General features: G+C 42.9%; 3 protein-coding genes across 5 annotated transcripts; all 3 read left to right on the forward strand.

The window, feature by feature from the left end:
- The first annotated feature begins 5,297 nt into the window (after positions 1 to 5,297).
- On the forward strand, positions 5,298 to 10,041 carry LOC124002111 (cell cycle control protein 50A-like). Its single transcript, XM_046309391.1, has 7 exons — positions 5,298 to 5,839; positions 6,013 to 6,132; positions 6,536 to 6,643; positions 6,790 to 6,874; positions 7,761 to 7,904; positions 7,989 to 8,201; positions 8,467 to 10,041. Exons 1-7 carry the CDS (start codon positions 5,591 to 5,593, stop codon positions 8,658 to 8,660), a joined length of 1,113 nt encoding a protein of 370 aa, XP_046165347.1. The 5' UTR covers positions 5,298 to 5,590; the 3' UTR covers positions 8,661 to 10,041.
- Positions 10,042 to 14,744: 4,703 nt separating this feature from the next.
- LOC124001705 (cytochrome c oxidase subunit 7A2, mitochondrial-like) lies at positions 14,745 to 20,640 on the forward strand. The gene is made up of 4 exons (XM_046308707.1): positions 14,745 to 14,922; positions 17,649 to 17,738; positions 18,672 to 18,756; positions 20,403 to 20,640. The coding sequence occupies exons 1-4, from the start codon at positions 14,905 to 14,907 to the stop codon at positions 20,456 to 20,458; spliced, it is 249 nt and encodes an 82-aa protein (XP_046164663.1). The 5' UTR covers positions 14,745 to 14,904; the 3' UTR covers positions 20,459 to 20,640.
- A 2,035-nt stretch (positions 20,641 to 22,675) lies between these two features.
- On the forward strand, positions 22,676 to 109,689 carry LOC124001189 (collagen alpha-1(XII) chain-like). 3 transcript variants are annotated; one of them, XM_046307795.1, is made up of 66 exons: positions 22,676 to 22,894; positions 23,705 to 23,809; positions 28,335 to 28,451; positions 28,571 to 28,714; positions 29,716 to 29,772; positions 30,704 to 30,967; positions 31,250 to 31,414; positions 31,543 to 31,716; positions 32,906 to 33,196; positions 33,349 to 33,951; positions 35,544 to 35,822; positions 36,290 to 36,565; positions 36,664 to 36,939; positions 47,707 to 47,976; positions 49,616 to 49,882; positions 50,187 to 50,379; positions 50,589 to 50,710; positions 52,790 to 52,939; positions 53,102 to 53,221; positions 53,587 to 53,751; positions 53,963 to 54,109; positions 56,717 to 56,856; positions 59,685 to 59,814; positions 60,392 to 60,537; positions 60,967 to 61,096; positions 61,303 to 61,439; positions 63,694 to 63,823; positions 68,066 to 68,205; positions 71,190 to 71,322; positions 71,437 to 71,460; positions 71,640 to 71,779; positions 74,613 to 74,742; positions 75,012 to 75,151; positions 75,437 to 75,566; positions 77,151 to 77,293; positions 78,889 to 79,018; positions 79,132 to 79,274; positions 79,472 to 79,601; positions 80,009 to 80,128; positions 81,495 to 81,641; positions 81,745 to 81,861; positions 82,479 to 82,631; positions 82,814 to 82,888; positions 83,000 to 83,139; positions 83,298 to 83,421; positions 83,607 to 83,750; positions 83,984 to 84,148; positions 84,274 to 84,312; positions 84,482 to 84,620; positions 85,796 to 85,938; positions 86,353 to 86,462; positions 90,954 to 91,112; positions 91,473 to 91,550; positions 92,430 to 92,516; positions 93,507 to 93,560; positions 94,074 to 94,169; positions 94,429 to 94,482; positions 99,418 to 99,471; positions 99,901 to 99,954; positions 100,648 to 100,719; positions 100,979 to 101,014; positions 102,324 to 102,390; positions 102,523 to 102,705; positions 103,203 to 103,280; positions 106,136 to 106,306; positions 106,690 to 107,460. In XM_046307795.1, the coding sequence occupies exons 2-66, from the start codon at positions 23,740 to 23,742 to the stop codon at positions 106,698 to 106,700; spliced, it is 9,216 nt and encodes a 3,071-aa protein (XP_046163751.1). In that variant the 5' UTR covers positions 22,676 to 22,894; positions 23,705 to 23,739; the 3' UTR covers positions 106,701 to 107,460. The 3 variants fall into 3 exon arrangements, with proteins under 3 accessions (XP_046163751.1, XP_046163750.1, XP_046163752.1); XM_046307794.1 differs by lacking the exon at positions 106,690 to 107,460 and adding an exon at positions 108,720 to 109,689 and having other exon boundaries at positions 22,679 to 22,894; XM_046307796.1 differs by lacking the exons at positions 28,335 to 28,451; positions 28,571 to 28,714; positions 29,716 to 29,772; ... (11 more) ...; positions 50,589 to 50,710; positions 106,690 to 107,460 and adding an exon at positions 108,720 to 109,689 and having other exon boundaries at positions 22,733 to 22,894.
- Positions 109,690 to 144,179: the final 34,490 nt, after the last annotated feature.

Consider the following 144,179-nt stretch of genomic DNA (forward strand, 5'->3'; position numbering starts at 1 on the left):
GCAGGCCAGAGAGCTTTCGAGGGAATGGTCCAGTCCCCTGGCTTGGAGGCTTTGAGATGGTCACATCAGTGTAGGGGATCTGCGGCCCCATAGACTTGCGGTTGATGTTAGCAGGAGATCACCAGAGAAAGCTATGATTGGCTGACAGTCTTGGAGCTAAACCTAGTGTAGTGTAAAGCAATATTCAAGGATAGAGCACCTACAGTCAGTCAGTCCAGAAAATCTACCACTTGCAATCTATTACATCACTGACATATACATCCATCCCAAACATAAATATTATTTGGGCGCTTTGTGTCACAAATCAGTCAGTGAACATGGGGTTAGAATAGAATAGAATTTTAAAAATGAGAGTATTTTCCCAGAGGGAACTTCAGTGATGTCTGAATAGGGTATACTGTAAATCATATAGACTACAGTGAATTGAGTTCTAACATATTGTAGCCTCATCCTATGAGGATGATATGTCCAGTGTCACATGAAAACATAATGAAACAATGAGTGCACATTTTAAAATCCACTGTGACACAAGGTGATCAATTCAAAATGTTAAAAGGTGCAATATGCAGAAATTGCTCCGCCATTTCCTTGCTGCTACAATTATAATATTTTGCCTAATTTCCGTTGATGCCTCCGTCCATGCAGTGCTTATCGGCGTCTGGTATCCAACATTACAGTGCATTAAAAATCACCTACTGTAGAGAATCATTGTACCATCTAGACCGCTTTTAAATATTTTAAACTGTTTGAAGACGGTGTATTAATCAAATGTAAAAAACGTAAGAAACTAAATTTAAGACCAGGGAGCATAGAAATAGCGAACATAGAACAGATCTACCACTTCTTAGACTTGCTTTCAACTAGTGCGCAACTGCAGCCCGCAATTCAGTGTGTTCCATGTAGGCAGTTCCTTCATGAACACCCACAATCATCCCATCGGTTCTTACATGAATGCCCCTCCTTGAGCGTTCCTGCATGACAGTTTTGAATGTGGGTCAAAAGGGAAAATATGTTTTATCTGAATTGTTTTGACCCTGCTAACTAGCGGGAGGGATACCAATAGAGTGTCCTTCACTCCCACCCGCCAAATACCTGCCCTCATCGCGATTACCATATCTGTAACTGCGATGAGGCTACCCGGATAAATCACTAATTAAACTTCAGTTAGTGCTAAATACAGCTGCTAGAAACCTGACTAGAACCCAAAATGTTTATCATATTACTCAAGTGCTAGCCTCCCTACACTGGCTTCCTGTTAAGGCAAGGGCTGATTTCAAGGTTTTACTGCTAACCTACAAAGCATTACATGGGCTTGCTCCTACCCATCTTTCCGATTTGGTCCTGCGTAGGGCATACGTACACATACGCTACGGTCACAAGACGCAGGCCTCCTAATTGTCCCTAGAATTTCTAAGCAAACAGCTGGAGGCAGGGCTTTCTCCTATAGAGCTTCATTTTTATGGAATGGTCTGCCTACCCATGTGAGAGACGCAGACTCAGTCTCAACCTTTAAGTCTTTATTGAAGACTCATCTCTTCAGTAGGTCCTATGATCGAGTGTAGTCTGGCCCAGGAATGTGAAGGTGAACGGAAAGTCACTGTAGCAACCAACAGCCCTTGCTGTCTCTGCCTTGCCGGTTTCCCTCTCTCCACTGGGATTCTCTGCCTCTAACCCTATTACAGGGGCTGAGTCACTGGCTTACTGGTGCTCTTCCATGCAGTCTCGAGGAGGGGTGCATCACTTGAGTGGGTTGAGTCACTGACGTGGTCTTCCTGTCTGGGTTGGTGCCCCCCCTTGGGTTGTGCTGTGGGGGAGATCTTTGTGGGCTATACTCTGTTGTCTCTCAGGATGGTAAATTGGTGGTTGAAGATATCCCTCTAGTGGTGTGGGGGCTGTAATTTGGCAAAGTGGGTGGGGTTATATCCTGCCTGTGAGGCCCTGTCCGGAGGTATCATCGGATGGGGCCACAGTGTCTCCTGACCCCTCCTGTCTCAGCCTCCAGTATTTATGCTGCAGTAGTTTGTGTTGGGGGGATAGAGTCAGTCTGTTATATCTGGATTATTTCTCCTTTCTTATCCGGTGTCCTGTGTGAATTTATGTATGGTCTCTCTGATTCTCTATTTCTCTCTCTCGGGGGACCTGAGCCCTAGGACCATGCCTCAGGACAACCTGGCATGATGACTCCTTGCTGTCCCCAGTACACCTGGCTGTGCTGCTGCTCCAGTTTCAACTGTTGTGTTTGCGGCTATGGAACCCTGACCTGTTCACCAGACGTGCTACCTGTCCCAGACCTTCTGTTTTCAACTCTCTAGAGACAGCAGGAGTGGTAGAGATACTCTCAAAGCCAACTGACATTTAGTCCTGAGGTGCTGACCGACGACTACTGTGATTATTATTATTTGACCATGCTGGTCATTTATGAACATTTGAACATCTTGGCCATGTTCTGTTATATAAAAAAAAAATCTCCACCCAGCCCAGCCAGAAGAGGACTGGCCACCCCTCATAGCCTGGTTCCTCTCTAGGTTTCTTCCTAGGTTTTGGCCTTTCTAGGGAGTTTTTCCTAGCCACCGTGCTTCTACAGCTGCAGCTTCTATTGCTTGCTGTTTGGAGTTTTAGGCTGGGTTTCTGTACAGCACTTTGAGATATCAGCTGATCTAAGAAGGTCTATAGAAATACATTTGACTTTGATTTGATTTGATCTGTGGGAAAACAGTGCCAGACATCTTGGGGGTGAAGGTCGCCCCGTCTCCCGCTAGCACAACACTATGGTGGGTGATAAGTGCCAGCATACCCCATAGTGCCCAAAAGGCAGGGAGAAGGACACTACCGGTGTACAGCTAGCTAGCTATCGTTGTGGCAACCACCCCTTCTTCGGTGGGACATATCAGTGGCTGGCATCCAATATTATTGTGCATTAACACCACCTAGTGTACTGGAGCCAGTGGCGATTTTAGTATGATGGGGCAAACTAAATCAATTTTTTTATACATGCCAGCAAAGACACTACACAACATTAAACAATACATTCATTGCACTATAACGTGGAGTGAATCATTACCACTGCTACACCTGCCTATCAGTGAAGCCTCATCTGACAGCCAAACAGTTCATTCAGCCTCATTTACTCCCTTTTTAAAAACCATACCTGACGTGCTTAAATAAATGTGGTTTCTACTAACTCCTTGTGGATTTGTGTAACTCAATAAGAATCGCATTCTTCTTCAAAATGAACAAATGCCGACATGATTGAGCTTTGAACCATACAGAAACATTATTACATTTATTTTCAGTAAATTCATAATGTTTTATCTTCATCATTAACACTTAGCTCTAAGTATAAGAAACTGCACGCAAACGACCTGCGACGAGGTAGGCCAAGTCTTTCGGCACTTTCAAAATGGACACTGACTGAAATTAAGATAAAATCAGCAAGATGTTGAGGCCTTAACTTTACTCTTCTTTAAGTCATCACAGAGAGAGAGAGCGAGAGACACAGGCGAGAGAGACGCGGTATGCCTACCATTTTAAGTATTTTATAAGGTCTAAAAAGGAAGGAAAATACAATCACGAGGGTCCACTTTTAAAGACAATATACCAACACACAGACAGCGCACCGCACAACCATAACAGCTCTCGCAATATCAATTGGAATTACATGGGTCTATTACTGATCTTTTTGTAGAATTATTTGGGGGGAAATTAGGAAGAGACTGTCACTGGCAAACACAGTTACATGCCCAACAACATTATATTGTACTCCCTCCTCGTGGAGAAAAGCACATGAGCTAATTATAATTCACAAAGTAAGCAAAACAATGAAATGCATCATTCCAATATCGCCTAAAATTATTAATAAGATACTAATGATATAGACATGTATAAGCAATATAACAATTGGGAACAATGAGCGGATAAGAGGTAAGCCATAATTTTGATTAAGACAAATGAGCGAGCTAAAATGGATGTATTTGTTCAGCACTGTTGAAACAGGCAGCACATAAATCAGAACATAGGCCGTTCTTACAGTATTCTCCCTGTACAACAAGCCAGAACCATAGGATAAATAAAGGGGGCATATAAACAGACAATGAAAGCACTTAAAATATTCAATGATGACATTTTTCTGAAACAGGCTATAGGTTAAATGTGCACCACCAAGTCAGAACAGTAGGATAAGTTCTGAGGGGGAGAGGAACAAAATTCTTACATACTGACCACACCGCCCACGTCGCGTGCGCAAGCATTGCAAAATAAATGTACACATACATGTTATTCAGTCATTGCACCCACACTGCGCAAGAGTCTGCGTAGCCAGGCGCTATAATAGAACGTGGTTCCATTTGGAACACTTGACGCACTGAAAGTCCGGCTCTCCCATCTCCTCATTGGTTTTTAGAAACATATACCCATGTGGGTGATTGAAAGATGAACTGAGGTCCACACTCAAGTCCAGTTGGTGGTGGTAACGCACCTTAAAGTTGGTTGCCAACCGCCATATAAAGTCCAAAGAAGAAGAGATTACTAGAAAGAACCCTTTTGTCTGTGGATTAATTGTCAGTGTAGAGGATATTGTACATTTCAGGTAAAATAAAAACCCAATGTATATATCCCGGGACAAATCAGCTAGCAACAGCAAGCTAGCTAGTTAAATTGACATAAATGTGTAATGATTTTTGACCTGTCCCCAAATTAATATAGTTGGTTCAGAGCTCGTTTTGATATTTCAACCTGCATCAGGTGTGAGTGGACAAAATCAACAAGCGGTGTGTGTGTGTGTGTGTGTGTGTGTGTGTGTGTGTGTGTGTGTGTGTGTGTGTGTGTGTGTGTGTGTGTGTGTGTGTGTGTGTGTGTGTGTGTGTGTGTGTGTGTGTGTGTGTGTGTTATATACAATTATGAGCTAGAGCCCCACCTGCCCTGAATGACAGGTCACCAATGACTGAAGCACCCCTGCCTCCGGCCTGTCCCTTAAAAATGTAACAATAGAAGTATAAAGAGGGATCCTGCAAATGCAGATATGCCCACATGCAAGAACGCCCGGACAGCGGCCCGCAATTGCATCCTTCTTGCTTTCAATGAGAATGACAGATCTATAACACACATTTCTATGTGAATTGGTTTTCGCCAAAAAAGTTACATATTGCAGCTTTAATGATGAATACATCCTATACAACAATAAATATATATGTTTTAATTATAATTGAACATTGTCTGTTCGGATGGGAGTTTCAAACCTCTGCCTCACACCGAAAAAATTATTCTGATTCATTTATATGGTCTCACAAGGGTATTTTTTTAGAGAATCAAAGGGGCGTGCTCTTTACCTGATCACGTGCAACATCCTCGGATTAATAGAAATTTCCTGATTTATTCTCATAACTGCCTACTTTCGCTCTCACGGTAACTCGAAATTCCCACCAAAGTAAATCCACAATGTTTTGTATTTTTTTTTAATGATTACATTTAACGCTACGTAACATTATCGAGAAGATAACGGGTTGATTCACTTAGAAACGAAAGTTTACTCGCGACAGCCAGCTGTCACTGTTGTTGACAGTGTGGATTATTTTGTTCGACGAGAACTGCAGACATGATGGCGTCTAGCTACAACGCTAAGGAAGAGGACAGACACCAGCCTGGTGCTACGGGCCATGTAGGCGAAGGAACTATGACAAATAAAATGCCTGACAACACTGCGTTCAAACAGCAAAGACTGCCCGCTTGGCAACCTATTTTGACAGCCGGCACTGTTCTTCCTGCTTTCTTTGTAATTGGTCTCATCTTCATCCCCATCGGCGTTGGGCTTTTCGTGACCTCAAACAACATCAAAGAGTTCGAGGTAACGTTCGCTAACAATCCATAAAGTATAGGTACCAGAGCATAGTCAATTCATTTTGATTGTGTATGGGTTAACGCTGTTGGCTGGCTAAACATCTTTCAGTTTGTCTGCTTTGAGTGTAATTGTTAGCTAAATTGACGCTAAGTGTTATTGATCATCTCCCTAATTTACAGATTGATTACACTGGTGTTGACATGTCAAGTCCGTGCTACAACTGTTCTCAAAGCTACAGCTGGAACAACACAAAGTCATGCACCTGTTCTGTACCCTTCTCTCTGGATCAACCATTTGAGGTGAACTGAACATAATCTGCAACTTTATTTACCCGTTTGGGTCCTCAAAGTACTGTATAATCACATTTAAATGTGTAGACAAGTCAATCGGTAATAACTGGACTGGAGGCATACTTCGTGTCCATTAGCTGCTCTATTTAGAAACACTTAACGGTCGGCCTCTATTCAGAATCGATCATTACTATTTTACACCATTTCCCTGAATGTTATTTATTATGCACTCAAATAGATTTTACAGGATGACGTTATTATGTGAAGGAAATCCTTATTTAGACTCTCCGCCTCCTGCACTTTCATCTTGGAGTTGCAGCATTGTTGCAATGTCTTATGAAGGCCTATTCTCTCATCCGATGAATAACTAAACTAATGTATTACTCATTGATCTGAAATTCTTCCCCGACAGAGTAATGTCTTCATGTACTACGGATTGTCCAACTTTTATCAGAATCACAGACGCTATGTGAAGTCCAGAGATGACAGCCAGTTAAACGGAGATAAGACTTCTCTACAGGTATGGCACAGGTACACTTAATTGTGAGGGCGTAAGCTACATCTGTCAAGTATCACATTATACATTGAATAGATGTCGGCCTAATTGTTAGCTTTAAACATCCATTATTTTTACGCTGCACTGAAACTTCTTGGCACTCTTTACAGAGCCCCAGCAAGGAATGTGAGCCGTACCGCAGCAGTGACAATCCTATTGCTCCATGTGGTGCTATCGCCAATAGCCTCTTCAATGGTAAGACTTGAGGGCGGAATTCACTTAACAAATAGTTGCCATTTTCGGTTCCGCAGTCTCCTAGTAACATTACGGCACACACCAATGCGTAACTACAAACTTATATAAAACTATTTTCAGTGCATTCGGAAAGTATTCAGACCTCAGTTTGGCTGGGCAGCCAGCTCTTGGAAGAGTCTTGGTGGTTCCAAACTTCTTCCATTTAAGAATGATTGAGGCCACTGTGTTCTTTGGGGACCTTCAATGCTGCATACATTTTTTTGGTATCCTTCCCCAGATCTGTGCCTCCACACAATCTTGTCTCGACACTCTATGGACAATTCCTTCAACCTTATGGCTTGGTTTTTTGCTTTTACATGCACTATAAAATGTGGGACCTTATATAGACTGGTGTGTTCCTTTCTAAATATTGTCCAATCAATTGAATTTACCACAGGTGGACTCCAATCAAATTATAGAAACATCTCAAGGATGATCAATGGAATCAGGATACACCTGAGCTCGGTTTCGAGTCTCATACTCATAGCAAAGGGTCTGAATACGTATGTAAATAAGGCATTTCTGTTTTATTTTGAACGCATTAGCCAAAATGTCTAATGTCTGTTTCTGCTTTGTCATTGTGGCGTATCGTGTGTAGATTGAGAGGGGGGGGGGGGGGGGGTGTTTTAATGAATTTTAGAATAAGGCTGTAACGTAACAAAATGTGGAAAAAGGGAAGGGGTCTGAATACTTTACAAATGTACTGTAGATAAACGTCTACCTATTTGGACCAACCCTTGACTAGAGGTTTTGGAGTGGCTTTACTCTAGTTTGCCATGAAGCATCAGTGTTGGTCCACTATTTCAGAGACCGTGCTTGCTATTGACTGCCATGTATTTCTCATCAGACACTCTGGAGCTCTATTACATTGACCCCAATGGCTCCAGAACCGCAATTCCTCTGGTAAAGAAGGGTATTGCATGGTGGACGGACAAGCATGTCAAATTCAGGAACCCCAGTGGAAACAACAACCTCACTGTAGTTTTCCAAGGTGATTTGCATACCATGCAAAATGACACAACTACCTTGTAATAATCTTATTATCATGACTGACTTGGACTTTTTCCTCCTTCAGGCACAAGCAAACCTGTGAACTGGAGAAGGCCTGTCTTTGAGCTGGACCCATCAGACTCTGACAACAATGGCTTCATCAATGAGGATTTCATTGTGTGGATGAGGACTGCTGCCCTGCCCACCTTCCGCAAGCTGTACCGCATCATCCAGAAGAAACCCAACAACATGACCCCCACGTTGCCCCGAGGAGAATACATCCTGGAGGTCACCTACAGTATCCTTTTGAAAAAGACTGCAATACAGTACAACCTAGAGATTCGTGGCAGGCATATGTTTGTATTGAGTGAACATTGCACATAGGAGACAGCGCCATATGAGTTTGTGTTCAGTTATAAACCTATGTAGAGTACAATGCTTACTGTAATGAATGTTTATTCTCTTTTACCATTCACAAAGTCTACATAAGACACGCACAATTATCTTTAGAATCCTTGTGTCCAGATGCGCTGCTGTCATTTTCTTTAACCATGTGACCTCAGATTACCCTGTGCGAAGCTTCGATGGTAGGAAGCGCATGATTCTGAGCGCCATCTCCTGGATGGGTGGCAAAAACCCCTTCCTGGGCATTGCTTACATCACTGTGGGCTCTGTCTGCTTCTGCCTGGGCTTAGTCCTCCTCAGCATCCACTACAGATATGGCAAACGTAACAACAGTGCAGATATTTCCAGCTGAAGGCCTTGCTCATATGGAGACCCTACCTCCTCCTCCCTCTGCATGCCTGGGTCTAGCCACCACTAGTTTTCCCTGCTCTGGACTGCTTGCTGATTTAGCCTGGAGGCACTGCTCTGTGTTTGTTAATGTTTGTTTTGTGTTGTAATGTTAGCTCACTCATTCCCACCTCCAGTGGAAGGCTGCAGTCAGGTGTTTTTTCAGAAGGGTGCTTATATATAATTTCAGCATGTTCTAGATATCTGTTGTAAAGAACTTACACCATTGCGGATTCTCGTGACAAAGGTCTGTTCTACACAATATATGTCTGTAATATTGTGCCCTCCTGAAAAAGGCCTGTGTGTGTGTGTGTGTGTGTGTGTGTGTGTGTGTGTGTGTGTGTGTGTGTGTGTGTGTGTGTGTGTGTGTGTTACACCCTGTAAATGAATGGGATGAGACACACAAAGGCTCTGGGAGCTTAGGATACTGTGTCTTTGTACAAGATGACTGCTGAAATTGTTCTGAAGTACATAGTGTTTGTATTATCTTTTTATCTTATCTCAAAAGACAACATGTATATTATTTGAGCAATGTATGTTGTATGGCTTGATGGCACTATTTTAATGTAAGTTCCACACACATTTATTCTGTAATATTTCCTGTTTGAATGTACTAATGTTTTTAATTTACATACCTCTGAGGCAATTTCAAACAGATTTGAATTGGGGGAAAAGTTCATAGACATGTTGATTGTTTAAGGATATAAGCAGTTATTGATTTGATCGAATAAATGTTCACTAATCGATTTTATTGCTACTCAACAAAAGAGATCTTATTGAGATTGGTTTGTCAATGTTTATCACATTTTGATCAATTACTGTATTGGTCAAACTGGTTTTCTCTAGTATGGTATGTGTGAAATCCTATTTTGTCCTCTTAGGATACAGCCATAGCCAACTTGATCTGAAGGTTTTATGGACCAATGCTGTTGACGTTGTCTCTACAATGGAACTTTTTGACTTGACTATCAAAATGAATTTTAAAACATTTAACAAGCTTCATTTCAATGTTGACCAAATGCTATGCATTTTAAAAGTGTTACATTTGTTATGCAGTACTTGAATTTTTATTTAGGTTTTGTTTTTTAAAGCTAATTCTGCCCTTTATTCTTTAATATATTGCGTTGGATAATCTGCTGATGTTTCAAAAGTGAATCAAATGTGAAAAATGGTATTTGCAAGTTATTTATTGGTTTTTATTTCCCTCATCAATGTTAATGGAAATGAAATGTGAGGTGTATTCCTGGGTGTTGCCCAATGATGGAAATAAACCCTAGAATTTGCTTGCTATGTTCTGGCCAATGAGGGGCTTTGCAGCCAACGATCAGCCATGTAAGTCCCACATACACGTAGGAATGAATGGAATTATAGAGTATTTAATTTCAAGGACAAAAGTACATATTGTATTGGGGACAGTAAAATGAGAACTTTCAAAATAATTATTTTTAGCTTACAGAACATGATTAAAGTATGCATTAAGCTGTCTGTAATAGAATAAATGTGACAAAAACAAATGTAGACATTAGTAAATGTATTTCTATAGCGTCCAAATAATTTTACAATGTGGGGGAGTGCCAAGATGGAGGTGTGGGGGCTTTAAAACAGAGCTCCCTGTCAGTCATCTAGTGTATATATAAAACTGGCATTGCCCCATACCAAGTTATTACACACACACACACACACACACACACACACACACACACACACACAGGTACTCTATCACAATTTCCACATTTCAGAAGTTACTGACTCTCAGTTGCCAACTGAATGTCAGGCCAGGCTTCTCTAAATTTGAGCAGAGAACACACCAATTGCCAATGTCACTTTCTGCCATACGGGGAAACTGACTTTTTCCAGATTGGCAGCAACCACCTTCATAGACTACGGTGAGCGTTTCATCCCATGTAGGAGCTGCACCTACTTTTCACAATTCCGGGATAATATTGTCCGACCAATTTTCCAAAGTGGAAACTGTCAGTTTATTGAGGAATATACAGTACCAGTCAAGATTTGGACACACCTACTCTTTCAAGGGGTTTTCTTTATGTTTACTATTTTCTACATTGTAGAAAAATAGTGAAGACATCAAAACTATGAAATAACACATATGGAGGATGTAGTAACCAAAAAAGTGTTAAACAAATTTAAATCTATTTTTTATTCTTCAAAGTAGCCAACCTTTGCCTTGATGACAGCTTTGCACACTCTTGGCATTCTCTCAACCAGCTTCACCTGGAATACTTTTCCAACCTTCTTGAAAGAGTTACCACATATGCTGAGCATTTGTTGGCTGCTTTTCCTTCACTCTGCGGTCCAACTCATCCCAGACCATCTCAATTTGGTTGAGGTTGGGTGATTGTGGAGGCCAGGTCATCTGATGCAGCACTCCATCACTCTCCTTATTGGTCAAATAGCCTTTACACAGCCTGGAGGTATGTTGGGACATTGTCCTGTTGAAAAACAAATTATAATCAAATTATAATCGCACTAAGCGCAAACCAGAACTGTCATGTTCAAAACATATTGATACAACAGTAGCTAAGATTAGGAGAGGTCTGGCCATAATAAAGTGCTACTCTTCCTTCTTAACAACCCTATCAACAAGGCAGGTCCTACAGGCCCTAGTTTTGCTGCACATAGACTACTGTTCAGTAGTGTGGTCAGGTGCCACAAAGAGGGACTTAGGAAAATTGCAGTTGGCTCAGAATAGGGCAGCACAGCTGGCCCTTAAAGTACACAGAGAGCTAACATTAATGACATGCATGTCAATCTCTCATGGCTCAAAGTGGAAGAGAGATTGATGTCATCACTACTTGTTTTTGTAAGAAGTGTTGACAAGCTGAATGTACCGAGCTGTCTGTTTAAACTACGGACACCCCAAGGCCAAAACAGACTATGGGAGGTGCACAGTACTACATAGAGCCATGACTACATGGAACTCTATTCCACATCAGGTAACTGATGCAAGCAATAGTATCATTTTTTTTTTAAAGGTAAAAGTACACCGTATGGAACAGCAGGGACTGTGAAGACACACACAAAGGTACATACACACACATGCGTATACATTGTAATATTGTTGTATGGTGGTACTATACATTTTGTGTTGTACATTTTGTATTGTAGATATGTAGTGGTGTAATAATGTAATAATAATATGATGTACTGTTTTATCTTTTGCTTTATATTCAATGTTAGTACTTTATGTGTTTGGGATCCCAGGAAGAGTAGCTGCTGACTTGGCACCAACTAATGGTTCCCTAATCCCTAATAAATACAAATGTAAAATTATACAAAATATCTGATCGTTACACTAGCACCAGTCTACAAGGGTCCAGCCTTCACACAAAGCAACCAATGAGCAGCGTGTGAACATATTGCAGCAATTTCCGGTCGTCTCTAGTTACTACAGCCACAAAGTCATAGTTATGGCTAAACCTCACCTCTTTCTACAATTTATCTTCTTAAAATCCGATTTTAAACCTAACCCTAATCACACTACTAACCGTATGCCTTACCCTAACTTTGAATTGAGATTTTGTTTTGTATTTTGTTTTCATACATTTGTACGTTTTGGGCTTTGTGGCTGTGGTAGCCTCAGCGTGATTCTGGGGGGTATGGCAACGCGAGACTATGGCTCTGTTAACAAGTGACAAAGATTATGGATTTTCTGACAAGATATGTCTCGCCGCCATAACAATGCGAGTCGTTGTCGGCGCATTTGGCACAGCTGGATGTCCAGCTCCCGCCTATCCTTTCTTTGAATTGGTGGATACAATTTAAGGGTTTTTATTGGCATGGGTAACATATGTCTACATTTCCAAAGAAAGTGAAATAGATAATAAACAAGAGTGAAATAAACAATAAACAATGTACAGTAAACATTACACTCACAAACGTTCCAAAGGAATAGAGACATTTCATATGTCGTATTATAGCGTTATACAGTGTTGTAACGATGTGCAAATAGTTAAAGTACAAAGGGGAAAATAAATACATGGAAACATAGGTTGTATTTACAATGGTGTTTGTTCTTCACTGGTTGCCCTTTTCTTATGGCAACAGGTCACAAATCTTGCTGCTGTGATTACACATTGTGGTATTTCACCCAAGAGATATGGGAGTTTATCAAAATTGGATTTGTTTTTGAATTCTTTGTGGGTCAAATCAAATCAAATGCTATTGGTCACATACACGTGCTTAAAAGATGTTATTGGTCACATACACGTGCTTAAAAGATGTTATTGGTCACATACACATGCTTAAAATATGTTATTGGTCACATACACATGCTTAAAATATGTTATTGCGGGTTTAGCAAAATACTTGTGCTTCTAGCTCCGACAGTAAAGTAATATCTACCAAGTAATATCCGACAAACACACAACATATACCCAATACACACACAAAATAATGGAATTAAGCATATTTAAATATATGGACGAGCAATGTCAGAGAGACATAGAATAAAATACAGTAGAATAGTATAGGATACAGTATATACATATGAGATGGGTAATGCAAGATATGTAGACAGAATTAAAGTGACGAGTGTTCCATTTATTAAAGTGGGCAGGGTATGTGTAATTTGAGGGAAATATGTTTATTTAAATGGTCAAACAGGTTAGGAAGTGCAGCTCAGTTTCCACCTCATTTTGTGGGCGGTGTGCACACATTATTGTAATCGTTTTATTAATTTCAATGAGGGTTGGTGACGTCAACCGCCTGTATTCAATGGAGAGAGATGCTATGCTACTTGCTTTGTGGAATAATTCAGACATAACTGTAAGGAATAAGTCATTGTTCTACCCCAGCTGGCATGAGAGGAATTTTGACTTTGTTTTAGATGTTTTTTGACCACAAGGGTAATATTCTCACATATGAACAATTTATAATATTGAAAGAGTTTCCAATACCTTTCAGAGAGTTACTTTCTGTGATTAAAGCCGTTCCCAGTGGTTTAAATACACAAATGAAAACTCATCTTAGCTTAGGTAATAATCACAAAGTTTATCCAGAACTCAGATTGGAAGGCGTGGGCTTACTTGAGAAATCTTGTTGTAATAAATATATAAGACATTCTTCATTCACAAAACCAACTTACACCGAGAGGAAAGTTTTTCTGGAACATGCTTATTCCTGACATTGTCTGGAAAAATGCATGGTTAAGGCCTTACAAATATTGTATACCAAACCAAGTTAAGGAAATACACTTTAACATTTTACATAAGATATATCCATGTAATTCTATGATATCTAAATTTGTGGCAATTGATGATATCTGCATTTTCTGTGAAAAAGAAGGTGAGAATCTGTCTCACTTGTTCTTTGAATGTAAATTTGTGTACAAATTTTGGGAAAACCTTGCAAAATACTTATATACAATTATGAACACTAGCTATGTTTTTGACATGAAAGATATAATATGTTACAATTGCAATGATAACAAGACCACTGAAATGATTGTGAATTATTTTATTCTTGTTGCCAAATACTTCATACACAAACAGAAATTCCAAAATTCTACACCAAAATTACATTTTTTTTTGATTGAATTGAACTATTTTATTAAAACATTAACCCTTGTGAACAATAACAATAACATTTTTCTAAATCATTACAGTAAGATTTTTTCAGAGTGATTACAATTGCACTAGAATTGTTTGTTTTTTTTAAATTGTTTTTTTGTTGTTTCAGTATTTTCTCGTTAATATCTGAGTTCTGTTTTATATGATGTAAGAATGTAAATTGTTGACCTGTATTTTGAATTTTAAAAAATATAAAAATGCTATGCTTTACTAGCCTCAATTTATGAATATGCATAGCCATCACGACTCCCATATAAGGTGTTTTTTCTCAGCTTTGTCGGGATGTCACGTGTCCTACTTATATCAGTACACTCGTAACATGGATTACGGAACTTCCATTTGATCAAATTAACCTCATTTAGCAAATAAGCCATTATTTTTGGAGGGACCAAATTCAGCTCTCATTGATTTCCATACAAAAACTCCTTGCTTGGTGGGCGAAACAACGCCACCTGCTGGAGGGAGACAGAGTTTCTGCCGAGTTGGGCCACTCTCACCGGCTTCTTCTCTAGTGACTGACAACTGCAATTTATTCGCCATAAAGAATCTTGGGATATCACCGGAAGCACAGTAGATAGGTTTTCAAAGTGTCCTTGTGCACTCACCTAGAAGTTTACCAAAATGTACAGACAATTTATGGTAAGCGTTCAATTATATATTCGACCAATTGTTATGTATTTGTGTACGCTATTCGATGTTTTATTTTTGGCTACTGCCGTTATCTGACATATGCCTCAAGTGAACTCTAAGCTACCGAGCTATGTTGCTAAGCTAGCGTGTAACGTTAACCGTTGACTAACTAGCCTTTTTTGTCAGGGTAGTTGACATACTAGCTAGCTATCACCTGATTTTAACCTGATAACCTGATTTTACACAATCAAGTTAGCCTTCTGATCTAAACACAACTGTTTTTATACAGTATATTGTTAACCTAGCTAGAATGACACATGTTAGCTACTCTGTAAGCTAACTGCGTAACTATACTTATTCAATCAGCTAAACCTAGCTTGCCACGTATTCTCTTCCACCGTCTTGAATTGTCATCCACAAGTGTAAAGGTCACAGGTTAGCTAGGAAAATTCTGACTAACTCTAACTATCCAAGTGTTGTAAAAGGTGGCGTTTGCGCGTACACTTGTCATGTGAATGGCTATTTTTGGAACAGGGTTTACGTCATCTGACACTTAAAGATGCGCTACGCTTCCTGGTTGCTAAAATTCTAATAGTCCGCCTAATTTCAGGTTGTGACAAAATAAGCAGTCATTGTGTAAAGAATAATTGTACCATTTAAACCGATATGAAATATATTTTCCATTACTAAACATATTGTATATACATCTGTTTGAAGCTGGTGTAGAAAACCGAAAGTAAAAGACGCAGAACCTTTAGCACGCGAAGCATAGACATAGCACACACAGAACAGATCTACCGCTTATTAGACTTGCTTTCAACTTGAATGAATGATCTATAACTAAAATGTGAATTTGGGCAGGTAGCCCAAAAAGTTACATTGTAGCTCTAATGTATGTGTGTGGAGGATAATGGCGCTTTCAAGATAATTGGCATCAATGATCTTCACTTCGGAAAGTCGGAGCTGTAGAAAGATGCCAGAGTTTCCGACTTGGAATTACGAGATGACGTTCAAAAATATGTTCCCCAGTCGGAGCTTGTTTTTTTCCCCGACTTCCCAGTTGTCTTGAAAGCTTGGAAGTCTGAGATTTCCGAGTTACCAGTGGTTTTGAACACGGCATAATTTATGCTCAACTGTCTAGAATCACAGCTAGCTACATGGCTTTCTAATGGACCAATTATCTTGGCTAGATCTACAGTATCTAGCAGAAGGTGTACATTATACAGTATATACAAAAGTATGTGGACACCCCTTCAAATTAATGGATTTGGCTATTTCAGCCACACCTGTTGCTGACAGGTTTATACAATCGAGCACACAGCCAGGCAGTCTACATAGACAAACATTGACAGTAGAATGGCCTTACTAAAGAGGTCAGTGACTTTCAACATGGTGCTGTCATAGGATGCCATCTTTCCAACAAGTCAGTTTGTCAAATTTCTGCCCTGCTAGAGCTGCCCCGGTCAACTGTAAGTGCTGTTATTGTGAAGTGGAAACGTCTTGGAGCACCAATGATTGAGCTGTAAAGTGGTAGGCTACCCAAGCTCACAAAACAGGACAGAATAGTGCTGAAGTGCGTAGTTCCTAAAAATATTCTGGCCTCAGTTGCAACGCTCACTACAGAGTTCCAAACTGCCTCAAGAAGCAACGTCAGCACAATAACTGTTTGTCGGGAGCTTCATAAAATGGGTTTCCATGGCCGAGCAGCCGCACACAATGCCAAGCGTCGGCTGGAGTGGTGTAAAGCTCGCCGCCATTGGACTCTGGAGCAGTGGCAACGCATTCTCTGGAGTGATGAATCATGCCCTACCATCTGGCAGTCTGACGGACAAATTTGTGTTTGGTGGATGCCAGGTGAACGCTACCTGCCCGAATGCATAGTGCCAACTGTAAAGTTTGGTGGAGGAGGAATAATGGCTTGGCTTCTTAGTTCCAGTGAAGGGAAATCTTAACGCTACAGATGCTAGTGACATTCTAGACGATTCTGTGCTTCCTGCTTTGTGGCAACAGTTTGGGGGAGCCCCTTTCCTGTTTCAGTATGACAATTACCCCTGTGCACAAAGCGAGGTCCATACAGAAATGGTTCGTTGAGATCTGTGTCAAAGAATTTGACTGGCTTGTATAACCGATGTGAAATGGCTGGCTAGTTAGCGGTGGTGCGCGCTAATAGCGTTTCAAGCGGTGACGTCACTTGCTCTGAGACCTTAAAGTAGTTGTTCCCCTTGCTCTGCAAGAGCCACTGCTTTTGTGGAGCGATGGGTAACGATGCTTTGAGGGTGGCTGTTGTCGGTGTGCAGAGGGTCCCTGGTTCGAGCCCAGGTAGGGGAGAGGGACGGAAGCTATACTGTTACACTTGCACAGAGCCCTGTCCTCAACCCCATCGAACACCTTTGGGATTAATTGGAACGCCGACTGCGAGCCAGGCCTAATCACCCAACATCAGTGCCCGACCTCACTAATGCTCTTAGCAAGTCCCCGCAGCAATGTTCCAACATCTTGTGGAAAGCCTTCCCAGAAGAGTGGAGGCTGTTATAGCAGCAAAGGGGGGACCAACTCTATATTAATGCCCATGATTTTGAAATTAGATGTTCAACGAGCAGGTGTCCACATTCTTTTGGTCATGCATTGTAGCTAAAGCAAGGTTATTCGTTAGTGCACATGTAAATACTTCAGTAATCATTTCCAGTTAATGTTTTTATTTTTCTGCATCTCTTCCTGATCACCTATATGTTTAGAGACTTCAGCAGCTGTCCAGCCGGACTATCTCCAGTAGTGCCCGCAGACAAGTGGACAACATGGTCAAGGAGAAGCAGAAGCTGTTCCAGGTAAGCTCTAGGGCCAAGACAGGCAGATGGCGATGGAGTGGAAATGTGGAATGGAACACCTGTCTACCAAAGCTCAAATACTGTTTTTAAAAGTTGACAATTCTGTTCTGGTTTTGTTTACCTAATTTTGACAGTCAATATGTGTTCAATCTTGTTTGACTAGTAATGGTGCAGTAATGCTAAGGTTAAAGTTTGCACTTTATTCTCAGGTTCTGGAAACAGAATCTTATTTTCCCACCATTGTAGCCTGAAAGATAAGTATTTGTTTGCTCATAGGTTCACTCTTAGTTTGGGCTGGGCTGACTAATTTTGCATGCAGCGTGATATGCAAACAGCTGATACAAAATGAGACTTTTGATATCAGTGCTTTGCTGAATCTTGAATAACACCCAGGGGATGTCCATTGCCCTGCTTTAAAAATTGTGCATCGCCTCATGGACGTCCCGGTCGTGGCCGGCTGGGACAGAGCCTGGGCTCGAACCCAGAATCTCTGGTGGCACTGTGGCTTAGACCACTGCGCCACCCGGGGGGCTGATTTTCTGCAATTTGTTGTTGGTTTTCATCTTAGCCTAATAATTACCTGATCCTTTTAAGGTCATAATGTTCATGGTAAGTGTTTCCGTTTGTATTAGGTTAGGCTGTAATATGTCCCAAGTAGAACTTTGCTTTCCAATAAGTATAAATCTTTTAAAAACGTTTACTTGTTTTAATTGCAGTTCTAAACATCTCACAAAATAATTGGGGCTATTGTAGTGCAGTGTGTGTTGATTAAGGAAATATTCAGGTGGTTCAAAAGTGCTTAGACCATTTTAAAATACAGCCACCACCCAGACCGAACCATTTAAATTTGTGGTTCATATGTTGCTATGAAGGGCTTCTTTGCATACTTCTGAATATCATTTTAGGCTAATTTCCTCTTCCCTGTTTACACAGGCAGATAACGGGATACCAGTCCATCTGAAGGGAGGAGCCAAGGATGCTATTCTGTACAGGGCAACGATGGCCCTTACAGTCTTTGGTAAGTATGCATTACTTGTTGTACAGCCCTGATATGACCCTCCTTGAATGTAACATTGATTGTAAGTGCTAATGGAATTTTTACGGCATATGGTCAAATAATATACAGTGCCTTGCGAAAGTATTCGGCCCCCTTGAACTTTGCGACCTTTTGCCACATTTCAGGCTTCAAACTTAATGATATAAAACTATATTTTTTTGTGAAGAATCAACAACAAGTCGGACACAATCATGAAGTGGAATGACATTTATTGGATATCTCAAACTTTTTTAACATATCAAAAACTGAAAAATTGGGCGTGCAAAATTATTCAGCCCCCTTAAGTTATAATACTTTGTAGCGCCACCTTTTTCTGCGATTACAGCTGTAAGTTGCTTGGGGTATGTCTATCAGTTTTGCACATCGAGAGACTGACATTTTTGTGTTCAGGGTGATAAGCTGTGTTGCTTTTACGCCAAACATAACGTTTTGCATTGTTTCCAAAAAGTTCAATTTTGGTTTCATCTGACCAGAGCACCTTCATCCACATGTTTGGTGTGACTCCCAGGTGGCTTGTGGCAAACTTTAAACGACACTTTTTATGGATATCTTTAAGAAATGGCTTTCTTCTTGCCACTCTTCCATAAAGGCCAGATTTGTGCAATATACGACTGATTGTTGTCCTATGGACAGAGTTTCCCACCTCAGCTGTAGATCTCTGCAGTTCATCCAGAGTGATCATGGGCCTCTTGGCTGCATCTCTGATCAGTCTTCTCCTTGTATGAGCTGAAAGTGTAGAGGGACGGCCAGGTCTTGGTAGATTTTCAGTGGTCTGATACTCCTTCCATTTCAATATTATCACTTGCACAGTGCTCCTTGGGATGTTTAAAGCTTGGGAAATCTTTTTGTATCCAAATCCGTCTTTAAACTTCTTCACAACAGTATCTCGGACCTGCCTGGTGTGTTCCTTGTTCTTCATGATGCTCTCTGCGCTTTTAACGGACCTCTGAGACTATCACAGTGCAGGTGCATTTATACGGAGACTTGATTACACACAGGTGGATTGTATTTATCATCATTAGTCATTTAGGTCAACATTGGATCATTCAGAGATCCTCACTGAACTTCTGGTGAGTTTGCTGCACTGAAAGTAAAAGGGCTGAATCATTTTGTACGCCCAATTTTTCAGTTTTTGATTTGTTAAAAAAGTTTGAAATATCCAATAAATGTCATTCCACTTCATGATTGTGTCCCACTTTTTGTTGATTCTTCACAAAAAAATACAGTTTTATATCTTTATGTTTGAAGCCTGAAATGTGGCAAAAGGTCGCAAAGTTCAAGGGGGCCGAATACTTTCGCAAGGCACTGTAGATCAGGTCTAACTACAAACAGTGGAGTCAAATACCAGTTTCTCACATTTCCTGCTTTTTTAAAAATTTGACCTTTATTTAACAAGGCAAGTCAGTTAAGAACAAGTTCTTATTTTCAATGATGGCCTAGGAACAGTGGGTTAACTGCCTTGATCAGGGGCAGAATGACAGATATTTACCTTTTCAGCTCGGGGATTCGATCTTGCAACCTTCCGAGTCTAGTCCAACACTCTAACCACTAGGCTACCTACCGCCCCTATGCCTGTTATATAAAGCATCTTTCTCCTCTCTTCACAGGAAGTGGATTTGTCGTGTATGAACTCCTCAATGCAGCAATGCCCAAGAAGGCATGAGTGCCCTTATCCATTTCCATCCCTAAATGAATCTTCTCTGTGGTACAGATAGATGTATGATCTGGGAGATTTTTTTTTTTTTGTCCTGTCAATAATGCCAATTTGTTTCATGCATGGGATCAATATTTATTGATTGTTCAATGAATGTACCATAGAGAATAAAACCACAATACAAAGTCTCATCCATTTGAATGTTATCATTTCAAAATCTCAATACATCTGATATAAAGAGTTATTTATTTTTAGATACAGAATATGTATACTTTGTCTATAGCAATTCTGTTTTTAGCTGTGATTGTGTACATGAACCAATAGATAAACCATTATATGGGACAAAAGCCCCTGGCTTATAGGCTAATGGTTACTTCTGTGCATGTGGTTGACTTTCAATGCTCTGCCCAAAATGTATTTCCTGCTTTTAAACACTAGAGGCCCTCACTGATCATGAAATGAGGGACATTTGACCATGTTTACAATCATCCCAAGAGTGACACTGCCTCAATGAAACCCAAGCTGTTCAAGGTTGTTGATATGGGCTACCCAGTGGTGTAGTAGTGGTTACGCTCAAATTTAGCTAAAGAAAATATCAAAACTGAAGGAAAGGCACCCCATGTGGAAAAATTGTGAGAAACAATGACACACACTCTGAATGACCTAAAATTATGAATCCCATATGGGTCTTTCACAGTCAGGCCAACCTAAACTGTACTGTGCAGTAGGCTAATAGTATGTATACAATAGATGACTGAGTCAGAAATTCACAGGTTTCAAACATTCCACATCATGCTTTAAAAATGGTTTTTTACAGAAAAACAAAATTGTATGTTTTAAGTCTATAACAATGCTTAAACCACACCAGGAGACCAATTTTGAGGTTGGACAAATCGAAGAAATTTGGATTTATTAGAGTAGTTACCCTTTAATTCAATTGTTTGATTAGAGGTGTTTCTGTAGCGCATGAGGAGTTTGCTAAAGTAATGGCCACTGGATTGATGCAAATAATCATATGATTCTGAGTGGGCATGGGCTACTTTATACCTACACTTAATGGAGAAGGCTTTTGGGAAAGCCTTTCCATCTACCAGAAGACAGTGAGACCTATTATTAACATCACTATATTTTTCCCGTTCCTTAATTGTTTTAAACCTGGACGTTTTACTTCATATTATGAAGCATGTCTTACCATGTCTTAGCCAAAACCCCACCGTAGAAACGTGGAGGCAATTATTTTGATAGACTTACTCGTATGCGTTCCCCTGTTCTATTGGTTTATGTCAACGGTTTTTCATTGTATAGCAGCTAAATGCAATATCGTAAACATATTATCAAACCATGATAGTTGTTGCATCTTTAAGTCCCTCCTCCTTCTAACGGATATTTCCATATCTGTCCGCTTGCATGTGCGGTGTTTTCTCGCTAATTGCATTTTGGAATATCCATGCATAGGCCAACTGCAGTGCGAACATTGCTGCCTCTAAAATGTGAATAAATTATAGTTTATCAATATTTTAAGCTAGACATTCCTATCCTTTCCATCAGTCCTATTAATTTATACGGCGTATACGTCCACTACACCACTATCATACGTATCAACGGGGGTTAAGAAGTGAATAATATTAAGAAAATAAGTGGGTATACCCTCCGATACACCACTGGGACTACCTGTCCCGTACAATTACTTAATCAAGTGAAATTGTACTAAATAAGTTTAATAGTTTATTGTTTGCAGTTGTCATTACATTTACATTACATTTAAGTCATTTAGCAGACGCTCTTATCCAGAGCGACTTGTAGGACCATGTCATTGTGTTTTAAAATCGGTGGAATTGTATGTGTACAAGTTACCCGCATGTAGTCTAGGTTGCCCTGGCGACTGCATATATTCTCAGAGAGATCCACAAGAAAATCCACGAACGAGTCGTTTGGATAGTAAATTCAGCTGGTTTTTATTGATTGAACAAATACTTTCACTGAAATAGTTAGTAGACCATTTTTAAAAACCTAATATAGCCTACATTTGAATTTCCTCAGGGTTGACTGGCCAAATAGACTGTGACTCACATTATCCCTGTTAACCCGTTATAGACACTTAAGACAGAAGATCGTGATGTGCCAAAGGAATGCAGAAAAGAATGCACTTCCCCGAAGTGTATTCCCACTGGTGAATGTTTCACATATCAAACCATGGCAAGGTTTACCGGTGGACTTTCGTAAGAGTTTACGGCGGTAAAATGAGAGTTGGGGACAGCCCCCTATTAAGTAGCAGATTGTGGAAAGATTCTACCCACTTGGACAGAGACTTCCTTCTTGTACATCTGCTGTTGGAGCTTCCAGTAGCCAGCTAGAGGAGAGAAGGGTATACCCAGAGCTCCTAAAAGTTATCTTCAACGAGATTGCTTTAACATTTTTTGATTTTATTCTGTCCGAATTGACCAGGTGAGCTACAAATATTTTTATTTGATCCTGCTGTTGATTAGAAATAATTCATACAAAATAAATGCCTTTCAATGAATAAGACATTGTGCTAATCTGTATGTGCTATTTGTGCACCTTTTCAAAGACCTGGATACAGGAACGCAAATATGAATTTATTTCTGGGAAGATTAGTGATTTTTTTCGCGGTCGGTTAATTCTTTAGGTTATAGTTTGTCCATAAAGAAACACGTCTATGTTGGATTATTTCTGGACCCAGTGTGTAATCAAGAATTATACTGTATGAGAGTATGCGCATCGAAGGAGAATAGTTTAGCCAAAGTAATCAATATGTTAGTTGATAATTGGTAAAACTTTACTTTAAAGCAATGATACATTTGCTATTGGGCATATTGTTTTGGCAAACGTTTTTTATTCTACATAATATATATACTTTTATAATCTATGAGCCTAACCCATACAACAGGTTTAATTATGATTACATTATTTATTAACAGTGAGTGAAATAAATACATTTTTAGACTACTTATGATTAATAACGAATATAGTTTAGAAAAAAAGTGATTCTATTTTTTGAGATAACCGTGCATAAAGTGACAGAAGTTAGGTCGTTAAATATGTATACTTTTTTCTCTCTTTCATTGTACCAAATTTTGCCAGACAGTGGTTTAGGTAAATTCCTCCACTGGCAGATGTCCTTTCAGTCAGGCAAATGTAATCTATTCCCTTTCAAGGGCTCGTGACTTTCTGGCCACTCTCATCCCAACGCTACACTAAATGGGTTTGAACATTTGATTGCAACTCTCTTCTCAGATTGATTCATGTGCTGCTGACCATACCGTATAAAAATGAAGATAAGGCTGTCGCTGGCCGTGGCTGCCTTTGTTACTGTGTTATTCTCCACAGTTGAAGCTCAAGGTAAATGTCCCTTCCCCCTATCCCTCCTGTCAAACCTTTTCATATACCCTCCAACTCTCTCTCTCTATCGCTCTCTCTCTCTCTCTCTCTCTCTCTCGTTGTTTGATTACAGTGTTTAGGATGTAGGGGTTTTATTGTGTGTGGACCTACTATCACATGGAAACAACCCTAATGCATTGTACAGTATGATTAATAAAATTATACCCAGTTATGTGTGTATTGTGCTTGATTTGACTTGTCCTGAACCTCGTCTCTTGTTCTGTAATGTATTATACGTTATTTCAGAATAGTTACAATTGCATTTACTCAATCCTGGTACATGTATATAATATTTTCTAAATTCGTTTTTATAATTATGATAGGACATATACAAACTCTGTCATGAAACCAAAATCAGGAAATGTCTCCAGCTATGCCAATGAGAAATCAGGGACTCTGGTATTATGTCATCAACAGTCATCTGTAATACCCAGTATGTGACATTACTGTCTCAACATTTGGATCTGACTTTTATGTTGATGTCAGAGTCCTCACAGGGCTCTGAAACCATCATGTCTAACCATAGTCGTATTGATGTTATGGTTTGGTAAAAGAATCCAGGACTCAATAGTCATTCCTTCATTGAAAATTAGATAGGATTTTTTATTTTTTATTTATATTCCAATGATGTGTTCTAAAACAAAAGTACACTAAAAAGAAGTAAAACTAAAATAATTTCATGGTTTAGTTATTCCCCTCTGTAATTATGTCAACTAAAATGAAGTTTACATTAGCTGTTCTAGATTTGAGTATTTCTCATATTTCGATCGCCAAACAAAATAAGTGGTCATGACATGATCATTTGTAGAAATGTGAGATCATAGTTTCAATATCCCTGATGTTCAAAACATGAGAATTCAATTCTTATGTTTTTTTGAAGTGAAAAAACATTTTCAGACCAAAGACAAAAACCCAAAATGGAAAGTTCTGATTATTTCCCCTGAAAGCTTTTTTGGGGAGTCCGATGTCTACTCCCATATATCTTCACTAACGGAATGTAAATTAATCCTCAGACAGGGCAAAGACAAAGATAATGTGGCATTCTCGAAAACGTTGAGTTGCGATCCATATGGAAAGTTAATTTGTAGTAATTTTTGTCAGTACATGTTGCGAAATTACTTTGGCATCCCTTCTGCCTCTTTTGGAGAGTCATAGCTCTTTCCTCTGAATGACTGACTGGCTGTAGACGAATGTTACTGACAGTAGCCAGAGTCTGGCTTATGGGAAAGGCAGAGGTGTCCTCTGGTCAACCAGGATGCTGTGATGTGCATCCACGCCTGTTGAGGGAACTCGACCGAAAAGATATCCACCAATGTTTATTGTGATTATTTTATATCTTCAATGCTTTTTTTCAATGTCTTGTTTTAGAAAAGTATGTTAAAATGCAAGATGAGAAGATTGAACAGAAAATGTGCGCAGTAACAACTCTGTAACAACTGTGTTTCCAACTATTTACGACTTTTTCTACAACAATGCTCAAACAGCTTGAGCAAAGTGACACAGCTCTTTACTTTTGTGAGTGAAAACAACCTCCCTACCCACTTTCCTTACCCAACGTCCCCCTCCATCTCCCCACCTTCCCTTTACTCAACACCCCTCCCTACCCACTTTCCTTACCCAACTTCCCCCTCCATCTCCCCCTCCCCTTTACTCAACACCCTCCCTACCCACTTTCCTTACCAAACTTCCCCTCCATCTCCCGACCTCCCTTTCCTCAACACCCATCCCTACCCACTTTCCTTACCCAACTTCCCTCCATCTCCCCCTCCGCTTTACTCAACACCCTCCCTACCCACTTTCCTTACCCAACTTCCCCATCCATCTCACCACCTCCCCTTTACTTAACACCCCTCTCTACCCACTTTCCTTACCCAACTTCCCCTCCATCTCCCCACCTCCCCTTAACACCCCTCCCTACCCACTTTCCTTACCCAACTTCCCCTCCATCTCTCCACCTCCCCTTTACTCAACACCCTCCCTACCCACTTTCCTTACCCAACTTCCCCCTCCATCTCCCCACCTCCCCTTAACACCCCTCCCTACCCACTTTCCTTACCCAACTTCCCCCTCCATCTCTCCACCTCCCCTTTACTCAACACCCCTCCCTACCCACTTTCCTTACCCAACTTCCCTCCATCTCTCCACCTCCCTTTACTCAACACCCCTCCCTACCCACTTTCCTTACCCAACTTCCCTCCATCTCCCCACCTCCCCTTAACACCCCTCCCTACCCACTTTCCTTACCCAACTTCCCCCTCCATCTCTCCACCTCACCTTTACTCAACACCCCTCCCTACCCACTTTCCTTACCCAACTTCCCCTCCATCTCTCCACCTCCCCTTTACTCAACACCCCTCCCTACCCACTTTCCTTACCCAACTTCCCCCTCCATCTCCCCACCTACCCTTTACTCAACACCCCTCCCTACCCACTTTCCTTATCCAACTTCCCCCTCCATCTCCCCACCTCCCCTTTACTCAACACCCCTCCCTACCCACTTTCCTTACCCAACTTCCCCCTCCATCTCCCCACCTCCCCTTTACTCAACACCCCTCCCTACCCACTTTCCTTACCCAACTTCCCCTCCATCTCCCCACCTCCCCTTTACTCAACACCCCTCCCTACCCACTTTCCTTACCCAACTTCCCCCTCCATCTCCCCACCTCCCCTTTACTCAACACCCCTCCCTACCCACTTTCCTTACCCAACTTCCCCCTCCATCTCCCCACCTCCCCTTTACTCAACACCCCTCCCTACCCACTTTCCTTACCCAACTTCCCCCTCCATCTCCCCACCTCCCCTTAACACCCCTCCCTACCCACTTTCCTTACCCAACTTCCCCCTCCATCTCCCCACCTCCCCTTTACTCAACACCCCTCCCTACCCCCAAGTGGGTTTATTTATTCTTGTTCAGAGACTTTCTTGGAGACATGAGGGGAGCTTTCCCGGGCCCCCTGAATTGATGTCAGGTTGGTGATCCTCTTTTACTGTGTACCAATAGCAGCTTAGTTCAGGTCCTAGTTGTTGTCCGCCTGTGCATTCAGTGTGTCCTGAGCTGTGGCTTTCTCAGTGGGTATTTTACGATGATATTCTTGCATCCCATCCCACTGCCCCTCCTCAACAGCTTGCATGCCACCCACCTGCTGACATGGTCTGCAAGGCCAGCCTTGGCATGTATGTCTTCATCACATACTCATCATCATCATGGACTATAGTATGTAGCATATAAGAAGTGCCTATACAGACATAGGCTAGAGGAGGAAGAGGCACTCCTACAGCACCTCACTTCGTAGATGTTAAGACTCTTACATTCTGACAGTTCTAGCTATCTTGTTATTCTGTTTACCCTCAAGTACATGTTTATATGTCCAAACACTTTTGTTTCCCATTTAACTGTACTCACATAAAGGTGAAAGGTCACTCAACACTCAGCTGATCTAAATAGGTTGCATGTGAACCCCAACTGAGGAAGAATATCATGTTAAAATATGTTTATTATCTCTGTGTGTGGTCCGTCATGTACATGGAAACTTTCATCCAATTTGTCAAGTTGTTCTAAACAACTTTCCCACGTACATGTGCATGGTGCCGTGGCAGCCAGCTCAATATGGACACGTGTGTTGTCGTCAGATGGCATCTGTTGTTTTATTTTTTTCAATATATTTGTAAATGATTTTCCTCTGTATCTCAACTCTCTCTTCATGTTGTCTGTGTAAGGCAAGCAGTGTCCCAGCACCTCATGCCATGCTGTTCACTCTGCCAATGAAAAGAACGTACACAACAGTCTCCCGTGACACATTGTGTATTCTTTTTGCAAGGTTTGCAATGGATTTATGCCAATGACTTGTGCTAGTCTCTAAATATACAAATAGTTTGTCAAAATATGTATATATACTCTGTATATATAACATGTGTTAAAATCAGCAAATGCCATCAACATTACCTGGCAATCTTGACTCCATTGTATAATCAAGAATGTTGGAATGAAAATGTTGTTGTACTTGTGTGTTGTTCCAATCAACTCCATGACTTGAGAGCAACCTGTTGGTGCTGGTTGGTTGGGCATGCGTGGTAATGACTGCACTCAGCATGTATTGGATGGTTCACTCAATGTTTGTCCTTAGGGGAGTTTTGTGTGGAGTTGGTCTGTATTAATGTTGTTTACTCCAGACTTCCGGTGCTTGAGTTGCTGACTAGGGTCACCTGGTTGTGCAACTCAAACAAATGCCATTTTGTTTTCCAAAATGGCTTCTCACACTTTTTAAATGTTGTTGTAAGTTTATTTTTTGTCACATTTAACATGGATGTGGGTTTTTGTCTCCCTCAACAATGAACGTCTCAACTTCAGTCATGAAGTGTTTATCGTTGGGCTAAATGTGAATGCTTGATATAAAATGCCTTGCTGAAATACTTGATCAACACTTATATACTCATACCCATGTTTTGCTCTCATGTAAGTTAACATCAGTTCCTCTTTTGTTTGCAGTGGAGCCCCCCTCAGACTTGAAATTTAAAATTCTAAATGAGAACACAGTGCAAATGTCATGGAGAAAACCATCGCAAAGGATACAAGGCTACAGAATACAAGTTGTATCGGATACAGGTTCGTATTTATTGATCTCAGCAGTTAATTGACGTTTGCCTTACTAGTTATAGCCTTTCATGCCAAGCTGAATGATCATTTGCACCAATGCTAATGGCAACCCATTCTCTATATCCCAGATGAACCAGCCAAAGAGTTTAACCTCCCAGCCACTGCTACAAAGACGTCTATCCCAGACCTGACTCCTGATCTGGACTACTCAGTGTCCATCATCTCCTATGATGGCACAGAGGAGAGTATACCCATCTTTGGCCAGCTCACTAGTAAGTGCTCAATATTCAAAACAAAACAAATGCGTCTCCTGCACCAAATACAACAGGTGTAGACCTTAAAGTGAAATGCTTAAATTACTTAAAAATAAGTTGAAATGTAGCAAATAATTAAGGAGCAACAATAAAATAACAGTAGCAAAGCTATATACAGGGGGTTTCTGTACAGAGGACTCCGGTACAGGGTCAATATGAGGGGGCACCAGTTAGCCAATGTAATTGAGGTAATATGTACATGTAGGTAGAGGTAAAGTGACTATGCATGGATTATAAACAGGGAGTAGAAACAGCGTAAAAATGTGGGGTGGGGACAATGCAATTAGTCCTGGTAGCCATTTTATTAACTGTTCAAGAGTCTTATGGCTTGGGGGTAGAAGCTGTAAAGAAGCATTTTTGACCTAGACTTGGCGCTCCGGTACAGCTTGCCGTGTGGTAGCAGAGAGAACAGTCTATGACTAGGATGGCTGGAGTCCTTGGCATTTTTTGGGGCTTTCCTCTGACACTGCCTGGTATAGAGGTCCTGGATGGCAGGAAGCTTGGGCCCAGTGATATATTCTGATGCTGTTACAAGATTAAAAATAACTTGTGTGAAAAGTCAGATGGCTTCCCCAAAAGCCTGATGTGGACTGATATTAAAAAAAGGGTTTAACCTCAGATCAGATCACTCAGCCATAGGAACAATGGGCCAATTACATAGTTTCAAGCCTCCAGCTGTCTATGGTGTAGCTGCCAAGTGAGATGAAAAACATACGATTTTTAATGGAACAAATGAGAGTTTATAGCATTAGCTTCTAGACACATCAGAAGAAGGAAATCACATTTGATTATTGAAACTTGAATAATTTATAGCTAATGAACCAGGAAAAATATGTTTATATGTATGTGGTTGATATCTCATTGAAGAGGCTTGATGATGTGTTGATTGTCTTGGATTTATACATGGCCTATGGCACACAGGATGTCATGATAACAGTTCAAGTTCTCTTGTGTTTCAGTTCAATCCAGTAACACAAGTGGAACAGCAAGGAGACCTCAGACTTCAGATGCAATCAGTAAGTCTGTTTATCTCAATGTCAACCAATCCCCTCTATGCCCATTGCCTGTCCACATAGCTGTACCATTTTTCCAGTACATTTTTTTGTGTTTGTCCATGAACTTCCATCATAATAGTTTTCTCTGGAATATTTTTCTCAGCCTCAAATAGCCCTTCTGTACTGATGAGTTGTCACAGTGTGAGCAGACAGGTGGACCGACAGTGGCTGAGAATGTACACTGTAATTCGTAATTGAAAACTGTCTTCACATTGAGGCAAACGGGTTCCTTTTGGGCTCCCATAATCCAATGAGTGGGATGACGTCACTGTCATGCCAACTCGGTACATGTCCGTCCTTTAAATTAAATGTTGAAAGAAGTGGAAATGATTACTGCTCTGACCAGAAGTCCTTTTACTGGAGTTCTTTGCCTCTCCATGAGTCCAGTCTGTGGATTGACAGGGATACTTTTCCCCACCATGTACAATTTGGGTGGAAATTGAACCGGAAGTCCCGAATACAAAATCTGGTAGAACGCTCTTACCGCTCTCAAAATTGACCTAATTGTCCTGCTAAATCGGTAGAATATTTTATGTTTTATCAATAAATCTTCAAAAGGTGAGAATAACAAGATGTGAGAAGCACATACGCATAAAGAGTCAAATAAAAAATAAAAAATCTAAGATTCAAGACATTCATAGAAGTCCTGCGAATTATTGCATCTTGGATGTTCCAGAGAATCTGATGGATCTGTGATTTAAAAACACACTAGGATTTGAAAACATAAAACCGAACAATACCGTTGTCTACACATTTTTGTCTTCATGACTGTTGGAATATCATCTGTCAGATATTTTCATTAGAGTACCACAAAGGTGCACCAATCTGTCAGATTGTGTTCAGACAATAAATTGTGTTGCCTCTCTCCCCATCCCCCTCTCCACCCCTCCAGAGTGTCCAATCAATGCCATAGCAGACCTGGTCTTCCTGGTGGATGGCTCCTGGAGCGTTGGCAGGGAAAACTTCAAGCATATCCGCAGCTTCATCAGTGCCTTGGCTGGTGCCTTTGACATCGGAGAGGACAAGACCAGGGTGGCCGTGGTCCAGTACAGCACAGACACCCGCACTGAGTTCCCCCTCAACCGCCACTCCAAACGAGGGGAGCTTCTCAAAGCCATCAACACCCTGCCCTACAAGGGAGGAAACACCATGACAGGTATACGTGATTTGTGTGACTTAACAGCCTACTTGGACGTGTTTGATCCCTTACAGCATGGACAGCCTGTAGATCATTTGTAAATTCTTGTAAGATCTAATCCTAACTTGAGATTTGTGTGTGTAACTAGAACATTGGTGCAAATCTTCCATTTTATGTTCTGTTTCCGTGCTTGTTCTCAAGGTAGACTTCCGCCCACAGACAATAAATGTTGTCTTAAGCTGAAAGATTTTCGGTAACACTATTTTCTTAAAGGTAAATTATGTTACACTCTGTCTCTAGGGGACGCCATGGACTACCTGCTGAAAAACATCTTTACGGAGGCGGCTGGCGCCAGGAAAGGCTTTCCGAAGATAGCCATGATCATCACAGATGGAAAATCCCAGGACCCAGTGGAGGAGTATGCTAAACGACTCCGGAACATTGGAGTGGAAATATTTGCCTTAGGTACTGCTCTTTCTTGAGAACATCCTTATAATGCTTTTAGTTTGTGTGTGCCTGGAGATTCTGTAATGGCTGATGTCCAGAGTACTCCATTTCTCAGGCTAATTTGTAAGATGTTTTTCACAATGTAGGTATCAAAGGAGCAGATGAGGATGAACTGAAGGAAATGGCCTCAACTCCCCACAACACACATGTCTACAATGTTCCTAACTTTGATGTGATCAAGGCAGTGCAGAAAAAGCTCATCACTCAGGTGTGCTCCAGTGTGGAAGACCAGCTCAACTCTCTAGTGAGCGGAGATGATGGTAAGACATTATAGATGATGGTAAGATATTATAGATGATGGTAAGACATTAATGATGATGGTAAGACATTAAAGATGACGGTAAGACATTAAAGATGACGGTAAGACATTAAAGATGATGGTAAGACATTATAGATGATGTTAAGAGTTTAAAGATGACGGTAAGACATTAAAGATGACGACGGTAAGACATTATAGATGGTAGTAAGACATTATAGATGATGGTAAGACATTATAGATGATGGTAAGACATTATAGATGACGGTAAGACATTATAGATGACATTAAGACATTATAGATGACGTTAAGACTTTAAAGATGACGGTAAGACATTATAGATGATGGTAAGACATTAAAGATGATGGTAAGACATAATAGATGACGGTTAGACATTATAGATGACTGATGGTAAGACATTATAGATGGTGGTAAGACATTATAGATGATGGTAAGACATTATAGATGACGGTAAGACATTATAGATGACGTTAAGACTAAAGATGACGGTAAGACGTTATAGATGATGGTAAGACGTTAAAGATGATGGTAAGACATTATAGATGATGGTAAGACATTATAGATGACGGTAAGACATTATAGATGACTGTGAGACATTAAAGATGACGGTAAGACATTATAGATGGTGGTAAGACATTGATGACATTAAGACATTATAGATGACGGTAAGACATTATAGATGACGGTAAGATATTATAGATGACGGTAAGACATTAAAGATGACGGTAAGACATTATAGATGACGGTAAGACATTATAGATGACGGTAAGACATTATAGATGATGGTAAGACATTATAGATGGTGGTAAGACATAATAGATGACGGTAAGACATTAAAGATGATGGTAAGACATTATAGATGATGGTAAGACATAATAGATGACGGTAAGACATTAAAGATGATGGTAAGACATTATAGATGGTGGTAAGACATAATAGATGACGGTAAGACATTAAAGATGATGGTAAGACATTATAGATGATGGTAAGACATTATAGACGACGGTAAGACATAGATAATGTATTACATCACATTTCTATTGTTTGATTTAAATCTTCACCTATTTCAAGTACATTGTCAGAAATAGGTATGGTCAATGTAACAAATCAACAACTTTGTAAATGTATTGTTGAAGTATTTCCTAACCAAAATACATTTGTTCTGTCTCTAGTGGTGGAACCGGCCTCTAACCTGCAGGTGCTTGAGATCTCCTCTAAGTCCATGAGGGTGACGTGGGATCCCTCTCTGGGGGAGATCACAGGCTACAAGCTGACCCTGATGCCCATGATGGCTGGGATGAAGCGCCAGGTGGTATATGTGGGGCCCACCCAGACCTCCGTCAACGTCCGGGACCTGTCCCCAGAGACTGAGTACGAGATCAGCCTGTTCGCCCTGAAGGGTCTGACACCCAGTGATGCTGTCCTGGCCATGGAGAAGACTCAGCCTGTCAAGGTGTCATTGGGTGAGATAACGCTCTGTAACAGCATATCAGTGATCCACTCACTCTCTCACATACTAACTCACTGAAAGTTTACTTAGTTGCGATGTAAAAGAACAACCTATTTCATAATGTAGACCATATAGAGATGACATCTAATGTATTTTCCACCCCAGAATGTTCTCTTGGAGTGGACGTACAAGCTGACGTGGTCCTGCTGGTCGATGGTTCCTACAGTATCGGATTACAAAACTTTGCCAAAGTCAGAGCTTTCCTGGAGGTCCTGGTCAACTCCTTCAACGTCGGGCTCGACAAGATCCGGCTCAGCTTGGTCCAGTACAGCAGGGACCCCCACACTGAGTTCGCCCTGAACACCTATGATGACATTGCTTCAGTGGTCAAGGCTGTCCGGACGTTCCCTTACCGCGGAGGCTCCACCAACACGGGCAAGGCCATGAACTACGTCAGGGAGAAGATCTTTATCTCCACCCGAGGCGCTCGAACCAGCGTCCCACGTGTCATGGTCCTCATCACAGACGGCAAGTCCTCGGACTCCTTCAAGGACGCGGCCACCAACCTAAGGAATATAGATGTGGAGATCTTTGCTGTGGGGGTGAAGGACGCTGTAAGGTCAGAGCTGGAAGCCATTGCTAACGCCCCAGCAGCGACCCACGTATACACCGTGGAGGACTTTGATGCTTTCCAGAGGATCTCCAAGGAGCTCACCCAGTCCATCTGCCTGAGGATCGAACAAGAGCTCCTAAACATCAAGAAGAGGAGTGAGTAGCCATTTAACATTTCCATGGTAATAGAACAATGCTGAGACTCAGAATTTTCACTTTAAAATGTATGTCAAACAAAAACCAATGATTGTAAAGTTAAACAAACCATGCACAATGACTACTTTTAACAATTTCCACTGAAAATTGTGCAAAAACACATTTACTTGAAGATCACTGCAGATGCAAAGTTTGGTAGCAGGATGACAGCACAAACAGCACAAACAGTACAAACTGTAATTATGTTACCAAACTTAGCATCAGCCGTGTTCTTCAAGTAAACGTGTTTTTATAACATTTTCAGTGGACACTGTTAATAGTAGTCCTTGTGCATAGAGTTTTATGGTTTGTTTAAGAATAATTCGTTTGACATACATTTTAAAGTGGAAATTCTGAGTCTCAGTATTAAATGCCTGTATCCTTATAACAAAGGGCTGGGGGTTTTCCTTCTCTGGTCATGTGGTCAACAAAAACTCCTAGCCCTACTCATTACACATACCCCTGTTTGAAGTTTAGCATGCTTACTCTGGGCTGTACTGTACCTGTAACTATAGCTACATAATCATACATGCGGGTTACTTTAGTGGCAGCCGCCTAGTGACCTCGAACTCTGTATAGTCCATTGTAATCAGTTATTTGTGCTGCGGTAAAGCAGGTCAGAACTGTGCTACTGCAAAAGGCTGAGTAATAATCTGAATCTATTATTACCCTTGCCTTGGTCTGTTTCTTTCTCCCCAGCTGGCTTCTGGTCAGGCAAACACAAGCGAGGTATTCATTGTCAGGGTTCTCCCCAGGATTTTTTAACAAGGTGGTGCTGCTGAGAACACCTGTAACTGCCATTTCCTGCAATCTAGAGCAAATAAATACTCAATTAGGGTGTGGTGCCTTGCCTTAAATGATAACAAATACAAATATATAGTACTTTTATTCTTTTTTTACATTGTGGTGCAGCCAGTCAGCGTAGTGCCCTTCTTGCATTTTTTGGGGAGAACCCTGATTGTTTTATCTCTCTGGGCATGCTGCCTTCAAAATATCACAAAACCATATGCCTGCAACTCAGGGGAGCTCGTTGAACCATTTGTTATCGTTTACTGTTTTTAAACACTATAGCAACTGACTGGAGACCCTCTGTTATTCTGACCTAAATGTCCTTCCAATTCAAAGGCCACCCGTCACTGAAAGTCAACAGGACTTTAGACAGTTTTCAACACCACAGTGCCAGGACATCAATTTATCTGCTACACTTATTATCAGTAATGATCCCCCTTTTCCAAGAACACAAAACAATTAGCCATTGGCAATGTCCCGGGGTTTTAATATGAATTTGTTGTAATCTTGTCGGCTTAATGCATAATGCTAGCATTCAGTATGAGGAGTGTTTCCTACGACCAAGACACTCATGGAAGATAAATGGTCAAATATGGATCTGTGAATGGTGTTGAATGAGTTCAACTCATTGGTTCCATTCCAGCTTTTCTGAATGAATAAGATAGACACCTCTGCTTAGCATTATCAAAAGCCCTAACGATGACATTTCCTGTGAGGACAAAACACAAGCCAGTCACTTAATTGTGTTTTATCCCTCTCGTCAGGTCTGATTGCACCCAGGGACCTGGAGTTCTCTGAGGTGACCACCAGAAGCTTCCGTGTCACCTGGACAACCGATTCCACCAATGTCATGTCCTACTTGGTGCGTTTCCGTAAGGCAGAGGACATCACTGGGGACTACATCTCCCTGGCTGTGCCAGCCGACACCACCAGCGCCATCCTGCCACACCTCACCCCCTTCACCACCTACGAGGTCAACGTGTTCGCCCAGTATGACAAAGGAGACAGTTTCCCTCTGTCAGGGGAGGAGACCACTTTGGAAGGTAAGGGGTTAAAAGCATACACATTCAGGGGTTTCACAGCATAATCAAGTGAAGAGATACAGTACACTCTTAGAAAAAAAGGTGCTATCTAGAACCTCAAATATTTCTTCTGCTGTACCCATAAGAGAAACCTTTGAAGAACTCTTGTTGGTTCAAGTTTAGAACCCTTTTGGTTTCAAGTAAAACCCTTTTGGGTCCCATGTAGAATCCAAAAGGGTTCTACCTGGAACGAAAAAGGGTTTTTACCTGGAACCAAAAAGGGTTATCCTATGGGGACAGCCAAAGAACCCTTTTGGATCCCTTTTTTTCTAAGAGTATATATGTTATAGTGCTTTTGCTGTTTCTCACAAGTTTATGTTTCTCACAAGTTCAATAGTTTACACAGAAGGCTGGGTGTGGAGTCTTTGTCCTTAAAAATTACATTGACAAGCCACTGCTAAACAAAACCTAAACATTCTTCTTTCTAGAACGAGGGACGGTGCAGGGCCTGAGTGTGTCTGAGGAGACCACGGACAGTTTCCGGGTGTCGTGGCTGGCGGCGCCAGGGCCCGTGGTGAGGTACCGGCTGTCCTACATCCCCATGACAGGGGGAGGAGAGGTTCTGGAGGCCCAGACCAACGGACCTGACACCAGTATCGTGCTCCAGGAGCTGTTCCCCATCACCACCTACCATGTGTCTGTGTCTGCAGAGTACACCTCCGGCCTGGGACACGAGATGCAGGTGGACGGAACCACCAAAGAAGGTCAGTCAGTTAACCAGCGTGGCTGCTAACATTTCAATTCCTTACCTATAGCTAATGCAGTTTATACTGTACATACATGTTTGTCCTTTCCCTCTCAGTCCGTGGTTCTCCCCGTGATCTCCGTGTCTTCAACGAGACCATGTCTAGCATGAAGGTGTCATGGAGGGCCGCTCCTGGGAATGTCCTCCAGTACCGCGTGGCCTTCAAACCAGCCGACGGCACCGGGGAGAGGAAGGAGATAGCTGTGAAAGGAGACTCCACCGTGGCTCTGCTGAAGAACCTCCAGCCTGCTACTGAATATGAGCTGTTTGTCAGCGCCCGCTACACCTCTGGGCTGGGAGACCCACTCCTGGGTACAGGCACCACCCTAGAAGGTACAACTCTTATGTTTGTTATAACTGTCTGCTTTTTGGCTGCTTTGAAGGGGTTAGACAGACAGACAGACAGACAGACAGACAGACAGACAGACAGACAGACAGACAGACAGACAGACAGACAGACAGACAGACAGACAGACAGACAGACAGACAGACAGACAGACAGACAGACAGACAGACAGACAGACAGACAGACAGACAGACAGACAGACAGACAGACAGACAGACAGACAGACAGACAGACAGACAGACAGACAGACAGACAGACAGACAGACAGACAGACAGACAGACAGACAGACAGACAGACAGACAGACAGACAGACAGACAGACAGACAGACAGACAGACAGACAGACAGACAGACAGACAGACAGACAGACAGACAGACAGACAGACAGACAGACAGACAGAGAGAGAGAGAGAGAGAGAGAGAGAGAGAGAGAGAGAGAGAGAGAGAGAGAGAGAGAGAGAGAGAGAGAGAGGCATGGTGTATGTGGCATGGCACGGTGTAGGATGTCAGCCTAGAAAATCATACTACCCTAGAAATCCTTCTCAGATATCTCAGGATACCACTTCTCTGACTGACTGTTAAGGGAAACTCTGTAAGTGCTGGAATATTGAACTTTATGTAATTCCTGTGACACAGACACACTGTAGGTTAGCTCTGCTTTATTGCCCATGAAGCAGGGAGAGTTGGAAATGGGAGTACTTTCGTAAACCTAAAACACTCCTGAGTACAGCCAACACATGCCATGCTAGACTAGCTCATGCAGTTTTACACACTCTAGGGACATATGGGTTATTTGAGATTATTTTATGTGACACATTCAATATCACTTTAAAGGAAAATACCACTCAAAATGTTTTGTTATTCGTTTCATTAGTCCGATACAGTCCCAAAATGTTTTCCATGTCGGCAATCAAGTTTTCGTTTTGCCAAAATATATATTTTTGTGGTATTTTCATTCAATGATTTTGTAAACCATTTGGAATAGCAATGCTGCTGATCAGAGACGGCTTACTCTGCTAACTGGAATCCTCAACCATAGACCTTGATGCATACTTAAGCCTGTGTCTGCAAGAATGTTAGCCAAAATGTACCAAATCCATTGTAAACTGATGGATAGTGTTAGAAGGTTGTTCAGGACTGACATGCAGTGAGTTAGTGTGTGGGACATCTATTAGTGATATAGGTGTTTCAGTAGGCAGCCATTCAGGCCAGAGCAGCAGGAGGTTATGGTTTGGGTCACGCTGGTCTGGCTGCTTGGGAGCCCAACAATAACAAAGACCACTCTATCCCACACGCCAGAACAGACACATCCCCCACAATCCGTTCTGCTCGTGGCAGCCCAATCATAGGTCTCTGGACAGCTTTATGACATTAGTAGAGTTCTGTCCCGGAACGTCATTGATCAGGGTGGTCTAGAAGAGAAAGCTCTGAGGATGGGAGGCCCAACTAGAAGGATGAGAGGGGAGGGGAGGGCCAACTAAGGGGACCGGGGTCTGGGAAGGGGAGAACCAACTAGGAGGAGTGGGGTCTGGGATGGGGAGAACCAACTAGGAGGACTGGGGTCTGGGAAGGGGAGAACCAACTAGGAGGACTGGGGTCTGGGGAGTGGAGAACCAACTAGGAGGACTGGGGTCTGGGGAGTGGAGACACAGCTAGGAGGACTGGGTTCTGGGATGGGGAGAACCAACTAGGAGGAGTGGGGTCTGGGAAGGGGAGAACAAACTAGGAGGAGTGGGGTCTGGGAAGGGGAGACACAACTAGGAGGACTGGGTTCTGGGGAGTGGAGACACAACTAGGAGGAGTGGGGTCTGGGAAGGGGAGAACCAACTAGGAGGACTGGGGTCTGGGGAGTGGAGACACAACTAGGAGGACTGGGGTCTGGGGAGGGGAGACACAACTAGGAGGACTGGGGTCTGGGGAGTGGAGACACAACTAGGAGGACTGGGGTCTGGGGAGTGGAGACACAGCTAGGAGGACTGGGTTCTGGGGAGTGGAGACACAACTAGGAGGACTGGGTTCTGGGGAGTGGAGACACAACTAGGAGGACTGGGGTTTGGGGAGGGGAGACACAACTAGGAGGAGTGGGTTCTGGGGAGTGGAGAACCAAATAGGAGGACTGGGGTCTGGGAAGTGGAGAACCAACTGGAAGGACTGGGATCTGGGGAGTGGAGAACCAACTAGGAGGACTGGGGTCTGGGGAGTGGAGACACAACTATGAGGACTGGGGTCTGGGGAGTGGAGACACAACTAGGAGGACTGGGTTCTGGGGAGTGGAGACACAACTAGGAGGACTGGGGTCTGGGGAGTGGAGACACAGCTAGGAGGACTGGGTTCTGGGGAGTGGAGACACAACTAGGATGACTGGGTTCTGGGGAGTGGAGACACAACTAGGAGGACTGGGGTCCGGTGATGGGAGGTCCACCTAAGAGGACTGGGGTCTGGGGAGGGGAGACACAACTAGGATGACTGGGTTCTGGGGAGTGGAGACACAACTAGGAGGACTGGGTTCTGGGGAGTGGAGACACAACTAGGAGGACTGGGGTCTGGGGAGTGGAGACACAGCTAGGAGGACTGGGTTCTGGGGAGTGGAGACACAACTAGGATGACTGGGTTCTGGGGAGTGGAGACACAACTAGGAGGACTGGGGTCCGGTGATGGGAGGTCCACCTAAGAGGACTGGGGTCTGGGGAGGGGAGGACCAACTAGGGCTGAGGTCAAGCAGACAGGAGGCTGTATGTGCTTTGCTTTAGTTAGGTTGGGGGTCAGAAGTATGCATGTACAGAGGAATATTGTTCTAGCCCTTTCATTTGAAAGGGGCAATCTGCAGTTGCTACATCAATTTTTTGACATATACTGTACATTTATGATATGTACCCATTGATTCTTGAAAAACATAACTTGTAAATGACTCATGAGCTTAGTTCAACTATCATACCCCATCAGAACCCAAAATATAAACTGTATAGCCTCAAAACATGATTAAAACTATCATTTTGATATCATGGATTGTCAGTCCTTGCATCTATGGTCCTTGCATCTATGAATTGGAGAGTTTTCACTTTTCGCCAGACTCATCCCTGAGCTTTTTACCAGAACAGTGCACTTTGTAATTGTTTCAACTGCTGATTCCTGCTTTAAAGCGGAAGATGCCAAATGGTTTCAGTTTGAGCCCCCCAACACAGCAAAGATTAGTCATTCACCATAACCAAAGAGTGGAGTCATTGACTCTTGATGTTGCCTCCTACCTAAATGTCACTTATGACAACATTAATAGTAGACCACATGGCTTCTGCATCAGGGAATATCAGAGGCCTTATCCCACTCTGGAGAACAATGGAGAGGTGTCCGCTATGGAGTAGTATGTAGCTATTTTGTTCATAAGCCGAATGCTTCAGATTCATTCTTTCTTCATGGTAGAATGGCGCCGGTGGGAATGGCAGCCATTTTACGGCTCCTGACCAATTGTACTGTGTTGTGTATTTTGTTTTGCGCTGAACGTTCCTTTTTTTGTACGTAATGTTTCCGCCATCATTTCCTATAACTGGAAAGAGCTTCTGGACATCGAAACAGCTATCACTAACAAGGATTTCTACTTCAATGAGTCAGAGGCGAAATACATTGATTTTGCTGGACTAGTCCCTAATCCCTGACTCTTGTCGGTATTGCAATATAGAGGCCGGCGCGCTTGCACTCTGATGAGATTACGGCGATGAATGAATAAATCGCCTCTATCCTCTGTTCTATTAGTGAATGTGCAAATGCTGGAAAATAAACTGGACAAGCTCCATTCGAGACTATCCTACATATCCGACATTAACAACTGTAATATACAATTGCTTTTTGGCATCATTGCTGAACAAGGACAATATAAATGAACAATATAAATCTCGCTGTGTTTTCTACGCATCGGCAGGACAGAAAGGCAGAGAACGGTAAGATCAGGGGTGGTGTGTGTCTCTTTATTAACAACAGCTGTAGCATGATCTGTAATATTAAGGAAGTCTCAAGGTTCTGCTCGCCAGAGATAGAAGACCTCATGATAAGATGTAGACCACACTATTTACCATAGAGAGTTTTCATCTGTATTTTGTGTTTATTTATTGATATAGCTGTTTATTTACCACCACAAACTGATGCTGGAACTAAGACCTCTCTCAATGAGCTGTATACAACAAGAACATTCTCATCCAGAGGCGGCGCTTCTAGTGGCCAGTGATTTTAATGCAGGAAAACTGAAATTTGTTGTACCTTGTTTATAAAAAGCTAAAACAAGGATAAAAAGCTTTTCTCCACATGTAACGGCGCATTCAAAGCTCTCCCCCGCCCGCCATTTGGCAAATCAGACAATAACTCTATCCTCCTGATTCCGGCTTACAAGCAAAAACTCAACAGGAAATACCAGTGACACACTCAATACGGTTATGGTCCAATGAAGCAGATGCTAAGCTACAGGACTGTTTCTCTAGCACAGACTGGAATTTGTTACGGGATTCCTCCGATGGCATTGAGGAGTTTCCTACATCAGTCACCGGCTTCATGAATAAATCAATCGACAACGTTGTCCACACAGCGACCATACATACATATCCCAACCAGAAGCCATGGATTACAGGCAACATCCGCACTGAGCTAAAGGCTAGAGCTGCCACTTTCAGGGAGCAAGACACTAATCTGGACGCATATAAGAAATCCCGCTACGTGCTCGGATGAACCATCAAACAGGCAAAGTGTCAGTACAGGACTAAGATCGAATCCTACTACACCGGCTCCGACTTTCGTCAGATGTGGCAGGGATTGCAAATTATTACAAATTACAAAGGGATACCCTGCCGAGAGCTGCCCAGTGATGCAAGCCTACTAGACAAGATAAATGCCTTCTTTGCTTGCTTCGAAGGCAAGCAATGCTGAACCATCCGCGAGAGCACCAGCTGTTCCGGACGACTTTATTATCATGCTCTCCGTAGCCGATGTGAGTAAGACCTTTAAACAGGTTGACATTAACAAGGCTACAGGGCCAGACGAATTACCAGGATGCGTACTCAGAGCATGCGATGACCCGCTGATAAGTGTCTTCACTGACATTTTCAACCTCTTGCTGACCCAGTCTGTAATACATACATGTTTCAAGCAAAACCATCATAGTACCTGTGCCTAAGAACGCCAAGGTTACCTGTCTAAATGACTACCGCCCCCGTAGCACTCACATCTGTAGCTATGAAATGCTTTGAAATGCTGGTCATGGCTCACATCAACACCATCATCCCAGAAACCCTGGACCCTCTCCAACTCGCATACCGCCCTAACATATCCACAGATTATGCAATCTCAATTGCACTCCATACTTTCCTTTCCCACCTGGACAAAGGGAGCACCTAAGTAAGAATAATATATAATAATAATGCTGTTAATTGACTACAGCTCGTCGTTCAACACCATAGTGCCCTCCAAGCTCATCACTAAGCTAAGTTTCCTGGCACTGAACACCTCCCTCTGCAACTGGATCTTGGACTTCCTGACCCTCAACACTGGAGCCCATTAGGGGTGCATGCTCAGTCTCCTCCTGTACTCCCTGTTCACCCACGACTGCGTGGCCGCGCACAACTCCAACACCATCATTAAGTTTGCCAACGGTGGTAGTCCTAATCACAGACTAGGATGAGACAGCCTATATGGAAGAGGTCAGAGACATGGCAGTGTGGTGCAAGAACAAAACCTGTCCCTCAACGTGGGCAAGATAAAGGAGCCAATCATGGACATCAGGAGATGGAGGGCCGAACACCCCCCATTCACATTGATTTGCTAAAGTGGAGTGGGTCGAGAGCTTCAAGTTCCTCAGTGTCCACATCACTAAGGACCTATCATGGTCCAAACACACCAACACAGACGTCAATAGGGCACGACAACTCCTCTTCCCCTCAGGAGGCTGAAAATATTTGGCCTGGGCCCTCAGATCCTCAAAAAGTTCAACAGCTGCACCATTGAGAGCATCTTGACTGACTGCATCATCGCTTGATATGGCAACTGCTCGGCATCAAAGTGCAAGGCTCTGCAGAGGGTAGTGCGTATGGCCCAGTACATCACTGGGGCAAAACTCCCTGCCATCCAGGACCTCTACACCAGGCAGTGTCAGAGAAAGTCTCCTAAAAATGGTCAAAGACTCCAGCCACCCAAATCATAGTCCGTTCCTTCTGCTACCGCACAGCAAGCAGTATCTGAGCGCCACGTCTGACACCAAAAGGCACCTGAACAGCTAATACCCCCAAGCCATAAGACTGTTGAATAGTTTATCAAATGACTAGCCAGACTTTTTACATTGACCCCTATTCAGACCCACTAGACTCTACCCACACACACTACACACGCACGCACGCACACACACACACACACACACACTTCACATATGCTATTGTTACTCTGTTAATCATACATCCTGATTACCCCAAACCACAACCACATGTACATACAGTATTTCCTCAATTACCTAGTACCCCTGCACATTGACTCAGTACTGGTACTCCTTATATATAGCCTCGTTATTGTGTTAATATTTCCTATTTCTTTTAGCAAATTTGTGTCTTATTTTTTAAAACTCTGCACTGTTGGGAATGGGCTTGTAAATAAGCATTTCACTGTATCCTACTTGTTGTATTCGGCGCATATTTAAATTTGACTCTTTTGCCTGGGGCTCTCTTCTCTTTGACAATCAAGCTGACCTCCTTTGTCCATATCTGGACCTCCAGCCAGAGCATAGTCAGAAGTCAGATGCTCAGTTTACATGACATGGTCAGAAGTCAGATGTTCAGTTTCCATGACATGGTCAGAAGTCAGATGCTCAGTTTACATGACATGGTCAGAAGTCAGATGTTCAGTTTCCATGACATGGTCAGAAGTCAGATGCTCAGTTTCCATGACATGGTCAGAAGTCAGATGCTCAGTTTCCATGACATGGTCAGAAGTCAGATGCTCAGTTTCCATGACATGGTCAGAAGTCAGATGCTCAGTTTACATGACATGGTCAGAAGTCAGATGCTCAGTTTCCATGACATGGTCAGAAGTCAGATGCTCAGTTTACATGACATGGTCAGAAGTCAGATGTTCAGTTTCCATGACATGGTCAGAAGTCAGATGCTCAGTTTACATGACATGGTCAGAAGTCAGATGCTCAGTTTCCATGACATGGTCAGAAGTCAGATGTTCAGTTTCCATGACATGGTCAGAAGTCAGATATTCAGTTTCCATGACATGGTCAGAAGTCAGATGTTCAGTTTCCATGACATGGTCAGAAGTCAGATGCTCAGTTTACATGACATGGTCAGAAGTCAGATGTTCAGTTTCCATGACATGGTCAGAAGTCAGATGCTCAGTTTACATGACATGGTCAGAAGTCAGATGCTCAGTTTCCATGACATGGTCAGAAGTCAGATGTTCAGTTTCCATGACATGGTCAGAAGTCAGATGTTCAGTTTCCATGACATGGTCAGAAGTCAGATGCTCAGTTTCCATGACATGGTCAGAAGTCAGATGCTCAGTTTACATGACATGGTCAGAAGTCAGATGCTCAGTTTCCATGACATGGTCAGAAGTCAGATGCTCAGTTTCCATGACATGGTCAGAAGTCAGATGCTCAGTTTCCATGACATGGTCAGAAGTCAGATGCTCAGTTTCCATGACATGGTCAGAAGTCAGATGCTCAGTTTCCATGACATGGTCAGAAGTCAGATGCTCAGTTTCCATGACATGGTCAGAAGTCAGATGCTCAGTTTCCATGACATGGTCAGAAGTCAGATGCTCAGTTTCCATGACATGGGCAGATTTGCTGACTCATCAGACCTGGCGTCCCACCGGAGTAGAACCTTTGTCTAGGCTCCTTTCTGTGCTCCATGACAAAGCATGGGTCTGGTTACAGCAGCACAGCTTGACGTCAGGAGAACAGGCCAACACTGATCTCATTGTTTACGGTGCCACTGGCTTCCAGGTACCCACTGCGTGAGGTAACCTAACTGGCTATTGGAGACAATAGTGCACCCTGTGGCAGCCAGTGGCCAATCTATCTTGTATGTTCAGCCAACCACATCCTGATTCATGACCACTAAAGATTGGCTTCATTAACTGAATCAGAGAAAGGGGGGCTGAGTTAAATGTCTGGGATTCATATTTTAAATGTGATCCTTATATGTATTAAAGCAGGAAGTCTTTCCCAACATGTGTTAGGTGTTACTTAGCAGCTACTTCAAAGCTGTGAGCAGTTGAGTGCTGGCTGGTTCCTCCAGCAGAGAACTGGCTGTCTGTCCACTTCCTCCCAGTCCAGGGAGAGGCCAAAGAGCATGGAGAGAGAAAGACCAGAGATAACCCACGCCACTGACACCAAGCCATACTTCTACTTCTATTTTGGGTCATGGGACAAAAATGTGTTTTCGATAAAACTCTAAAAGTGCAGTTTGGTGTACATATCATTACACTATACAAACCACAAACTGCTGTCATGCAGGTATAGCTAGCTAGGTCGTGTGCAAGTGGCTGTAGACAATCATATGCAATGTTTGCAAGGTTCATTTTGAGTGAATGTTTGTTCGTGGGCATAAGAGCTGAGCTTTTCAGTAGTAAGCATTTAATGGGCCACAGAGTGTGGCGTGAAACCAGGTTAATTCAAAACGGTTTGCTTTGATTTCCTTTCATGACGATCCCTTTGGAAACTGGGCTCCTGGCTGGGTAGTGCTTTGCCAGGCTCAGGCTCGGAGACGAGGTTTTTCCTCCAGACTGAAGGTCCTTTGAGGCAAAAGGGCAGAGCCCCTTGCATGCAGGTGAACCATGTGTCTTCATCATGGTCTGGCCCTACACAGAGCCTAGGTGGACCAGGCTCCAGGGAAGTTAAATGAGGGAAGTGTAAATAGAAGTGCAGTGAGTTTGATGGATTCTCTTTGCCATCTGGAGAGTGCCCTTGCTATAGAGCATCCTTGGGGCGTCCCTACCCCATTGGAAGTTGACATTTAAAATGGTTAAGGTAAAGGTTAAGGTTAGGTAAGGGTCATGGTTAAAGTAAGACTAACGGTAGGGTTTAGGGTAGGGATGTCACAAGGATTCTGGATAGCACTTACCATCTCCAAAGAGCGGTTCTCAAATGAGACTTGGCTAAACTGTTTATCTGTAAATTGAAGTCTCCATTTTCAGTGGTGTTTCTTCTTTGACTGTGGGCTCAATAATAAGCATTGCCTGTATGCTGTTTGTTAGACAAGAACTCATGTCCTGTATGAATGCAGTAAATGCATGCTGTTAAGTTACATTGATAAGAGCGATGTTTGTGTCCATATGTGAGCTGATAGGGTGAGCTTTTTATGAAGGCTCAGCCTCATAGCAGGCAGCACACACAGTGTACTTTTCCTGGCACCTGACTCATCCTCTTGACACATATTGATATATATCCACATATCCAATTCGAGCCCAAACCAACACGGCTTTTGGCCGACGATTTGAAGGTTAGCTACATCAACAAACATGCCTTGGTTACAGGAAGCCCCTGGCTGGTCTACTCCTATACATCACTTAGTGAAGTATACAGATTAGGCTCTGTGTCTCAGTGATCTAGACCCATTATGTGTGTCAGATGTGTTTCCTTATTTTTCTTTTTCGAGATTTAGGGGATTATGCCGACAACCGTATTTGCCAGTGTGATGATTAAAATGTGTAATAACTCATCCTTTGTTATTGGCTCCTTCTTCAATGCTTCTTCATGCTTTTCGTCATTGCACAGAGGCTGGGAGAGATTGTCCATTTATAAATCTAAGTTCTGCTTACATTGTTGGTTTCAAATGCATGTTTTGCTAATTCCAACTGAGCTTACTTCAAAATGGAGGCAGCTAGCTGTGTCAGTCTGTATTCCATGTGTTGCATGTATGTGCTTCAGCGTTTGGCCCCTGTGAGTGTGCTGTGCTCAGAGTACTGATGAAAAGTGGGTCATTGTCTGCAGAAGTCATTATCGTGTGATCCGGTCCCTCTTGTGCAGCAGCACAGCCGGGAAAGTCAGTGGTCTTTCTCTTCAGCGCTTGGCAGCAGCTCGCTGCTCCCTGGATGGAGGGGACTTGGCATCTAGAGGGGCCACAGAATATTATCCTTGACAGGCCCTCCATTAATTTCCTTGTTGAATTCATTACTCCTCATATTTGGATCAGCTCTCTCTCTCTCTCTCTCTCTCTCTCTCTCTCTCTCTCTCTCTCTCTCTCTCTCTCTCTCTCTCTCTCTCTCTCTCTCTCTCTCTCTCTCTCTCTCTCTCTCTCTCTCTCTCTCTCTCTCTCTCTCTCTCTCTCTCTCTCTCTCTCTCTCTCTCTCTCTCTCTCTCTCTCTCTCTGCATCTGCAATTGTAACAAACACACTTTATCGGATCAAGTTTCTTCTGTTTTGATGGAAAATGAAAGTGCTGTGAGCGAGACACTCTGAGCTGAGCGCTGGAATCCAGTGATTGGTTTTGCAGAGCTTTTTCCGATCCCTCTGATTATGAACAAAGTAAATCGATTGTTTCAAAAAGACCTTGAGGGGTTAAACGGAGACAGATAAATCGTGGTGGTTTATCACTATACCAGCGACTTCCTCCTGCTCACTAGAATACACTCGCCCACACTATCTGCATACAGAGTGAGACAAACTGCCATATCAACTAGCAGACCTAACACAAACTGTTTTGGTCCTTTTGATAGAGACTCTGTACAAACACTGGTATGTGAGATGTTTCCCAGCTTCCTCTGTCCTTTTTCCCCTCACAGTCCTTGGCTCCCCTAAAGACCTGGTTACCAAAGATGTCACGGAAACCAGCTTCGCTGTCTCCTGGACGGCAGCGCCTGGTAATGTGCGCTCCTACTGGTTGAAGTGGAAGTCGTTGTACACGGAGGAGACAGGCGAGAAGTCAGTCCCTGGAGATGTAACGGCCACAGTGCTGGACGGGCTCACTCCAGAGACGCGCTACCAGGTCTCTGTCTACGCAACCTATGACAGGAGAGGGGGTGAGCCGCTCGTGGGTGCTGAGACCACAGATGGTAAGTCACTTCTCCTTCCTAATGTTTCCACCATACTCAGACTTACTGTGGAACCCTCTCTCTCTGTCTCTCTGTGTCTGTTTCTCTCATTCAATCTCTCTCGCTCTCTTTCTCTTTCACTCATCCTCTCTGTCTGCCTGAGAAGATGGGTTTCTGGGTTTTTCGTCCACAGTTTACCACAGAGCTGAAAAAAATATATAGATGTAGGATATAAAAATACCCCCTGACCTCAGAAAATCTATCTATATAACTGGAACGAGCCTATATAAAGCACCTGGAACGAATAGGAGATCCAGAGTGGGTCATATTTGTCTGATGACATTAAAGAGTGTGTCAAGATGGTTTGAGCCCTTGAAGAGATTGGATTTATGAACAGACCTTATTTTCGTAAATACACCATGAGTGTCAAGCTTTCATAGTCTTTATAATCCAGGAGTAGATAAAAAAAAGGTAAAAAATAAATGAAACAACTTCAGTCCTGTCACCCTGACTGTTGAAAGCTGTGACCCAGGCTTTAGAGTTATGCAGGAAACTTCAGCCCCATTCTTGGGCGCATGATGTGGAAAAAGTGAGATACGGTGACATTTCCGACTCATTCTTTGAGCTTGGAGATAACGTCAATGCTGCTGGCATTCACCTGATCCATCTGAACAGCCAAAGAGATGCTTTTGTAATCAGGGTGACGTGTGTGACTGCGTGCGATGGTGCATGCTGGTGCAAGCATGTGCACGTGTATGTTATGTATGTATATGGCCATGATGCAATGCGTCACACTTGCCCCCAGTTATCAGGGGAGATTGTGGATTCGGATAGACACAGGAGGAGACAGTGCTTCCCCTCTCCTCACAATACAGCGACCCACTGAAATGAGAAAAGCACATTGACGGAAACTCGCCCCGATTGGGGAATTCATCCGCTGGTTAGCGAGACAAAATGTGCTAATGGAAAATGTGTCTCTCCATCGTTTTGTTTATTGATTCTGGAAAGGTGCAATTTACACCGAAAACAACCTTGAGGCACCTCCAGAGGCTCGTATGGTTTATATCTATGGTCACTAGCCCTGCGGGTTCTTCCACCAGAACCACCAGCCCTTTCTCTGTCTCTCTCTCTCTGTCTCCGCTAACAGGACAGGTCCATTTGGATCAAACCACGCAGTGAAAACTTGGACAGGCTGCTTTTTTCCGTCCATAAAACTCCTCTCTCTGAAGTCTAGCTGTCTGAATATTTTCCTGAGCTCGTTTAGGGGTTTTGGCAATTCACACTTGTCCTTCCTGCACCAAAAACACACTGGGGTCATAGTATGGAAAGATAAAACACACAGTGGGTACAACCCACCACCTCAACACAATCTAGTAAAGCAGAGTCTGGTCAGTGTATGGTTTGACTGGGAAATAACACTATGTTTGGATGGATTTGTGTTCACAAGCATATGGAAACTGAACAGATATCGCCGTGAAAACCTTGGAGGTATCCAACCGTGTCAATGTTTAGATTGCCCAGAAGAAGCCATGGCTTCGTACCATTTTGAAATGTAGGCACCAATTTGGCATGCATTCCAATTCTACTTTCTGCTCAAACTCGCAGCATGATACCAAAATCAATCCATCAATCATTCATTTTCTTTCATTTGTGCTCCCAGTGTCTGCAGCCGGAAAAGTTGTCGTCGTTTCCGAGGAGACGGAGAAGAGCATGAAGGTGACATGGCAGCCTGCACCCGGGAATGTTGTCAACTACAGGGTGACATACAAGCCAGCGTCGGGAGGGCGACAGCTGGCCACCAAGGTGCCCGCTGGGACCACCAACACCATCTTGAGACGCTTAACGCCCATGACCACCTACGACATCACAGTGCTGCCTGTGTACAAGCAGGGAGAAGGAAAAGCAAGGCAAGGAGTAGGAACCACACGTACGTTGGTTTATCATTAACCACAACTGAACTGTGCTCTGTGATGTTTACATTAGGTTAGGGGAGTCTTGTACAGTAGTTAGTCACTGGAGGGTTATGCAGACTCATATCAAGTACTTATCAGCATCAACAACTAAATCTCGCATGAAACAGATGCTTGCAGTAGGATAGCCCAGCAGAGAATGGATCTCCAAATAGGCAGCTAAGTACTAGGATTTTACTAGCAATTGTAATAGTTTAGCCACATTTTACTTCCACTTTATATTCATCTGTTTATATCAAACCTTAATTTTCTCTGTTCCAGTGTCACCGTACAAAGCCCCTAGAAACTTGCAGACCTCCGAGCCTGCTAGGACCAGTTTCAGAGTGACCTGGGACCCCGCTCCAGGGGAGGTCAAGGGCTACAAGGTCACCTTCCACCCCATTGGGAATGATATAGACCTGGGAGAGCTGCTGGTCGGACCCTATGACAACACTGTGGTTCTGGAGGAGCTCAGGTAGGCTTATCCTTGGACTGGAATGTAAAGTATATCAGATGGACTGTCACATGTAATGTATTACTTTGCACAGGTACTGTCGTTTGAGCTATGCCACATTTTCATTAGTTCAGCATTTTGTTGTGTCAGTCTCTCAGTCATATCTCTCAGACAAACTGACAAACCTGTTGAGATGAATGAAGTGTACCTGATTTAAGTTTGTCTCACAGGGCTGGTACCAAGTACACGGTGAGTGTGTTTGGGATGTTTGAGGGAGGAGAGAGCCAGCCGTTGGATGGAGAGGAAAAGACTACTCTCTCTGATGCCCCTGAACCACCACCATATGATGGAGGTAAGGCCTACTCTCAAACCCCTCCTACATGAATAATCATAGCCAGCAACGGCAACACAGCACTACACATGAGACTACACTGGAAAGAATTGATCTCATGCACAGCCAATCAACAACTGTGGGCACGGCAGCCATGTTAAAAAGTAAAGGGTCATGCGAAAGGTAAATATTTTGTATTCAGGAATCGTATATAGAAAAAAGCCGTGATCCATTTTAGAGGCAAAGGCGAAATAACACATTTTCCTCAAAGAACCCAACAACCCTAATGACATATAGGATTTTTTAAACTTGTTTTGTTATTCTCCCTCATGATACTTAAGACCTTATATGTATATATGTTGTGTCTCCTGCGTCCATAGCCAAAGTGTGGGTATACATTTTTAATCCCTCTCCCCATAAAAACAGATGAGTTGCCCTAAATGCCTTTCCTCAAAGCTAATTGTCTCACCAAATAACAGATTTAACGACTGTTCCATCTGTTGGCTGCTCGCTTTTTTCATCACTTTGGGTTCCTTTTTCTTTTTCTGGATCCTGCGGCAGCTAAGAGCAGTAGAATTGAAAAAAGGTGAAGCTGTTTGCAATTACCAGTGTTTTACAACCTACCGGGTGTGAGCACGTGGCGTGGTGCAGGGCAGTGAGTGACAGGAGAGGAGAGGAAAGAGAGAGAGAAGGAGGAAAATGTTATGTGTTTGATGGAAGGCTCCATTGAGGCCAGTCTGACACTCAGCTGACTGGAAGGCCTCCTCTAATAGGGAGCAGATACAGTGACAAGACCCAGTCAGCCAGTCAGTTAGGCAGCCACCCACCCACAATAATATCATTTAATAAAGGGGACAGAACAACCCTTCTACACCCCATTTCCACCTTTCTCCTTACCCAGTACTCCTCAATTCGGTCCCCCCATCCCCAATCCTGGTGGAGTGAGATTAAGAAGGGAGTGAGGAGAGAGGGATTGGGTCTGAAGTAATCCGTTCATCAGCCTCCCTCAACTCTGAAGATATTTTACACCAGACAGTAATGGAAATTTGTCTCCTTTTCCACATTCAAAGTGTTTTTTCCTGTAAATTATAGATAACTGTTCTTAGAGTCACAGATACATTTGTGCTGTAACGCACAAGTAAACAAAACATTGAATTTACAGTGCCATAAACAGGGACTAGATGTGAATTCATTTATTTGGTGAAATGCATATTGCAGTCAAAGGACAAACCTCTGCCGTGGCCGATAAATCTTCCCCCTGTAGTCTCGCCCGATAGCCTTAGATAATTGTCTTTGTTACGACTGTGTAGCTAACTGAAACAGCCTGTAATCCGAACGACACACGGTTCAGTCACACTCCGCGGGACATCTATTTATCTGTGGGCCGCATGGGGAAGGAAAGACTACTCTGTAAATCAAACATCATGTAACCTGTTTTCAATTGCAGACAGTGGCAGATTGCACAATGTCTGTGTGCGGCTGCTGCATCTGCAGTCTTAACGGACTGGGGACGAGGCCTTCTTCTCATCCCACAGGTGTCTGGAAAACAATGAGAGCTGTGCCAGTGAGGAATGCACAGTAACTCTCACCAAGGAGACCCTCGTAGATCATGTCAGGAGAGCTTATTTTTGTTGTTCCCCGGGAGAGGCTGAGCAGTGGCCAGTGAAGAACACTCCTCGGACACACACAGAGAGAGAGAGAGACAGAACAGTCTCAACTTGTTGGAAGAAAAGAAGACAATAATTATATCGGCACCTGGAAATGAAATGTGTATGATGAAAATAACTTGTAACCCTAAAAATGGAATAGAAAGTGTTTTTACTGCTTACTTGTAAAGAGAAATATGTGTTTTTTTCTGTTTGGGAAGTGTGTGTGATGTACTGTGAATCAATGTCAACAATGTAATGTCAATGACCTCTTTTCTGTCCTACTCCTTCACCTCTCTTCACACCCATGCATTATTAAACCCTCTCTGAGCCATCTCTATGACATGTCTGCCCTCATAACTTCACCTGTAATATAACGGAAACTGCATTATAATAACTAGAGCCCATCACTGTTCTGTTCTGTGTCTCTGACCTGTAACCTCTGACCTCTCAGATGTGGTGTGTAAGACCAAAGCCCGGGCTGATATAGTCCTGCTGATCGATGGCTCCTGGAGTATCGGCCGTCTGAACTTCAAAACCATTCGCTCCTTCATCTCTCGCATGGTGGGAGTCTTTGACATCAGCCCTGACAGGGTCCAGATCGGTAGGTTGAACCTCAGTGTGCCTAAGGATATGAGCATTCCTGCTCCCTGCTGTAGATAACACTATTGTAGCTCCACTCTCCAGTAATTCTGTAGGTGTTATAATGTTGTGTAGATTTACATGGCATCTGATCTGACAGAGGCTCTCTGTGTGTTTCTCCCAGGTCTGGCCCAGTACAGTGGTGACCCTAAGACTGAGTGGCACCTGAATGCCCACAGGACCAGGGCTTCCCTGTTGGAGGCTGTAGCCAACCTGCCCTACAAAGGAGGCAACACACTCACTGGTACTGTACTTAATCTACATCTATAACCTCAATGCAGACATTACTGTTTTATACTGTTAACTCTATCATGTTCATGCTTGTATTGGCTACTGAAAAAGGTTCCAGTTCGTGAACTTCACAATGGAAACTGTGCCACTGCTTTGATTCTTGGCAGCTGAGCTGTTTGTGTGATAGCCAGAGGGTGAAGGGAACGGAACTCAATTGTATGCTCCATTATACAAATAAAACTTTGTTGTTCCTAATAGGCTCACAATGTATTTTATAATAATCTGCATTCTGTTCAGCTGCCTTGTTGGAAAGGCCTCAGAGAAATGATTAAACCGTATAATCAGTGTGATAAATAAATGTTTCTGTCTTCGTTGCAGGTTTGGCTCTGAACTACATCCTCCAGAACAATTTCAAGGAGAATGTTGGGATGAGACCCAACGCTCGTAAGATCGGAGTGCTGGTCACTGATGGCAAGTCTCAGGATGACATCATTGCCAACTCCCAGAACCTGCGTGACCAGGGCATTGAGTTGTATGCCATCGGTGAGTCTCTGCCATCTTCACTGGGAACTTTTCCCTTTCTTCTATTTTGACTTGATAGGACATCTGACACTCCTTGTATCCATCTCAACTTGAATAATGACAGTTATCTTTGTCGTCTTGACGTAGCGTGTGAATGCTCGAGTTGCCCTAGAATAATTGCTCTAAGACGGAATAGCTGACTTGATAGTTGTCCCTTGTTGACTCCTCCTAGGTGTGAAGAACGCTGACGAGAATGAGCTGAGGTCCATCGCCTCTGACCCGGAGGAGATCCACATGTACAACGTGGCCGACTTCTCCTTTCTGCTGGACATAGTGGACGACCTGACTGACAACCTCTGTAACAGCGTCAAGGGACCAGGTACCTTCAGCCTTCCATTAAACTCCTTGTCGTGACTGTTAATAAGGTGACAGTCTTATTGGCTATGCAGGTTAAACCCCTTAGTCTTAATACTAGTGCTTAGTGCTAAGGCTTATATTCACAAAATGTTCCAGAGCGGGAGCGTTGATCTAGGATCAGTTTTGCCTTTGATTTCATGTTGAATAAGAGGGGAGAGCTGATCCTAGATCTTTGAGACTCTTTGTGAATACGGGTGACGATCTGGATCTGTGTGTGGCTATAGTTATGTAAACAGGGTTTTAGGTCATGGCTAAGAGAGACCCTCAATAGAGTTGCACCAGAGGAGACAACACAAGGAGCTGAATGACAGCTTACCACTGGAAATAATATAGAATCTAGTCCTCTTTCCCCCGATGCTCTATTTTATCCTCTCTGAAATTAGAAATTGTCTGCTCCTTAATCAAATGAATGAGCTGGAACTGGATACTATGTGGGAGAAGTTCCTTTTCTTTGTTCTTTTTTTGAAAAGGCTTAAACGTGGCGTGGAGCCATCTGGAGTAAAGAGTCTTTGTCTGTCTGTCAACTGGATTTTCTGCTAGGGAGCTGTGTCCAAATCTGTGAAAGACAACTCAAATGCTTGGTAAACAACAGGTGTAGACTAACAGTGAAATGCTTACATACGGGTCCTTCCCAACATGCTGAAAGAGAGAAAATAGAGAATTAACAGAAACGTAAAACATGTAATAATAAAAGCTTAGTAAATACACAGTTAGTTATGATAACTTGGCTACATACACAGGGTACCAGTACCGAGTCGATTTGCAGGAGTATGAAGTAGTGAGTTGAGTTAAATATGTACAGGTACATATACAGTTGAAGTCGGAAGTTTACATACACTTAGGTTGGAGTCATTAAAAATGGTTTTTCAACCACTCCACACATTTCTTGTTAACAAACTATAGTTTTGTCAAGTTGGTTAGGACATCTACTTTGTGCATGACACAAGTCATTTCTCCAACAATTGTTTACATTCAGATTATTTCACTTATAATTCACTATATCACAATTCCAGTGGGTCAGAAGTTTACATACACTAAGTTGACTGTGCCTTTAAACAGTTTGGAAAATTCCAGAAAATTATGTCATGGCTTTAGAAGCCTCCGATAGGCTAATTGACATAATTTGAGTCAATTGGAGGTGTACCTGTGGATGTATTTCAAGGCCTACCTTCAAACTCAGTGCCTCTTCGCTTGACATCATGGGAAAATCAAAAGAAATCAGCCAAGACCTCAGAAAAAAATTGTAGACCTCCACAAGTCTGGTTCATCCTTGGGAGCAATTTCCAAACGCCTGAAGGTACCACGTTCATCGGTACAAACAATAGTATGCAATCTGTACAAACAAGTATAAACACCAAGGGACCACGCAGCCGTCATACCGCTCAGGAAGGAGACGCATTCTGTCTCCTAGAGATGAATATACTTTGATGCGAAAAGTGCAAATAAATCCTAGAACAACAAAGAGTCTCTGAAGATGCTGGAGAAAATATTCACTGTAAAACGAGTCCTATATCGACATAACCTGAAAGGCCACTCAGCAAGGAACAAGCCACTGCACCAAAACCACCATGAAAAAGCCAGACTACGGTTTGCAACTGCACCTGGGGACAAAGATCGTACTTTTTGGAGAAATGTCCTCTGGTCCGATGAAAGAAAAATAGAACTGTTTGGCCATAATGACCATCGTTATGTTTGGTTGAAAAAGGTGTTGTGGGGGACTTTGCTGCAGGAGGGACTGGTGCACTTCACAAAATAGATGGCATCATGAGGAACAAAGATTATGTGGATATATTGAAGCAACATCTCAAGACATTAGTCAGGAAGTTAAAGCTTGGTCGCAAATGGGTCTTCCAAATGGACAATGACCCCAAGCATACTTCCAAAGTTGTGGCAAAATGGCTTAAGGACAACAAAGTCAAGGAATTGGAGTGGCCATCTCAAAGCCCTGACCTCAATCCCATAGAACATTTGTTGGCAGAACTACAAACCTGACTCAGTTGCACCAGCTCTGTCAGGAGGGATGGGACTAAATTCATTCAACTTATTGTGGGAAGCTTGTGGAAGGCTACCTGAAACATTTGACCCAAGTTAATAAATGTAATGCAATGCTACCAAATACTAATTGAGTGTAAACTTCTGACTGGAAATGTGATGAAAGAAAGAAATATAAATATTTAAATAATATAAATAATACATATTATTCTGACATTTCACATTCTTAAAATAAAGTGGTGATCCTAACTGAGCTAAAACAGGGAATTTTTACGAAGATTATACATGTCAGCTTCTACACCTGCATTGCTTGTTGTTTGGGGTTTCAGGCTGGGTTTTTGTACAGCACTTTGAGATATCAGCTGATGTACGAAGGGCTATATAAATACATTTGATTTGATTTGATTTTGCTTTGATTTGGTCAGGAATTGTGAAAAACTGAGTTTAAATGTATTTGTCTAAGGTGTATGTAAACTTCCGACTTTAACTCTAACTAGGAATAAAGTGACATATAATAAACAATGAGATCCTATGCTTTGGGTTGATTTGACCGCCTCTCTCCCATTTTCCCTGATAGGAGGTGGCCCCGAGGCACCCACGGACCTTGTGACCTCAGAGGTGACCCACTATTCGTTCCGTGCCAGCTGGACAGGCCCTGAAGGTCCAGTGGAGAAGTACCGTGTGGAGTACATGACCTTGTCTGGACGCCCTCAGCAGGTACATACCTTTAACCTCCACACTAACTCAACCCTATCAAAGACCAACCCCTCTGTTACTCTTCCCTATCAGCCCCCCAAACCCCTCTGTCCCTCACCCTCTATCAACCCCCAAACCCGTCTGTCACTCCCCCTCTATCACAAATCCCTCTGTCACTCCCCCTCTGTCAACCCCCAAACCCCTCTGTCACTCACCCTCTATCAACCCCCAAACCCCTCTGTCATTCCCCTATATCAACTCCCAAACCCGTCTGTCACGCCCCCTCTATTACAAATCCCTCTGTTACTCCCCCTCTGTCAACCCCCAAACCCCTCTGTCACTCCCCTTCTATCAACCCCCAAATCCCTCTGTCACTCCCCCTCTATCAACCCCCAAACCCATCTGTCACTCCCCCTCTATCACAAACCCCTCTGTCACTCCCCTCTATCAACCCCCAAACCCCTCTGTCACTCACCCTCTATCAACAGCCAAACCCCTCTGTCACACCCCTCTATCACAAATCCCTCTGTCACTCCTGCCTGAGGATGGACTGATGAGGATGGAAGCAAGTTGTAAAGGTTTTGTTCTCAATGACTTACTTTGCTAAATAAAGATAGAAGAGATGACATACTGTAAGTATTCACCCTGACCCCACACCTATCCTACATGTAGCTTTGAGGACATTATGGGCAGGTTTTTGGGAAGACTTTTTCATTGTCCTGGGTTTAGTTCTAGCCTCTGATCTGCCAGATACTAGAGGGAAACCCCAGAAACTCTCCCCACCTCCCTTCCTCAAGCTTGTGTTGGCTGCTCAGTATGAGGGTGTTTGGTAAAATGGGTTTGGCAGAGGGTAAGACCACAAAATACAAGGCTTTCAATTTAGAGTACTAGTAGCAAAAAATGTTTGTTTTGTTTATTTCATATCCCGTTATCTGACAGCTGCAGGGTCTTGGCTCCAGTGTACTAGAATGGGGTAGCTAACTTACAACTTCTTGGAGTCCAATTTCATTTTTCTAAGTATTTATTTTATTCCAACTCTCATGGCTTTGTGATGCAGTGGTCTAGTGTGTGATCAAGGTTTTGTTTGTTTTTTACTCTTCTAAATAGAAACAGAATGGGTCGGAAAGTGTGGAGTTTATTCAGAGTTCCTACAACCAATTTCTGACCCACCACCTGGATTCGGTCCTATGTAGCAAAATTTGAAAGATAATGAAATTGTACTTTTGAGAAAATGGCTCATGAGTATTTTGGTACAGCTACTGGAGAGTTCTTCTTTGTCTACACCCATTCAACATCGTTCGCACCCTCTTAAGCCGTAGCCACACCCATCTCTCTAAGGATTCACAGTGTAGTAAACAACCAAAGATTTCAAGACTGAAAGTAGTAGAGTAGAAGCAAAAAGTAGTAGTAAAAATAAACATTATCTAGTCATTGGCCTATATCCTAATCTGACTTTGGTGCAGGCCATACTGTTCTTCATATTACCGTATCTGATAAACAAACACTATATAAAATCTAAATGTATTTGTCACATGCGCCGGATACAGAAGGTGTAAACGGTACAGTGAAATGGTTACTTGGATAGTGGAGTCTTTTGTTTATACATGTAGCTAGCTAGTTAGCTAGCTAAACAATGAACCATAATCCCAACTCTAATGCTGCGTTCAAAACAACTGGGAACTAAAAAAAAAGACTGGGAAAAATCGATTTGAATGGTCATCCAACTCAGAATTCCAACTCTGGAACTCGGGCCTCTTTCTAGAGCTCCTACACAGATCATACACGTAACGTTAGCCAACGAGCCAGCTAGCTAAAGTTAGCTAGCTTAGTTAACAGAATACTTTAACTTGCAATGAAAATGACTTTCAACAAAATTGGAAACATATAATATCTAAAAATGTCGCTTGACTCTTACCTGTATACATGGGCGAATGCTTCTCCCTTTGTCATGCATGCCACGGTTGCCCTTAGTTTGAAGATGTTATCCGGAGACAAATGTTTTATACAACAGACTCTCTCCGCATTTGGCAATCATCTCTCGGCTTCCACTGGGCATTCCACTGATTTCAAAACTCGGGTCAACTTCTTCCATAACAGCAACACCATTTCTTCCCCACCATTGTCACCAGAAGACTCGACAATGTCTGGTTCATTGAAAATGTTTTGACCTAAATCAGTGATTTCCTCATTGTCTGATTCATTTTCAGAGTTCGAGAGAGTCAGCATTGCACGATCATTAACTTCAGGGCAGCAATGTTGAGAACAATTTGATATCTTTAAAAAAAAGCTGCAGTAGACAGGATTATCCACACATACAGTATTTAACAGCTCATGTTATAAACAGAAGCATTCTTACATGGCAGACCAATGCAAACTCATCTCTCGGCATGTCCAGCCCACCCATTGTCTCGGCCAATCATGGCTAGTGGGAAGGTTCCTGTATTTTCCATGGCTAAACCAACTAGGCTCGTTATTTAACAATTGCATTCATATTTACAAAAGGCATACAAATTTGTTATTAAGGCACATGAAAGTTCACATGTTCCAGCAAGCATTTCTGAAACCCCTTTTTTATTTTTTGAAGTGCCTCTCCTGTAAAGTAGTGACGTGTAACATACGCCTAGCTTCCAGAAACGGGTCATATTTGTGGTTCAATGAAGACCACTAGCATCAACACAGGAAACACTGATAGCTGTACTTTGTTGTATTGTTTGGCTTATTTGTCCTCCAACAGAAACCAACCTTTCCATGCTTGTCAATGGGGTTACTTAAAATAGACAGCCAAAGTCATTCTACAACCTCATACTGTATTCGCCTGGTTCATGTTTACTCTTGTTGTCTGGGTGTAGATGTTTGTTGATGGCTCTGTGACCACAGCCATCCTACCTAACCTGAACCCACTGACTGAGTATCTGGTCAACGTCTACTCTGTCATCGGAGAGGAGAGCAGCGACCCACTGAAGGGCGGTGAAACCACCTGTGAGTCCTAATCTGTTTTTCTGTGTTCTTCTTTAAAACCACTATACTGTACCTGTCCATTACTGTCCTGTAACATACCTGTATGTCCCACACGTAATCTCTATAGGATCAACAATGGATGTCTTTGAGACTGTAAAACAAGTATTCTTCCGTTACATTCAGCACACCACTGTGACTTTATAGACGTTCCTGTGGTGCTTTTCAACGTTAAAGAAAGAACAACACTGTCTTATTTATGATACTATATAAGGCTGATATTATTGTAATCAAAGGGGGATACACTGTTTCAAACTCAAAACCATGCTGTTATTCGGGGCCCACTATGTGCATCAAGAATGAGAGAGGTCTTTTTATGTTGTTCTTCACTATTCTTTTATTTGTCCTCTAGAATGGCGTGATTTTATGAAGCAATTTTCTTTATGAGTTATTTCTCCATAAAAGCTCCTATAAAATACCTCATTGTTTAGTTCTCACTACTTGAATAGGCACATGAAATCGGCATGGCTACGTTTCACTGCAAACATTTCATTTTTGGATGGGATTGTGTGTGTTTCCCTCTCCCTCTTCCCATGTCCAGTGCCCCTCAGCGCAGTGAGGAAGATGATCATCTATGAGGAGCGTCCCACCACCATGAGGGTGAAGTGGGAGGAAGCAGTGGGTGCCACGAACTACATGCTACTCTACAGAGCCATCAACGCCACAGAGCCCTCCGTGGAGAAAGAGGTGAGACGGCAACTGAGAGAGAGAGAGAGAGCGAGAGAAAGAGAGACACGCCAGTCCAACTGCTGCACTGACACACATACACAGATGCTGCCAATGACCGGATATACCGGTCCCCTGCCAATGTCTCCTGACAGCATGCAGATGTCAAGGAGCAGAGATTAATAACTTTCCTTTTATGGATGCAGAGACAACAAAACACAGAATTATTTATTACATTTTTTATCTTACTCTGGCATGATATTAGTTCCTGAGGTGTCAAATCAAGAGGATTAGATCATCTGTAGTATTGGCAAACACTTAGATAAGTTATATGACACTGGACACTGCCTAAGACCCTTAATCTGTGGAAACATGTTCATCCAAACTGCCTGTCTGAACGACAGTGAGCCTTGTAAAATAATGTTTGTTCCGTCATGGTACTCCCTGCAGATGAGAGTTGGAGGGGACACGACTGATGTCCAGTTGGTGCAGCTGATCCCCAACACGGCCTACACTCTGTCCATCTTAGCCCTCCATGGACAGTCAGCCAGCGACCCCCTGACCGAGCAAGGAGTCACATGTACATACAGAACAGTACTCTTCTACCTTCAAATGTTGTTATTAATGTTTTGCGCTCAGTGCCCCAAGGGAGGGTAAGGCACGACAGGTCCTAACTCGTATAGAGTAAATCAGGTCTCCTCACTCCCTAGTTTATGGAATGAAAGGGATTAAAGTAATAATGTAATTTGCTGAGCCTCATGTTCTATATCTCTGTCCCCTCTGTAGTGCCCATGCCTCCTGCGGGAGAGCTGAGGGTCAGAGACGTTACCCATAGCACCCTGAAGATGAACTGGGATGCTGCTCCAGGTGCCGTCCTCAAATACATCATCACCTACACGCCTGATGAGGGAGAGGCCAAAGAGGTGAGATACGACAATCACAATACATCTGTTGGATACAGACGGCAGTGAAAGGAATACTCTGTACTCTACATACTCCCTCTGGGGGCAGAAACATATGCTTAGCTCTCTCTTCTACTGGTCACAGCAGACACCAGCTCCTGTGCTGAGCACATTCTCTGTTTATGTCAGCTAGCAGATTGATATTTTTTACGCATCATTTGAGATATGACATTGGACAGCGTAATGGGAAGGGCAGCTGGTGAGAAGGGTAGCTGGTGAGAAGGGTATGCAGTGGACTTCTGGGGCTGTGCTATTTGACCGGGAGCCTGGTGAGAAGGGTATGCAGTGGACCTCTGGGGCTGTGCTATTTGACCGGGAGCCTGGTGAGAAGGGTATGCAGTGGACCTCTGGGGCTGTGCTATTTGACCGGGAGCCTGGTGAGAAGGGTATGCAGTGGACCTCTGGGACTGTGCTATTTGACCGGGAGCCTGGTGAGAAGGGTATGCAGTTGACCTCTGGGGCTGTGCTATTTGACCGGGAGCCTGGTGGTAGGATCACACCACTGGACCGGGAGCCTGGTGGAAGGATCACACCACTGGACCAAGAGCCTGGTGGAAGGATCACCCCACTGGACCGGGAGCCTGGTGGAATGATCACACCATTGGACCAAGAGCCTGGTGGAATGATCACCCCACTGGACCGGGAGCCTGGTGGAATGATCACACCATTGGACCGGGAGCCTGGTAAAATGATCACACCATTGGACCAAGAGCCTGGTGGAAGGATCACACCATTGGACCGGGAGCCTGTTGGAAGGATCACACCATTGGACCAAGAGCCTGGTGGAAGGATCACCCCACTGGACCGGGAGTCTGGTGGAAGGATCACCCCACTGGACCGGGAGCCTGGTGGAAGGATCACACCATTGGACCAAATCAAATGTATTTATATAGCCCTTCGTGCATCAGCTGATATCTCAAAGTGCTGTACAGAAACCCAGCCTAAAACCCCAAACAGCAAGCAATGCAGGTGTAGAAGCACGGTGGCTAGGAAGAAACCTCCCTAGAAAGGCCAAAACCTAGGAAGAAACCTAGAGAGGAACCAGGCTATGTGGGGTGGCCAGTCCTCTTCTGGCTGTGCCGGGTGGAGATTATAACAGAACATGGCCAAGATGTTCAAATGTTCATAAATGACCAGCATGGTCCAATAATAATAAGGCAGAACAGTTGAAACTGGAGCAGCAGCACGGCCAGGTGGACTGGGGACAGCAAGGAGTCATCATGTCAGGTAGTCCTGAGGCATGTTCCTAGGGCTCAGGTCCTCCAAGAGAGAGAAAGAAAGAGAGAAAGAGAGAATTAGAGAGAGCACACTTAAATTCACACAGGACACCAAATAGGACAGGAGAAGTACTCCAGATATAACAAACTGACCCTAGCCCCCGACACATAAACTACTGCAGTATAAATACTGGAGGCTGAGACAGGAGGGGTCAGGAGACACTGTGGTCCCATCCGAGGACACCCCCGGACAGGGCCAAACAGGAAGGATATAGAGAGCCTGGTGGAATGATCACACCATTGGACCAAGAGCCTGGTGGAAGGATCACCCCACTGGACCGGGAGCCTGGTGGAAGGATCACCCCACTGGACCGGGAGCCTGGTGGAATGATCAAACCATTGGACCAAGAGCCTGTTGGAAGGATCAGCCCACTGGACCAGGAGTCTGGTGGAAGGATCACACCACTGACAGAGATTTCAGACTAAGGAACATTAGGAACGACCTCCTGTACCAAATGCCGTGATCGTGCGATTCCTGAGTACTGAAAAGAAACAGAGAAGTTTATTGTGCATTTAGAAATAGTTTGGGGTACTTTTCCAGTGCAGTATGTTTGTGCTTGACTGTCATATATATTGTATATATATATTTTTTTTACTTGATTGTTTATCTTTCTCCACCTCTGCGTGTGCTAAGGATTTACACATGAAGTGGAGATAACATGCTGTCTCGTCAGATGTATACAAAAGACGCCCACAGTTTCTCTCACAGATTCTTTGGAACTCATCAATGAGAATGGAAAATTACTTTGGAAGGCATTCAACATGACCATAATGAGGAAAACAGAATTACTCATGACAAACTCGAACCCTCCATTTACAAAATAATGCAATAGTTATTCATTTGTTGATACAGGTAAATTATTTATCATGGTTTACACTGGAATAATGTGACAGACTGTAGGGCTTGATGTAAACAAAGATGTTGTTTTGGTCTGCAGCTTGAAGTGGGGGGAGGTGTGACCTCCAAGGCCTTGGACAACCTGATCTCTCAGACTGAGTATGTCCTAGCTGTCACCCCCATCTACAATGATGGAGCTGGAAACCCCATGCTCAACACAGCCATCACAGGTACAGTCACACAGCGTATGTGAGGGTTAACACACTGGGGTTATACTCCATGGAAGTCCTACTCAGTACTATAGGCCCAAAAAACTTTGGGGCCCTAGTTATAGGGTATATTGATGTTTTTGTTATAGGGTATAGTAATATCCTAGTTATAGGGTATAGTGATGTCCTAGTTATAGGGTATATTGATGTTTTTGTTATAGGTTATAGTGATGTCCTAGTTGTAGGGTATATTGATGTTTTTGTTATAGGTTATAGTGATGTCCTAGTTGTAGGGTATATTGATGTTTTTGTTATAGGGTATAGTGATGTCCTAGTTATAGGGTATATTGATGTTTTTGTTATAGGGTATAGTGATGTCCTAGTTATAGGGCATATTGATGTTTTTGTTATAGGGTATAGTGATGTCCTAGTTATAGGGTATATTGATGTTTTTGTTATAGGGTATAGTAATGTCATAGTTATAGGGTATATTGATGTTTTTGTTATAGGGTATAGTGATGTCCTAGTTATAGGGTATATTGATGTTTTTGTTATAGGTTATAGTGATGTCCTAGTTGTAGGGTATATTGATGTTTTTGTTATAGGGTATAGTGATGTCCTAGTTATAGGGTATATTGATGCTTTTGTTATAGGGTATGGTAATGTCCTAGTTATAGGGTATAGTGATGTTTTTGTTATAGGGTATAGTGATGTCCTAGTTATAGGGCATATTGATGTTTTTGTTATAGGGTATAGTAATGTCCTAGTTATAGGGTATAGTGATGTCCTAGTTATAGGGCATATTGATGTTTTTGTTATAGGGTATAGTAATGTCCTAGTTATAGGGTATAGTGATGTCCTAGTTATAGGGCATATTGATGTTTTTGTTATAGGGTATAGTAATGTCCTAGTTATAGGGTATAGTGATGTCCTAGTTATAGGGCATATTGATGTTTTTGTTATAGGGTATAGTGATGTCCTAGTTATAGGGCATATTGATGTTTTTGTTATAGGGTATAGTAATGTCCTAGTTATAGGGTATATTGATGCTTTTGTTATAGGGTATGGTAATGTCCTAGTTATAGGGTATATTGATTTCTTTGTTATAGGGTATGGTAATGTCATAGTTATAAAGTATAGTGATGTCATAGTTATAGGGTATAGTAATGTCATATGTATAGGGTATAGTGATGTCATAGTTATAGGGTATAGTAATGTCATATTTATAGGGTATAATAGTGTCATATTTATAGGGTATAGTGATGTCATATTTATAGGGTATAGTGATATCATATTTATAGGGTATAGTGATGTCATAGTTATAGGGTATAGTAATGTCTTTGTTATAGGGTATAGTAATGTCTTTGTTATAGGGTATGGTAATGTCATAGTTATAGGGTATAGTGATTTCTATGTTATAGGGTATAGTAATGTCATAGTTATAGGGTATAGGGATGTCTTTGTTATAGGGTATAGGGATGTCTTTGTTATAGGGTATAGTAATGTCATAGTTATATGTTATAGGGATGTCTTTGTTATAATGTCATAGTAATGTCACCTCTCTTTCGTATCTTATGAGATCCCCAAAGATTGGAAAGCTGTCGCGGTCATCCCCCTCTTCAAAGGGGGAGACACCTTAGACCCAAACTGTTATAGACCTATATCCATCCTGCCCTGCTTTTCTAAAATATTCTAAATCCAAGTTAATAAACAGATCACCGACCATTTCGAATCCCACCATACCTTCTCCATTATACAATCTGGTTTCCGAGCTGGTCATGGGTGCACCTCAGCCACGCTCAAGGTCCTAAATGATATCATAACCGCCATTGATGAAGACAGTACTGTGCAGCCGTCTTCAACGACCTGGCCAAGGCTTTCGACTCTGTCAATCACCGCATTCTTATCGGCAGACTCAATAGCCTTGGCTTCTCAAATGACTGCCTCACCTGGTTCACCAACTACTTCTCAGATAGATTTCAGTGTGTCAAATCGGAGGGCCTGTTGTCTGGACCTCTGGCAGTCTCTATGGGGGTGCCACAGGGCTTAATTCCCGGGCTGACTCTTTTCTCTGTATATATCAATGATGTCGCTCTTGCTGCTGGTGATTCTCTGATCCACATCTATGCAGACGACACCATTCTGTATACATCTGGCCCTTCTTTGGACAATGTGCTAACAAACCTCCAAACGAGCTTCAACGCCATACAACACTCCTTCTGTGGCCTCCAACTGCTTTTAAATGCTAGTAAAACTAAGTGCATGCTCTTCAACCGATTTCTGCCCGCACCCTCCCGCCCAACTAACATCACTACTCTGGACGGTTCTGACCTAGAATATGTGGACAACTACAAATACCTAGGTGTCTGGCTAGACTGTAAACTCTCCTTCCAGGCTCATATTAAACATCTCTAATCCAAAATGAAATCTAGAATCAGCTTCCTATTTCGCAACAAAGCATCCTTCACTCATGTTGCCAAACATACCCTCGTAAAACTGACTATCCTGCCGATCCTTGACTTTGGCGATGTAATTTACAAAATAGCCCCCAACACTCTACTCATCAAACTGGATGTAGTCTATCACAGTGCCATCCGTTTTATCACCAAAGCCCCATATACTATCCACCATTGTGACCTCTGCTCTCGTTGGCTGGCCCTCACTTCATATCCATCGCCAAGCCTGCTGGCTCCAGGTCATCTATAAGTCTTTGCTAGGTAAAACCCGCCTTATCTCAGCTTACTGGTCACCATAGCAACACCCACCCTTAGCACGCGCTCCAGCAGGTATATTGCACTGGTCCTACCCAAAGCCAACACTTCCTTTCACCGCCTTTCCTTCCAGTTCTCTGCTGCCAATGACTGGAACGAATTGCAATAAACTGGAGTCTTATATCTCCCTCTCTAACTTTAAGCATCAGCTGTCAGAGCAGCTTACCGATTACTGTACCTGTACACAGCCAACCTGTAAATTGCACACCCAACTACCTCATCAACATATTATTACTTACCCTCTTGCTCTTTTGCTCCCCAGTATATCTCTACTTGCACATCCTCATCTGCATATATATCTCTCCAGTATTAATGCTCAATTGTAATTATTTTAACCTCTGTGGCCTATTTATTTCCTTCCTCCCTACTCTTCTACATTTGCACACACTGTACGACCTCATCTCCATATCTATTTTTCTTTTGTGTTATTGACTGTATGTTTGTATGTGTTACTCTGTTGTTTTTGTCGCACTGCTATGCTTTATCTTGGCCAGGTCTCAGTTGCAAATGAGAACTTGTTCTCAACTGGCCTACCTGGTTAAATAAAGGTGAAATAAAAAATAAAATAAATATATAGTTATAGGGTATAGTAATGTCACAGTATTTAAATTATATATATTTTTTAATTACCCCTTTTTCTCCCCAATTTCGTAATATCTGATTGATAGTTACAGTCTTGTCCCATTGCTGCAACTCCCCTATGGACTCTGGAGAGGCGAAGGTAAAGAGCCACGCGTCCTCTGAAACATGACCCTGTTAAGCCGCACTGCTGTGTGTCGGAGGAAACACCGTCCAGCTGGCGGTTGAAATCCGCTTTGCTTGTGCTCGGCCCACAATAAGGAGTCTCTAGAGCGCGATGGGACAAGGAAATCTCGGCCGGCCAAACCCTCCCCTAACCCGGACATCACTGGGCCAATTGTACGCCGCTTCGTGAAACAGCCTGGGATCGAACCCGGGTCTGTAGTGACGCCTCAAGCACTGCAGTGCCTTAGACTGCTGCGCCACTCAGGAGGACAGAGATGCCATAGGGTGTAGTGATGCCCTGGTTATAGGGTACAGTGATGCCCTGGTTATAGGGTACAGTGATGCCCTGGTTATAGCGTACAGAGATGCCCTGGTTATAGGGTATAGCGATGCCCTGGTTATAGGGTACAGTGATGCCCTGGTTATAGGGTATAGTGATGCCCTGGTTATAGGGTGTAGTGATGCCCTGGTTATAGGGTGTAGTGATGCCCTGGCTATAGGGTGTAGTGATGCCCTGGCTATAGGGTGTAGTGATGCCCTGGCTATAGGGTGTAGTGATGCCCTGGTTATAGGGTGTAGTGATGCCCTGGTTATAGGGTGTAGTGATGCCCTGGTTATAGGGTGTAGTGATGCCCTGGTTATAGGGTGTAGTGATGCCCTGGTTATAGGGTGTAGTGATGCCCTGGTTATAGGGTATGGTAATGGCATGGCAATCTCTCCCATATAATTTTTCATTTCTTCTGTGTAGATGTTGTTCCTGCTCCTAAGAACCTGCGTTTCTCTGAGGTGACCCAGACCAGCTTCAGAGCCGACTGGGACCATGGGGCCCATGACGTGGCCCTCTATCGTATCGGCTGGGCTAAGAAAGGAGAAACCAACTTTCAATATGTAAGACAACCATCCAGGTGGTTTGCACTGACATTAGATTTTGATTAACTATGTACAGAATATTGGTATAATGTACAGAATTGGATTATTCTTGGTAGTCTCAATAAAGTTGTGATGAGAAAGCATTGCCGACATATATTCTATATGCCCTGTTGTGTTGTGTCTCCCAGTCAATAAGCCCTGTTGTGTCTCCCAGTCTATAAGCCCTGTTGTGTTGTGTCTCCCAGTCTATAAGCCCCGTTGTGTTGTGTCTCCCAGTCTATAAGCCCCGTTGTGTTGTGTTTCCCAGTCTATAAGCCCTGTTGTGTCTCCCAGTCTATAAGCCATGTTGTGTCGTGTCTCCCAGTCTATAAGCCCTGTTGTGTTGTGTTTCCCAGTCTATAAGCCCTGTTGTGTCTCCCAGTCTATAAGCCCTGTTGTGTTGTGTCTCCCAGTCTATAAGCCTTGTTGTGTCTCCCAGTCTATAAGCCCTGTTGTGCTGTGTCTCCCAGTCTATAAAACCCTTTGTGTTGTGTCTCCCAGTCTATAAGCCCTGTTGTGTTGTGTTTCCCAGTCTATAAGCCCTGTTGTGTCTCCCAGTCTATAAGCCCTGTTGTGTTGTGTCTCCCAGTCTATAAGCCTTGTTGTGTCTCCCAGTCTATAAGCCCTGTTGTGCTGTGTCTCCCAGTCTATAAAACCCTTTGTGTTGTGTCTCCCAGTATATAAGACCTGTTGTGTCGTGTCTCCCAGTCTATAAGCTCTGTTGTGTCGTGTCTACCAGTCTATACGCCCTGTTGTGTTTTGTCTCCCAGTCCATAAGCCCTGTTGTGTCTCCCAGTCTATAAGCCCTGTTGTGTTGTCTCCCAGTCTATAAGCCCTGTTGTGTTGTGTCTCCCAGTCCCTAAGCCCTGTTGTGTTGTGTCTCCCAGTTTATAGGACCTGTTGTGTCTACCAGTCTATAAACTCTGTTGTGTCGTGTCTCCCAGTCTATAAACCCTGTTGTGTTGTTTCTCCCAGTCGATAAACCCTGTTGTGTTGTTTCTCCCAGTCGATAAGCCCTGTTGTGTTGTGTCTCCCAGTCTATAAGCCCTGTTGTGTTGTGTCTCCCAGTCTATATGCCTGGTCGTGTCTCCCAGTCTATAAGCCCTGTTGTGTTGTTTCTCCCAGTCGATAAGCCCTGTTGTGCTGTCTCTCCCAGTCTATAAGCCCTGTTGTGCTGTGTCTCCCAGTCTATAAGCCCTGTTGTGTTGTTTCTCCCAATCCATAAGCCCTGTTGTGTCACCCAGTCTATAAGCCCTGTTTTGCTGTGTCTCCCAGTCTATAAGCCCTGTTGTGTCTCCCAGTCTATAAGCCCCGTTGTGTTGTTTCTCCCAGTATATAAGCCCTGTTATGTCTCCCAGTCCATAAGCCCTGTTGTGCTGTGTCTCCCAGTCGATAAGCCCTGTTGTGTTGTTTCTCCCAGTCGATAAGCCCTGTTGTGTTGTTTCTCCCAGTCGATAAGCCCTGTTGTGTTGTCTCCCAGTCCATCAACCCTGTTGTGTTGTCTCCCAGTCCATCAACCCTGTTGTGTTGTTTCTCCCAGTCCATATACCCTGTTGTGTCTCCCAGTCCATAAGCCCTGTTGTGTTGTTTCTCCCAGTCGATAAGCCCTGTTGTGTTGTCTCCCAGTCTATTAGCCCTGTTGTGTGTCCCAGACTATAAGCTGTGTTGTGTTGTTTCTCCCAATCCATAAGCTCTGTTGTGTCTCCCAGTCTATAAGCCCTGTTGTGTTTTGTCTCCCAGTCTATAAGCCCTGTTGTGTTTTGTCTCCCAGTCTATAAGCCCTGTTGTGTCTCCCAGTCTATAAGCCCTGTTGTGTCTCCCAGTCTATAAGCCCTGTTGTGTTGTTTCTCCCAATCCATAAACCCTGCTGTGTCTCCCAGTTGATAAGCCCCGTTGTGGTTTGTCTCCCAGTCTATAAGCCCTGTTGTGCTGTCTCTCCCAGTCTATAAGCCCTGTTGTGCTGTGTCTCCCAGTCTATAAGCCCTGTTGTGTTGTTTCTTCCAATCCATAAGCCCTGTTGTGTCACCCAGTCTATAAGCCCTGTTTTGCTGTGTCTCCCAGTCTATAAGCCCTGTTGTGTCTCCCAGTCTATAAGCCCCGTTGTGTTTTTTCTCCCAGTCTATAAGCCCTGTTGTGTCTCCCAGTCCATAAGCCCTGTTGTGCTGTGTCTCCCAGTCGATAAGCCCTGTTGTGTCTCCCAGTCGATAAGCCCTGTTGTGTTGTTTCTCCCAGTCGATAAGCCCTGTTGTGTTGTTTCTCCCAGTCGATAAGCCCTGTTGTGTTGTTTCTCCCAGTCTATAAGCCCTGTTGTGTTGTTTCTCCCAGTCTATAAGCCCTGTTGTGTTGTCTCCCAGTCCATCAACCCTGTTGTGTTGTCTCCCAGTCCATCAACCCTGTTGTGTTGTTTCTCCCAGTCCATAAACCCTGTTGTGTCTCCCAGTCTATAAGCCCTGTTGTGTTTTGTCTCCCAGTCTATAAGCCCTGTTGTGTTTTGTCTCCCAGTCTATAAGCCCTGTTGTTTTGAGTCTCCCAGTCTATAAGCCCTGTTGTGTCTCCCAGTCTATAAGCCCTGTTGTGTCTCCCAGTCTATAAGCCCTGTTGTGTCTCCCAGTCTATAAGCCCTGTTGTGTTGTTTCTCCCAGTCCATAAACCCTGCTGTGTCTCCCAGTCGATAAGCCCCGTTGTGGTTTGTCTCCCAGTCTATAAGCCCTGTTGTGCTGTGTCTCCGAGACTATAAGCCCTGTTGTGTTGTGTCTCCCAGTCTATAAGCCCTTTTGTGTTTCCCAGGCTATAAGCCCTGTTGTGTTGTGTCTCCAAGTCTGTAATCCCTGTTGTGCTGTGTCTCCCAGTCTATAAGCCCTGTTGTGCTGTGTCTCCCAGTCGATGAACCCTGTTGTGTCTCCCAGTTTATAAACCCTGTTGTGTCTCCCAGTCTATAATCCCTGTTGTGTTATGTCTCCCAGTCCATCCTGAACAGTGATGAGACCAGTAACGTGTTGGAAAAGCTGCAACCAGACACTATGTACGACGTGTCTGTCACCGCCATCTACCCTGACGAGTCTGAGAGTGAGGACCTGCTGGGCAGCCAGAGAACATGTAAGAGAAGTTAATTATCTCATCTAATGCATTACAATAAATACATATTAGGAGCTGACCATGCAGATCAGATTTGTTAAAAGTAACTCTTTATATTTATGTTTCCCTCTGTAGTGTCCAAGGTTATTTTCACCCCTGGTAAGTTTATTTGTTGTAATCAAACAGAAATACATACAGCACTCATAGAGAATTAATTTGAATCAAATACATGTATTTTTATCAAAGTGTCACCATCCAGAAGTTAGGTGATCTGTGTTGATTGGATGTGTGTTTACGTTGGAGTTTGTTGTTGTTTATGATGTTGTGTTCGTGCCCAGCCCCCACAGGGCCTCCCCAGAACCTGCAGGTGTTCAATGCCACCACCATCACTCTGACCGTCAAGTGGGACCACGCCCCTGGTCGTGTCCAGAACTACAAGATCACATACGTCCCCACCGCCGGGGGCAAGACCCAGTCGGTAAAACCAGGACCATCTTAGGGCATCACAATTCCAAGCTGTTCATAGTGCTAACATCAGCTTTTAATCCTAACCATCCTCTGGATGATGAAAGGATAAGGAAGGGAGTCCTTGTAGCATGACACAGAGGCACTTTGTTTGTGTGATGGGAAGATAATAGCTCCCACCAGAATGTTCATATGACACAATTTAAAGCTATAACACACAGCAATTGTTGCATTATAATTTCTGAAAATGTACATAATATATCTTCCGCTAATAGTGGAAGGATAATTTTTTACAGTATTACTTAACCGCCGTGTTGTGATTGGCTGTGATATTCGCCTATTGATTTCTCCTGCCGGTGCGGCATCTCTCATACTCGGAAAGAGATTTCAGTTTATGTGAGAAAACAAGCACTGAATGAATAGTGTAGGGAATTATTGTACCATCTAAATTGCTGTGAAATATATTTTCCATAACAAATATATAATTTTTACAGCTGTTTGAAGCTGGTGGACCAAAACAGCTTCGTTTTTGTCCACCAGCTTGAAACAGCTGTAAAAATGTTTTGTTATTGAAAAGATATTTCAGAGTGATTTAGATGTTACAATGATTCTTGTTTTCTCACATAAACCTAAATTGAGTGAACAATGTATAATTTCACCAACCAGGAAATGACAGCGAGATTTTCACTAGATAACACAGCCACAAAGTCAGAACAGCTTCCCCAGTTTGACAATAGATAGATGAATATCACAGCCAACACTGACGGGTAAGGAATACTGTGAAACACTATCATTCCACTATTAGCACCAGATATAGTATGGACATTTTCTGAAATTGCAATGCAAGAATATAAAAAATATATAAGGCGAGCAATGTCGGAGTCCGGAGTGTGTATATATATATATATATATATATATATATGTGATGGGATGTATAGACATTATGGACAGTATGTGGATAGAATATGTAGTATATCTGAGGAATACGTAGGTTAGAATAGTATATGTACAGCAATAGTTGAAAGGGATGGCCTTGACTAGAATACAGTATATACATACGAAATTAGTAAAACAGTATGTTAACATTATTCATGTGACTAGTGTCCCATGTCTATGTACATAGGGCAGCAGCCTCTAAGGTGCAGGGTTGAGTAATCGGGTGGTAGCCGGTTAGTGACAGTGACTACTGTAAATTCAGGGCAAGATACTGAGTGGAGGCCAACTAGTGATGGCTATTTAACAGTTGGATGGCCTTTATATAGAATATGTTTTTCAGTCTCTCGGTCCCAGCTTTGATGCATTTTAGAAACAAAGTGGTGGTCAGGGACCTTGGCCAGAGCCCCAGGGGAATTGGGGTTATCAGTGTGGAGAGATGGAGGAGAAGGGGGGGCAGAGATGGAATGTCTGGGCCCAGCAGGGTTGAGGGTGTATGTGTATATGTGTGTGTGTGTGTTTATGTAACAGGACAGGGAGTGTGGTACCAAGGGGGTCGTTGACTGCAGACAGTGTTTACAGAGTCCTTCAAGCTGTCTGGCATTGCTGCTGCTCCACTCTATAGAGCTGAATAGTAGTTTAGACAGAAAGGCTTTTTTCCTCAGGCCAGATGTTTAGGCGCTTAGAGTTTGCATGATGTGGAGGCACACAGAGAGAGATCCAGTAAATGGGAGGAAGCAGTTAGAGAATTTCACTCTCTCATCAGTCTTGTCTGTGAAGTGATAGGCCTACCATATTGGAGTCAAGGGTAGCTAGCGCTATGTGAGTTATTTGTCCATTCAGAGTTTCCATTCCCATGCAGAATGGATTAAATGTTTTCCCTTTTTTAATTAGAGGAGAGAACCCAGTTCTGTTCAGTGGACGTCCGTCCCTCGGTTGCTGTGATGATATCACATGCTAAACATTGAGGCATTGTTGGAAAGCTGGAAGCTAATGAGCCAAGCTTAGCCAAGTGTTTTTGGTTCATTGACAGATTTTCAACAAGTATGGAGAGCTCAAGTGGCCCCGCTTTAATTCATTTGTGACAAAAAGTCTGTGTAGGAAATGGGAGACACTGATGATACGTTTTCACCAGGCATGCTGTCAGTGGTTAACGTACTCTGTGGAGGACAAGAAAAAAACTAGAAAACTCACACACACACACACACACACACACACACACACACACACACACACACACACACACACACACACACACACACACACACACACACACACACACACACACACACACACACACACACACACACACACACACACACACACACACACACACACACACACACACACACACACACACACAGGGTTTACTCAGTCAGCCGTCTCTGTGAGGCGATGCAACGCAACATCGTTCCTTTTAATACAGCATCTCCTTGGTCAAAAACAATGCAGTAAATTCATCAATCATACCTCTTAAAACAACCCATCCCACTGTTAGGGCCAGTAGAGTACAGCTTTACCTTAGATCTTGCTCACTACAATAGCAAAGTGCAAAAATGCTCGATGCATCCTCTGACTATTTTTTTGAACAGTCTGGTATTTCTCAACCTGCATTCTTTCCATCAAGTCTCTGACACTGACATAAACTGTCAAGGGAGAGAAGCTGGAGACATCCACATCCAATAAGAAAATACAACTGTTTTTCCCATGTCATCTCTTCTGAGGCCACATTGAATGGACTATTTGACGCATTTGTAATCTGAAGGGAATATTACAAGAATTTAGAGTTGATCCAATAATTGCGAAATGAGTCGACCCTTACGCCTTGAGTGTGATCATGGACCAGGTGAGCAAAGTGAGGGTCCTTCCGTCTTCTCTCCCAGTCATTTCAATCTGTCTTCATTCCCCAACAGACGCAGATTGGAGGGAAGAAGAACACGGTGCTGCTTCCCAAGCTGACCCCCGACACTCCCTACTCCATCACCGTGTCAGCCATCTACAGCAATGGGGAGAGCAAGGACATCTCTGGCAACGGAAAAACCAGTGAGTGACCTACTGTAACTGTGGCCTCGCTAAGGCCTTCATGATTACATCATGTTCCCTTTTGTCCTCTCAGCTTCACCAGGGAACCAGGGCTACATTTGTTACCTAGATGCTGATATTAAAGATGCCCTAAATACTGTGTTTGTAAAACATTGATTTTACGCCTACCACTTGCCACTTCTGTACCTCTTACATTTTAACATCTGTAGCTCATTGTTGTCATTTAACATAGTATGAATCCTAAGACCTCCTTTCTTCTCTCTCTCCAGAGCCTCTGGGTGGAGTGCGGAGGCTCCAGGTCACTGACCCTACCACCAGCACCCTGAATGTCCAATGGGAGGCCGCCGAGGGCAATGTGCGCCAGTACAAGATCTACTATGTGCCCACCGCAGGAGGAGCTGAGGAAGTGGTAGGCTGGGCCACCTCTTACAAATCACTACCGAATCTCACTATGGCATGCATACTCTTTCATTATCACATCCATTATCTAATGCTGAAAAAATACAAACACCAATACACTGATACTTCACAGATTCACTCAGACAGTCAAACATACTTGCAAAATACTACCCCTTTACCAGACCTTTTCTCTCTCTTTTTAATCGTGTTTTATGACGTTTTTCCACATTTCATATAGACAGATCACATCTGTGTAGCTTTGTGACTCAGTCCTGTTGTGTGGTTGAATCTACAGGCCCAGGTGTCTGGTAGCACCACCAACACTGTGCTGAAGACCTTGATGTCTGACACCCTCTACACTGTCACTGTGGTCCCTCTCTACCCCCCTGGAGAGGGCAAACGCATGTCTGAAAACGGAAAAACACGTGAGTCCACGTACAGGTTTACTGTTAGGATGGTTCACGTTATCTAGTATAGATGACCCGCCTCAACAACCCTTTTCTCATGGCTATTGTCATGACCTACCATGGTCAATTTAACGAAGGAGCCTGTGTACAATATAAAATGGTTATATTTCTACCATTCTTGGTACAGCATTTCCTGAGGAGAAGATAGTGCTGTGTGCTAAAGGCTACAATATATGATAATGATTTGGGTTTTTGTTTGGTCATTCTTTGAGACCTGGCATTTCTGTAGAGCATGCACTCTCTGGTCTAGTGTGTTGGCTTGCTTACTCCTTCTGCCAGTAAACTCTTGTAATGAGCCCAAAATATGTCCCAGTGTTATTGTAGTGGAATTTTCCTGCTACATTAAGCAAACCCCTTTTATTTCTGGGGGCAATGCCAAAAAGATCTGTTTTTGGTTGTCATCTGTTTACAGCTAAAATGTCCAATGCCATGCTAGATAGTATGATTCACTGTAGACACTATATTTAGTTTATTTGCTGGTTTCCATCCATTTTGAACAGACCATCCCTCTTCCAGTTTCTTCCACAATTATAAGGCTCAGCCTCCACTCAGTATGACTCAGTCTTTAGTGGGCTGATTGCACAGGAAGGAATTCCTCTGTGTTGGCAACACTAGTGATGTCTCCAGCCTTAAGGTAATGGGGTCCGTTTATGGGGTGTAATGACTGGTAGTGGTTGTGGTAGCACGGCTGGGGGGATAGCATGACGTGAATTGAGAGTATTTTTTCACTTTCCATTCATCAGCCTTCTCTAAACTGGCTATGTTTATCAAAAGTCACTTTATGTCATTACTGTTACTGGTACCCTGATTACCCCAAAGCCATAGCCTAATGGTCTTCTGTCTATCCTGTTGTTAGGTTCACCTGTCCTGTATTAAATCCATCAGAATATACCCCCAGGGACACCGACCAATGATGTCTTTCAAGCTTTTGATCTCTGTCAGAATTATAGGACTCTACATATAGATTCCGTTGAAATTGAAGAAGCAATGTTTCTTCAGGCTGTCTGACAAATGTTCCTAATCAAATCTAAATTGGGCTTTAGTCATATTTTATCAATTTGTGATGAAAAACAATATTGATATTGATGTGGACTATCCATTGATGCTGTGCTTTCAGGGTGAAGCCCATGACTTTTGTTACTTATTTCTGGCCAATACTTCTGGTCTCTAAGAAAAGAAGCTCCCCATGTACTTCCCACTCTGTCTTTATGAGGGTACAATGCTGAGTGGTACAAATACTGGAAACATCATACTAGTCAACTAGTACAGTATGTATTGTACATAGACCCATGCTTTGATGGCTTCAAGGTGAACATTCCCTAGCATCTGATTCAGCCACCAATAATTTAGTTGGACTCTCTAATACATTTTTTCAGCTGCTGTTCTCTTCCCACCCACCCCCACTCTCTTCTTTCCCCATATCTCCCTTTCTTCCCCTCTCTCTCTCTCTCTCTCTCTCTCTCTCTCTCTCTCTCTCTCTCTCTCTCTCTCTCTCTCTCTCTCTCTCTCTCTCTCTCCCTCCATCCCTCTCTCTCTCCACAGTGGAGCGTACCCCCGTGAGGAACATCCAGGTCTTCGGCCCCACCACCAACACCCTGAATGTGCGCTGGGATCCCGCCTCAGGCAAGGTTGTGCAGTACAGGGTCGTCTACTCCCCCCTGAGCGGCGCCAAGCCCTCCGAGTCGGTGAGTCACCACCAGGGAGACCCATAGGGTCACTGATTAACCCCGCCCCAGGTCAGAGGTCAAATGTTAATGTCCAGTGACTTGGGGTGTGTGCAGGGGTGGCCGAGTGGAACGCTTCGGTCCATTTACAGATTTCCATCACTACAGCTGTTTGTAAAGAAACAGAATGGAACAACATCACCATGTTTGTGCTCCACATCGACTGTCTCTCTGGTGGGGCTTCTTATTTAACAGTCTATTCCTGGTTTAAGGCCACATTTTCATGTTCATTAATTAAAACAGGAAGCTGTCTGAGCTTTTTCCCCTCCTTATCTGGCTTGACGGTGCCCACATCTGGAGTTTTATAGGAGGTCACAAACAACTAATAAACTGCTACTTGACATTGCACAAACAGCCACATCTGTGAGAAGCATTGAGACATTGAGACCCTGTTTTGACTTAACAGGTTCTTTGAAGAGTGATGCTGTTCCATTTTATTGATAGCAAGAAGTACTCTCTTTGTTCTTTTAAAGTCACAACATTGTGTTTCTGTGGGAATATTATGATTGACTTGGGCTGGGCTTTTCCAATGCCAGGGCCAGCTTTCCACGTCAGCAGCCATGTGGCCAGTGTCACGATGCACCATCACATTTAACACAGGGAGGTTTGGTGAATGCACTACTATATTAGGAAAGCAGCCTTGTCATATTGGGTTTACTCCTTGAGAAGAACATTTTGCTATCAAACCCTCCAAAGCGATGACCGACGCAAAGGTTCGATGACAGTCGTCAAAAACAGTCCCATCAGAGACACAGAGATGGAGACACACACATTGAACACAAAACAATGGTGTTTGGGGTCAAAGAAAGAGAGGGAAACCAAATGCCAGGTGGGTGGACTCCTGTATATTTTGTACTGTATGTGATACCAGGACAAGGCAGGTAGATGAGAAGATCAGGGTAGAGGCTGATAACCTTTGATAAGGTTATCAAGAGACAGACAAGTGGGGTCTGGTATGGGAGAACACAGACACACAGAGATGAGCACCAGCCAGAGAGGACAGAGCAGAGGAGCCAGGCTGCTGTCAACACATTACGTTAGTTACTCAGTGTGTTATTGCCCTGACTGTCTGGAGGGGCCAAATCATTGAAATACAATTCATACTTGTGTTCCCCCATTCACTGAGCACTGAGAAGTGTCAACACAAGTGGTTGTTGAGTGAGGTGAGAATGAGTTGATAGAGTTGTCACACTGAAACAGCTGTCAGGTTGTCAGACTGGGGGGTCATAGTGAGTGTCAGAGCTGCCAGGACCGTGGGACAAACAGCATTACAGCATGATTGTTGTTTTCCCCCTACAGCTGATACACTTTTCAGACAGGACTCTTCTCCCCCATCTGGATGTGTAATTAGGCTAGCCTAATTGATGTAGAATAATGTTGATAGTTACAGCTATCCTTGTTATTACTATTAATGCTTGTCTTCATTATAATTTCTCTAGTTTTCTCTAGTTTCTCTAGTCTGATTGAATCCAACCCACTGTAATGCATGCTGCATGCTGTAGACTGTGATTGGTCCTTCAGTGCTGACCTCTGTGTCTCCATTCCCTTCTGGTCAGATCCTGGTTCCTGGGACCTCCACCACCACCCTGCTGGAGCAGCTGGTCCCAGACACGCCTTACAACGTGGGAGTGGTCGCCATCTATGCCAACGGGGAAGGACCGCCAGCCGAAGACAAGGGCACAACACGTAAGATCCAGTATATAATATCTATCGTATATAAGATCCTATTGCCTTTACATGTTCATCCACATCCAAGTATATGCTTGATATTTGTGCTCACTTCTTTATAATCCCCGCAGTTCCCCGCAGTGGCCCTAGGAACATGCGTGTGTATGATGCCACCACCAGCTCTCTGACCGTGGCATGGGAACATGCTGAGGGACCTGTGCAGCAGTATAAGATTACCTACGCCCCCACCACTGGAGACCCCATCGAGGAGCACGTAAGCACCTATATTGCTGCTATTTCTGATGATACCCTCATCAAACACCATCTGGATGAGTCTACAGCATGAACTAGAGTGTGGCCCAAGGCACAATGTGAGGAGGTTGTCGGGATCCTTATTTCTCCTCTGTTTGAAGTACCTGTTGAATAGTATTAATGAACAGTAATACAATGTTTTGCCTGTGTGTCCTGTAGACCATGGTTCCTGGGAACAGAAATACCGTCATCCTGCCCAATCTGGATGCAGACACTCCCTATAAGATCAACGTGCAGGCCATCTACCCTGACGGACCAGGGGGAGATCTGGATGGAGACGGGCATACAGGTACGCTAGCACATTCTACGCTTGGTCCACTATTCAACATGATAGACAAACAGACGCACAAGGTTCTCCACAAACACAGTTGCTCGCAGACACATACGGTAAGTTACAGTCACACACAGACACATTCACAGTACAGGAGTTTTATAAACTCAGCCAGTGATTATTGTCCTGGATGTCAGAAACATGGCTTCAGTTCAGTCTGCCTGTGAATACCAGAAACCTTTGAACTAGCTGTCCTCCAATGTTAGATCTCACACTAGAGCTGCCCAATACCCAGTCTAATTTCCTAATTTACACCAAATCAAAGCAAAGTCATAGCTTGGGACTGCATGGCTGTGATATTAATGTTAAAAATGTTGTAATATGTTTTTAATAGGTTTTGACGGTCTGTATTTTCTTCCCCGCAGTTGGCATGCTAGGACCTCAGAATCTGAGAGTGTCAGATGAGTGGTACACTCGCTTCAGGGTGTCCTGGGACGCAGCACCCTCCAGAGTGGTGGGCTACAAACTGGTCTACTCACCTGAAGGTCAGATAGCTATTATTTTACTATTCCAGTATACTATTATATTCAGCTGTGAAAGAAGATTCACTTGGCTTACTTAATATACATATCCAGCTATAGAAGAAAGTCACAGATGTGATTGTTATTGACCTGGAGTGTCCCTGTCTGTGTCTGCTCTTACTGACCTGGAGTGTCCCGGTCTGTGCCTCCTGTTATTGACCTGGAGTGTCCCTGTCTGTGTCTCCTGTTATTGACCTGGAGTGTCCCTGTCTGTGCCTACTGTTATTGACCTGGAGTGTCCCTGTCTGTGTCTGCTCTTATTGACCTGGAGTGTCCCTGTCTGTGTCAACTGTTATTGACCTGGAGTGTCCCTGTCTGTGCCTACTGTTATTGAACTGGAGTGTTCCTGTCTGTGCCTGCTCTTATTGACCTGGAGTGTCCCTGTCTGTGCCTCCTGTTATTGACCTGGAGTGTCCCTGTCTGTGTCTGCTCTTATTGACCTGGAGTGTCTGTGTCTGCTCTTATTGACCTGGAGTGTCCCTGTCTGTGTCTGCTCTTATTGACCTGGAGTGTCCCTGTCTGTGTCTGCTCTTATTGACCTGGAGTGTCCCTGTCTGCTCTTATTGACCTGGAGTGTCTGTGTCTGCTCTTATTGACCTGGAGTGTCCCTGTCTGTGCCTGCTCTTATTGACCTGGAGTGTCCATGTCTGTGTCTGCTCTTATTGACCTGGAGTGTCTGTGTCTGTGTCTGCTCTTATTGACCTGGAGTGTCCATGTCTGTGTCTGCTCTTATTGACCTGGAGTGTCCATATCTGTGTCTGCTCTTATTGACCTGGAGTGTCCATGTCTGTGTCTGCTCTTATTGACCTGGAGTGTCCCTGTCTGTGCCTCCTGTTATTGACCTGGAGTGTTCCTGTCTGTGCCTGCTGTTATTGACCTGGAGTGTCCCTGTCTGTGTCTGCTCTTATTGACCTGGAGTGTCCCTGTCTGTGCCTACTGTTATTGACCTAGAGTGTCCCTGTCTGTGTCTGCTGTTATTGACCTGGAGTGTCCCTGTCTGTGTCCCTGTCTGTGTCTGCTGTTGTTGACCTGGAGTGTCCCTGTCTGTGTCTGCTGTTATTGACCTGGAGTGTCCCTGTCTGTGTCTGCTGTTATTGACCTGGAGTGTCCCTGTCTGTGCCTGCTGTTATTGACCTGGAGTGTCCCTGTCTGCTCTTATTGACCGGGAGTGTCTGTGTCTGCTCTTATTGACCTGGAGTGTCCCTGTCTGTGCCTCCTGTTATTGACCTGGAGTTTCCCTGTCTGTGCCTGCTGTTATTCACCACCTGGTGTGTCCCTGTCTGTGCCTGCTGTTATTCACCACCTGGAGTGTCCCTGTCTGTGCCTGCAGGTACTGATCAGACCATGGAGACGTTTGTTGGAGATGTGACCAGCTACCAGCTGCACAACCTGCAGCCTGGAACCACCTACGACCTTAAGGTGTTGGCCCAGTACGACGCTGGCCTCAGCGGACCTCTCATTGGACAAGGAACCACACGTAAGTGATTGATTGGTTGTTTGATTGGTTGCTTGACTCATTAGTTGTTTGGTTGATCAAATTATTGTTTGATTGATTGGTTGACTGTTCCTGTCTTTCACAGTGTACCTGAACATCACTGACCTGACCACCTACAACGTTGGTTATGACACCTTCTGCATGAGATGGACCCCCCACAGGGCTGCCACTTCCTACAGACTCAAACTAAATCCATTCAACCGTAAGTGCTGTACCAGGCTGGGAGCCCATTCCATATAACCTTGATACCTGTGGGGGAGAACTGTTTCTATATTGATGTGAAAATGTTTACTGTCGATCAGGTATGTAGACAAAGTTGCCACCCTATCACAAAGGTGTCTTTGTTCGAATGTCTAAAAATGTTTTATAATTGTATTTTATTCATGCCCACTGATCCATCTGTCTCCTATTAATTCTCTGACACTGGAGGACTGTTAGAGAAAAAAAATATGGGGAAAAATGTTGCAATATTTAAGTCTGTTTACAGTATGGTAGCTATTATAGTTGGAAGCACTGCACTTTGCCATATTAAGTTAATTAATGTTTGTTTGAAAGGCCATGTTGAATAAGACAAAACACTGTATAAGCCCACTGCTACCTCAGTCCAAGCACTATCACTGGCTGGCTTTAACCCCTCTCCTTCCCCTCTCTTTGAAAATATTCATTATAATGATAATGAATTAGATTTATATAGTGCTTTTACCAGGTGTGATTTCCAGTTGCTCAAAGTGCTTGGGGATAAATGGGGTATATGTTTAAAGTCTTTGGGGATAAATCACCTGATCCACTACCAATGTGTGTTACTCTTTCCTCATACAGCCTCTAACAGGGGAGGTCAGGAGACCACCATCACTGGGTCTGAGAGCCACTACTGTTGGGATGGTCTGACCCCTGACGCCCTCTACAACGCCACAGTGTACACACAGACCCCCAACCTGGAAGGGCCTGGAGTCAGTGTCAAGGAGAGGACCCGTAAGAAACTCCACTAACCATCAGAACTGTAACATGTAACATTTCATTGTGTTTACACACATGTATACCTCCCACCACACTCCGGGTATAAGAAAACACCTCAGGGTCTTTGCAGGGGGCTAACAGGGCATGCTAGTGAAGTCCAAATGGTTTGACTGTTTACGTTCTGGTCTTTGTTACAGTGATTAAGCCCACAGAGACCCCAACTGAGCCCCCCACTCCACCTCCACCCCCTACCATCCCCCCTGCTATGGACGGTAAGGAAACGCTTGAAGTCAGCATGCTGTGAAGAGAAGTGAAGCTAACACAGAGAAGAAACTCTTTATACATGTCCTACCTGACATTGACTTGCTCTATGTGCACCACAGTGTGCAGAGGGGCCAAGGCTGACCTGGTGTTCCTGATTGACGGCTCCTGGAGTATCGGAGACGAGAGCTTCAGCAAAGTGATTCAGTTTGTGTTCAGCATGATCGGAGCCTTCGACGTCATCCACCCTAGCGGCATGCAGGTACGTAGCCATCCAGGCTATCCTCTGAGCGTTAGCTCTTTGATGTTTACAGCATATTCTCTTCTCTTTTCCTCTTTCAGAGTGTATTCTTCATGTCAATGCTTTATTATTCTCTCGCTCTCGCTCCCTCTCACTCCCTTTTTGTCTTCTGGAAACAGGTGTCTTTTGTGCAGTTCAGTGACAGTGCCAAGACAGAGTTCAAACTGAACACTTACCAAGACAAGGGAAGGACCTTGGCTGCGCTGCAGCTCGTCCGCTACATGGGAGGAAACACCAAGACAGGTACGCCCACAGACTGCTACTCTCAATCTTACTGGATGATATCGTTAACACCAATTGCATAATGTTGAGTTAATTAAAGTCTTCAAACATTCACTCACCACTAATGTCATTACAGTGTCTTCATCTTGCAGGTGGAGTTGAATAGTTAAAGGTTGGAAATTGATGTCTTACCCCTCTGTGTACAGGTGCTGCTCTGAAGCACGTTGGCGAGAAGGTGTTCACCTCAGACAACGGCATGAGGAGGTACGTGCCTAAGGTTCTGGTGGTCGTCACCGATGGTCGTTCCCAAGACGAGGTCCAGAAGAGTGCCTCCAACCTGATACACTCTGGTAAGTGTTCAACATTTGGATTTGCCCTTACAGAGGTCAGTAAAAGGATATTTTCAGTCTAGATTAGTCAGCGTAGGTGTAGCTACAGAACTTTAGAAATGACTAGATATGTTTTGAGATAAAGCATTACTTACTCCTTTTGGGGTTTTCACTGTCAAATTGGAAGATCTGAACAGCCATTGGGCTAGGGCGTATGGATCATAACAGTTATCTTTGTGCTCGGCTTGCTCCAGGTTACAGTGTATTTGTGGTTGGTGTGGCCGATGTGGACGTGGCAGAGTTGAGGAACATCGGCAGCAAGCCAAGTGAAAGACACGTCTTTGTTGTGGATGACTTTGACGCGTTCGCCAAGATCCAGGACAACCTCCTCACATTCATCTGTGAAACAGCCACATCCAGTAAGATTTACATCTACATTACACAGTACCTCAAGACACAAGTGAAAGCAGATTGGCATTAGCTGTATGTTGTCCTCCAGCCTTTTCCATCGCATCATCGCTCTGTTTTACTTCTCCCTCCTCAGCTTGTCCTTTAATCTACATCAACGGGTTCACCTCACCTGGTAAGTATATGCTACACCTATATTCTGAATAAACTGACAGCTGCTGATAACACCTATGGCCAGGAGCTCTTTACTGACGTAGAAAAACGCCCTAATTCATTCCTACCAACAATGTCAGTACTGTGTTCCTGTGCATTGACTCTGTCTTCACCTGACGTGTGTTCACCAGGCTTCAGAATGCTCGAGGGCTTCAACATCACAGACAGGACCTTCGCTGGCATGAACGGCGTGTCCATGGAACCTGGCTCTTTCAACAGCTTTATAGGCTACAGGCTACACAAAGATGCATTCATCTCTGCACCCACAAAGTAAGAGTGTGTGCCTGTTTGCGGGCCTTTTCCGTTGCGCGTTGCCTGCTCCTCTCCTGTGTACTGTAATGCTGGCCAGCCTGCACAATAGTTTTTTTGTATCTTCAAAGGCTCTGCTCGGAGAGCGCTGTGCCAAGAGCCCTTTGTCAGCCCTGTTTGTGTTCGCAGCTTGTAGAATATGAGGTGTTAGGAAGATAAAATTATTTGCTCCCAGGGTAGCCCCTCTCCCACATACACTACCGTTCAACAGTTTGGGGTCACTTAGAAATGTCCTTGTTTTTAAAAGCAAAGCCAATTTTGGAACACAGGAGTGATGGTTGCTTATAATGGGCCTCTGTACGCCTATGTAGATATTCCATTAAAAATCAGTCGTTTCCAGCTACAATAGTCATTTACAACATCAACAATGTCTACACTTTATTTCTGATCAATTTGATGTTATTTGAATGGACAAAAAAAATAGCTTTTCTTTTAAAAACAAGGACATTTCTAAGTGACCCCAAACTTTTGAATGGTAGTGGATGTCATAGAGGGATCAATCAAAGCAGCCGAAGGTCAAGAGCCCAGCTCTTTATTGGGCCCATTAAAATGTATTCAGGCAAATGCTGAGCTACTCAAGAGTTCTGCGCTAACATTTTAGGCATGAGCATGCTTAGTTCATTTGTCCATAATCATCTGTATTTGTGCGTGGGTAAGTCATTGACTTCATGTGCACAAATGGAAACACTTCAAGCAGTAAAGTAGGGACGGAAAATACTTTCAATATGTCCGTAATTTTTTGAGTCTGTGGTAGAACTGGCAACCATTTTCAGATTCTGTGGTCTACGTGACAGGGTGGATATTGTGTGTCTTTTTGGTTTATGGTGTGGCTTTTAGATGCCAACCTTGTTTCTCTGTGTCTTTGATTTTCCAGAAGTTACAAAGGGTCTATAGATTACGATTGGCTATCTTAATTCAAACAGGTTTTAGGGGACACTCTCATTTTGATCAAAGATTCATGATTATCTGATTCATTAACTTTAGTCAACATTTTGCATGTCTTATGAATACAGCTAGTGATCAGATTGTCTCGGTGTTGGTGTCTATGAAGTTGACCATCTTACAGAAGAGAATCCCTCAGCTTTATAAAAAAGCTCTGCCATGACACCTGTATCCTGTATTTTTCCTCCTGCCAGGGAGATCCACCCAGAGGGTCTTTCTCCATCCTACACCATTATCCTGCTCTTCCGTCTCCTTCCTGACACCCCCAACCAGGCCTTTGATATCTGGCAGATTGCCGATGGTAACAACAACCCTGAGGTCGGGGTCACTGTCAACCGTAAGCCCCCATCATGCTTTGTTTCTCTTCTGGGTTAGCTAAAGCTACCAGCTGTCTGTCTGTCTGTCTGTCTGTCTGTCTGTCTGTCTGTCTGTCTGTCTGTCTGTCTGTCTGTCTGTCTGTCTGTCTGTCTGTCTGTCTGTCTGTCTGTCTGTCTGTCTGTCTGTCTGTCTGTCTGTCTGTCTGTCTGTCTGTCTGTCTGTCTGTCTGTCTGTCTGTCTGTCTGTCTGTCTGTCTGTCTGTCTGTCTGTCTGTCTGTCTGTCTGTCTGTCTGTCTGTCTGTCTGTCTGTCTGTCTGTCTGTCTGTCTGTCTGTCTGTCTGTCTGTCTGTCTGTCTGTCTGTCTGTCTGTCATGACTTCTCCCTGTAATGCATGTTTAGGGGTCCATCTGACGCCATCGTTCCCTCTTTTCAGCTTCCAGCAAAACAATCACGTTCTACAACAAGGACACCAGAGGGGAGATCCAAAGAGCCACGTTTAATGAGGATCAAGTGAAGAGAATTTTCCACGGGAGCTTCCACAAGGTAAACAACATTTCACTTGAATGAAAACGGTTTGTGGGCCATATGGTGACATTAAGGCTTGGCAGAGGAGTAACATATCTTGGCCTATTTTTCTGGTTGAAATTCCCAAGGACATACAGATCAGCAATAATCAGCAATAATTTGGGATAATAACATCCAAAACACCAGGTTCCAAAGATACATCTTCAAATGAAGAATGAATTTCTGTTGTAAAATGTTTAGATACATTTCCAAGGCAGAGTAGACACCCTGTCTGGGATGTATAGCCTTGATATGGTCACCACCTATGATAGATGTGTTCTGTCATTATGGTCGGTCATGTCCGTTCATAGTTGATGTTTCTGTTGATTAGTGTTATGCCTCATTGAGTACACCTCCTGAGGGTATGATCTTGTGGATAATCAACGCCAAGACTAAGATCTAGCTAGGATACGGTTACTTTCCTCTCCTGAAATTAAATGTGATCCATCTTATAGTATTGCGATGTGGGTTCGGTGCCAAAGTTGAGTCTTCAGGCTTTTTATGCTCCGCTGTCAGCTTTGTTTTCTGAGGCTGAAGGAAGTTACTTTGATGAATGGTTTGGAAGGACGATAAATATCTCTTCAAAGGTTGGAGGAGACTTTGGTGACCCATGGTGATCTTGCACAATGTGCAACCTGAAGATTTTATTTGTAGTTAGCCTAGCAGAGACTTACGGCGTACTGATTGGCCATTGTCCTGGCGGCGGTCAGGTGGGAATTCAAGAACGTTCTGAGGAAGTGGGATGTTATTGGATCAGTGTTTGTTTTGTTTTACCTCGTTTATGATAAATGAAACTCAATACATTGGGGAAAAAAAGCCACTTCGTACTTTTGGACCGCATAAAAGAAAGCTAGCTGCATGTGCCCAATAAGTTATTTTCAGGAGTATTTTCTGCTTGAATAAAATGATCTGTCAATAAAATTATTTTCCTGCTTCAACAGACAGTTTCTAACAGTCTGAGAAAATCTGAATATGGATGAAATCGACCAAAAACATTCAACAAGCTGAAAGAAACCTACAACAATATGTAAACATGAATGGAGATATTTTGACATACATGTATATTGCATTTTCTATACATCTTTACTGCCTCCGAATGTGGATTCCCATTGGGGCCCTAATAATCTTCTACGTTGGGATTACAATATTAAGTCTCAGTGGGGGTCAGTGAGTATGTTGAGTCATTACTGTACATGACTGTAAACCTCCATCAGTCACTCAAGGCTTTCTAACCCAGTTGAATTAACTCTGTAGGTTGTCATTATTGTATAAAAAGCCATTGGTCCTCTAGAATGATCTTCTCAGTGTTGTACAACTGTGATATACAGTGTTTTTGTCACATTATGCGTAACTCAGTCACAGCAGGAGTAGAGGAGCCCATGTGGGACATCAAACGCCAGCCCCAACTCAAAGCAGAACAGAATATTAAAATGTTGTGCTCAGATATCAGACTGTAGGGATGACCTCGATTTCAGAAATGAACGTCAGTAAGATGCAACTAAAATGAAAAATGACTGTTTCCAATGGACGAAGAATGTTGTATCCAATGTGTATCCAATGTTTCTGAAGGGGAACAATATGCCTCCTATTATGTAAAAACTTCAGCTTTTCCTTCAACCTGGAAAATGTCGGGTCAGGGCCTCAGCCGATGACATGACTAACATCAGCACAATGACATCATCAGAGCTCCAGTTGGATGTGTGTGCTTCTTTTCTCTTCCTATGGCTGTGGTGGTGCCTGCAGTGTGTATGTTACAGAGTGCAGACTAATCTACCTCTCCTTTCTCCTTGGGCTAGTAGCTAAATAGAGAATTATCCAGGTTAGAGAGGTCTGGCTCTCCTCTGATTCACCATGTGGGAAATATCCTAATGATAGCTTTAGCAGATGCTAGCCCTTTCTAATCAACTGGGGATTCCCACCCCACACTGCAGAGGTGGTGGTCTTAGAGGGGCGTTTGACCAGGGAAAACTTTATTCTCAGGCAAAGAGCGTTCCACTAAATAAGAGACACAAGCATTTTGCTACACCCGCAATAACATCTGCCGAATATGTGTATGTGACCAATACATCTAGTTTGATTTGAAAGGGGGAATGTTTTTCACCAACTCATGTATGTATTATTGGTGCTATTAGCTTTTTTGCATTTGGTTGCGATCAAGTGGAAATATGAAAAAAAAATGGTGCTTTTGGTAATAGCTAGATGTATTCAGTCCATCCACTCTACAGGCTCCCCATACTTAGAGCTTCACAAATGCAGCTATTATTCTCTGAGAGGACCCAAACTCTCTAAAACTTTCCATTCAGGGATTGGGTGGAATGAGCAGTTGGGTTTTGTCAGTATTTGCAAGCACTAATTGAGAATGAGTGGGAGAAGAGAATGCTCCAAAGAACCAAAGCAGTTTAAAACGTTGGTCAATCTGACTGATACATTTCCATAGCCCTGACTGCCCTCTTTGTACTCTCATTATAAGAGTTTCCTCTGAATCCTTCTTTTAAAAGCCCTCTATTCCGCGAGGTAGCCAAGCAGACTTAATGACGCATGCAACCATTCCTGCAACAGAAGAAGCCACTCAGATATGAAACGGTGACTTTACAAAGCTAAGCAAGCTCCTTTTCTGAAACCAGGATGGGAATATTGTATCCAAGACTGGACATGGGAGCGTAGATGTCTGCAATGATATGGCGGCAGTGGTATACATGAAGAACGATTTAGTCTATTCCTGGAAAGAGTTGGTGAAATCTGCAATTTGTCAGTGCATCAAAAATATCAGGAAAGATCCACTTTTACTTTTAATCAAACTAATGTAGGATTCCCATATCAGGCTGCATGTGAATTGTGATTTCACGCGCCACCGTGAAATGGAGTGAAAACATGGAGTTGTGAAGACACAGCCAACAACAGTAAAATGGAGTCTGATAGAAATCATGAAAGTATGTCAGACACACTGGAACCCAAATATAGCCATATACAGTATACTGTTGCTATGTCTGTGGACTGGACAACTTGTTCTGACTATGGTTTATAGTATACCAGAAGGAGGATCCATCCTAAGCGTGAATGCAGTGCTGAAAAAGAGATCTGTCATTGTCTAGAGGAGTTATAGTCAGAGGGAGGAGTAATTAAGTGTAATTGTGACTTGGTCAGTAATAGTAGAAGTCAAGGTCTAGTCTTTCTTGACTCCTGTGGTTTTTGATCCATTCAGCAGATTTTCATAATCATAATCAGGCCCTTGTTAGAGAATGAGCCATTGTGTGACTCGTTGATTGTATTCCAATAGAATATGCTTCGTGTTCCCCATCATCAGCCAACTGCTGGAATTTCATGTTGCTTTCAAATGATGAGTCTCGGTGAAGGACACTGACATTTTCTTGAATCCTCATTTTGCAGAAATATTCTTGTTGGTTAGTGAAATAATGTATATGTACGCATTATTTGCACTTGCAGTATGTAATTTAGCATTATTTTGGTAAGCCCTCAAGTGCATCATGTATGCCCATGCCAGGATCTTGGGGTATCAGACCCTCCCCTCTCCTGTGGTTGGCCAGATAATAATGTTGTGAGTGGTTGTCAAGTCTGGTTGGTTTCGCTCTGTAGGACAGTAACACAGCAACGTTAGCCTGCTGTCTCTGTCAGGGTGAAAGCTTGTCAGAATGTTCGGCAGAAAAATGCAGCTGCGCAGGAAAGTATGGAGAGTGTAGCACTTTTGATGGTGTACCATAAACAACATCATTTCGAGATGTGATGGGAGTTTTGGAGAGTTAATCATGTTGAGAAATGGCCCATACCCTGGCAGTTTTGTGTTATTTCATGTATAGGCTATAGTTTTCATGCTGATCATTCTGTTTATCAGTCAAAGTGGCTGACATTAACTTTTTTCCAAGGGACCTACAACCCGGAATGTTCTTACTTCTTACAATGATTTTTAATTAGCTTCTTTACAGAAAATCATATTAATAATGGTGATTTAGTAAAATACAGTATCAGCGTCCTTATAAACACCAGTTAGAAGACTTTAGGGGTTTCGTTTGCACATTGGCTCAACTGGGTTCTTAGTTTATGGTACGAGACGAATTGTGAAGAAGAATTGTGCTTTTATTTATTTCTTACCGTTATTTAACTAGGCAAGTCAGTTAAGAACATATTCTTATTTTCATTGACGGCCTAGGAACAGTGGGTTAACTGCCTTGTTCAGGGGCAGATCAACAGGGAGAACAATTTTTACCTTGTCAGCTCGGGGATTCGACCTTGCAACCTTTCGGTTACTGGTCCAACGCTCTAACCACTAGGCTACCTGCTACTACACTAGTACCTGCCACCACTAGGCTATTGCAGAAATACCATGTGAAAAACACGGAACACTTTCAGTACTCTATACCAAGCCATTATGCCCAAATATTGTTGCAGTAGTTGTTCATATTGAGAAGACTAGAGTGGTCTTAACTAATAATCCTCTTCCTCCTTCTCCTAAAGCTTCACATCAGTGTCTCTCCCGAGAGGGTCAAACTGAATGTGGACTGCCAGGAGGTTGCAGAGAAACCCATCAAGGAGGCCAACAACATCTCCACAGATGGCTATGAAGTGCTGGGCAAGATGGCAAAGTCAGGAGGATCAAAGAGAGAGTCGGCTACAGTGAGTGAAAAATTGACAACACTTATTTGAAATGGAAAACTCCTGATAAAATGCATCCCTCACTCACACACAAGCTGTTGGTGTGAACTGTGAAGTGCAAAGTGCCCAGCTGTGCTCCTCATGTGTTGATGCTCAATTAAGAGCTGACAACTCGTGGTCATTGTTGGAGGGATGGAAGACTCTGCTCTCTCTCTGTCTTGTTCTCTCATGCTATCTGTGTTCCAGCTCTCTGTGGGTTCTTGCCTGCGTCTGGAGCCATGTTGTTTCTAAGTCCTGAACGCTGGAGCTCAATGGAAGCCATGTGTAACACCCATCTGTGTTCGTCTCTCTCTTCTCTCATCTTTCTGTTCTGTTGTGCAGTTCCAGCTCCAGATGTTTGATATTGTGTGCAGCTTGAGCTGGACCAGCAGAGACAAATGCTGTGATCTCCCGGCCACGGTAAGAGCAGCTTCACTGTAAACAGCCCTCTAGTACGGCCTCATATCTGTACAGTACTGTACCATCAAGCCTTGATACATTGACTCTGCTCATCTTTCACTATACACCATTGAGCAGATACTATAGGTTAAGAGAGCCATTGTAGTTTTGCATGTTAATTTTGGAGTTTTATATGTCATTCCTAATGTTTAAGAGTGAACATGCTGTATAGCCATTACGAAGTGATGCCTAGCTGGCAAGAAAGTTATTTGAAATGAAATGATTGCACTGTCAGGCCTGAATAGACCATTGTATTCCTCACTAAATGGACTAATCTCAGTGCAGTTTTACAATCCCAACCCCACCAAAACAACTGGTCCCTTTGATCATGAGGTGGACAGTATAAATCATTGTACCCATCTATGATATGTTTATTACTGGATACATGTTATATACTTGACTATAGCCAATTACCCATCTCTCTCTGTGTAATTTGCATGAGATATTAATGTATCATGTCAATGAAGGCTGTGTTGTATAAGATTTCACATATTCCCTTCCACAAAAAAACCGGATGGATTGTTTGTTGTCAAATAGTATTTGTGTGTAGGCCATGCTATTGTAGCAGTTATATTTTAGTATGCACCCCAGTTTTATCATGGCTTTAGCAGCCTTTCTAATGTGTTTCCTAGCAGAAAATTTCAAGGCATCATTTTATAGTTTGGAATGCCAGAGCAGTGACACTCATTTTCATCCCAGATACTCCTATTTGCACTTGTTGTATTTCGTGAGTTACCAGAAAGGCCCACAGATGTCAAGAGATGAACAAACTATTACTGTTGTATTTCAGTAAAAAATGAAATAACATTCTTATTGTCTTTCTTCCTTTCTCTACTGCAGAGAGATGAGCTTAAGTGCCCGGCTCTTCCCCATGCCTGCACATGTGCACAGGACAGCGTTGGCCCACCGGGACCACCCGGCCCCTCGGTAAAGACAATAACCATCCCACCATCTGTCCTCATCTTGAGGCAGGGCTCTCTCTGCTTCTGTCTGTCCTCATCTTGAGGCAGGGCTCTCTCTGCTTCTGTCTGTCCTCATTTTGAGGCAGGGCTCTCTCTGCTTCTGTCTGTCCTCATCTTGAGGCAGGGCTCTCTCTGCTTCTGTCTGTCCTCATCTTGAGGCAGGGCTCTCTGCTTCTGTCTGTCCTCGTCTTGAGGCAGGGCTCTCTCTGCTTCTGTCTGTCCTCGTCTTGAGGCAGGGCTCTCTCTGCTTCTGTCTGTCCTCGTCTTGAGGCAGGGCTCTCTCTGCTTCTGTCTGTCCTCGTCTTGAGGCAGGGCTCTCTCTGCTTCTGTATGTCCTCGTCTTGAGGCAGGGCTCTCTCTGCTTCTGTCTGTCCTCGTCTTGAGGCAGGGCTCTCTCTGCTTCTGTCTGTCCTCGTCTTGAGGCAGGGCTCTCTCGGCTTCTGTCTGTCCTCGTCTTGAGGCAGGGCTCTCTCTGCTTCTGTCTGTCCTCGTCTTGAGGCAGGGCTCTCTCTCTACTCACTAATGTGATGACGATGATGATGGTGATGCCACTCTCAATCCCCACTATGATTATGTGGACATATAGGAATAGTTTTCCAGGGGTACTTTTCTCCTCATAACTGTTGCCCCGCTCTATAGATTAAGCATGTGAATATTAGAGTGGGGTCAACATGTGAGTATCTGTGTTTTTTCCCATGGAAAACGAAAGACAGGGAGATGAGATGAATGGTGTGCAATGAGGTGTGGACTATCAGACTTAGGGTTGTGTCAAAAGATAAATGCCCATCGAAAAAACAGTACATCTGGAATATGTTTGCTTCACTCTGCAACCTCACTAAGCCACTGGGGGATTCCTGCTGGCTTGGGATTTAGGTCTGGAAGCAGCTCCTGTTGTGGAGATGGCTCTGACTCTCAGTCTCTGACTCTGTCTCTCATCCTTTCTTGACTTTCCCAGGGTGGACCAGGTACTAAAGGACCTAGAGGAGAGAGAGGAGACTCAGGCCCAACTGTAAGTAATGGTTTTGTATCAGTATCAAGCCATTTAACACACACTTGGATCCAGAGCGATTAATTGAATATTATGGATGTGTGGTCCAAGCCTGAATCCGACTATAAATCAAGCCATATCCTACTGAGCTGGGATACAGTCCAAGGCCTAACGCATTTACAGTAAATCAGAGTTCAGCCTAATGCAGTAGTTATCTCAAAGCACATACCATTAGCATGCCCCATCAGCCAAAACAAATTTCTCACATCTGAACTCACTTATTGAATGTACTGTATAATTTCCAGCTTGTTAGGTCCTGTTTATTTCCCCCCAGCTTGATTTAAGGAGGTCTATGTTGAGAGGTCTGATGAGAAGTAGAACATGTTTCTCACCAACGGTCACTGATTGTTCTGGTTCCTTCTCATTCTCTCAGCCCTGCTGGGAAAAGCAGTGGGGAGGTCTACCGGGAGATATGGTGTAAATAGTTGAATATTAGTGTGACTGTTTGGTTTTGTCGTTCTGCTTCTACCATAGGGTTCAATGGGCCCCCGTGGAGAACAAGGACTTCCAGGACCATCCGGACCTCCAGGTCCACAAGGCCCTAATGGCTTGTCTCTGCCCGGAGAACCTGTAAGTCATCTGCAGTGTTGTTAGGGATTTACAGTCTGGGGGACTGTAGGATGTCCTCCCTGACGTATGATGCACACACACAGTTACTCTGTGTTAAGACGACCTCATTCATTCCTAGACATCCTCCTGAAGCTGGGATGTAAATTCACTCTCAGTGACAGACTACGTGGTCAAGAGACAGAGCAGATCTGTAGTTATTTAGCGTTGGAGTTCTCTTTGTACTCCAGCTCTAAACCTCTCCTTCCCTTTGTCTTCTCAGGGCCGTCCCGGACCAAAGGGAGATCCCGGAGACTCAGGCCTGACTGGGCTGCAAGTGAGTACAGCTTTCTTTTTCATTAGCTGTGGTTTTCAACAAGAAACCAGAGACGATCCACAGAGAGAAACAGCGCTACTGGAGTCTGGAATCTGTCCACATGGCAAAGCTGAAACCACATTCAAAGTGGGAGGTAGACCATGCAGTCCCCAGAGTGGGGTATACACTCCAAGCAACCTGCTGATTTTCAGTGGAAGGCCAGTGGTGCAGTTAAGCTATCATGGAGCACAGAAGAGTCTTGCTAACGGGAATAGAGGATTAATATGAATTTTACATATTCTATACTGTCAACCCTATACTGTCAACCCTATACTGTCAACCCTATACTGTCAACCCTATACTGTCAACCCTATACTGTAAAACCTATACTGTAAAACCTATACTGTAAACACTATAGTGTAAACCCTATACTGTAAAACCGATACTGTAAAACCGATACTGTAAACCCTATAGTGTAAACTCTATACTGTCAACCCTATAGTGTAAACTCTATACTGTCAACCCTATAGTGTCAACCCTATAGTGTCAACCCTATAGTGTCAACCCTATACTGTCAACCCTATACTGTAAACCCTATACTGTCAACCCTATACTGTAAAACCTATACTGTAAAACCTATACTGTAAACACTATAGTGTAAACCCTATAGTGTAAACCCTATACTGTAAAACCGATACTGTAAACCCTATAGTGTAAACTCTATACTGTCAACCCTATAGTGTAAACTCTATACTGTCAACCCTATAGTGTCAACCCTATAGTGTCAACCCTATACTGTAAAACCTATAGTGTAAAACTTATACTGTAAACCCTATACTGTAAACCCCATAGTGTAAACCCTATAGTCATGGCCAAAAAGAGTGAATTGTAGACTACACTCCTAGAAATAATTTGCTATCTAGAACCTAAAATGGTTATCCGGCTGTCCCATAGGAGAACCATTTGAAGAACCCTTTTTGGTTTCAGGTAGAACCCTTTTGGTTCCAGGTACAACCCTATTGAGTTCCATGTAGAACCCTTTCCCCAGAGGGTTCTACATGAAACCCAAAAGAGTTCTACTTGGAACCAAAAAGGGTTCACCTATGGGGACAGCCGAAGAACCCTGTGAGTGTATTCTTCGTTTTACTTAGGTGCCACTAATTGGATTTAAATAGCTGAGAAAAGAAGGGATGTGAAGATAAGCAACCTCAGGATTATAAGACTACATCCGTCAAGGTTGCCAATGACCATCAAAGTGTCTGGGAATATTTGGATCCTAAATTGCATCAAAAGCCCAAAGAACGATGGCTGGAGACAATGGGACAAAAGCCCAAAGAACGATGACTGGAGACAATGGAACAACATATCAAAAGTCAAAGCTACCCTGGCCTGGGTATTTCTTGGAGGATATCCTTTATCTTCTTACGTTAGATGGATTCATTGCCCCTCTTGTAAAGAGGAAACAAGAGGAAACAGCTTATAATGAATTGTTAAGGGCTTTGGAACTGGTCAACCACACATTCTCCACCATGACCAAACTGTATCACTGATAACCTCCACCATGACCAAACTGTATCACTGACAACCTCCACCATGACCAAACTGTATCACTGACAACCTCCACCATGACCAAACTGTATCACTGACAACCTCCACCATGACCAAACTGTATCACTGACAACCTCCACCATGACCAAACTGTATCACTGACAACCTCCACCATGACCAAACTGTATCACTGATAACCTCCACCATGACCAAACTGTATCACTGACAACCTCCACCATGACCAAACTGTATCACTGACAACCTCCACCATGACCAAACTGTATCACTGACAACCTCCACCATGACCAAACTGTATCACTGATAACCTCCACCATGACCAAACTGTATCACTGACAACCTCCACCATGACCAACCTGTATCACTGATAACCTCCACCATGACCAACCTGTATCACTGACAACCTCCACCATGACCAAACTGTATCACTGACAACCTCCACCATGACCAAGCTGTATCACTGACAACCTCCACCATGACCAAACTGTATCACTGATAACCTCCACCATGACCAAACTGTATCACTGACAACCTCCACCATGACCAAACTGTATCACTGACAACCTCCACCATGACCAAACTGTATCACTGATAACCTCCACCATGACCAAACTGTATCACTGATAACCTCCACCATGACCAAACTGTATCACTGACAACCTCCACCATGACCAAACTGTATCACTGACAACCTCCACCATGACCAAACTGTATCACTGATAATCTCCACCATGACCAACCTGTATCACTGATAACCTCCACCATGACCAACCTGTATCACTGATAACCTCCACCATGACCAACCTGTATCACTGATAACCTCCACCATGACCAAACTGTATCACTGACAACCTCCACCATGACCAACCTGTATCACTGATAACCTCCACCATGACCAACCTGTATCACTGATAACCTCCACCATGACCAACCTGTATCACTGATAACCTCCACCATGACCAAACTGTATCACTGACAACCTCCACCATGACCAACCTGTATCACTGATAACCTACAGCTTGACCAGAATGTATCACTGACAACCTCCACCATGACCAAACTGTATCACTGATAATCTCCACCATGACCAAACTGTATCACTGACAACCTCCACCATGACCAAACTGTATCACTGATAACCTCCACCATGACCAAACTGTATCACTGACAACCTCCACCATGACCAAACTGTATCACTGACAACCTCCACCATGACCAAACTGTATCACTGACAACCTCCACCATGACCAACCTGTATCACTGATAACCTCCACCATGACCAACCTGTATCACTGATAACCTCCACCATGACCAACCTGTATCACTGACAACCTCCACCATGACCAACCTGTATCACTGATAACCTCCACCATGACCAACCTGTATCACTGATAACCTCCACCATGACCAAACTGTATCACTGACAACCTCCACCATGACCAAACTGTATCACTGACAACCTCCACCATGACCAACCTGTATCACTGACAACCTCCACCATGACCAAACTGTATCACTGACAAACTCCACCATGACCAAACTGTATCACTGACAACCTCCACCATGACCAAACTGTATCACTGATAACCTCCACCATGACCAACCTGTATCACTGATAACCTCCACCATGACCAACCTGTATCACTGACAACCTCCACCATGACCAACCTGTATCACTGATAACCTCCACCATGACCAACCTGTATCACTGATAACCTCCACCATGACCAAACTGTATCACTGACAACCTCCACCATGACCAAACTGTATCACTGACAACCTCCACCATGACCAACCTGTATCACTGATAACCTCCACCATGACCAACCTGTATCACTGATAACCTCCACCATGACCAAACTGTATCACTGACAACCTCCACCATGACCAAACTGTATCACTGATAACCTCCACCATGACCAAACTGTATCACTGACAACCTCCACCATGACCAAACTGTATCACTGATAATCTCCACCATGACCAACCTGTATCACTGATAACCTCCACCATGACCAACCTGTATCACTGATAACCTCCACCATGACCAACCTGTATCACTGATAACCTCCACCATGACCAACCTGTATCACTGACAACCTCCACCATGACCAACCTGTATCACTGATAACCTCCACCATGACCAACCTGTATCACTGACAACCTCCACCATGACCAACCTGTATCACTGATAACCTCCACCATGACCAACCTGTATCACTGACAACCACCACCATGACCAACCTGTATCACTGATAACCTCCACCATGACCAACCTGTATCACTGACAACCACCACCATGACCAACCTGTATCACTGATAACCTCCACCATGACCAACCTGTATCACTGATAACCTCCACCATGACCAACCTGTATCACTGATAACCTCCACCATGACCAAACTGTATCACTGACAACCTCCACCATGACCAACCTGTATCACTGATAACCTCCACCATGACCAACCTGTATCACTGATAACCTCCACCATGACCAACCTGTATCACTGATAACCTCCACCATGACCAACCTGTATCACTGACAACCTCCACCATGACCAAACTGTATCACTGACAACCTCCACCATGACCAACCTGTATCACTGATAAACTCCACCATGACCAAACTGTATCACTGACAACCTCCACCATGACCAACCTGTATCACTGATAACCTACAGCTTGACCAGAATGTATCACTGACAACCTCCACCATGACCAAACCTATCCACTGATAACCTACAGCTTGACCAGATTGTATCACTGACAACCTCCACCATGACCAAACTGTATCACTGATAACCTACAGCTTGACCAGAATGTATCACTGACAACCTCCACCATGACCAAACTTATTCACTGATAACCTACAGCTTGACCAGATTGTATCACTGACAACTCCAGTGCTGAATGATCGGCCCCTGGATTTCAAAGATTGGAGGCATTATCCTGTGACGCCAATAATGAACATAATTTAGTTGAGAATCACTCACCCCCATCAAGGACGACTTTACTTTCGAAATATGAAACTCACCTGAATCGTAACAATTACCCTGTGATGTTAGTAATACTTGAGAATAATTTGTTTGAGAATCTCTCATCGCATTAAGATGGCTATGACTATAGCAGCCTTGGCTGTCGAATGGTTCTGCTAACAACATGCATTTCAACAACCAAATCAAGTACCCTGAATTGCATCAGAAAAGTCTACCATGTTCTCACTAAAAAACTAGAGAGTTCTCACAAGGAAACTAGAGAGCAGTTATTACACAGTACAACTACTAGTTATAATTTCTGGCTAAATGAAAAGGCAATTTTGTGCCATTTTGTCAGAATTGTGTGTTATTACTGGTTAGCAGAGTTTGATTGAGTGTGTTGTGTTCCTGCAGGGTCCTGCTGGTGCTGCTGGTCCTATGGGTTCTGTTGGACCAGGTGGAGTGAGGGTAAGATCAGCATCTCTGTACCTCTACACAGAGCTGCTCAGTGTACAGGCACTGTTGAAAGGCCATGAATCTAGCCAGCACCTACTTAACTCAACGTGTGCATGTGATCACTCAACGTGCGCAGTTAAACTGTTGTGTGCTCCTAGTATTCTGGTGCATGTCAGATGACGTCATTGGGCTCCATTAAACTGGCGCAGTAGAACACACTGCAGAGATTGGTAGCTAGGGAGATTAGCGAGGTCCTGGTTTATTTCACTGAGTTTTTATAGTCCCATCTCTTGGAAGCATCACCAGTTTAACAGCACCATAAAACGTACAGTACATATATACAGAAATAAAGTTAACATTGACAACATACCTTTAACACAACAACAACTTAATGCCAACTTTTATTGCTGCCTGTTGTGAGTGTCTATCTTCTCTTCCCAGGGACCACCAGGGAAGGAAGGACCATCGGGACCTAGAGGTCCAACAGGACCGATGGTGAGTACTGCAGCCAGGAGACGTGATCAAAACACGGACAAACTCAGTCCTTCAGTCAGTAATGCAGCTAAAACATGCATCTCATTCTCCCTACTATGGTTGAGGCCTGCCTCTACAGTAGTTAATGGCCACACCATACCAATAGGCAAAGGGCCAGCACGTCATTGTCAACATGTAGGCCCGTCATTGTAAATAAGAATTTGTTCGTAACTAACTTGCCTAGTTAAATAAAGGTTAAATAAAAAATAAAATAAATATATTAATATATAGCCTACTTTACCATTCGGTCTGCTCTGAGGACCATTAAGCATCCCATCCCTGTTGGGAGTGTTTCCACCCAGATAAAAGAAAATTCCACCGAGAAACTATCTTTTGGTATTTGTTAGTCCATTGTTGATATTGTACCAAAAATGTTTTGCATGTCAGCAATCAAGTTTTCAAGATACAGAAATACAACCGGTAATGAAACAAATACCAAAAGATAGTTTTTGGGTGGTGTTGTCCTTTAAATGTTCTTGGCACAGTATACCAGGTTGTCCTTGACTGTGGATATACATCTCAGTATAGGGCTGGTCCCTATTGTACAACAGCTATTTAACAGGGACCAGGAGTGGTTGTTGTCCTTATGTTTACTGTTTCGTAACTTTGGTAAGTGGATGTAGCAATAACGCTGTCCATCTTCTCATCATCCAGGGAAGTCCAGGATCTCCGGGTTCACCAGGAAACACAGGAAGCCCAGGAAAACCAGGAGACACAGGAAACCCAGTATGTACAAATACAAGTGGTCATATGATGATGATGTATGTTTCATCAAGGACAGCAGAGTCCCTAGCCATCTTCCAAAAACATCTGAAATCCTACCTCTTCAAAGACTGTCTTGAATCATCCCACTTCATTTGATTAAATTGGAAAATGTTAACCAACTTCCTATTTCATAGTGTATTTGTGGTGTTTTGTTGAAAATATCATGCAAATGAATGGCTTTCCTTGTATTGAGAACATCCATGTTTCCTCTTTTCCACAGGGACTGTCTGGAATAAAAGGAGAAAAGGGAGAGAGGGTATGTGCTGTATCCTTTAGTCCAGGACTAGACAACTACTGTATCCTTTAGTCCAGGGCTAGGCAACTACTGTATCCTTTAGTCCAGGGTGAGCCAACTACTGTATCCTTTAGTCCAGGGCTAGGCAACTACCGTATCCTTTAGTCCAGGACTAGACAACTACTGTATCCTTTAGTCCAGGACTAGACAACTACTGTATCCTTTAGTCCAGGACTAGACAACTACTGTATCCTTTAGTCCATGGCTAGGCAACTACTGTAGCCTTTAGTCCAGGGCTAGGCATCTACCGTATCCTTTAGTCCAGGGCTAGACAACTACTGCAACATTTAGTCCAGGGCTAGGCATCTACTGTATCCTTTAGTCCAGGGCTAGGCAACTACTGTAACCTTTAGTACAGGGCTAGGCAACTACTGTATCCTTTAGTCCAGGGCAGGGTTGTATTGGAAAAGAACAACCATTTCATACCTTAATTACACGGAGACATGATCACATATAGTTTTTTATTCATGGGAATACTTGGTGAACAGATTTCCTAAATGAAACTCATTTTTATCTGAATCCCTGGTGATTTTAGTCCTTTTTTGACGAAAAACCAAAATCCTCAGAACTTTGGGAGGTGCTTTTTTATTTGCCCGCCAGACGCCTGTTGTCGACCCCTACTTCTCAGAGTAGCCTGTTGTCGACCCCTGCTTCTCAGAGTAGCATGTAGTCGACCCTTGCTTCTCAGAGTAGCCTGTTGTCGACCCCTGCTTCTCAGAGTAGCATGTAGTCGACCCCTACTTCTCAGAGTAGCCTGTTGTCGACCCCTGCTTCTCAGAGTAGCATGTAGTCGACCCTTGCTTCTCAGAGTAGCCTGTTGTCGACCCCTGCTTCTCAGAGTAGCCTGTTGTCGACCCCTGCTTCTCAGAGTAGCCTGTTGTCGACCCCTGCTTCTCAGAGTATCATGTAGTCGACCCCTGCTTCTCAGAGTAGCCTGTTGTCGACCCCTGCTTCTCAGAGTAGCCTGTTGTCGACCCCCGCTTCTCAGAGTAGCATGTAGTCGACCCTTGCTTCTCAGAGTAGCCTGTTGTTGACCCCTGCTTCTCAGAGTAGCCTGTTGTCGATCCCTGCTTCTCAGAGTAGCCTGTTGTCGATCCCTGCTTCTCAGAGTAGCCTGTTGTCGACCCCTGCTTCTCAGAGTAGCCTGTTGTCGACCCCTGCTTCTCAGAGTAGCCTGTTGTCGACCCCTGCTTCTCAGAGTAGCCTGTTGTCGACCCCTGCTTCTCAGAGTAGTATGACCTTGTCTCACCAAAATGTGTTTGTTTTCCAGGGGGACTTTGCATCTCAGAATCTGATGCGTTCCATTGCCAGACAAGTTTGCGAACAGCTTGTGAATAGTGAGTTCCTATTTAGACCTTCATAAACCAGCATTGGTTGGGTACACCTACACACACATACAATGTATACAAATAAACCATCTATGTGATTTTTCTCTCTGCCTTAATCATATCTTCATTCATTCCTCTCAGGTCAAATGAGCAGAATTAATAATATGATCAACCAGATCCCCTCCGGTTACTCTAGCAACAACCCAGGCCCCGCAGGCCCCCCTGGTCCCGCCGGCAACACGGGTCCCCGTGGAGAACCTGGACAGACTGGTCGAAATGGTTTCCCTGGAAACCCCGGCTTACCTGGAAACCAAGGAGAGAGAGGTGAGTGATAGTGTGCTGTTTATGTATTTTTGCCTGTTTTTATTACTTCCTGTTTTTGTATGACTAGAAAGTAAATTACAACCTATCAGAGATGCAAAACTTTAAGTTATGACAGGACACGGTCCTCTTCTTTAACCTATCTAACTTCCTAGGATAACAGTTGGTCTGTTCTTTGAGCCTGGAGTAACATTGCAACGTTTACAACAATGGTACAATTAAATAATGACTGGAGCACAAAGATCAAATGGAAGTTTTGATTGCAAGCGATTGTACAAAACACATCTATTCTAAATATATAAAGTTCATCACATCATGTAAATAATTGATGGACATCTGCCATCATGCTTCACTTCCTATAGTAAATCTGATCCATGTACAATTTCCTCCATCCTCAGACATGCTCATTTGTGGTTATTACAAATACATGGTGCTGTACAATGAGACCTTTTGTCATTGCTAATAACCTGTTGTCTGTGTATCTGATTGTGCTCTTGCAGGGGCGCCAGGAGAGAAGGGAGAGAGAGGATCCCCTGGAACAGGACAGAGAGGACAGAGAGGACTCAGTGGTCCCCCTGGTAAGACCTCGGCCATCACTCACTTCTCATGTACAATAACCCATTTCACAGCTATGCCTCTGCCAAGGTCTCCCATCTCACAAGAAAACAGAAACCATTAACGGAAGCCCCTGACTCAGTAATTTGCCTCATATACAGTTGAAGTCGGAAGTTCACATACACTTATTTGGAGTCATTAAAACTCGATTTTCAACCACTCCACAAATTTCTTGTTAACAAACTGTAGGTTTTGTCAAGTCGGTTAGGACATCTACTTTGTGCATGACACAAGTAACTTTTCCAACAATTGTTTACGGACAGATTATTAGACTTATAATTCACTGTATCACAATTCCAGTGGGTCAGAAGTTTACATACACTAAGTGGACTGTGCCTTTAAACAGCTTGGAAAATTCCAGAAAATTATGTAATGGCTTTTAGAAGCTTATGATTGGCTAATTGACATATATTTGAGTCAATTGGAGGTGTACCTGTGGATGTATTTCAAGGCCTACCTTCAAACTCAGTGCCTCTTTGCTTGACATCATAGGAAAATCATAAGAAATCAGTCAAGACGTTAGAAAAAAAATTGTAGACCTCCACAAGTCTGGTTTATCCTTGTGAGCAATTTCCAAACGCCTGAAGGTATCAGGTTCATCTGTACAAACAATAGTATGCAAGTATAAACACCATGGGACCACGCAGCCGTCATACCGCTCAGGAAGGAGATGCATTCTGTCTTCTAGAGATCAACGTACTTTGGTGCGAAAAGTGCAAAGGACCTTGTGAAGATACTGGAGGAAATAGGTAAAACAGTATGTGTATCCACAGTATAACGAGTCCTATATCGACATAACCTGAAAGGCCGCTCAGCAGGGAAGAAGCCACTGCTCAAAACCACCATAAAAAAAGCCAAATTACAGTTTGCAACTGCACATGGAACTGTTTGGCCATAATGACCATCGTTATGTTTGAAGGAAAAAGGGGGAGGCTTGCAAGCCGAAGAACGCCATCCCAACCATGATGCACGGGGGTGGCAGCATCATGTTGTGGGGGTGCTTTGCTGCAGGAGGGACCGGTGCACTTCACAAAATAAATGGCATCATAAGGAACAAAAATTATGTGGATATATTGAAGCAACTTCTCAAGACATTAGTCAGGAAGTTAAAGCTTGGTCGCAAATGGGTCTTCCAAATGGACAATGACCCCAAGCATACTTCCAAAGTTGTGGCAAAATGGCTTAAGTACAACAAAGTCAAGGTATTGGAGTGGCCATCACCAAGCCCTGACCTCAATCATATTGAACATTTGTGGGCAGAACTGAAAAAGCGTGTGCGAGCAAGGAGGCCTACAAACCTGACTCAGTTACACCAGCTCTGTCAGGAGGAATGGGCCAAAATTCACCCAACTTATTGTGGAAAGCTTGTGGAAGGCTACCCGAAACATTTGACCTGAGTTAAACAATTTAAAGGCAATGCTACCAAATACTAATTGAGTGTATGCAAACTTCTGACCCACTGGGAATGTGATGAAAGAAAGAAATAATTATTTCGACTATTATTCTGACATTTCACATTCTTCAAATAAAGTGGTGATCCTAACTGACCTAAGACGGGGAATTTTTACTAGGATTACATGTCAGGAATTGTGAATGTATTAAATGTATTTGGCTAAGGTGTATGTAAACTTCCGACTTCAACTGTACCTGGAACATAAGAATCTTCCCGCATACTAACTGTAAATGGTTGTGCTCAACATCTGGAGACAGGAGGTTCCTATTCACTACTTCCTGATCTACAGTTCTTAACTTATTTCACCATGGTAGCCATTTTGTTCTAAATCCTATCCCTGGACCTCTCTTTGTGACTCTTAGAACTCCTCCCAGTGCAATATAAATGACAGACCCAAGGGGCAGGCCAAGATTTACCTAGATGTGTCTCATGAACCTTCGTTCGGGCAGCTGTGTTTCATAAATTCTCAGGGAACCGTCAAACGTATTCCCAGAAAAACCCTTCTCTTTTCGAGAGAGAATTTCTGCTTCTTCTTCACGGGATTGGTCCGCACAGATATGTTGACACGTCTTGATCAACATACATTACATCAAAGGAATTGAGAACCAAGGTCTATTTCTGGATGAAAGATGTAACATTATGCATTATAGCTGCTATCTTCTCTCATCAAAACAATGTTACCCCGACATCCATCAGTGACCCCAAACCCATTCTAGAAATGGATGAGGATTAGTCTCTAATAGTCTTATTCACTGTTCATATTATGCTGTCTTTATGGAGGCAACATAACATCCACCTTTAATTGATATTCAGCATGTGAAGGCCCTGAGTCCCCAGAAGCTTTCCTATCATAAGGGGTAGGGGGGCTAGTGGGAATGTCAGACTATATATGATGTCTACTTCCCCCTCCTGTCGAACACTGCCAAGTCTGTTTCTGTGAATGAACTAAGACACTACTAAACTCCTGTAGGAGGAAGCTAGTTAGCTAGCGATGATGACTCATTGTTGAGTGGGAGAATCAGATTGTTGTACAATGAGCGTTGCTTTGGTGGCTCCTTCATTGACAACACATGTGCTCACTTAAGAGATCAAAGAGCAAGAGAGAGCGAGAGAGTGGAGGAAATTCCATCCTTTGTTTGTACTGTCTAGACAGACAGGGGCAGGGAGTAACTCACCAGAGCCCTGACTGGCTCACTTCTTATCAGACTTTTAATTGAGCCGTCTAAATATTTAAATTACAGTGGTAGAAACCAATAGTCCCCCCCTCCACTTCCAGTTGGGATTTAAGGGTGATGTCAGGGAGGTTTCGTTTTGACTATTCTTTAATTATTTTTCCACAACCCATCTCCCTCTCCCTACTCCCAGGGCCACCAGGCGAGGCTCGAACTGGCGCCACAGGTACTACGGGCTCTGCTGGGCCTCGGGGCCCTCCTGGTCGCCAGGGAACCTCAGGAGTGAGGGGACCACCTGGACCCCCTGGCTACTGCGACTCCTCCCAGTGTGTTGGCATTCCTTACAATGGACAAGGTTACCCAGGTATGTCCACAACTGACTGAATCCCAATCTGCACGGCAGGGTAGCTGAATACATAGTGAATGTAACGTATGCACACTAATTTATTTACATCTTTATACTCAACAGCTAACGCTCTGGTTCAATGTACGGAGGTCATGGGTTTCAAGGGTTCTAAACAAAATGCAATTGTTAACAAAAGTTTATTCAAATGGGACAGTGGACGTATTTTTGTCCTGACAACCCCCTTTTGGCAACATTATGAACCCTTTACGTCCAAGGCCTCAATATGTTTGTTATAGAGTGGATATTCATAATTGCATGTTAAACACTGCCAAGTAGAAATAGAAATGGCAAATAACTTTCTGCAAGAGAGAGATCTAACCCCCTGTTTGAACTGTTTCCAGGTCGGTCCTAGTAAACTCTCTATGCTGCCTGTGCTGCTTACAGTCCTGTTTCTGAGATGTTAGCTCACTGGCTAATGAGCCCTTAAGGATAACCACCGGGGACATAATTAATGAACAACGTTAAAAACCCAAAAACGAGACAGAAAGGAGTGGACTCGCACTAACACCACTTCACAGCTACTATCAGACAAGCTGCAGAGATGGCAACCCTACTGGCCTGTTTGCATCTTGAACCAAAACCCCAGCAAACAGAGAGAAAGTGCTTCTCTACGCCGGAAGGAGCATGTAAAAAAACAAACAAACCAAAAACTACTAACAAAGTGGATATCATAGCCAAAGAACAAGTGTTAACATGTTGACGTAGAGGTGATATCTGTAAATAAACTAATTGTGCCTTGTAAATGATGTTTGAACCACACAATCCACTAAAATCATTTAACATCTGTATTGAGCTTGTGCCGTATAACCCGCTTCTTACTGACTTACTGCCAGCATAACCTCTGTTTTATTACAGTATGAGGCCTGTGATTTACACAGCTTGTGCTCCGGTCCAAACCGAAGCATGTGACATTTGTACATTTAATCATGATATTCTTTGTATGTTTGCCTAACCTATGCTAAACGTTCTTTTCCTACCATTTTCTTCTGTTTATATATATATATATAGTATTCAGACACCTTGACTTTTTCCACATTTTGCTATGTTACAGCCTTATTCTAAAATGGATTCAATTGTTTTTTTTCCTCATCAATCTACTCACAATACCCCATAATGACAAAGCGACTCCGGGATGCTGGCCTTCTAGGCAGAGTTCCACTGTCCAGTGTCTGTGTTCTTTTGCTCATCTTAATCCTTTCTTTTTATTGGCCAGTCTGAGAAATGTTTTTTTCTTCACAACTCTGCCTAGAAGGCCAGCATACTGGAGTTGCCTCCTCACTGTTTAAGTTGAGACTGGTGTTTTGCGGGTGTTATTCAATGAAGCTGCCAATTGAGGACATGTGAGGCATCTGTTTCTCAAACTAGACACTCTAATGTACTTGTCCTCTTGCTCAGTTGTGCACTGGGCGTCCTCCCACTCCTCTTTCTATTCTGGTTAGGGCCAGTTTGCGCTGTTCTGTGAAGTAGTACACAGCGTTGTACGAGATCTTCAGTTTCTTGGCAATTTCTCGCATGAAATAGCCTTCATTTCTCAGAACAAGAATAGGCTGACTGATTTCAGAAGAAAGTATTTGTTTCTGGACATTTTGAGCCTGTAATCGAACCCACAAATTCTGATGCTCCAGATACTCAACTAGTCTAAAAGCCAGTTTTATTGCTTCTTTAATCAGAACAACAGTTTTCAGCTGTGCTAACATAATTGCAAAAGGGTTTTCTAATGATCAATTAGCCTTTTAAAATGATAAACTTGGATTAGCTAACACAACGTGCCATTGGAACACAGGAGTGATGGTTGCTGATAATGGGCCTATGTAGATATTCCATACAAAATCTGCCGTTTCCAGCTACAATAGTCATTTACAACATTAATAATGCCTACACTGTATTTCTGATTAATTTGATGTTATTTTAATGGACAAAAAATGGGATTTTCTTTCAAAAACAAGGATATTTCTAAGTGACCCTAAACTTTTGAATGGTAGTATATATATATATATATATTAGTTAATTTGCTGAGGAACATTTGTTGTATAACACCACAATGGGTTTTAGGAGTAGAAAAAGGATAGGATAGAGCTAGAGACAAGTGGCAGTGTTGTATTAGTGTTTTGTTACATATCAATCCCAGCTTTATTACTTGAATTGGTATTTATCTTTATGTATGTGTTCAATATGGTTCATATTTCTCAATAACATTAAGTTCAGGAGCGCATGTAATCACTCTAACATACAAGCAAGATAAATGACAGTTCTTTGGTCCATACATTCAACACGTTGGTTTGATTATTCATGTTTAGGATGTACATTGTGCATGTTAAGTCTCAGCCTGTTGACTAAAGTCCTGTTTGATTGGCCAAACTAATGTTTCTAGCCACCGGCTACGAGCCCGACCCTGAAACCTACCTAGTCCCTATACCCGAGGAAGAACCGGAAGATGAATCTGAGGCAATACAGTCGCCTGGTTACTCACGAAACCAGAGAGGAAAGAGGTCACTATCAAGAGACGATACCGAGAGGATAGCACCATAAACAAAAACAAAACAAAGGATTGTTATATTGAATTTATCTCCATTATTACATGTGCGATTATTAAGTGAAATTCAGAGAATAAAATCTATGGGTCTGATACCCTTGGCTTTATTGAACATATCTTTACGCATCAACAAATTAAGTTTAGCAAGATTAAGTGGAAATATAATGAATCTGGACATTATTTCATTACAAACCTGTGTGCTTGCTAACTGTTTCTTTAAGTGTCTCTGCTTGTAACATAACTGCATTAAGTGTTAGAGTCCAATGTTTAATGCACTAATCATCGGAAAGTCAGCAAATACGTTGGGGAAGGTATATGTATGTCTCTGTACCCCTCCACATTAGCCCTGTACCTCACAGTTCATTGCAAATTTCACAATGTCAAGCTGTCTGTTGTTCTTTTGAAATCATGTAGTTGGCCACCCTCTTCATCAGAAAGAGGGTTACTGGTTGCAGCTCCATTAAAAGTTCCCAAAGATTCCCAGCGATTATCAAATCAGGCTTTCAATGAGTTACTTTAGACCAAATGTGTATCTTTTTTTTATAATACTAACTCACAGCTGATTTTTCCCAACGGTGGAGTTGCCTGTCTGTGTTGTATATTTAAGATTTCAACAAAACAAAAACAAATCAGATTATAGTTATTGTTTTGTATCAATACCAAATGCAGTTGGAATTTGTTTGCAAGACTATGGACATAGAATTGCCTTTTCATGTTTTAACTGCACATTGTGAACTCCACAGTCTTATTTTCTTATTTATTTCTGAAACAGAAGAGGCATTTTTCAATAAAACTACTGAAAATTGTACATTTTGTTTCAGTCTCATGTCTGTGGTGTCTCAGTCTATGTCCCAGTTATTTGATACATGCACTGTAGCTGCAAACACTGGATATAGTATATCTCATGTCACATGCCAATCCCCAAAAAAACGGTCTTTACTAGAGTGAGTACAGCTACAAAGGGGCAATCTTGCAGTTCAAACTATAACAAAGCAGACACCCTGCCACTATTTTGGTATAAAGATGAGGGATGGGGCTGGAGAAATGTAGCCACTATCAAATTCATAGACAGAGCTATGGATGCAAGGATTGACCATCCCTGACGTCAAAATTATAGTTCTAACCATGTTTTGAGGCTATACAGTGATTTTCTTTTTACAATTACATTGTATTCAAACAATGGACTTAACATGTTTATATTTTGGGTTCTGATTGGGTACGACAGTTGAACTAACCTCGTAAGGAATTAAGTTAAATAATATAAGTTCTAATATTCAAGAATCAATGGGTCAATGGGTATATAATCAATGGGTATATAATATACAGTCAGGTCCATAATTATGAGCACCCTTGATAAAGATGAGCAAAAAAGTCTGTATAAAATAAATAATACAATTGGGAAATGCTCAGAGAAAGAGATTTTGTTTATGAAGCAATAAAATAAATAAAAAATTGATAGGGATAAAAAATGATTGACAACCTGTTGTCAGTACTCTAGCATCCTCCCCTTCTGAGGGTAATGACACTGAGCCTTATTCTTAAATGTTTTATGTAGGGGATCCTAGACCATTCCTCTGAACGGAACTTTTCCCGGATCCTTGATATCCTGCTATCCTTGATATCCTGCTATCCTTGATATCCTGCTATCCTTGATATTCTGCTATCCTGCTATCCTTGATATCCTGCTATCCTTGATATCCTGCTATCCTTGATATCCTGCTATCCTTGATATCCTGCTATCCTTGATATCCCATCTGCTCTTATGAACCGCCCTCTTCATTTCAAACCACAGGTTTTCAATGTGGTTAAAGTCTTGAGACTGAGATGGCCATTGCAAAATGTTGATTTATAGTCAATTAAACATTTCTTTGTGGATTTTGATTAGATTTGGGGTTATTGTCATGCTGGAAGATCCACTTGCCCCCACAGCCTCCTAGCAGAGGCAAGCAGGTTTTTGCCTAAAATGTATAGAATGGTTTCTGGCTTAATTTTTAACATTTCAGTTTGTTCTAAACAATGTAAAATCATCCTATTGAACTCTTTTCATTGAGACATCATCAGACAGAAACCACATTTCTCACTGGTCACCAACAACTTAAGGCAGGAAGTAGACCCACTCCAGTGACTGTGTGGCCAAGCATGACTCCAACCATATCATTAAGTTTTCTGACAACACAATGGTGGTAGGCCTGATCACCGACAACGATGAGACAGCCTACAGGGAGGAAGTCAGAGAACTGGCAGTGTTATGCCAGGACAACAACCTTTCCCTCAACATTATCAAGACAAAGGAGATGATCGTGGACTACAGTAAAAGGAGGGCCGAACACGCCCCCATTCACATCGACAAGGCTGTAATGGAGCAGGTCGAGATTTTCAAGTATCTTGGTGTCCACATCACCAACAAACTACCATGGTCCAAACCCACCAAGAAAGTTGTGAAGAGGGCTCAACAACGCCTTTTCCCCCTCAAGAGACTGAAAAGATTTGCTGTGGGTCCCCAGATCATCAAAAAGTTCTACAGTTGCACCATCGAGAGCATCCTGACCAGTTGCATCACTAACCTGGTATGGCAACTGCTCGGCATCCTACCATAAGGCGCTACAGCGGGTAGTGCGTACAGCCCAGTACATCACTGGGCCATGCTTCCTGCCATCCAGGACCTATTTCCCAAGCAGCGTCAGAGGAAGGCCCAAAAAAATTGTTAGGCTCCAGTCATCCAAGTCATAGACTTTTCTCTCTGCTACCACACAGCAAGCCGTACCAGAGCACCAAGTCTAGGTTCAAAAGGCTCCTTAACGACTTCTACCCTGAAACCATAAGACTGCTGAACAATTAATCAAAGCGCCACACAGACTATTTACATTGCCCCCCCGCCCTTTGTTTTTACAAGGCTCTACTCATTGTATATTTTCTCTGCATAGTCACTTTACCCCTACCTACATGTACAAATTACTTTGACTAACCTGTACCCCCACACATTGACTCGGTACCGTTACCCCCTGTATATAGTCTCGTTATTGTGCATAATTAAGGGGTTTTAAGTAAGCATTCCACAGTAAGGTCTACTACACCTGTTGTATTTGTTATATTCAGGGCACATGTGACAAATCAAATTTGATTTGATTTTGAAGTATTCACTCAGCCTTTGGTATTCCAGTCGAAGGATGTAGTGTGTGACCTCGCTAGACAAAACACTGTGGTTTTTCCCAGATGAGTCACCCATGGGAAACTCCTTTTGAAGTCCCTGCTAATATGCAGCCTTGGAGCAGGGATGTACACATCAAAGACACACAATTAAAAAGGTAAGTTATAAGCAGTGCTTGCATATGCCTTTAACCCCATAAATGTCTAAGGTGCTCTTTGGAGGGATTCAAGCTTACTTTCCCAGTCACTCTTCTAACTGTGGAAAGTTTAAAATACTTTATTATATCGGCATGACCACAAGGTTCATGTTAAGAGCTTCAAACACGGCACACTATCTGAAGAAGAACACTTTGAGGAATACAAAATGGGAGTCCCACAAAGAGGACTATTTGAAGAGTTGAGGCTAATAGTTCAGAATGCAAGATCACATTAATAAAACAAAGCTATATCAGAACCACTTGATTTAACATAAATTTAGTGGCCGATTCATTTAATGCTATCAGCATTTTAATGATCAGAAATGTATTTACATGTAGCCTAATAATAACTATGTGATAGTGTTCAGGTTGTTACTCCTATGCATTTTTAGCTCAATATCTCCATCCAAAGAGAAAACAAGCACTTAGGAAAACGATCAGAAATGTCAGGTAAGGAACAACTGAGTTTATTTCAATTCATCATTATATGAAGGGAAAAAACTCTTACAGGGGGAGTTCTATAGAAGAAATCCCCTAGAGAAAGAGTGGGAGAAGAGGCATTTGGAGGCCAAGACTGCTACCACTGGCAGACATGGGAAACTGTTGAAAGCACTGGATTCTCAGCAGTCAAAGAATCCAAGTATTTTCACACTGCGCCCGGATGCAAACATTAACGGCTATAAAACGGCTTATTAAAAACATTTTATTTGCTTCTTGGATGATCAAAACATTTGATACACGCTTTTTATTTGTTAAAGCCCCGCTTATAAGAGCGTGCTAAATTGCCTGCAGGTAGTGTTTTTGTGATCAGATGACATGTGTTAACCATTAAAAAGCGGAGAAAACCCACAGAGGTTTGAAATCCAAATACAGTACCCACAACTGTATGTAGCCTGACGCTATAGGGGTTTTGATCCTTAACCATCAAAAGAAATATGAGCATCAGAGTAGTGAGTCTGAAGGACCTTTGTTTATAAGATATTGCTAAATGCACTAAAACCAATCCTCTATTTTAAAGATGTTAACCGCAGCATAAACATACAGATTTGTGTCAAAACCAACTGTTCTTTGAAGTCGATATGGGCTATTGGTCTGATTATGAAGTGAGTATAAGAAGGAAATAAGTTAAAAATCAACAAAAAATAACACATTCCATGCTAATCAAAACCTGACCCCCTCGACATGTCTGAATTATGACTTTTGGTAGCCTTAAAACCTCTTAGGGCTAGGGGGTGGTGTTCGGAAGTTTGGATGAATGACATGCCCAAAGTAAACTGCCTGTTACTCAGGCCCAGAAGCTAGGATATGCATATAATTGATGGCATTGGATAGAAAACACTCTGTTAAACACTCTGTTAAAATAATGTCTGTGAGTATAACAGAACTGACATGGCAGGGGAAAACCCGAGGGATATCCATCCGGAAAATGTTATTTTGAGTTCACAGTCCGTTTCAATGCTTGTCTATGGAATATACAAATAAATAGCTCCCAGATTGCAGTTCCTATGGCTTCCATCTTTAGAAAGGGTTTCGGGCTTGTTTTGGGAAAAATGACAGAGTAGTTGTAGTTTTTCCAAGGTGTCTCTCATTAGAAATGTAGTAGTCTTGTTGCGTGCGTGAATGAGGTGTGCGCTCTTCGTTATTTGGTGTGGGGAGCTGTCCTTAAATAATCCCCATAAAGTATTTTTGAAATCTGACAATGCGGTTGGATTAACAAGAAGTTAGCGGGATCCATGCCCTAAAAGTTAATGTTCCGTTGGTAGTTTAATCGTCCCAAAAACTCATCCATTTTATTGTCCGAAGATTGCATGTTTTCTAGCAGAATTGAGGGGAGTGGGGGCTTATTCGATCACCTCTGACTCTTTCAGAATGCAGCCTGCCCTCTGGCCTATCTTTCTCCGCCTCCTTTTCATGCAGATCACTGGGGTCGGGGCCTGTTCCCGAGGGAGCCGTAGATCCTCTGCCTCAGAGTCATGAGAGAAGAAAAAGGATTCTGTTAGTCTGTGGTGAGTAATTTAGTTATTTTTGGTCATAAGAGACGGTAGCGGAAACATTATGTAAAAAAAAAATATGACAAAAATAAGTTACAAAAAAAAAAAACACAATCGGTTGGGGGCACGTAAAACGTCTGCCTTCTGCTCCGGCGCCATCTTACAATGGAGACACAACTTCTGAAGTCATATGGAGGTTTTCCCTGTCCTCGGAGCTCAATCCATGTTCCAGTGTGTCATACCCGCTAATTATTCCACTCACTATCGTATTTCACTCAAGGGATTGCATGACTCTGGTTAAAATGTTACACAAATTCTGATATTATTTAGAAGCAAAAGGTGCAAGACACAAATATTCCTATATTTCAACAAATGTAATCAAATCACTGTGGTGTTTCTCTATTTTTGAAAAAGGCTTATATTCAATCAAGACCGAATGACACAAAATTGTCTCGCCAGAGATTTAGATGTCTGTTGTTCCCAGTGTCATCACAGTTTGGACTCAAGATGCAGCATGTGGAGTTCTATCGTTCTCGGAAGGCAGAAACACATAATATGAATTCCAGCAAATTCCTGCGTCATTTGGCTGGTATTGCTGTGAAATCCAATGTGTTTAGGGAAGAAAGAGGTTGGGATGAAAGGAGCATGTTTTAATGGAAGCTGATGGACCATGCCAAACATTGGAGATGACTTGTAATAAAATATCTCACAACTGCCTGATGGTATTTGGAGACTCCAACAAAGGCATAATAAACATGTAAGCTTGTTAACATTTTGGATAACATGTCCTAGGATGACTATTGGATGGGATGGGGTTTGACTTTTACAGGTTTTGGAAAAGAACTTAAAATGCCATGCCCTGACCATTTACGCTAAGATACGTGACAGTATAGGAGATTAAATCATATTTACAGTTCTTAAAGTATATGTCCATTTAGTGAAAAATCGGATTGATGAATAATGATCTCTCCTAACAATACCCGCTGATGGCAACAGTCAAGTATCCAAGACAATTCATCTCACAAGTCCTCTACACACAACATTGGACAAGATAGCGAAACATCTGGGAAGATTTTCACTTCAGGGAAAACATCTGATCAGAGCTCACACTTAGACAGGATCAGACGTTTGTTTCACAAATATAAACAGTTCTTCTTTGGGAGTGAGGAATCTAAACAGCGGTAGCCTGAGTAACAGCCATCTGCACAGCTGTGTCTCAGACTACATGTGGTGCCTTCTGCTGGAGAGGAAGCTGTTTGAGCCAAGATGGATGACACATGGAGACTCCTCTCCTCCTATCCTCCTCTCTGCAGGAGCACACAGAGTGTAAACAACAGCATAAAACACTTGAATGACTAGGCTAATGAGATTAGATCAGATGACACTTGTATGACAAAGGTCAATTAAAATCAGTTTTCTGTTCAGGGACTTCCTGTAAGTGGCAGCTGTGCTGCTTAGCCTCCCAGCACAGATAACAAGACTTGACATCACACTAACATCACAGATGATCTATATTCTGAAACTCAGATTTTATCACTGGATTATAGGAACTATACACGTGGGAAACTAAAAGTAGAGAATGGTAATGGAATTGCTCTGAACTGATGTTGTCTGCCTTATGAACTCTACAGTATTCTCACACGTTTTTCTTTTCCATTGTCTGGGAAATGTGTGGGACATGGGAGGGACAGGTTTGAGACGAGGACAGGCTTTAATTCATGATTGAGGACTTGACTGCTCCACAGTTAGAGAGCTCTTTGCCTGCATCCTTCTTCCTTATAATCAGTCGCTGGTCTGGTTTTGGAAACTCTGTGGAAACCTACTGTCTGAATGCTGAATGCTTGACCTTTGAGGAGAATCTCTTTCTTTATCTAAAGGAGTGCTTTATTCCTTCCTTCGAGCATTGGGCCACAACCTAAATGTTGCTGGATTGAATCCCTGAGCTGACAAGGTAAACATCTGTTGTTCTGCCCCTGAACAAGGCAGTTGACCCACTGTTCCCTCATAGGCTGTCACTGTAAATAAGAATTTGTTCTTTAACTGGCTTGCCTAGTTAAAAATGCGCATTACATATCAGTCATTCCTGATGTAATAACCTTTTCCATGTTTACATCACTACACAAATAGAGTTTCTAGGCAGTTCTGATGTAAAACAAAATGGTCAGAACCCCCAAAACCACACACACATTGCTTGACTCAACTGAAAATGCTACAGAAAGTCTTTCATTCATAATCTGCCAAGCGACACCTAGCCAGTAGGCTACCTGTTGCCCCGCATAAAGAATGCAATTGTAAGGCGATTTTACACAAAGTATTTCGCTACACTCGCATTAACATCTGCTAACCATGTGTATGTGACCAATAAAATTTGAGTTGATTTGAAGTGGTATCCTCAGTATAAATGGATGTGGAATTCCAGTTCAAGAACTCCGTTCTGGTGCCTCCGTTCCTAAGGTACCATTTGCATTTAATAAGTGCTTTCTTTGTCCTCCTCTGGAAAAATATTGTTTTGTAATACCTCCACATAAAACAATAGTAAAAATACTTTCCCCCTTTTAATATCCAATGTTGTCACATTCTTGTGATTTCAGTCTCAAAACTCCCCAAATACGTATTTAGTATCTAAATTGTTAAGGAAAACTAAGATGACAGTTGTAGTTTACAGTGTTATGGAACAATGAAATTTTAAATTCTAAAGGGCATGATTCAGTACAAAGACTATAAAAACCAGCATCAATGTGGAGACTGTCTGTCTTTCCCATAGCGAAATACAAAGATAGTTTGTCCAATACTTGGAGCTGCTGTCTGTGTGGTAACATAATAAGCAAACAGAAAAGGACCAAGACCAAAAGCAGAAAAGCAGAGTTGACTGAGGAATATAACTTAATATCGGTGCTACAAATAGACAGACTGCTTAAAATAGTCAAATAATCGTTTACTAATGATATTAATGTGGTTAACTTAGAACCTCACAGTGTATATGACAAGAGCAGAAATGTTTAGGCCCAAGGAACCAAAAGTAAAATGTGTTCATAATTGTTCAATTTACCATAAAACCCACCCAAAAATAATTTCATGTTTCATCCACAGTTCTCCACTCCAAATCAGTTGAGGTTATTCACATTTATTGAATTATTAAAATGACCACACATTTGTGCATCTTTACCCCACAAAACCGTTAACATTTTGCATCCTCAAAAAGCACTGACCATTACCACAGTTTCAGGAAAATATAAAGATTTTCCACATGTATATTCTCATGTTAGTTTTTATGTGTAATTTCCTTATCTGGTCATTTCCTCATACTATTGTTACCACTAAAAAAAAATCAATGTTGTTTCCAAGTCCTTTGAACAAAACAATTCAATGTGACATTGAATCAAGATAGATAACTGATTGGATTTTCAAAAAGTAAGCAAAGTAAGGAATATTGTCTTTTTTAGACCCAACCTTTAACCTAAATTCAATGACATTTTGACATTTTGCCAGAGGATTTAACTTTTAATTCATGTTAGTTGACAACTCAACCAAATGTAAATCAAAACTAGACGTTGAAATTACATCTGTGGCCAGTGGGTTTTCATAGCCATCCTTAAAATCATAGGTCCAATAAAAGTTTACTTCTCAATCACTTTTAATGCATTTTTCAATGCTGGGTACATTTTGCTCAAGGGCTGTCTAATGTCCTTGCAGGGTCCAATTATTTCTGCCCATTTGGGCATTACATTATGTGTGGTGCTTTATGTAACGACTCACTATAAATCAGACCATTTGATTAGTAGCTTACAATGAAATGTAAATTGTTTACAAAGACACAAAGACAACTTTTCAAACTTTCTTAGAACGTTTATTCATTTCTGTGGTACCATAATACATCAGAAACTTGTGGGAATCACTGTGGTTAGGTTTCCCTCTCCTTGAACCTCCATACAGACAGACACTGTTTTGACTTGCCAATGTGTTTGACATTGTCTCCACTTGGACCAGTCATCATGGGGTCAATGTGAATTCAGTATCGTCATATTACACCAGGGAGAAAAGCCTTTTGAAACCTGCTCAGGTACTAGGCATCTTAGCGATATTATTCTTGTAAGAGGGTACATCAAAGCAGTGTGGTATACTGTATAGAATCAAATTTAATAAAATACTTATTCAATAGAAAGTTAATCTAATCACATACTGTACCTATCAGTGCTCATATGGCAATAGAATGATAGTGGTCCTGCTGTATGTCTCTACCCAGTCAGATCTTTGTGAGACAAGTGTCAATTTATTTTGTGTGTTATCAGTCAAATAAAAATTTAATGTTCCATCATATGTACATTTTGTTGGAGAATAAAGCTTGTTGAATGAAATTGATAAGTACAACGAGGACAAGAGATTTCATTTCAATAAGCTCTATATTCTGAACATAATACAGTCCATGTCGTTAGAAAGTACGCAAGATGACTGGTTTCCATACTGTAGATTACCATCCCAGACCAAATACAGTATACAGAGTATTGTCATTGAAAGCTGTGTTGTCGATAGAGAAAATGAGACATAATTACAGGTCTCAGCCACATGAAGTTTGTCTGACATTGAGGGGAACCATTAGAAGTAGGGAGCCAGTGGAGACAGTCTCTGGAACATAGCCCACTTCAAACACTTGCCACAAAGTAATCACAGATGCACACTGGGTTATGGCGGACTCTGACAAACCAACAGACGGTAACAAAACATAGTGACCAGTACCAGGACGTTACCAAAACTGAGTTGGATTTAGTTCGTGAAGTAGCCATTGTATTATAAACTGTAACATCTTATGCTTCACGGAGTCGTGGCTGAACAACGACAATATCAACATACAGCTGGCTGGTTATACAATGTACCGGCAGGATAGAACAGCAGCGTCTGGTAAGACAAGGGGCGGCGGTCAATGTAATTTTGTAAACAACAGCTGGTGTACTATATCTAAGGAAGTCTCCAGCTATTGCTCGCCTGAGGTAGAGTATCTCATGATAAGCTGTAGACCACATTACCTACCGAGAGAGTTTTCATCTATATTCTTTGTAGCTTTTTTACATACCACCACAGTCAGAGGCTGGCACTAACATAGCATTGAATGAGCTGTATTCCCCCATAAGCAAACAAGAAAATGTTGACCCAGAGGCGGCGCTCCTAGTAGCCGGAGACTTTAATTCAGGGAAACTTAAATCAGTTTTACCAAATTTCTATCAGCATGTTAAATGTGCAACCAGAGGGAAAGAACTCTGGACCACATATACTCCACACACAGAGATGCATACAAAATACTCCCTCGCCCTCCATTTGGCAAATCTGACCATAATTCCATCCTCCTGATGCCTGCTTACAAGCAAGAATTAAAGTAGGAAGTACCATTGACTAGATCAATAAAAAAGTGGTCAGATGAAGCAGATGCTAAGCTACAGGACTGTTTAATAGCACAGACTGGAATATATTCCGGGATTCCTCCAATGGCATTGAGGAGTACACCATATCTGTCATTGGCTTCATCAATAAGTGCATCGATGATGCCATCCCCACAGTGACCGTACGTACAAACCCCAAGCAGAAGCCATGGATTACAGGCTATATCCGTGTAACAGTATAACTTTAGACCGTCCCCTCGCCTATACTCGGGCGCGAGCTAGCTGCCCAGTGACACCAGTCTACCGGATGAGCTAAACTACTTCTATTCTCGCTTTGAGGCAAATAACACTGAAACATGCATGAGAGCACCAGCTGCATGAGAGCATCCCTCTCTCCGCAGCCGATGTGAGTAAGACCTTTAAACAGGTCAACATTCACAAGGCTGCAGGGCCAGGATGTGTACTGCGAGCATGCGCACTGACATTTTCAACCTCTCCCTGTCTGAGTTTGTAATACCAACTGGTTTTAAGCACACCACCATAATGTCTGTGCCCAAGAACACTAAGGTAACATACCTAAATGACTACCGACCCATAGCACTCACGTCTGTAGCCATGAAGTGCTTTGAAAGGTTGGTCATGGCTCACATCAACACCATCATCCCAGAAACCCTAGACCCACTCCAATTTGAATACAGCCCCAACAGATCCACAGATGATGCAGTCTATTGCGCTCCACACTGCCCTTTCCCATCTGGACAAAAGGAACAACTATGTGAGAATGCAATTCATTGACTACAGCTCAGCGTTCAACAGCATAGTGTCCTCAAAGCTCATCAATAAGCTAAGGACCCTGGGACTAAATACCTTCCTCTGCAACTAGATCCTGGACTTCCTGACGGGCTGCCACCAGGTGGTAAGGGTAGGTAGCAACACTTCCGCCACACTGATCCTCAACACAGGGGCCCCTCAGGGGTGCATGCTCAACCCCCTCCTGTACTCCCTGTTCACTCATGACTGCACGGCCAGGCACGAATCCAACACCATCATTAAATATGTTGATGACACAACAGTGGTAGGCCTGATCACCGACAACAATGAGACAGCCTATTGGGAGAAGGTCAGAGACTTGGCCGTGTGGTGCCAGGACAACAACCTTTCCCTCAAGGTGATCAAGACAAAGGAGATGATTGTGGACCACAGGAAAAAAGAGGACCGAGCACGCCCCCATTCTCATCGACGGGGCTGCAGTGGAGCAGGTTGAGAGCTTCAAGTTCTTGGTGTCCACATCACCAACAAATTAACATGGTTGAAGCACACCAAGGCAGTTGTGAAGAGGGCACGACAAAACCTATTCCCCCCTCAGGAGACTGAAAAGATTAGGTATTGGTCCTCAGATCCTCAAAAGGTTTTACAGCTGCACCATCGAGAGCATCCTGACGGGTTGCATCACAGCCTGGTATGGCAACTGCTCGGCCTCCGGCCGCAAGGCTCTACAGAGGCCCAGTACAATGCCGGGGCTAAGCTTCCAGCCATCCAATATCTCTATACCAGTTAGTGTCAGAGGAAGGCCCTAAAAATTATCAAAGACTCCAGCCACCCTAGTCATAGACTGTTCTCTCTGCTACCACACGGCAAGCGGTACCGGAGCGCCAAGTCTATGTTCAAGAGACTTCTAAACAGCTAGTTTTTAACTTACCAGGTAAGTTGACTGGCACGTTCGCATTTACAACAACGACCTGGGGAACAGTTACAGGGGAGAGGAGGGGGAGGAATGAGGCAATTGTAAACTGGGGATTATTAGGTGACCGTGATAGTTTGAGGGCCAGATTGGGAATTTAGCCAGGACACCAGGGTTAATACCCCTACTCTTACGATAAGTGCCATGGGATCTTTAATGACCTCAGAGAGTCAGGACACCCGTTTAACGTCCCATCCGAAAAACGGCACCCTACACAGGGCAGTGTCCCCAATCCCTAGTCAAACATCTATTCGCATTGCCCCCCCCCTCCGCTCTCCACACCACTGCCACTCTCTGTTGTCATCTATGCATGGTCACTTTAATTAACTGTACCTACATGTACATACTACCTCAACTAACCGGTGCCCTCGCACATTGACTCTGTTCCGGCACCCCCCTGTAAATATTGTTATTGTTTTCTTCTGCTCTTTAATCTCTTATTCTTATCCGTATTTTTTGAAACTGCACTGTCGGTTAGGGATGCGTAAGTAAGCATTTCACGGTAAGGTCTGATAGACCTGTTGTATTCGGCGCATGTGACTAATAACATTTGATTTGATTTGCTGTCTGGGATTGTGGACTCATAAACAAAGTCGAAATCCCTCAATCTCAGATCTGGACCTCGAAGCCAGTTCCATTGCGTTTATCTTTTTTTTTTTTTTTCATTGTTCCCATCTTATAAGGTACTGATTTAGACCTGGGACACCAGGTGGGTGCAATTCATTATCAGGTAGAACAGAAAACCAGCAGGCTACTGACCTCGTATGTTAAAATGTGAATACCCCTGGTCTAAATGATAAAGAGATAATAACATGTCAGAGCCTGTTGATATGAAGGCTGTCTCTAACGAGAGGGAAATGATGGAAAGACAGATGATGCCTCTTCACAGATGGATTATTTTGAGGAAGAAATGACCATAAAATTCTGTCCTGACAATCCTTCTTCTCAGTTTAACAAAGCAATGAAATATAATAGAAAATACACATTCCATTTCAAATCATCACATCTTCTCCAGAAAGGTCCGTTTGGTCTGAGTGAAGCTTACCATATTTGCACTGGCAGCATTCTGGGACAAAGGGAGAACATTTCAGTTGGTTATTTCAAGCTGGGCTTATTCAGAAGTAGCTGAGCTGAGTGTGGGTGTTGGTGAGGGGGCCTGGAAGTTTTCTGCCTGGCCAAATGATCTCCAATGCTTCTCCCTAGAGGGCAATAAGGAGAAACACTCACTACAAGATATGATTGTGTTGTGTCATTTTTTCCTGGCAGCTTTTCCTTGTAAAAAAATCATCTCTCAGCTCTACAATGACAGGCTTCTAGTTATGAACAGTTCTGAGCAGCTGGTAGACTGTTGGTCATCATGACCTGGGGCCATGGGGGATGTGTTAAGCAGGGAAGAACCCCCAACAGAGGAAGAGAACCAGGATGACAAAGCTCCCCTGAGTTTTCTTCTGGGTGGGGGGGAGGCAGTGTAAGGCTACCGGAGCGGCTGATGAGAAACGCCTGCTGTTGTTCAACGGGAAGGGAAAACTGGTCATGATGAAGAATGTTTTGTGGTGTTTTTATCCGTTTGCTGTATTAGAAAGTGTAGTTTTTCAGTTTTAGGATGCAATAAACATTCTCATATGGAGTGAATGAGAGAAATGGAGTTGTGCTTGTTTTGGTATGAAATTCTATTTATTTGGAACACATTTTGCATCTCCACATGAATGTGGTTCTGGTAGAATGTGATATACATACATTTCAGAGTAAGCAAACATTGAGTTAATTAGATAGACATGATTGGCAAATGAGGCTTAAATTGTTTTTAAGACTAAGAAAACTCTTTAAATATTGTCCATGATCATAAACCTCACCAACTGCGAATGAAATATGAACATCTGTAGAAAACAGTTCCATGTGTCTATGCTTGTTGTTCTAGAACCTTTTCACACGTAGTTTCTTCTTGTCCCCGAAGTAATGTGAGCCAGTTTCAACCCTTAAAGCTTTTACGCTGACATCGTCACCAAACGTACCAGTGGAATATAGGGTTTAGGTTAAAGAATATACTGTACATAAAGGTTAAGTTCCACCATTTGGTCCTTCATGTACTGTCAGAAAGTAGTCAGTTACTGTATGTGGAATTGGGCACAGACAATTACTGGGCACAGACAACAGCACAAATAGCAAGAAGGTAGAGACAACAATACATCACACATGCAGCCACAACTGTCAGTAAGAGTGTCCATGGTTGAGTCTTTGAATGAAGAGATTCAGATAAAACTGTCCAGTTTGAGTGTTTGTTGCAGCTCGTTCCAGTCGTTAGCTGCAGCGAACTGAAAAGACGAGAGACCCAGAGATGTGTGTGCTTTCGGGACCTTTAACAGACTGTGACTGGCAGAACGGGTGTTGTATGTGGAAGATGAGGGGGGAGTGAGGGCTAAGAGGGTTTTTGGAAATAATCATCAACCAGTGGGTCTTGCGACGGGTATACATAGATGACCAGTTTACAGCGGAGTATAGAGTGCAGTGATGTGTCCAATAAGGAGCATTAGTGGCAAATCTGATGGCCGAATGGAAAAGAATGGACTTAATGATCCCTGTTTTTATCACAGATCATCTTCACTGATGTTTGTTCTGGTATGTTCTGCAGCTCCCTTGCTACAGCCTAACATGATAACGCCTTGAGAGAAACATTTCTCAAAGAGCTGATGTGGTCTTCCTCTCTCCCCTCACTCAGAAACCTTACATACGTGCCTCCTAGTAATGTGTATGGGCAACACATGAAGCACCACAGAAGTGATGGTCCTGTTTTGCATTTGAGGGTTATTTGGAACATTTCAGCACATTTGCTTTGATGTAAATCAGAGAACACAGAACACGTGAGACACCGTATGCTGTGCAGACGCTGAATACAACGCCAGTTTTCGTGCTGAGATCAAAGAGAACCAAACATAAACTAGTCATGCTATTTATTGCACAGAAACAATATCTTCATGACATCTAAAGTGGTCCATTGTTTTGTTTACAGAAAATGAACATTAGAGTTTGATTGAAGGATTGCTCTTGGTGAACAAATTGTTAAGATATTTATTGAACTAACCAATCACTGCAACAGTATACTATATATGGTGCAGTATATCCTGTAGTGTTTTATTTGTCTCTGCTACGTGTGAGTGAGTCATGTGTTGTAATGCATTTTATCCTGAGATTAATGTTGATGCATTGGATTCAGGCCTTAACCCTGTTACTTACTGTAACTTAAGAAGGCCAGGCCACATTTCAGCTGTAGGGTATTTAAACACAGGGGTCCAATTAAATCCATCCTGGTGACCAGGTTTCCGAAATAAATTACAAACAGTTGCGTTCTTCTGCATGTCTGTTGAACTCTGCAAAATCATGTTATTTACACCAAAAATAAACCAACTGAATATCAATTCAAACTGCCAAATCTGGCATTTGTAGGAGTGTTTTTTTGCCCTACGTCACTAAGTAGCTTGAATGTCTACACTGTAAACCCGAACAGTATTATTCAATAATTGTAATGTTCTGTAAACATAATAAATGTGAAACTGTCACGTCCTGACCTTAGTTCCTTTTTTATGTCTTGATTTTAGTTTGTTCTCTCTCTCTCTCTCTCTCTCTCCTCTCTCTCTCTCTCTCTCTCTCTCTCTCTCTCTCTCTCTCTCTCTCTCTCTCTCTCTCTCTCTCTCTCTCTCTCTCTCTCTCTCTGTTATTGCGGTGATCAGTTTATTTAGAGAGATAGTTGATAGTTGATAGTTTGACAGGCACAGATATCGACCTTGATTACATCTGAAGTCATATACAGTTTAAGTCAGACGTTTACATACACGGGGCGCCGAGTGGTTGGACTAGTAATCGGAAGGTTGCAAGTTCAAATCCCCGAGCTGACAAGGTATAAATCTGTCGTTCTGCCCCTGAACAGGCAGTTAACCCACTGTTCCTAGGCCGTCATTGAAAATAAGAATTTGTTCTTAACTGACTTGCCTAGTAAAATAAAGGTAAAATATTATGTCAGAATAATAGTAGACAGAATGATTTATTTCAGCTTTAATTTCTTTCATCACATTCCCAGTGGGTCAGAAGTTTACATACACTCAATTAGTATTGGGTAGGATTGCTTTTATATTGTTTAACTTGGGTCAAATGTTTTGGGTAGCCGTCCACAAGCTTCCCACAATAAGTTGTGTGAATTCTGGCCCATTCCTCCTGTCAGAACTGGTATAACTGAATCAGGTTTCTAGGCCTCCTTGCTCGCACACACTTTTTCAGTTCTGCCAACACATTTTCTATGGGATTGAGGTCAGGGCTTTGTGATGGTCACTCCAATATCTTGACTTTGTTGTCCTTAAGCCATTTTGCCACAACTTTGGAAGTATGCTGGGGGTCATTGTCCACTTGGAAGACCCATTTGCCACCAAGCTTTAACGTCCTGACTGATGTCTTGAGATGTTGCTTCAATATATCCACATAATTTTTGTTCCTCATGATGTCATCTTTTTGTGAAGTGCACCAGTCCCTTCTGCAGCAAAGCACCCCCACAACATGATGCTGCCACCCCCGTGCTTCACTGTTGGGATGGTGTTCTTCGGTTTGCAAGCCTCACCCTTTTTCCTCCAAACATAATGATGGTCATTATGGCCAAACAGTTCTATTTTTGTTTCATCAGACCAGAGGACATTTCTCCAAAAAGTACGATCTTTGTCCCCATGTGCAGTTGCAAACCCTAGTCCTGCTTTTTTATGGTGGTTTTGGAGCAGTGGCTTCTTTCTTCCTGAGCGGCCTTTCAGGTTTTGTCGATATAGGACACATTTTACTGTGGATACAGATACTTTTGTACCTGTTTCCTCCAGCATCTTCAGAAGATTCTTTGCTGTTGCTCTGGGATTTATTTGAACTTTTCGCACCAAAGTAGGTTAATCTCTAGGAGACAGAACGTGTCTCTTTCCTGAGTGGTATGATGGCTGTGTGGTCCCATGGTGTTTATACTTGCATACTATTGTTTGTACAGCTGAACGTGGTACCTTCAGGAGATTGGAAATTGCTCCCAAGGATGAACCAGACTTGTGGAGGGCCACCATTTTCTTTCTGAGGTCTTGGCTGATTTCTTTGGATTTTCCCATGTGGTCAAGCAATGAAGCACTGAGTTTGAAGGTAGCCCTTGAAATACATCCACAGGTACACCTCCAATTGACTCAAATGGTGTCAATTAGCCTATCGGAAGCTTTTAAAGTCATGACATCTTTTTCCAAACAGTTTAAAGGCACAGTCAACTTAGTGTATGTAAACTTCTGACCCATTGGAATTGTGACAGTGAATTCTAAGTGAAATAATCTGTCTGTAAACAATTGTTGGAAAAGGTACTTGTGTCATGCACAAAGAAGATGTCCTAACTGACTTGACAAAACTATAGTTTGTTAACAAGAAATTTGTGTAGTGGTTGAAAAGTGAGTTTTAATGACTGCAACCTAAGTGTATGTAAACTTCCGACTTCAACTGTAGGTAGTGAAGTGGGGTAAGTTTAGATTTTTTTTACATTCAGCATCACTTGGTCAAAGGAAACGCTACAGTATTCTTTATAACAAATATATTTATGTATATTTCAGGATGTTGTGTATCATAGGAAATAGTTCAGAATTCAAATTCAAGAAATTTGTGGAGTGGTTGAAAAACAAGTTTTAATGACTCCGACCTAAGTGTATGTAAACTTCCGACTTGAGCTGTTATTTTACCTAAAATGCACAAGGTCCTCTACTCCGACAATTAATCCACACATAAAACGGTCAACCGAATCATTTCAAGTCATCTCTCCTTCTTCCAGGCTTTTCGTCTTTGGGCTTTATATGGAGATTGGCATCTAATAGTTTTACCATGATGACGACCAACCTCAGTTTGTCTTTCATTCACCCACGTGGGTATAACCAATGAGGAGATGGAACGTGGATATCACAGCTCTCGGCTGTGCTGGTTGCACTTTTAGCATGCTGATAGAAATGAGGTAAAACTGATTTAGGTTCCCCTGCATTAAAGTCCCCGGGCACTAGGACCACCACCTCTGGGTGAGCGTTTTCCTGTTTGCTTTTGGCGGTATACAGCTCATTGACCTCATAGGCTGCCAAAGTTTTACCTATGATTTCAGGAACAAATTTTGGATTATTCCATTTATGTAGCCAATTAGTCATAACCAATTAGTGAACACCATTTCTTCTGCTTACATGTTGCAGATGATAATAGAATGGCTTGGAAATGTGAGTTGTGCACAACCCCATTTCAGTCTAGAACACATTTACTTAAACACGTTATTAAGTAAATGTTAAACACATCATTACTCAAGAGTGGGTCGACTGCCATGTCTCTATGAAGATTGTGTTTGCACATTTCAGGTACTCAATGCACTTAAAACTCATCTATCTCGATACCCCACTGCAGAGGACAGCAATAGGGCAGGTCAGGAGCATGCATCTTTTAACTGCCCTCTGTGTACATTCAAACAACCTTTCTTTCAATCTGTACTCTTCAGTCACCTTAGGGGATATTTAAAGAAGCATGAGATGGTGGCATGCCCATTTAAAAGTTGTGATTACTGCACAAATGTGTACTGTTCACTGTACTGTTTAACTCACACAAGAGTTGGACACACCAAGTGAGTGTTATGTCAGATTTTTGTGATGATATTGTCTGTCAGCAAACTGATAACCCCCCTGCCACTAACTCAAATGACTTACGTGAAGAATGTCCCAGCCAGAGCACAGAAACAAATGATGCTTCAGACAATGATGACACTGCTTCTTTATTTAAAAAAATGCAGTCTATCCTTCATGTGTCAGATACAGCTACACGAGAATTTGTTGACCACTTACATCAGATATTCTCCTTGTCCCAACCATTAATCAAGGAGGCAATTAACGAGGTATTGCAGAAGCATGACCACACTACATTAATGTACAAAATGTTGTGCAAAGTGATACTCTGAGCAGTCAGTCGGGTGTGAAAGCAGACTATGTCCTGCGTGAGTCTGCAGTATTTCCACCCCATCACAAGTTTTCCAACAGATATACACTACCAGTCAAAGGTTTTAGAACACCTACTCATTCAAAGGTTTTTCTTTATTTGGACTATTTTCTGCATTGTAGAATAATAGTGAAGACATAAAAACTATGAAATAACACATATGGAATCATGTAGTAACCAAAAAAGTGCTAACTTCTTGGTGACAGGGGGCAGTATTTTCACATCCGGATGAAATACATGCACAAATTAAACTGCCGGCTACTCATCCCCAGAAAATAAGATATGCATAGTATTAGTAGATTTGGATAGAAAACACTCTGAAGTTTCTAAAACTGTTTGAATCATGTCTGTGAGTATAACATAACTTATTTAGCAGGCGAAACTCCGAGGACAAACCATTCAGATTTTTTGTTTGTTGAGGTCACTCTCTTTTCAATGCGTTTTCATTGGGAATCCAGATTTCTAAGGTACCTTCTTGCAGTTCCTATCGCTTCCACTGGATGTGAACAGTCTTTAGAAATTGTGTAATGAAGAAGTACGGCCATCTTGAACCAGGGTCACTTGAAGTGTACTGTTAGATAGAGACGCGTGACCAGAAAGCTAGCTACAGTTTGTTTTCCTCCTGTATTGAACACAGATCATCCCATCTTCAATTTGATTTACGTTAAAAAATCCCTAAAGTTTTATTACAAAAGTAGTTTGAAATGTTTCGGCAAAGTTTACAGATAACCTTTGAGATATTTTGTAGTCACGTTGGAACCAGTGTTTTTCTGGATCAAACGCGCCAAATAAATGGACATTTTGGATATATATCGACAGAATTAATCGAACAAAAGGACCATTTGTGATGTTTATGGGACATATTGGAGTGCCAACAAAAGAAGCTCGTCAAAGGTAAGGCATGGATTATCTTTTTATTTCTGCGTTTTGTGTCTCGCCTGCAGGGTTGAAATATGCTTTTCTCTCTTTGTTTACGGAGGTACTATCCTCAGATAATAGCATCGTTTGCTTTCGCCGAAAAGCCTTTTTGAAATCTGACATGTTGGCTAGATTCACAACAAGTGTAGCTTTAATTTGCTATCTTGGATGTGTGATTTAATGAACGTTTGATTTTTATAGTAATTTATTTGAATTTGGTGCTCTGCATTTTCCCTGAGAGAGGTTAAACAAATCAAAATATATTTTATATTTCAGATCCTTCATGACATCTTTGCACACTCTTGGCATTCTCTCAACCAGCTTCATGAGGTGGTCACCCTGAATGCATTTCAATTAACAAGTGTGCCTTCTTAAAAGTTAATTTGTGGAATTTCATTCCTCCTTAAAAACGTATTATGGGCAGGTTGGACAGTAGCGTCCCATCTCGACAACTTCCGGTGAAATTGCAGAGTGCGAAATTCAAATGACAGAAATAGAAATATTTAACATTCATGAAAATACAAGTGTCATACATCAAAATTAAGCTTTACTCCTTGTTAATCCAGCCGCTGTGTCAGATTTAAAAAAGGCTTTACGGCAAAAGCACACCATGCGATTATCTGAGAATAGCGCCCGCATACAAAAGCATGAAAAACATTTTTCAACAGGTGTGCCACAAAAGTCAGAAATATGATATCATTTACATTTTTACATTTAAGTCATTTAGCAGACGCTCTTATCCAGAGCGACTTACAAAATTGGTGCATTCACCTTATGACATCCAGTGGGACAGTCACTTAACAATAGTGCATCTAAAACTTAGGGGGGGTGGGGTGAGAGGGATTACTTAACCTATCCTAGGTATTCCTTAAAGAGGTGGGGTTTCAGGTGTCTCCGGAAGGTGGTGATTGACTCCGCTGTCCTGGCGTCGTGAGGGAGTTTGTTCCACCATTGGGGGGCCAGGGCAGCGAACAGTTTTGACTGGGCTGAGCGGGAGCTGTACTTCCTCAGTGGTGATATAATAAATGCCTTACCTTTGAAGATCTTATTCTGCTGGCACTCCGAAAGGTCCCAGCTACATCACAAATGGTCCTTTGGTTCGATAAACCCCTTACTTATTTCCCCCAAAACTCAGTTTAGCTGGTGCGCTTCAATCAATAATCCACCGGTTTCTCTCCTTCAAAAATGCATACAAAATGAATCCCAAACGTTACCAATAAACTTCTCCAAACAATTCAAACAATGTTTAGAATCAAACCTCAGGTACCCTAATATGTACATAAACAATAACATTTAAGACGGAGAATCGCTATTGTCTTTGGAGATAAACAACAAAGAACGCGCTCTCATCCACGTGCATGAAAACACTACAGCCCAAATGGGAGCCACTTAGAAAAACTACAAATTCTAGCTAATTTTTCCAAAGACTAGGCTGAAACTCTTTCTAAAGACTGTTGACATCTAGTGGAAGCCCTAGGAACTGCAATCTGGGAGGATTTTGCCTCATAATAAACATGACAGCCATTGGACACAGTGGTAGGCTGAAATGTTTGTTGTTGTTGGATGGTTTGTCCTCGGGGTTTCGCCTGCCATATCAGTTATGTTATACTGACAGACATTATTTGAACAATTTTCGAAACGTTAGAGTGTTTTCTATCTAAATCTACCAATATGCGTATCCTAGCTTCTGGGCCTGAGTAACATGCAGTTTACTTTGGGCATGCTTTTCATCCGGACGTCAAAATACTGCCCCCTAGCTCAAAGAGGTTAATGCGTTTGAACCAATCAGTTGCGTTGTGACAAGGTAGGGGGGTATACAGAATATAAGGCTATTTGATACAAGACAAAGTCGATATTATGGCAAGAACAGCTCAAATAAGCAAAGAGAAACGACAGTCCATCATTACTTTAAGACATGAAGGTAAGTCAACACAGAACATTTCAAAAACGTTGAAAGTTTCTTCAAGTGCAGTCGCAAAAACCATCAAGCTCTATGATAAACTGGCTCTAATGAGGACCGCCACAGGAATGGAAGACACCAGAGTTACCTCTGCTGCAGAGGATAAATTCATTAGAGTTGAGAGCCTCAGAAATTGCAGCCGAAATAAATGCTTCACAGAGTTCAAGTAACAGACACATATCAACATCCACTGTTCAGAGGAGACTGCATGAATCAGGCCTTCATGGTCGAAATGCTGCAATAAAACCACTCCAATAATAAGAAGACTTGCTAGGGCCAAGAAACACAAGAACCATGTGTATTTCCCACCGTAAAGCATGGAGGAGGAGGTGTCATGGTGTTGGGGTGCTTTTCTGGAGACACTGTCTGTGGTTTATTTATAATTAATTTAGAATTTATTTATTTAGAATTCAAGACACCACAGCATTCTGCAGCAATACTCCATCCCAACTGGTTTGGGTTTAGTGGGACTATCATTTGTTTTTCAACAGAGCAATGACCCAACACACCTCCAGGCTGTATAAGGGCTATTTGACATAGAAGGAGAGTGATGGGGTGCTGCATCAGATGACCTGGCCTCCACAATCCCCCGACTTCAACCAAATGAGATGGTTTGGGAAGAGCCGACTCTCTCGCAGAGTGAAGGAAAAGCAGCTAACAAGTGCACAGCACATGTGGAACCTCCTTCAAGACTGTTGGAAAAGCATTGGTTGGTTGAGTGAATGCCAAGAGTGTGCAAAGCTGTCATCAAGGCAAAGGGTGGCTATTTGAAGAATCTGAAATACAAAATATATTTGGAATTGTTTAACACTTTTTTTGGATACTACATGATTCCATATGTGTTATTTCATAGTTTATGTCTTTATTATTATTCTACAATGTAGAAAACATTAAAAAAAAAAAACATTGAATGAGAAAGTGTTCTTAAACTTTTGACCGGTAGTGTACTTCATGATCTTTTGGAAGGTATTGTGCCTGTTGAGCTGTCTCTTTGCCTTAAAGATATGATTCGCCTTCATACTTCACTTCCAATGATTTAAACAGGAAGATAGCATCGTTCCCATATCAGCACACAGACAAAGTTGATAGACCACAGCCCATTCCCAAGACATTCACCTCTAAAGGGACAATAGCGAGGAATGGACATGAGAATGCCACTCTCCTCAGATTAATTCCATTACTGGTGGGCAGTGAAGTCCCAGAGGGTGATCGTTCACGGGCAGTTTTAATGGACTTGAAAGAAGTGGTAGACTTGGCATTGTGTCCAGCGTTTACAGATGAGACCAGTGAGTATTTGCAGTGTAAAATGAGTGACCACAGACAAATTCTTAAAGAGATCTTCCCTGAGTATAGACTTCACCCTAAACATCACTATGTCAAGCGCTATCCCAACCTTATTAAGAGGTTTGGGCCCTTAGTGCACCTCTGGACTATGTGGTTTGAGGGCAACACACGACACAAAGAACTTTAAGAACATTTTGAAGACATTGGCAACCAGACACCAGTACATGATGGCGTATCATCTCAGTGCTCCATCATTCTTCACACCACAGACCCAAATGATCTAATGTTAATTCTATCCTACTTTCAACACTACCAGAAGAAGCTCAAGTGTACATTATGGGGCAGACAACTAGCAACACAATATACACTACATCAAAGGTCACCGTTGATGGCACAGACTATGCCCCTGGCATGTTTGTATCAGTTGGAGTCAGTGGGGGGCTGCCTTAGTTCTGCAAAATTGCTCAGATATATCTTGTGAATAACAATGTTTATTTTCTCTGCAGTCACTTTGAGTCATGGTATGTAGAACATCTTCGTTCCTATGAACTTTCATCTACAAAAGTTATTCTGTCTGTCCAATTGTAATCTGAGCTCAATGACACTGTCACCTTTTCAGCATACAACATTGATGGCCAGCTGCTGTTGACCCCCAAGAGGTTCATTTGAGTGAGAAAGAGTTGAAAATGTTATGGTGAGTCATTATTTGTTAATGAAGCCATTATGTACCTATTGATATCATTTGTATTGTTTTGATATTCCAAGTGCAACCTCTCAATGTTGTATTCTTCCTCAGCAATGGCAGCTGCAGCTGCAGCTCCTCAAGCCATGTGTTACGAATAACTATGAGTGGTGGATGGAATCAGGCGCAGAGAGCAGGGTTCTGTCGTTTATCAAATTTATTACACCGGTGCAACCGAAAATGATCATGCCAACACACAGGGCGTGTAAGGTTGCCAGTCCAAAACAACAGGACCAAAAAGACCAGAGAATAAAGATAAGAAAACAAATAACTCCATCAAACACAGAGTAACAAAAAACAAGCCCGCACAAAATACCCAGCGGACTAGTGCCCTTAAATGCCCTACAAACAAACCCTAATACAAAACAGGTGTACCCAATTAACCACTAACCAACACAAACGGAAAAATAATCGATGGCAGCTAATAGGCCGGTGACGACGACCGCCGAGCCCCGCCCGAACAGGAAGAGGCACCCTCTTCAGCGAGGTTCGTGACACCATGACACTTCACGTTGTTGATGCTGACCATACAAGGAAGATTAACCTCAGCTCCAGCATCTGTTGATGACTTGATAAACATTTTGAAGGCCAAGTTTGAATTTGACTACGATTTCCGCTTGCAGTAGTGAAGACCCTGACATTGAAGGACAACTTACCTGCTTGGCCGCCAGATTTTTTTCCCATGCCTACTTTTGCATTATAGAGTTGAAGCTTAGAATGGAAAATATATTCAGTTGTCAAGAGACCAAAAACATGACATCTTAGAGAAAAATGCTACTACTGTGTACAGTTTCAAGGCTTACCCAAATGACTGAGAGACAGGAAAAGCAGCTGAAGCTCTTGTTACGAAACGCCACTGTCTGAAAGAGGCAGGATCTGACACTGGGTGGAATGGATGGAAGAACAGCATCAACTTCAAGATGGGTAACTACAGAACCAAGTTGAGGTAAGCAGGATGTTAGGAGGTCTCTGTAACACAGGAATAATAAGCAGAAGGAATCCAGAGAATGAACAAACGCATTCAAACACAAAGAGAATTAAGTGGGATGAAGTTAACTTTCTGCCAAACCATTTCCTGCTGAAGCAGGATAGGATAGGAGTTCCCTGATCTCTGAGTTGTAGGTAAAATTGCAATGCTGTTTTTACACAAATTTGAGTTGCTTTAATATATTAGTTATACTGAATTAAATTGTGATACTGTCTTCCGAACTTCTAAATGACTGTCCTTTGTTGGCTGTCTATTCCATATGTAGGTGTATGCAGAGTTCCAGTGAATTACAAACCAGAACTTGCCAAACATCTTCTATGCTGAGATTGACCAGCACACTTGGTTGATGACCTTGTATAGACAGAGGGCATCGAAGACTGGAAGGCCTGCTGACGCTTTGGTTGATAATTTGAGGTGTCATGATCTACAGGTACAGAGGACTCACATCTACAGAGGACTCACATTGCACTGGAATCAGACCTTGGTCTAATGCAAATATCAACTACTTATTACACCTTGAGGGGAGAATTTACCAGACACAGATTAAGCCTCGTCCTGGACGAAAATAATTTTCTATGGAGATCTAATTCTATTTGTCACATGCTCCGAAATGCTCACTTACAAGCCCTTATCCACCAACAATGCAGTTCAAGAAATAGAGTAAAAAAATATTTACTAAATAAACTAAAGTAAAAAATAGAATAAGTAACAGTAGAAAATAACAATTGAGGCTTTATACAGGGGGTACCGGTACCGAGCCAATGTGCAGGGGTACAGGTTAGTCGAGGTAATTTGTAGGTAGGGGTAAAGCGACTATGCACAGCTAATAAACAGAGAGTAGCAGCAGTATAAAACAGAGGGGGGAATGGCCATGTTATTAATTGTTCAGCAGTCTTATGGCTTGGGATGGAACTGTTAAGGAGCATTTTAAACCTAGACCTACTGCTTGCCGTGCGGTAGCAGAGAGAACAGTCTATGACTTGGGTGACTGGAGTGTTTGACCCTTTTTTGGGCCTTCCTCTGACACCGCCTAGTATATAGGTCCTGGATGGCAGGAAGCTTGGACCCTGCGATGTACTGGGCCACACGCTTGACCCTCTGTAGCGCCTTACGGTCGGATCCCGAGCAGTTGCCATACCAAGTTGTGATGCAACCGGTCAGGATGCTCTCGATGGCGCAGCTGTAGAACATTTTGAGGATCCGGGCACCCATGCCAAATATTTTCAGTCACCTGAGGGGGTGAAAGGTGTTGTCAAGCCCTCTTCACGACTGTCTTGGTGTTCACGATTGTCTTGGTGTTTGGACCATGATAGTTTGCTGGTGATGTTGACACCAAGGACCTTGAAACTCTCTCTACAGCCCCGTTGATGAGAGCCTGTTCGGCCACCCTTGCCCTGTAGTCCACAGTCAGCTCCTTTGTCTTGTTCACAATGATAGAAGAGGTTGTAATCCTGGCACCCCACTGCCAGGACTCTGACCTCCTCCCTGTAGACTGTCTCATTGGTGATCAGGCTTACCACTGTTGTGTTGTCAGCAAACCTAATGATGGTGTTGGAGTCGTGGTTGGCCACACAGTCGTGGGTGAACAGGGAATACAGCAGGGTACTAAGCACGCACCCCTGAGGGGCCCCAGTGTTGAGGATCAGTGTGGCAGATGTGTTGTTGCTTACCTTTACCACCTGGGGGCGGCGAGTCAGGAAGTCCAGGATCCAGTTGCGAAGGGAGGTGTTTAGTCCCAGGGTGCTTAGCTTAGTGATGATTCTGAACATTCTCCATTGAGGTTGCTTTTTAGTCCAGGACTAGGCTTAATAAGTATTTCAATTGCACCAGGGAGTTTACCCTGCAGTGACTATTCCATTCGTTCCATTGTACCATGTTCCTAATTAAACCAAGCTCAGCACATGTCCCAAGTGATTTAAGGCTAAGTATTCTAATCTTTCTCTGGTACCATGTTAGATTAGGAAGCCTGTTTCATAAAATTGACATTTATGTATCCGTTTAGGAAGTACATGATGCCCACAAAAGGCGTATGACAGTTCTTTGTGTTCTTCCTGTGTTGCTGCACGAGGAAGTCTCTGGATATTTCAAAACATGCAAGGTAGGTTTCCCGTCATTCTGGTTATTTTCGTTATTTACACATTCGAGTTCATTCAGAAAATCATGCTCGTTTTAGAAGTTGGGAAACTGAAGCCAAGGCTATAGGCTCTGAATAATGATTTGATGATACACGTGTTGGCATTAACCAGATGTCTACCACAAGCTGATAACACTCTTTGTTTTTGTTGGAGTCTTATTTTTTTTAGATGACATTGTGTTGTATTCTGTAAGAAGTGTTATGCTGATCTGCTAGAACACAGTACAAAAGATTGTCAGAATATTTGGTTTGAAGTCGGAACAGAAAATCTTACTGGCCACCTACTACAAGTGCTTTACATGGGCTTTTCCCTGAACCATGCAGGTAGAATGTGCATAGAATTTGACATTTTGTATGAAAACACCTGTGCACTTATATTTGGTTTTATGGTTAATATGCTGTTTTATCATCTTTTGAGAAACTATCCCATGGTAATGCCATTACAGCATGCTTTAGACTTAGAGCAACACACAACAGTTTATGTTCCAATACTTTAGATTCAATAACTGTTTAATAACACTTAATAATACATCTCAGGGCCAAACACTGACCCAAGTCACTACACATCTACAAGAGTTGAGCCTGAGAACAACAGCCAGCAATGACTTTAATATACAAAATGATACTGTCGTGTCACCACAGTATTTCCACCCCATCAGGGGTTTTTTTGGAGGGTATTTTTGAATCTTTGAGGGTATTGTGCCTGTTGAGCTGCCTCAATTGATGTTGGAATTTCAGTTTACTTAAAATAATAAGGTGTTTTATAATCCCAAACTGACCTCAAAATTATTATTTGTTAGCCTTGTTGATTTTTTTTATTATTTAGGAAAGGAACCCCAAAAGACACTTCCTCTTACCCCGTAATCATCATTACAGTAGCACCTCCACCAGGGTTGCGGTCAATTCTGGTCAAATCAGGAAGTAAACTGAAATTCCAGATCTCATTTAATCTCATAGGAGGCAATGAGGAAAATTGGAATTGATATTGGCATTTTAGTTTACTTCCTGAATTGAAAAGGAATTGATCCCAACCACAGTGGAAGTGCTACTGTAAAATACTTCTCTTTATAAGTGAACCTTTGCAGTATTTAGGCTAATAATTGTAGGTCATGGTGTTCCTTAGATCTGCCATTTTCTTTCATTTATTATTTCCTTGCTCAACTGCACTTTTTCTAAGCCTGTTGTCCACCGTTTGTAACACACAGCACTTGAATCGGTCTACCACTTACTTTTTCTAAGCCTGTTGTCCACCGTTTGTAACACACAGCACTTGAATCGGTCTACCACTTACTTTTTCTAAGCATGTTGTCCACTGTTTGTAACACACAGCACTTGAATCGGTCTACCACTTACTTTTTCAAACATGTTGTCCACTGTTTGTAACACGGCTTAGCACTGTCAAGTAGATTTTGGGGTTTACATATGGGGCAATGTCTCAGTGGAGGTCAGGGTAAGGGTCAGGTCAATTCCATTTTTAAATTCTGTCAAGTCAGAAAGGAAACTGAATATCAGGTTTCAGGTAAGACCCACGTGCAGACTGTGTTGAAGTAACAATGTGTATTGTAACAACAGGAGCAGGCAAATGACAGGTCAAGGCAGGCAGGGATCGATAATCCTGAGTGGTGGGGCCAAGGTACAGGACGGCAGGCAGGCCCAGGGTCAGGTCAGGCAGAGGTCGGTATCCAGAGCAGGGGCAAAGGTGCAGAACAGTAGGCAGGCTCAGGTTCAGGGGCAGACAGAATAGACAGGCAGGCGGGCTCGGAGTCAGGACAGGCAGGGGTCGAAACCAGGAGGGCGAGAAAAGAGAGACTGGAAAAAGCAGCAGCTGAGACACAAAATGCTGGTAGGCTTGAACAAACAAGACGAAATGGCACAGACAGACAGGAAACACAGATAAGTGGAGAAGATGGGTGACACCTGGAGGAGGTGGGGACAAGCACAAGGATAGGTGAAACAGATCAGTACTGTATCAATCATTACTTTTGAGTAAAAATGAAGCAATCAGTTGCCACAAATGTATTGATTTCTGCTAACTTATTCGGTTTTACAGTGTACTATCTAGCCATAGCAGAGTTGATAGCAGTTTCCTTCATACCTTTGGCAGTGGAGCTAAACCAAGTGGTGTAATCATCTCTCCACATATTGGTTTCAACATGAGTCACGAAGGAAAGTCTGTGACACTCGATAGAAGTTGTAATTTGGCTTATGGCTCCTGGTATCACTTTTGCCCTTTAAGAGTCTGTTGAAGTGGCAGCACTCAAACCTCAATTCAGACTGAAACCGTGTGACCGTTACTGGGCTCGGACCACACTGGCAAACATGAGAACACTGCCCATGTAAACTGTGGCGACTAGGCATGCTGTCAGTATTTACATTGACAAAACAGTGGCAGTCCCTGTGAGGTTGGGTGACAGAAATGGTTTAGATCCTTTAGAAAGGCATTGAAAAGCTAACAACACATCACAATGTCTACAGCAATGTGCTAGTACATCATTGGGAGAGATGCTTAAACGGAGTGTCTGATTGCCTTGCTGTTAAATTTGACATCATTTTACAAGTGACTACAGGTATTGTTTCCTAAAGTATTGATGTGAGGCACTTCATGACTGGCCACAGCTCCTTTTAACTGACATGAAATTCAAACCATAGTGGATGATGAGCAAGAAAGAGACTTGTGCATGAGAATGGATGAATAGCAGTAATAGAGAGTCATGGACTGCATACTATAAAGAGTTAGTTTGTATCCCCACTGCCTGATGGGGCAGATATGTTCTGGTGTGGTAGTTGATTGTTAATCTATACTGCAGACCCTCAGGCAGCACCAGCTACCAGCTGTGGAGAGAAACATTAACTCTTCCACATTTTCATGAGTGGGGCATCAGGTTTCACTCCCCCTTATACTCCCTCCAACCCTGCCCCCCCCTCCCTCCACCCCCCCCTAAAAATACATTCCTTTTCACTCTCCATTTCTCCAACCTTCCCATGCATTTAAGTGTAGTCAAATTTCAGTTTGTGTTGTTGGTAATGTTATTGTACCTCTACTGCCAGTTGTGGATAGAACGTTTGTGTTGAATGTCCCTTGACCAATCAGAATCAAGCATTTAACCAAACAGTGATATATTTAACCTTCCAGTAGTACTGAGCACTGCATAGTTGACTCTTTTTCCCTCCTCAAAAGGGACATTTGTGTATATTTTCCATTGGCCTGCAGAAGTAGGTCATGTTACAGTAGTGTTAACATATAGGTGAAGACTTTATGAAACCAGAGACTCCCAGAGGAGGTGATCTTCTCTTCTGCAAACCGGGTCATTCCCTGGCCCTTAGCTGGGAGGGGCTTTCTATTGTCCTCTGGGACGGCTCAGTTCCATGTCTGCCGCATCCATTCTATAAGCTTGTTGCACTTATTACAAAGAGAACGTGGTGTGTTTCTGATTTATACCTCAGCCGACAGACAGATTGTTACGGACTGGGTTTACTCTAGTCCTGATAGTTTGTTGGGAAATGTCTTTGTCATCATGAGAAAACAGTTAGCCAGCAGACACGTCTTCCCTTCTGAGCACACAGGTTCTGCGATGTTCCATGGGTCTCACCTGCTTCCTCAGCACAGTTTATTTTGTGGTTTTATTGGCCCGTTCTGCTCCTCCATCTAGAGCCCATGATAAGAGCTTTAGCAAACACTTCCTACTGTACTGTTGTCACAGACTGGAGGGGCCAAAGGCATGAAAAAAATAGGACTTTGTTGTACTCTTCCAGCTTTTCTTCTGCAAACATACCCCCTCAAAGTCACTGCACTCTGTACAGGCAATGCAAGGGAATGTGCTCTGTATTGTGAATTTACAACCCTGAAAGAGGCCCATGACATGATCAATATGTACGATAGTCCTGGTTTCAGAGTGAAGTTTGATTGGGGTTTTGGAGCTTGGGTGCTGCCAACAATTCTGTGCAGCACAGAAAATACAGTACAATGAACAAGGGTGCCCCTTGTGTTGCTGTACACAGGCCAAGATGAGTCAGAGCTGGGCCATGGAGTGATGGTGGCAGCCGGGGGAGTTTCAACACAACTCCCAAATCCACGCTACACTCTTAGAAAAAAAGTACTATCTAGAACCTATTAGGGTTTCACCCTCCCACACAACAGTATTTCCCCTTCGGTTTTCATTTAGGCCCCACACAGCAAGGTAATTATCGCTCTCTCCCCAGATCGACTTAGCAATGGGGGAAATACAGAATAATTGAATGCCTCCTACGTGGTTGAGACGTGGGTCGGGACTAATCTGTAGCTCAGTTGGTAGAGCATGGCGCTTGTAACGCCAGGGTAGTGGGTTCGATCCCCGGGACCACCCATACGTAGAATGTATGCACACATGACTGTAAGTCGCTTTGGATAAAAGCGTCTGCTAAATGGCATATATTATATTATTATTATATAATCCTCATGACTTCCTCTGAAGGTAGCCCGCTCTCTCCTGGTGTGGTGTCGTTTAAGCTCCAGACCTGCTCAATGCGGTCAGTCCCACTCACAGCCCCTGCACTCTGAGAACGTAAACAAGGTGATGTCTTTTCCTGTTTCAAAACTAGCAAAAAAAGTGTGATGGGTCCGCCCTCAAAAATAATTTTCATAAAACATACTTATTTTTTAATTAAAAAATATATATTTTCATTGCATCAGGGATATTGTCTGGGGTTGGAACTGGTTCAGGGAACAGAATCGAAAACTAGCAAAAATTAAGAAGTTATATATATTTTTTAATTCAGGGGTGGCTCAGCTTTCATGTTGAGAATAGATTGTTGCTTCTGTCAATGCGGGGCGGCAGGGTAGCCTAGTGGTTAGTGTTGGACTAGTAACCGGAAGGTTGCATGTTCAAATCCCCAAGCTGACAAGGTAAAAATCTCTCGTTCTGCCCCTGAACAGGCAGTTAACCCACTGTTCCTAGGCAGTCATTGAAAATAAGAATTTGTTCTTAACTGACTTGCAAAGTTAAATAAAAGTAATAAAAATCCCTGTCAGACCATTTTATTGGTCAACTACACAGTAATGTAAAAGTTTGGTTTTAATTATTGGTTAGGAAAAGTATCTAGACCCTCTGAGGCTGTGGAGGGATTCTAATTGTGGTTTTAAAAGAAAACATGAATCATCAGCGTACAATGACACCTTTGTTTTTAAGCCATGGATTTCTAATCCCTTAATATTATTGTTGGTTCTAATTTTAACAACTAACATTTCAATGGCAACAATAAATAGATATGCCGATAGAGGACAACCTTGTTTTACTCCTCTTGACAGTTTAAAACTTTCTATGATGTAGCCATTGTTTTAAGAAGGTCATACCAATGATAATTTTACTATATGATTTTGAATTTTAAGATCCCTTGAAGTATCCAAAAAATACATTAAAAATGTATTTGATGAAAAATGTTATTTGTTCTTACTGCTATTAGGCCATACAAACACATTAAATAACATTTTCACTATATGGAACAACAGATAATCTAAAGGAAGTTTGTTTCCTATGTATATAGAAAAATCAACATGTTCATTTCTCTGTTATGCAGGTGAATGAGGACCCAAAAGCGACTTGGCGAAAACAGAGTTTTTAATCCAGTAAGAAACTTTACAAAACAAAAAGCATAATACTACTCGTAAAGACAAGAACAGACTGGAGACTTGATCGAGAACTGCAGGTTGCCTCGGGAAGGCACTTGAACCTAGCAGACTCAGACACCTGCTCACCACGCAGCATCTGAGGGAAACACGACACGACAGGGCAAAACATAGACACAGCACGGTGAATTATAGATGAGGATCCGACGGGGCAGGAACGGAAAACAAGGAGAGAAATAGGGACTCTAATCAGGGAAAAGGATCGGGAACAGGTGTGGGAAGACTAAATGATTGATTAGGGGAATAGGAACAGCTGGGAGCAGGAACGGAACGATAGAGAGAAGAGAGAGCGAGAGAGTGAGAGAGGGAGGGGGAGAGAGAGGGATAGAAAGAGGGAAAGAACCTAATAAGACCAGCAGAGGGAAACGAATAGAAGGGGAAGCACGGGGACAAGACATGATAATTAATGACAAAACATGACAGTACCCCCCCACTCACCGAGCGCCTCCTGGCGCACTCGAGGAGGAACCCTGGCGGCAACGGAGGAAATCATCAATAAGCGAACGGTCCAGCACGTCCCGAGACGGAACCCAACTCCTCTCCTCAGGACCGTAACCCTCCCAATCCACTAAGTATTGGTGACCCCGTCCCCGAGAACGCATGTCCATGATCTTACGTACCTTGTAAATAGGTGCGCTCTCGACAAGGACGGGAGGGGGGAAGACGAACGGGGGTGCGAAGAAAGGGCTTGACACAGGAGACATGGAAGACAGGATGGACGCGACGAAGATGTCGCGGAAGAAGCAGTCGCACAGCGACAGGATTGACGACCTGGGAGACACGGAACGGACCAATGAACCGCGGAGTCAACTTACGAGAAGCTGTCGTAAGAGGAAGGTTGCGAGTGGAAAGCCACACTCTCTGGCCGCAACAATACCTTGGACTCTTAATCCTGCGTTTATTGGCGGCTCTCACAGTCTGTGCCCTGTAGCGGCAAAGTGCAGACCTCACCCTCCTCCAGGTGCGCTCACAACGTTGGACAAACGCTTGAGCGGAGGGAACGCTGGACTCGGCAAGCTGGGATGAGAACAGAGGAGGCTGGTAACCCAGACTACTCTGAAACGGAGATAACCCGGTAGCAGACGAAGGAAGCGAGTTGTGAGCGTATTCTGCCCAGGGAGCTGTTCTGCCCAAGACGCAGGGTTTCTGAAAGAAAGGCTGCGTAGTATGCGACCAATCGTCTGATTGGCCCTCTCTGCTTGACCGTTAGACTGGGGATGAAACCCGGAAGAGAGACTGACGGACGCACCAATCAAACGACAGAACTCCCTCCAAAACTGTGACGTGAATTGCGGACCTCTGTCTGAAACGGCGTCTAACGGGAGGCCGTGAATTCTGAACACATTCTCGATAATGATTTGTGCCGTCTCCTTAGCGGAAGGAAGTTTAGCGAGGGGAATGAAATGTGCCGCCTTAGAGAACCTATCGACAACCGTAAGAATCACAGTCTTCCCCGCAGACACAGGCAGACCGGTAATGAAGTCTAGGGCGATGTGAGACCATGGTCGAGAAGGAATGGGGAGCGGTCTGAGACGACCGGCAGGAGGAGAGTTACCCGACTTAGTCTGCGCGCAATCCGAACAAGCAGCCACGAAACGGCGCGTGTCACGCTCCTGAGTCGGCCACCAAAAGCGCTGGCGAATAGACGCAAGAGTGCCTCGAACACCGGGATGACCAGCTAACTTGGCAGAGTGAGCCCACTGAAGAACAGCCAGACGAGTGGAAACAGGAACGAAAAGGAGGTTACTAGGACAAGCGTGCGGCGACGCAGTGTGCGTGAGTGCTTGCTTAACCTGTCTTTCAATTCCCCAGACTGTCAACCCGACAACACGCCCATAAGGAAGAATCCCCTCGGGATCAGTAGAAGCCACAGAAGAACTAAACAGACGGGATAAGGCATCAGGCTTGGTGTTCTTGCTACCCGGACGGTAAGAAATCACAAACTCGAAACGAGCGAAAAACAACGCCCAACGAGCTTGACGGGCATTAAGTCGTTTGGCAGAACGGATGTACTCAAGGTTCTTATGGTCTGTCCAAACGACAAAAGGAACGGTCGCCCCCTCCAACCACTGTCGCCATTCGCCTAGGGCTAAGCGGATGGCGAGCAGTTCACGGTTACCCACATCATAGTTGCGCTCAGATGGCGACAGGCGA

The sequence above is a fragment of the Oncorhynchus gorbuscha genome, linkage group LG17 (genome assembly GCF_021184085.1).
Source record: "Oncorhynchus gorbuscha isolate QuinsamMale2020 ecotype Even-year linkage group LG17, OgorEven_v1.0, whole genome shotgun sequence".
In the NCBI taxonomy this organism is placed as follows: domain Eukaryota; kingdom Metazoa; phylum Chordata; class Actinopteri; order Salmoniformes; family Salmonidae; genus Oncorhynchus; species Oncorhynchus gorbuscha.

Bases quoted from the DNA above. Each gene is read 5' to 3' on its own strand.
- LOC124002111 (XM_046309391.1), top strand. From the start codon at position 5,591: ATGATGGCGTCTAGCTACAACGCTAAGGAAGAGGACAGACACCAGCCT. The intron at 6,133-6,535 runs GTGAACTGAACA...CTTCCCCGACAG, and splicing joins CTCTGGATCAACCATTTGAG to AGTAATGTCTTCATGTACTA. The intron at 7,905-7,988 runs GTGATTTGCATA...TTCCTCCTTCAG, and splicing joins CCTCACTGTAGTTTTCCAAG to GCACAAGCAAACCTGTGAAC.
- LOC124001189 (XM_046307794.1), top strand. From the start codon at position 23,740: ATGAAGATAAGGCTGTCGCTGGCCGTGGCTGCCTTTGTTACTGTGTTA. The intron at 53,222-53,586 runs GTACTGTACTTA...TCTTCGTTGCAG, and splicing joins AGGAGGCAACACACTCACTG to GTTTGGCTCTGAACTACATC. The intron at 91,551-92,429 runs GTAAGAGCAGCT...TCTCTACTGCAG, and splicing joins GCTGTGATCTCCCGGCCACG to AGAGATGAGCTTAAGTGCCC.
- LOC124001705 (XM_046308707.1), top strand. The intron at 17,739-18,671 runs GTAAGCTCTAGG...CTGTTTACACAG, and splicing joins AGAAGCAGAAGCTGTTCCAG to GCAGATAACGGGATACCAGT. The intron at 18,757-20,402 runs GTAAGTATGCAT...CTCTCTTCACAG, and splicing joins GATGGCCCTTACAGTCTTTG to GAAGTGGATTTGTCGTGTAT.